The sequence below is a fragment of the Mchenga conophoros genome, linkage group LG19 (assembly GCF_057382185.1).
Source record: "Mchenga conophoros isolate Kocher_MC1m ecotype Shallow Benthic linkage group LG19, M_conophoros_male_GT1.1, whole genome shotgun sequence".
Lineage (NCBI taxonomy): Eukaryota > Metazoa > Chordata > Actinopteri > Cichliformes > Cichlidae > Mchenga > Mchenga conophoros.
This window is the reverse complement of record NC_140544.1, coordinates 11955878-12086065: the sequence shown is the minus strand read 5'-3', so window position 1 is coordinate 12086065 and position 130188 is coordinate 11955878. Positions and strand designations below refer to the sequence as shown.

General features: G+C 41.4%; 3 protein-coding genes and 1 long non-coding RNA gene across 10 annotated transcripts in view; 1 reads left to right on the top strand and 3 right to left on the bottom strand.

Annotated features, from left to right (window-relative positions):
• Nucleotides 1–3264: 3264 nt before the first annotated feature.
• LOC146551822 (uncharacterized) lies at nucleotides 3265–4658 on the bottom strand. The gene is made up of 3 exons (XR_014890029.1): nucleotides 4481–4658; nucleotides 4059–4115; nucleotides 3265–3407 (listed from the first exon to the last, which is right to left on the bottom strand). It is a non-coding gene; the product is annotated as an uncharacterized LOC146551822 (long non-coding RNA).
• Nucleotides 4659–46709: 42051 nt separating this feature from the next.
• Nucleotides 46710–71007, top strand: kiz (kizuna centrosomal protein). Of its 5 annotated transcripts, XM_085257222.1 has the most exons (16): nucleotides 46710–46899; nucleotides 47285–47347; nucleotides 47757–47919; nucleotides 49171–49239; nucleotides 50470–50773; nucleotides 50906–51085; nucleotides 51168–51417; nucleotides 54230–54349; nucleotides 54963–55127; nucleotides 56252–56402; nucleotides 58342–58498; nucleotides 58910–58972; nucleotides 60293–60379; nucleotides 60787–60856; nucleotides 69158–69204; nucleotides 70287–70686. In XM_085257222.1, exons 1-16 carry the CDS (start codon nucleotides 46727–46729, stop codon nucleotides 70400–70402), a joined length of 2178 nt encoding a protein of 725 aa, XP_085113348.1. In that variant the 5' UTR covers nucleotides 46710–46726; the 3' UTR covers nucleotides 70403–70686. The 5 variants fall into 5 exon arrangements, 4 of the variants coding, with proteins under 4 accessions (XP_085113348.1, XP_085113347.1, XP_085113345.1 ...); XM_085257221.1 differs by lacking the exon at nucleotides 70287–70686 and adding an exon at nucleotides 70700–71007 and having other exon boundaries at nucleotides 50470–51085; XM_085257219.1 differs by having other exon boundaries at nucleotides 50470–51085.
• A 37211-nt stretch (nucleotides 71008–108218) lies between these two features.
• Nucleotides 108219–111481, bottom strand: nkx2.4a (NK2 homeobox 4a). 3 transcript variants are annotated; one of them, XM_085256802.1, is made up of 3 exons: nucleotides 111427–111481; nucleotides 110735–111322; nucleotides 108219–110221 (listed from the first exon to the last, which is right to left on the bottom strand). In XM_085256802.1, the coding sequence occupies exons 2-3, from the start codon at nucleotides 111102–111104 to the stop codon at nucleotides 109539–109541; spliced, it is 1053 nt and encodes a 350-aa protein (XP_085112928.1). In that variant the 5' UTR covers nucleotides 111105–111322; nucleotides 111427–111481; the 3' UTR covers nucleotides 108219–109538. The 3 variants fall into 3 exon arrangements, with proteins under 3 accessions (XP_085112928.1, XP_085112930.1, XP_085112929.1); XM_085256804.1 differs by having other exon boundaries at nucleotides 108219–110194; XM_085256803.1 differs by having other exon boundaries at nucleotides 111431–111447.
• Nucleotides 111482–122090: 10609 nt separating this feature from the next.
• nkx2.2a (NK2 homeobox 2a) overlaps nucleotides 122091–130188 on the bottom strand; it is a 10497-nt gene continuing 2399 nt past the window's right edge. The window contains exon 3 of the mRNA XM_085257772.1: nucleotides 122091–123171. Within this exon, the coding sequence (XP_085113898.1) occupies nucleotides 122981–123171 (191 nt within the window). The 3' untranslated portion in view covers nucleotides 122091–122980. The remainder of the gene's footprint in view (nucleotides 123172–130188) is intronic.

The window sequence follows — 130188 nt, the reverse complement described above, 5'->3', positions numbered from 1 at the left end:
ACCACTTTCACTCCTGCTCTCTCGTTCCTCTTAACTCCTCCTCCACCGCCCCGCGCCTGGGCCACACAGTGCCCATACTGTGGCTGCTCGGACATCCAGCCTGCCTTGTACAGTGCGATAGCTGCAGCTAGAAAACGACAAAAAAGACCACGTGTGATTCAAAAAGTCAACATTAGCGTTAAGAAAGAAATAGACTCGACAGAAAATGAGGGAACTTTTCCTTTCGCCTCTTTCTGTGCTTCACTGTTGGTTCTTGATTCCACCTCCAGTCACAGGTGCCTCCAAACAGAACTGGAAGCATGTAATCCGCCCAAATCCAGCCTCTTCCGAGGAGTGTAAAACCAGGAATGTTCTGTGGGGGTCACTGGATTAGACAGAATTCATGGTGGTAGCTTGGCTTGAGAAGAGGAATTAGAGGAGTAGGGGAAAAAGAGAGAGGAGACTGAACTGGTTTTGTATTAAAATGAGCTTACCAGGTGGTCTCCCTCCCAAAAGTGGACACAGTGTGTCAAGTAATCTGAAAAGCCCCCGGTGTTTGTTGCTCATTGGCCAGAGGCCTGGTAAAAAGAGAGCGCGGGGGACTGAGAGAAAGCGACAGAAAGAAGGGGGGCTGGCTAGGGAGGTGGCACTGATGTAGCCATTGAGGCCTCAGTGAAATGTCTGTCAGGCTTGGTTTACCACAATCACAGCAGTGATTAGGGCCCTTTTGATGACAGGTTTAGTTTTCTGTCCATTGGCAAGAAAGTGAGAATGGACAAGAGGAGGGTGGGGAGCGGGGGAGCAGGGAAGCAGGGTTGGGTTGCATAGGGAGACTTTGGGGTGGGAGTTTACGCACTGTTGCAGGAAAATGGGAGGGGTGGAGATGGGAGGGGGAGGAGGGGGGGTGTATATTAATGTCTTGCACCAGGGAGCTCCTACGTAATTTCCCAGCAGGTCGTGGGGTCAGGTTTGTATTTAGTTAGTGGTAATGATCTCGTTAGGGATCTGAATGGACCACCGTCTAAGCCCATTGAGGATAGCGAGTGTGCTCCCCCATCCCCCACCCCTGCCTGCCTTGTGTGGGCTTACACAGCCCGTGAACTGTGATTAATGGACTTCCAGGGCTTAATAACTTGCAAAACAGTATTAAACAAGGGAGGCCCCGGGACAATCGGAGAGGCTACCCAGGCGGAGTAGGAGGTGGCTGTAAACAGTGCCCGGCAACAATTGCAATGCATGGAATTAACTGAGATGGGCCACTCACAATGCTACAGCTGGCTAGTGGCAGGGAGCCAGGCCTGGGAGAAAGCTTCACTGGTGCTTCCAGGTGGCCCGGACCGGGCCTGGCCTTTTCAGTTTTGTAAGTGTTAAAAAATAGAAGGGGAGAAAGGCTACATTTGTGATGGGAAGACAGTGAGAGGAAGCCATTGAGCAGAGACAAGAAAGAGATTAAAGAGCACAGAGAGTGATAAGCAGATAATGGGGGGGGTACATTCAATAGAACAAGTAATCCTTGACATGCAAGCACAAATATGAAGCCTTTTGTCTCTTGTGTGTAATTCAAGCCAGGATGTGTAAAGTGGCGACGCAACAATGGCGATCCACATAAACAAGTACACAGACACAGATAAAACACACTCGTCTGTTCAAACGCACACAAACACACACATTTCATCACCGGCTCCCGCCCCACACCAACTTCCCACATCTCCTGGATGTCTTATATTCCTTTTTTCCCACCCTTGTGCCCTCCTCTCTGCAAACAAATGATCCCAGCATGGAATCGTGAGTACTGATGTGTAGAGACCACCCTCCACTCTGCCACAGAGCTTGTCTTTTCCCCCCTTAGTATTAGTGTGCAGTTTATGCCGATGTAATGTACCTCAGATTTGTAAATATAAGCAAAGGGCCCCACTTGTGCGGAGGCAAAAAGCACTTTTTAATGGAGCTGGGAACTACATTTGTTTCTCAGCTGAGTGGATGTGCAGTTAGTGACAAATACAATTTAATCGGGGAATTCTCAGTTATAGTCACATTTCCAAAGAAATTTGAAATACAATTCAAAGAAATATTGTCTCATTCCAAAACACGTAGCATGCATGGACGTATGTCTGAAATGAACAGCAGAGATAGCACTGTTGATACAAACATGTCAGTGTGATTTTATTGCAGAAGACAGATATTGGCACGAAACAGCAAAATTGCACAGTGTGTGTTCAATTATAGGCAATTATGAAACGATTTGGAAAGCATTTGATTAAAACATGAACAGGTAGTTTCTCCCATCACGAGACATGCGAGATAAATGTTTGTGCCGAACACGACGTAGCGACTGTTTTTATTCCTTAATCTCTTAAAAATACATTTGGAGAATGATTCCCATGGAAAACAAGGAGAAAACAGTTTTAGCATGTTTGTCTAATGTTACGAAAGGAACAAATATGAACATTTGCATGTAATAAAAAAGAAAAAAAAAAGCGCTACACAAAGGAGGCTTAGCCGTTTCTGCTGTTTGACATTCTCTCCAGTTTGTTTGGTTTTTCTCGACAGCATCTCATCTCCAAATGAGTGACACCGGGGTCATCCTAATCTGCTTTTCTAGCAGATCAGAGATGAGTTGGACAAAAGCTCACTTCGCCATTCATTCTAGTATAGAAGTCCAATATGTCTCCAAAATATTTGCCCAAACCCTTTACTTAATCATGAGATGAGAGGTTATTCAGCACCCCAGTCTGATGCTCCATCCTCCACTTCTCTCGTGTGTGTGCGTGTTCGTAAGATTTATGTAAGAAAGAGAAAAAAACACTTCTACTGAAAGCTCACGGCAGAAACTTACAAAAATGAAATAATCAGGTTGGAGTTGTTAACCAATGTGATTATGTGGAGGGAATAATATTTGATCTGCTCGTATTGCAGTTTGAGGTCCATTCACGTGCAGTAATGACATTTAATATATGTGTGTGGGAATACATACTGTTGCATTATCTCTCTATCTCCCTCTCTGTCCTCACAGCTGTCGCCCGAATAACCCCCACCCCACTCGCCCTCACTTGCATCAGGGTGTGGGTGCAGTGGGGGCCTTGGCCCTGATGAGGCCGAGAAGGGAGCCACTGCTGCGCTAAGCCTCTGGCTCCCTGCTCCCTCCCCACCTCCTCACATCATGAATAATGCATCAGAGAAATACATTTATCTTTTAATAGCCCCGGCCCCCTGGCTGAGACCGTTCAGTCTGGCCCAAACCGCCACAGCACAGGGCTCCCCCCTCCCATGCCACAGCACCCCACCCATGATTGTCTCTGCTCCTTTTGAAGTTGGGCACTTCTTAGTGTCCTAGAGATGGGTAATCAGGCTTGATTTTGGAAGGGTCAGGCCATCTTTTGAAGGGGCGGTCATCTTCAAGTTCAACCGAGGAGGGCCGCGCTCATGCTCTGTGTAAGAATTACTGTAATTTTATTACACACATACACGGCCCAGTGCAGAATTAGATGGAAAGAAAAACAGATGGAGAACAAGGTGGTTGTGACACAAATATTTTACAAGGATTGTGTAAGAAGGCACTCGAGCACTCGCTAACTGTAAGGTAAATATAAAGTGTTTGGCTTTTTTTTCTTTAAAGTTGCTGCAGGAGAGCAGACACTGACGTAACCGTCCTGAAAGAACATTTGTTTACATGTTTCTAGCATTTTTTATAGTGCACCGAATCCTAAAACCCATGACTCGAAGAAGGACAGATTTATTTTGTGACACAATTTTGTATTTTTTCCCCTTTATTTTATTTTGTTTTAAAAAATTAAAAGCAATTGAACCAAAAGAAAACTTGCACCCATTAGCCTCAGATTAACCTAACAGGCAGAAATCTCCTGTCTATGAAATAAAGACAGCATCCACATGTGTCGTCACACTATTTTAAATAAGATTTCAAATCAGTCAAGGCCCTGGCGCTGGTGCACCGTAATGCGGGAATAGTGCCGTCTTTCTTGTTTAATCAGGATCAGGAGGATTTCGATCCAGCCTCCTTGCCTGCATTGGTAATACATGTGTACGTGTGGACTCTGGGGAAGGAAAGTGTAGCTGGTTACCTTAACCCTCTGTTTGTCTGTGATGATTTAAGGCTCAAACGGCTCTCACTGTGACACCTGCGGGAACAGATACCCGAGAGGGTTTAATTTCACACTCTATTTGTTACAATGAGAACATAGCTTATAAAAGAATTTTTCACAGTATAATCAGTTAGTTTTGGTTTATAGTGCATTGTGTAAGTGTATTAGGACTGTGTACCCACCGGCGTGGCTTTTACCCAGAATATGAATGGACTTTTATTTTATTTTTTTTATTTAAATGTCTCCATAACTGACACTTTCATTTTAAAAAAGAAAAAAATATGAAGGAGCCTTTAGTGAAGTTCAAAGCAGAATTTGCAGTTATTTCAAAAAAGATTTGTAACATTTCCCAGAAATTTTTTTATTAAAATATAATAAAATTTTACACATGCCATACTCACATTCAATGAAACAGCATGTCAGCAACACCCTGATACATTTCAGTGATTCGGATCTTTCATATCACTAACTTGTGGTCAGATTATCACATAACTGAAAAATACAAAGAACAAAACGCACTCGAGAAACACTGAAGCTGACATCACTTTTTCAGCCAACAATAACAAGTTCAAGCACACACTTCTTCCCAACATGCCCCCTCCCCGCCCTCTCCCAACACACACACACACACACACACACACACACACAGAGCAAAAACTAAATCTCTTTTCTCCATACCCCACACACACGCACACATCACCGAACCCCTCTTACCCACCACTCCCCTGCACCCAAAGCCTTCAAGCAGCCCTGGGCTTGTGTAGTCATGCGTCAGTTGCCCGGCACTGGGGATGAGGCCTCGCTAGCCGTGGCTGTAGCTGGGTCCTAGCCAGCAACTCCTCAGCTCCCTGCTCTGCTCTATGGAAGGCAGAGAAGCTGAAAGCACCATTTATCATCACTTGTGTGGGCAGCATCACCACGGCAACGCTCAGGCTGGCAAATGCCACTGCTGTGAATACTAATGAGGCTCTTGGCAGGCCTGTGTTGGCGTAAATGGGGCCAGGGTTGTACTCTGTGTGAGTGTGTGTTTGTGTGTGCATGCGTGTGAGCGAGTGCTGGGCTCTAAGAGGGCTACAGTAGAGGTAAACAGTCCAAAGGAAATCAATTAAGTGTTTCCACAGTGTTTGGCAAGAGCTCTAATCTTCAGCACCACATTTTAAAATAAGGGCGAAATCTGCCTTTAATACCTCCTCTGCCTTCTGCATGACAATAAACAAGCAGGCGACAATAAACAGCCGAGCACAGCCGAGCTTGACTAAGTCCTCCGGTCTCTACTTTGAGAAAACACAAGTGAAGTCATTATTCCCGAGTTCTTTCTTCCCCGTGCAGTATGTCTTTTCTTAAAGCTGAACATTAAAAACAGTAATTATTCCCTCACCGTTTCATATTCTACACTATTTATTAGTGAAACAATCGCCACTGACTTAAAGTTGGAAAGCCAGTGTAATGAAGTATCAGCAGTGCATTGACATGAACTGGAGCATACCTGCCTGTCTGCTACTGACACTGGCTTTTAGTTCGAGCTGGGCCTCCACCTGTCAGAGAAGCGCCCTCTCTCCGCTTCACTCTGACTCTCATGTTAGAGTGACGCTGGGAATAAATTGGACTGGAGCATGCCTGCTTGGCTCTTTATTGATTCAGGCACTTTGATTGAGCGGGGATCTAATCAATTCTTCAGTGGTAGTGAGACGCCAGAGTAAAATTATTCTTAGGCAAACCCTTCAAACGACTTGTCATTAATTTGCCTCTTTACTGGCACTTGTTTGCTGGGAACGAGATGCGTTTTGGGCTTTCTCCGTCTATTAGCGGGGTTGCGCTCCTGGGATTTTCATGGGCTGCTAAGCTTGGGGCGGGAGGGAAAGAGAGAATGTGTGTGTGTTTGTGTTTTGTGCACAAATCTGTTTACGCATATGTGAACTAGAGGTGATTGGGCACACTATGCTTGCTCATCCTTACAGAGTGACTTATTAGTGCTAATTGGGAAGGACAGTTCAAACAAGCACAGAGGAGTGGTTGTCACACAAGCGTGACAAGAGTGTAGAGAGGCAGGCAGTGCTGGGTGCTCTTCTCAGCTTCAGCCCTCCCTTTTCCCAAAGCCAGCCCCCCCTGCCACCGCCCCCAATGCCCCCAGTCATCCCTGGCCCCCGGCCTGGCCACGAAGAGTGGACACAGAGTGGGCTCTTTGTCCGCACACAGCCATTAGCAGTCAGCGGACTTCAGAAATGTGAGCAGGACAAGGCAGTGGACAGAGGCGCAGACAGAAACACGGCTGTCTGAGACACTTAGGAAGTCAACAGCTGACGGAAGGGCCACACAAAGGAGGAGCTGCTGAAGCATGGGGAGCGTGATCAGCATAGAATATAGACCTCCCTCCCTTCACCCGTGGACTTTGTGCCAAGCAAGTGCACACACACTACATGCAACCACATTACGCGCATAAACATGTCTGATCTGCTTGTGAGGAAGGCACACACACACACACGCAGACAGAACTGCGCACAGACGTGACTGTGATACATCAGCGCCTCCATTAGCTGGTGCAGAAGATGCGCTGACATCACATGATAAGAAAGGCATTCTCTTTGCCCTGAACCCTCTAGCTAATGATGAATCAACTGGTGGTGCATCGACATTAAGACCTCTTCCTGGAAAATGCTCCATACTGTTATTTAGCGCTTTTTTTTTTTTTGCTGAAAGATGCTAATTCCAATGATTATTTAGTACCATAATAGCTGCAATTATATTCTGCACAAACTGATATAAGGTATAAGCACCAATTAGTAACTGGTCATTATCTTAAGCATTTGGTTCAGGGAGAGTGAAGTAATAGGCAACCATTCAGTAACCCTTGCTCAGAAAAATGGCTGCATAGTGCCTCAGTAATTAGTGGAGCTTGTTTTGCCTTCAGTCTTGAAAGTGGGTTGTATTTCCAGTAACCTGCATTACTGCTTATTGCTCGCAGTCATATTTTGCGATTATAGAGACAGGCATGCTATTAATGGGTAGCATGAGGACAGTGCCACATTTAATTATTCTCTCTTTGGTCTTGGCAAGAGGGCACTTTCAATAAAAAAAACAACATTTTTCTAGCTTTTTTAAATTTTACTTTTTCAAAAATGAACACATGTGCAATGAAACCAACCAAACATTTTTTTTAAACCATCAACACACAAAAGTGTCAAATAAGCCAAATTGTTATGCAAACGTGGTGGTGCCCAGAGGAAAAAAGGGGGATTTCATGACAAATAATAATGGAAAATTCAGCACTATGTGAAAAAAAGCACTGTATGTAATGGTGATGGCCTGAGCTCTGTGCAGTGTGTGTGTATGCTCTCTCAAAGCTATGGCAGCGAGGATCACAAGAGCAGTATCAAAGCACTTGGTCACCATGCGAAATGTCTTCTCGCAGCAGGAGGTTGTGGGATTGTTGTCGGCATTCCAACTCTCTTTGAATGTCAGCCTCACTAACAGGGCAGTTGGCCTACATGGCACTGCTGACAACATAGCTACACTTTCAACTTTTATTCTTTAATTTTTTCCCCCATTTTTCTTTTTTGTTGTTGCTGTGCCTGGCACAGCGCCTCTCAGTGGCAAAGAAGATGACAGATGCGAGAAATGCTCTGACGCACTTTTACTTCATCCCCACGTGTATGCGAACATGTGTTAAGGTGAGTGTCGGGTCAGCGTGCATTATTTAAAGCGGCGTATGCCATGAAACTTTTTGTTCACGGTGACACGCACAGGACTTGTGGAACATGGAGCCCAACATGCTGCTGAGCATCGGGGACAGCTGAGCACAGCAGCTTTGGACATAAATCTAGGCCACCCCAACAAACTGCTCCGCTTAATAGATGTTTAACTAAACCCCCTCATTTGAAACAGTTTGACCCCAGTTCGCTAAAACACAATGCGAGAACTCCCCGAGGATTAGGCCCTGACCTCACCGGGAATGGAGGGAATGGCCCACACTGGTTATAAAGGAGGCTGCCATTGTCCTGTCCAGGCATGGGGGAGGACAGTGTGAGGGAGATACATGCCAGTGGGTGGAGATAGCCTTGTTGTAACGACATCTTGATGGAGCATCTTTCCCACCCACCAGAGCAGCACCAGCTCTGTATGTATTTTAATGAGGCTTTGTGTCTGCCCACATATAGCCCCTCTACTGACAGGGAACGTGTTAGCAACATGCTCACCCTTTGTCACGACACCCAATCATATAATCGACTGGCTGGCTAGATTTATTCTCTTGACACTGTGTGTGTGTCCATATGTGCAGGGAGGTAAATAGTACGTGACCTTTTGCAGACAGTGCACGGCATAGTTGGCATGGGCTGTAAAGCTGCTGGGGCGAACTACAAAACCCATGGAGCTTTTGTGAGCTCCCTGTATGTGTGCGCGCAGGCATGGCGGAGCTTAAATAAAAAACTTCAAACTTTAACAAATCCACAGTTTACAAGGGTCACCGCGATGACAAAAGTACTTTGCAAAATGCTTGTCGTGAAGATGAATTTGCCTTTCGTATTGCAGGATCAAAATAATAATTTTTACTTTTGAAGCACTGTCTTTTCATACCAAAGTGCCTCTATTGAGGAAACGGTGAATGTGGGGTAATTTTATTTTCTTAAGCGGGGATATGGCAGGGCTGGGGAATCCAATTGTGTGCCAGGATGCAATTCACATTTTATTTTCTTAGTTACTGACCTTGATCGAGGGAACTGCAGGGTCAGAGCCTCTCCAGTCTCTATTGTGGGCTCAAATAGAATGTTAATGAATTGGCGCACTGAATATTAAAACGCAGACCCGCTTTCAGCACCCAGTCAGACTGCTGCGGCATGTTGAGTGCTTTGGCGGCTAGACATGCAGTCTGCCTTGCTTTGCTCAGAGTCTGCTGCTGACTGGAGAAAAGGTGGGTGGGAATACCGAGGCTGATTCTTTTCTTTCCCCCCCAGCCCGGTCTCACCGATCGGCAGAGGGAGGGAGAAGGTATGCGTGTGTGATTTGTTGGTATGGATAGCCCACAACTGGGTGCTCTGTGGCCCTTAAGATTTTTCTTGCAGAGGACAATGGCTGATTTAGGGTGCACCCTGGTCCTTCTCACCAGCCCCGGAAGTGCTTCATTTTGTTCACGGGACAGCTGCACAGCTCTGTTCATCTTCCCTCGCCTTCTGATTGGCCTGGCATGCTTGACAAGGGCACGAGTCCTGATTGTTTCACAGAGAACCTGGCATGCTCTCATTTGGGAGGATTGTTTATTGGGGGGGAAAGGCAGCACAAAATCAACAAAGAGAGCCAGGAGCCAACAGTGGCTCTGAGAACATCCAGGGACAGTCTTCAAAGGAAACGAGCATCTATACAGCAGCTCCAAGCCACCGTGAAATATTACAAATGGCGACAGAATACTCATCTCTCTAGTGCCACCTTTCCAGTCAAGTATTAACCCCCGCTAAGCAGGAAGGAGCCACATGACATCAGCGGCCAACGAAGCACAGATCACAAGCAGAAGAGTATAAATATTAATTATTACATAAGCAGCCACCATGTTGGAGCTTTGCAGTTTGCTGTCCATGTTGATTTTTATGGTTCATCAGTTGAGGACATTTATCAATATATCCATCCCAAAATGTTCCGCGCGATGACGACGGGGTAATTTAAAATCAAAGGCACACCAAACGGACTCACTGACACGTGCTGAGATTTGAATAAATCTAATTATTCGTTTGCGGCTGCAGTTACAACTGCGTTTATTTACTCAGCCTATTAAAACGAAGCAGCATATTTAATGTCACCTAACTGAAAAGTTGAGCTGAGTTTTGGTATCTAAATGGAAAAAAAGAGGTTATCCTTTTTGAGTTCAGCTGAATAGAACAGATCCCAGAATTCATTTAGCCATGCCTATTTCTCTTTCACGGCCCTGCGCTGAGTCCCTCTATACAAGGATGAGTGAGTTGTGGCCTCGCGCTAGCCTCCATCTCCCTGAAAGAGAAAAGGGAGAAAAGGCAGCAAGTAAACAAAAACGCATCTTGGAGTTGCTTTTCCTTGCCTCTCCATCCTACTCATTTTGAAGCAGCTGTGCAAAGAATGTCAAAAATTCAGAGTGTCCTCTTTTTATATACCTTTCTGTCAAGTATTTCTTTTTTCCCTCAGGTTCAGATGGAAACCAATGTCTGATGACACATCTGAGGTACTCTAAAACGACCCGGAGAGAAAGGGAGAGCAAGAGAAGTTGAAGAAAACCCCTCGGGTGTGTATTCGAGCTCGTCTGCGGGTTTCAGTCGGTGCACGTGCCCAGCCGGGCGTGAGTGTGTGCGTGCGTGCGCGCCACGCGCCATCTGAAGATGGTGCAGATGTCCACGCTGTGGCTCTGCTCTCGCACACTGTTCAACATGCCTCAAAAAGAAGGGATTTTCCCTCTTTGTTTCAAATTTCACAGGCTGTCCAAATGGGCACAGGCGTGTTTCCAAAATAAATAAATAAGTGGATGTATCAGTGGCCAACATCTGCAGATTATGATTAGCATTTGGAAATTGCGTCCTTGAATGAGATTTGGATGTCGACTGTCAGTCTTCCTTTATGAGTGCGACTCCTATTCTGGGGAACTAGAGGGTACCGCTTTGTCCTTAAATTGGCTACAATTTGGAGGGAGAAAGAAATCCTCTTCTCTCTCTTCCCCTCTGCCCGTTATGATGTGCCGTCTGAACAAGAAAGAGACACTATTAATTGTGTTGAATATGAATAGCTGTATTTGGTTAAACAGTTTCAAAGGAAATTGGCCCAAAGGAACTTCTTTTCCTCTTCTTCCCCCTACTGTCTGTCCCTGCTTTTTCTTCTCTCTTTATCAAGATTTTTTCTTCCCTCTCTAATTTTACACTGAGCGAGCTGGCTGCTTTAGTGCGGCTGCATTATCTTATGTATTCAGCTTTCAGCTCCTCTCCCTCTCCCGATGAGGCGAGGCTTAATTGGGCTCTGGCTTTAAAGTCTGTAGAGCTCTCCACTTGCTCATAGAAACACATTCAGGGGCTGCTCATTCACTTCGAGTATGTGTTAGATGTACAAATATTATTTACTTTTATACTCCAAATCAAAAGGCGCACACTTCCTGCCTCTCTACACACAGTCCGTGCAGGAGAATTCACAGTTCAATTCACTTCAGGGTATTTTCCCCCTTCTTGGTGAGCCGCGCTACTAGAATGTGCTGCTGCTTCACAACAAAAGTATTATTTAAAAGGACTGTTTCATTACAGTGTAATGGCATTGTTGATAAGAACAGCGCTTTTAAAAGACAATAATTATTACACTGCCTTGCGGTGCTTGGCAAAGAAAATGGAGAAGCTTCCGCATTTTCAATAACCGGAAAAAAACCATTAACCAGAAAAAAAATGTAACAAAAAAGAAACTGTACCTGCCGACATCTGTTTACTGCAACAGATGCAAAAATGTGCTTTTTACTGCCACCCAAAATTTCCTTTCAAATCTGAATAAATTCCTAAAACAATCCAAAAATATTAATTGAGAAATCCAGTGAGCAACAGACTAAATTATTCCTAAATGACTATACAGTAAAAAAAACAAACAAAAAAACCCCCCACACAAGTAAATAAAAACAGACACAGGTGGCAAAAGTGGAAAATCAAGGCTTCGCCTCTTGGAAATCAGGCAAAGAGAATAGCTTTGTACAGCCACTCCTGCATTCCTCACACCTAAACAACCTCAGCAATTAGCTGCACCATTAGAGCCTGGAGAAGGGGAAAGGAGCTGTTAAGAGAGACATGCTGGAAAGAGGAGGAGAGAGAGAGAAACTTGGCGGTTCTTGTTCTACAGTGAGCCGCGGCGCTGTTACGTGAAGTGTGGCGGTGCCGCGCAGCGTCGATGCCGAGGCCTTTTCGGGCGGGAGCTGATGAACTGCAGATGAACAATTTCACACTTCCCTTAGACCTGAGCTTACATACAAACTCCTCCTCATTAGTTTTGTCACTTGCTCGTGTGCCAGGCACAGGAATAAATGAGACCACTATCAGCTGCCGCCTTGATAAGCTGCCTTATCTCATTAGGTTCCACATCAAAGTTAATCAGAGATGGGAATAGTAATTGGCCGACTAGACAATGCCATAGATCATGGGGCTTTTGTAGTGTATGTCATCTCCAAAACATCAGCAGGCTGGGGCTGGAAGATAGGGTGCATCTGCTGGAGAGAGAAGGAAAGAGGAGTGCGTGCAGGGGGTGCGGGGTGGGAGCGAGAGCTGGGAGTGAGTGTGCATGATGAGGAGCAGGGGGTGGGAGAGACTGCGAGAGAGAGAGGGGATGAGAGGGGAAAGGAGTAATGGCAGAGGCATAACAAGCAAGCTGCTCAGAATTAATGAGCTTACTCAATAAGAAAAGAATAACCAATCAGTGTGTGTTGGGCAAATATAATTTGGGAATAATTGCTTGATTGCTTTTCTATAGTAGGCTGATTTGACCACACACAAGAACTGAGAATTAAGATGTCAAGACAAGAATTAATTTGGCAAGCGAGGGCACACAAATGTTCCTCTCGCTCCCCACTCAGGCGGCTTGGAAGGCAGCAGAGCCGCGAGTTGGAGCGCACTAATGATGAAAACACAGTGGTAGATTGCGTATTCATTTCCCTGTCTCTATTTTACATAAAGAGAGCCATGGCTAATGCCACAGATGTTGGGATATCATACAAAAAAAAAAAAAACTGTGCGTATGCTAACACATTTAATTGGCATTTTTGCATATTCCACTCCATTGTTGATAGCTAGTTGCAGCTGATTGTTCAGTTTGTGTCCTCACTGATTTCAGTGGTTTTTTTTGGAGGGGTAACTGTCTGTGGATAGTAATTGGTGTATTTTGATGCTTCCCATCCCCAAACAGTGCTTATTTCTGAAGTCTTCTCTCCTCTCTCGATCGCCAATTCATGAAGGCTTAGAGTGAGTCTTTTATTACTCGCTACCTGCTTTGAGAAATCAGTGTCAACCTCACTCACACACACTTGTGTAAGAGGCAATGAGGAAATGTTTTTGTCCTCTAACAAAGTGCCGGTGGTCAGAGTAACACATTAGAGAATAACCGACAGGACTGCGGTTAGGAGAAGAGCAAAATAACACCCACCCTAGGACCCTAATGGCCAGCTGCACCCTGCTAATGATACGCACGCGTGCACGTGTGCACAAGCACACACACACAAGCACCGAAGCTCTGTTTCCATTACAGGCTGCTGTATACCGTCTCCCAATGTACACATGGCAGGAGTATATTAATAGTAATCACGAGGCATGATGCAGGATAGAATACAATATTAGTGCCACATTTGGAATGGATTCAGCCCAGCCCCATTCAATTTAGATTTGAATAAGAAATGTATCCCAACCTGACCACATGCATATGAATCGCCACATATATTTGCTCCCACATGTGTCTGGTACTTAGTTCCAATTAGGCTGAAAACACTGCTGCTGTGACGGAGGCTGCTCACACCGTCTCAGTTATCACTTCTCTGCAGGTTCAGCAGCTAAGGCTATTCATTTTCAAATGTGTGTGTGTGTGTGTGTGTGTGTGTGTGTGTGTGTGTGTGAGGGTGTCAGGGAGTGTATGTCCGTGTGCTTGTGTGCATTGACATTATTTGAGCAGTGAGGTAAGTAAAGGGAATAAATAAGCAGGCAGAGGTCCTGTCATGATGATGTTATTGCCGCCCTGGGTTTGCCTGCGGCATTATGAGGACAGGCACGCTGCCATATCCCTCACTGTCACATGCACACACACTTCCACACACACAGATGCCTGCGTGCTGGGGATCTAGGGCACATGCTCTAGGTAAATTTGCTTTGATCCGCATTGCACCTAATTGAGTCGCAGGCAACGTCTCTATTCCCACATCAAGGAATTTGAAAATGTTAGATTATTTCGCATGGGGATTAAACCTAATTTTCATGTGTTACGCATTAACCTATTAGGCTGGTTCATCTGCATTGCTAATGCCCTGGTGCAGACAGCTGTCACTACCCTGGAAAAAAAAAACATGATCGTGCAATCCTTGAATGAGTGATCCCTGCGATGATTAGTGGCAGTGAACTTCGCTGAGCCCAAGCGATAAGGCTGCAAAATTCCCAAGTTGCCAATAGCTCCGAAAATTATCAGACTGTAGGCAAAGGAGAAATTGTGCCTTCCGGCTCAGGGGCTTCAATCCAGGGTTTGCCCAGATTGACATTATTTAAAGCTATGGAAATGGGCTCTGGCTATCTGGAGGATTGCTAAAATAAGAAATTTTCCGGCAACATTTATGAATACGCTGACAGGAGAGGATAGGGACATAAAAAAAAAAAAAAAATAATATATATATATATATATATATATATATATATATATATATATATATAAATGCTGTGCACATTCTCGAAAAAGCAATTTTAGGGTAATTTCATGATTTTATGATCTAATCTTGGTAAATAAATAAACAGATATATGTGGAGCAAAAACCCATATGGCTGTAATATTCTTAAAGGACCTCCGCAATCTCTACTGAGAAGCTACTTTAGCAGGAATCACTGTGTACTCTACGTGTAGACCAAGTGCATTGTTTTCTAACCTGATGCAGCAGAAATGGAAACAAAATCCCTTCAATCGCCTCCTGTTGTTTAGCCCGAGACATACTGGCAATGCAACATCTGCGCAATACATGGAAAATGCATTATATATTTGTTGGTTAGTAAAACAATTCAGTGTTTTTGTAGATTCAGCTTTAGTGACTGCTGTGATGATACAAAATAGTGGACCTCCATCGTGGACAAGCAGAATGACTGCTGGCACATCAGCTCTCTTCAACATGCACAAGCACTAGTGAATTGCCGTTTTGCATAGCTTAACACAATTGCGCACACCGATCGAGAAAAGCCATTTTTGTGCAGGAGAATATGTTGTATGCGTCTGTATGCACGAGCGCAACACCTCAGTCTTCGAGTGTGCACGTGTCTGCGGATGGATAAATGTTATCATCACCTGTGAAAATGCGCGCTGGGTGTGGGGTGGAACTCTGCCCCTGAGTGCCAATTCAAATGAACACAAACATCAATCGCTGGCCAGCCCCTCATGTTTCCAACCTTGCTGGGTGACACTGCCACGCATATGCTCCACCCACGATGCATCTGTGGCGTTTTAATGACAAGCAGATTATTAATCCTGTCTGCCTGTTTACCGGGTTTTTATTTATTTAATTACCTGTTTTCACTTTTGCTTAAGCGCTATGCAAATTGAGGCATATGCATGTGTGTGTATGTGTGAGTCTCAGGGCTGTGTGAATGCAGTACTGGACACTTCAGCTTGGCTAATGGATACAACTTCATTGGATATGGTCATTATCACGGATGCTCAAGAGTGATGTGACCTCACATTATCACAATAGATCCCGTACTGTTCTCATCCACTGTCTAATTATGTATGGGTGCTGGGCGCAGTCCACTGTACTCACAATATCCATCTTGCCAAGGCTGAATAGATTTTATCTGTTTTTGTACGCTTAGTACATTTTTCTTCCTTTAGATGTAAAATCAGCCCAAATACTGTAGCTCATTGTAACAGGTACAATGTAAAAACAAAGAGAGTCTAGTCAGGAGAAACGGTGGTGCGGAGCTAACTCTGCATACTGCCCATTGGTAACCCGGCGGCTGCAGCCTGAATGTGGGGAGTCGTGGAGCACAAAGGCTAATCAATGTCAGGGTGGAAGCGGAGAATCCCTTGGCCCACCCTATTTGACTTAACTGCTCCGTTTGTGCTCCTACTGATCCTGTGGTCTTTGTGTACATTGTAATGAGTGCTGACATAATCCTGCGGATTTTCCTGGAGGCCAAACCTTTGCCACCCCCATCGGGCCTGGGGTTTCTCCTCCGATCAGGAGGGCTGCCAGAGGGGGGAAAGACAGAACCACAATGCCCCCCGACCCCCATGAGATACTTACATTTAGGGATGGTTTGAAGCTCTCTGTGACTGAGCTAGTAACCCATTTTAATCCTATTAACACTAGCCAACAAAAGCTAAATCTGCTGCAGGACAGGCAAGGCTGGGGCATGGAGGCTGGGCTGTGGATTGAAAATGGGGGCTGAGGGAGATATTGTGGGAGTATAAAAATTGTGCAGTAAAGGGAATAAAAAGATGCTGAACTGAAAAGCTTGCCCTTAAGGGCGCTTCTTTTTTTCATAGGTAAAGAGATGTGAAAATAGGGAACAAAGAACAAGGAGAAGAACATAAGGAAATGACACAGAACCTTGTGAACAAAAAGACCCTTTGTGCCAAATCGGCCTCAAAGAGGTGGGCCACCAATAACTGCTGGAAAATGTACACAAGGTTAACGCATTCAGCACACATCCATCTTGAAGCTTGAAGGACATGTTTCTGACAGACCGGGATAATAAATGTACAGCAAAGCGCCAAGCAGGAAGTTGAGGCCGGTGTCTTGTGGCTGCTGGTACCTCGAGGTCGAGAAACAAAGACCAGGGAGCTCTCAATGCACTTTTGTTTTGGGTGCATAGTGGGGCAAAGAGGCCAAGCATGCTGGTGGTCCTTGCCCTAGCACCAACAGACAGGGAAGGGTTTTACACAACTAGTGTGGCAGCTTAAAACTCCCCATTGTAAGAAACAAGAGGGGAGTGACAGGACCCATACAGACAGAAAGTGTTCTTTTTAGCCAAACAGGGCAGGATATGACTCTTTAAGGGGCAACAGGGTGAATGAACAATAACTTCCATGGAGAATGAAACCCAGTGCAAGCGACACTGACACTGCCATTACTCTCTAGGTGTCGTCAGCTCTGTGCTTTATGCCTGGACATACTGTATTCCCTCGCCTCTTGCCCTTCTCTCTCCCAATCCACAGCTCCTTCTCCTGCCTCTGCGTCGCTCATAACCATATCAATTTGTATTAATAGTGGCTTCATCCAGCAGTAAAAGCTATATATATGATTATAATTGTCACTGTGGGGCCTAAGTGACGAGGTGCGATATGCCATTACAGCTGCGCGGGGTAGTCTTTGACATGGGTCATTACAGACAGAAGCCTTAACCAGAGATGCGACAGGCCATGAACCAAAACTCTAGGGGAACAGCGGGCACCCGTGTTCATGGCTCCAACATCATTATTTAGACACATCAACACAGAAAACCCTTTCCCAGCGGAGTATCTCCAGTGTGTCCTGGGAAGTGTGCATAATGAGTGAAGTGAGACATGGGATTGGCTGCGTGGTTGAGACAGACAGTGAGCTCCTGTGAACCTCTTGTGAGGTCTGCCCTTCACACTTCCCAGGGCAAAGTCCTTTAAAGTATTCTAAGATCCTTCTCTGAGAAGGACCGTGCTTGTATACATTTATGTATGGGTCTGACCTTTCCTATAACGAGTTCACATCATAACCACTGACCTAAAATCAATTCAACAAAATGTTCTCAGCAAAATGAACCACAACTGAAAAAAGGAAGTGTGGAAAAGAAATGAGGGGCGAGAGAATCGCACAGTGAGAAACCACATCAGAGGGTGACTAATGCTGTTCACGCGTAAAGTACCGTTTTACAACATGTTAGCTGGCAGCTAATTGAATAACAGCTTACCAGCGATCTTTGATATTGAAAATAGTTTTTTATAAAGATCCTCAAAGTAAAAATAGGACAGCAACCTCTCTGCGACTTGGAAAAATCTGTGGTTGTCCGACGAATGCATTGAACTTTTCGACATTTGGCAGGTAGCTATGACGCAGAGATTGAACATGCAACACACTGAACACGCAGCGATCAGCATAGTCAGTTTGACACTGAGTTACATTGAACTTAAATTAACTTGAAGTGATTTTGTTGGCCACCTTACGTAGTGTTAAAACTACACTTAAGCGTAAAAAAGGCTCCTCAGCGATGAACCAGTGAACCAACTTAGCAAAGAACCCATTTTAAATGGTGTCTTTAGGTTCTGTCGCAAAAACATTCTTTAGCTGAGTCTATGACAATGAGATAACACAGGTTGACATACACAACATAGTATTTTTACATCAACACCTCACCCTGATGTGTAACAGCTACTTAAAAAAATCTGAAAAAACTGGACAAATAACCTACATTCAATTTTATTTATATTACAATTATAATTCACACCAACAACAAAGAAAAAAAACTGTTACAGCAGATGAACAGGCCCTTCAGCTGATTCATCTACTGTTCACTGAAGCTTCATCAGAGATGGTCGCAGTGGAAGGACGGCTATCAAGAAGATGTTCTTAAGGAAAGAAAACAGGCAGAAAATTCTGCGGTATGCCAAAGTACACAAGAACAGTGGCCACAGGCATGCTCATGGTCAGGAGGACAGGTGGCAGGTACAACAGTGAGTGTATTCAGCCACCTGTAAAACACAGTGGAGGTTCTGGGTAGTTTTCATAGTTGCATTTCAACATCGCTGGCTGAAATGCAGCCCTATTTCAACACCCCATTGGTGGTCTTGTCGAAATTGATGTGCAAAGTTCTGAGCGGATTCGGTTCACCGTGCAGTTCCATCAGGAAAGCATCTGATTGGCAGCGGCTTCATTTGACAGCACGACAATGATCCCAAACGCACTGCCAATGCAGTAAAAGCATACCTGGATAGAAAAACACAATGAAGCAGTCATGGATTGGTCTCCAGAGTCTGGACCTTAACATTAATGAAGCAGTGTGGGATCATCTAAAGGAACCAAGATTCAAAGAAGAGTTTTGAATATAATTGAAGAAGCCTGGAGAAAACTGCCCAAGATTTCATTCTGTGATGAAGAATAAAGGCGGTGATACCAAATATTGTCTTACAAGGTTGTTAGAATTGTACAAATTGTCTGTTAGCCCACTGTCTTTTCATATATGTCAGCACGTGTTTCAATAAATGGCTGGACCCATACTTTCTGAAGACTTATGCACACCACTGTACAGAAGAACATCTTCAACACTGGTTGAGCTCTGCTCTTGCAAAATCAACCCTGCAAAGCAGTTTGCAGAATTTGACATTTCTCTACACAAACTCTTTTTTTTGACGAGCATCTCTGTCGGAGTTGAATTAGACTAAACAAGAGTTATATTTTTACTCTCAACTCTAACCCTGAAAAGCTAGCATTTTAGATTTGACTGTGCATCAGAAATAAAAACAAACAGTCAAATATTTTACATGCTGAAATAAATAACACATTTTGAAAACTAGGATTCAATAATTGAGATGCTGACTGGGATGAAATATTTGATCTTTACCATGAAACGCTGAAATAGCTTTCTCTTTGGCTCCGAATAAAACTCCACAAATGACTACATACGTTCAAAAATATTTATCAATCAAAGTTGGAGACTTTTAACACATCCGCATTGTTATATGTATAATAATCTCAGTAAGCAAAAATGTGGTTGAAATCGAATGTGTGCGTTCGCGCCTGTTTGTGAGGTGGAGAATAAATACCTGCTGTGGCACAGTGTGAATACCTTGACATCCTTGCGCGCCCTGTTCACAATAGAAGGAACCAACCTGCCAGTTCAGACTGCAAATTCAACCAGGCAAAGCGGGCTTGGAGGAATTGCATGGCTGTATTGGATATGGCCTCCTGGCTACAGGTATATGATAAGCACTTATCTATTTGCACTAACTGAGCACGTGCATTCAGAGGCTTCCTTCGCTTCTGCTCGAGCGTGTCTTCCTTGTACACCAATGCACACGCGCACAAACGCGGTGCAAATGTTTACGTCGCAGAAATAATATCTCCATACAATGGAAAGAAAAGCAGCAAAATAAGTAGACGCCCACCCTGCTCCTCACCCGGGTTCATCCTTCTCATAATTAGCTCTCTTGTGCCGTTGTGTGCCGCACACAGCCGCCACAAAACAAGTGCTTCACGGGAGGAGGTATTTATCAACATTTCCATTTACTGTGTACTAAAAGGACATAAGCAGCACATTCTCCTCAGTTCATGGACAAACTCTTTTAATTCAGCGAGGAAGCGAGCGCGTTTTCAGCACACGCAGCTAGACAAGCATATCGCAAATAGTGCCAGGCAGGCAGATAGGGGCTCATAACAAGTGATCATCAGTAATTTTCCAAAGTACTGAGTTCCGCCGCGAACGTCGCTCAGCGGGTCAGAAAGTGTACTTGACAGGAAATATGCATACTGAGTGGATCCTACTCCCCTGCTTTTCATTTGCATTGTGTATTGATTTTTTTGGTCCCATTTAATACAATATTATGTGTGGGTCTACGGCGGCTTTTAGGTGTCTCTGGAGTGGACCGGTTCCATTGGAGGCTTAATGATAATTGCAGCTGGTAGAGGCAAGCTCAGGCAGATTTCATTGCAGGGCCATCAGAGCCCTCTCGCCCACCTCTGCTTCCATTCCCATACCCTCTCCTTATGTTCCACGCACGCACACAAACCGACACGCGCGCGCAAATTCGCACGGGAAACGTTGCAGGACGAAGGAATTCATCAAGGGAGAGAAAGCACATGTTGATGACTTTTGTTTAAAGCAATCAGTCCCATTGTTATCATTAAAGACTGGCCATTTACAGTTTGAGGGAGGTGCTCAAAACCCTTTAGCTTGCTTCTGTTTTTCTACTGATAATCTTTTCTAGCGACAGCCTACTACGCATACGCTGATATTATTAGAGAGCCGTCAGCTGCTGCAGTGCAAATCACCTCTCTCCTCCTCCCAAGAGACCCTGATTAATGTCATTATTGTTATACAATCGGTCACAACGTGGCTTCCTTTGAGAAAAATAAAGTCAAATATGTAACTCCCTAATAACACGATACTTATCGCCGCGCTGGCTTATAAAACTGTTAAACCATGACACCAAAACACACAAATCATATTAAGATCCCGGTCACGCTCCCCAGCTCTCTCTTTTCACACACCCACACCGAGGTTAGAGATTATTAAACTGTCACAGACAGTGGGAGTGATAAGCGGCTATTTGGTCTACAAATTAGGCATAATTAAGGAGACATGTTGCCAAACAGCGATGCAGATATCTTCATCTGGCCCAAATATGACAGGACCCTATGCCTGGATTTACAGAGACGGACGAAGCTGGGGAAGAAGTCCCGTGGCAGGGAGCAGATAGCGATGTCTGCACGCGTTAAGTCTTTCAGCTGTTCTGTGTCTCTGTGGCTTAAAGGAAGCCGATCCAAAGTTGTATATCCAGGGAGGAGCCCGGCGGAGTCGATGACGGCCTTCTTTTTTTTTAAGGGCTTAATGCTCATCCCTTGTTTATATCTACAGGCACCAACAGACATGCACAAACATTAATGAGATTAAGAGGAAGCTCTGTGCAATATTTATTAGGCTCGACAAACACTTCTGGGCTTTAGTGTGCTGGGAACGGGGCTCTCTCCAGGGGCTTCCGCTGGCACAGGCTGCCCAGGCAGGAGAGGCAGATGTCGCCAATTGCCAAGAGGATCTGCCTGCCTGCCGCCCTCAAGATTGCTGCTCCACTTCTCCACGCAACTTTAAAATACACTTGCATGTGTGTATGTGTGCGTTTGCATCTCCGCCTGCACCCGATAAATTCCCTCCCTCCTTCCGCCTCTCTAATTTTTATTTTCTCTGTGACCGCTCTTATAACTTAAAAATGCTAATGTGTGGATTGTTGTGATCATTGATGAGGACCTCTTTGTATTGTGTGTTAACCTCCATTAGGCAGGATTACAGGGACAGAGGCACACACTGGCATTTGGTCAGTGTCACTGTGACAGCACTTGCTGCTGGAATGCCCGACTGTCACAGTCGGCTTTATCGCTGGGCTTTCTCTCCTCCGAGTGTGGACTAATAAGCCTAGAAATTACAATTGCCTCCCTGCTGAATCCCTGATAGGCGGAAATAATGATATCAGTGCCCTGCTAATCTTCTTGGCTTGCCGCTTGGCATCAGCCTATTGAGGCACCTGTCATACTTACGTCTGATGAGATGAATTTAATCTTTCTGTCCGTAATGACAATAGGGGGCATTTTAATGTTATGGATGATATTTGTCAGGGTTCTGTCTTAGTGCCTTTTTTCTTTCCCCAACCCTCCTCATTTTCTAGCACGTAGGCTATTGAGACATTCTGTCAAGGTATCAGGACACTTGGACATTAGCTAAACACATAGACTTTCTTAATTTTCTCATTTCATAAAGAAAAAAAAACAAGCTGCGATAGGGGTGCCGTTTTTGAATTTAAATAGATAACACGTAAAAGGTTTCTCAGAGTAATAGGATGTTAAAGTACTGGCTGGGCTAAGCAGATGTACCCACACTTCTGTCGAGAAAATATTTTATTTTCTTCCTTGTTAGCGTCTTCCACATCACTACCGGGTCATTCAGTGCTCAACAGTGTCCTTCAAATCATCATAATCCGAAGGACAATGTTCAGCATTCTCACAATAGCAATGCTTTTTAAAAAAAATACAAGGGACGCGTATCAATATGAAGGCATTTATGCTTCTTCTAGTTATTACTGATGTCCTCTTTGGACAAACAGGCAGTTTCTAAGAAGACTGCAATTTATTCTCTGCCTGTTGTTCACCGCCCAAAACCACAAAAACATTGTTGTGACACAGCGGGGTCACATGACAATGACCTGTTTGGTGCAAAAAGAACCTAAAAGCGAGAATTTAGCTAAGTGTTTTGGAGAGTCCAAGAGTGGAGATATTACTGACTCCATTTACAGATGAGTGCTTACATATAATGTGAGCTGCTTAACTATTCCTGCAACACCTGAAAAATGTCACCATTAGTTTTGCTTTCGCTCACCAATAGGAGATGATATACTTTCAGTTAAAGAGAAGGAGAATCACAGCGGTGGTGTCATCATAAAGGTCAAATGAAACTTTAATTATTTCTTAAATTTTAAATATCCATTCTCAATCATCTGTATAAAACTCTCAGAAGCAGAATGTGAGATTTGTTTCATCAGGTAATATTATTATCCATTAAGGCCAAAGGTTGACTACATTTTGCAGAAATGCTTTAAAAGATCCAGCCGCTTTACAACCGAGCTAAAAATTAAACTCTTGAACCAAAGTAGGAAGAAATTCGTGTAGTAACATTACAGGTAAAATTTCCTCTTCAAAAAGACACGTAGCCTGTTTCATGGTGCGATTACAACAATCTGAGGTGTTGTTATTGTGTTGAAGCCAATAGATTTCAGTCTTTTTGTTGACTCGGTGTAAAACCAAAGAACGAGCGGTGAGACACAACACCACGTGTCTGGTATGAAAGCACCACCTGCCTCATGTGACGCAAAGACATGCCACAGATTTGTGCTGTTATGAGATAATTGCAGAAGTATGTGCTGTATTTGTAGTGCAGCGACAAAGGTAATGTCTTTTGTTTACCTTTAAAAGAACGACTACATTGCTCATTCTGCTGAACCAACAGTGAATACTAAAGCATGCGGCATCTTAGGAATGTATTAAAGTAACACCTCTAAAAGCAAAGTTGCACATGGCCACAAAGGATCTCTGTGCACTGATCCTGAATGTGCTTCACTGTGTTCAGCTAATGCAGGCAAATATTTGGCACCCCCCCCCCCCCTCCCCCCTCCCCAAGAATCACACGCGCACACACATCTCAAGCTGCAGGAGGATCGATTGTCGTCATAGAAACTCTGTCATTAGATAAATGACTGCTTCCCCGAGCTGTCAGATTAACTTTGACAGAACAATCAACACTATGTTATTTATGCCTGGCTGACAAAGAATCGTTTTGGCTTGGCGAGAACCGAACAATCCCACTGTGTCCCTAGTTGTCCTATTCACTAAAGTACGCCACGACAAGGGTTGAGTTATGGAACATTGGACTTCCTTTACTGCCTGTTTATAGGCCAAGATTTGAATCACTCTCCTATGTAGTGGAAATAAACCCTTGGTTATTCACTGGCAACTTGTTGAAATGTACTTCCTGTCAAGCTGACAGTTGATGTTTGAAATTAGGCAAAAAGAAAAAACATATGCTATCCCAGGCACAAAATAACAACAACCGATAACTTTTGTCAATCCTATGCTGCCAAGTATCAGCAGGAAAAACACAGCAGACATATATTAATATAAAGCATATATACAGAAGATGTTTGAAGAACAGCGGGGCGACGATAATTATCATTACGACTTGACGTGCCTGGCATCAACAACATTTGTTCCGGCAAGTTAGGGCGCAGGATTATGTTTTCCCGTGGATGCCTTTCATATGTTAACTGTGATCGAGAAATACAAAAGATGCAGAGTTTGCAGCAGTAATCACGGCCAAATGTTCACTAACTTTAAACCAGCGAGCGTACACAAATCCGTGCGCGTGGGAAGAGAATATCAATGCGCCGTCAGCTTTGTTTCCATTCTCGGTGTTTTTCCAAACCGTTTGCCTCCTCGCTTTATGCTCTAATTTTAAATCTGTTTGGCTTTTGTGGAGGAGTATTGTTCTTTCCTGCACTGTGCTGTTAATGAGTATGGTTAAGAACATCATTATATTTTAAGTATCATTTGGGTGTTCACAGTGGGTGATCTCGACAATAATCTGTTTTCTTGTTTCATATCCAGAGTGACAGCAGTGGGTGCCTCTTTAATACCCAGAAAATCATTAGCGCTGAGAATCTTTGGTATGCTGGAGAGAGAGGGAGGGAGGGAGAGAGAGGGAGAAATTGTAATGAAGACGTATTAACTACGGGTAATTTGGTTGTTCTTCAGCTCGAGTTTCCCTTCGCTCTGCTAGTTGGTTTTATTTGCATTGATGTCTCCTCAGAAGTAGTTTGCTTCTTGAACAAAGGGGCTGGCGTATGTTAAGTGCTTTTGAAATCACAAGCGTTCCAGCCACGAGGGCCGGGCCTGATGAAAGGGTGTGAAATACAATGTGAAAATCGATTTCGCTATCTTCTCATTTGGCCTTGCCAAAGCACAATTTTATGTCAAAGCAGCAAGCACGGGGCTGCCATGCGCGCATGTGTACATGCAATGAAGCACTGAGGAAAGGGCAGGCTGGCTTTAAGCGTGATAAACTCCCGGCGCCGAGCTGCGAACAAAAACGCATTAAGGCTGTTTAGATTTGACATAAAGGCTTGACAATTGCAACAAAAAATAATAATAGAGCGTGGTGGCATGAAAGCATGCGACTGCACCGTCAGCTTGAAGGCCACCACAGCAAAACACTGAGCCACTTATAGGATACAAAGGTCAAATACTTGATTTTCATTTCCTCAACAACAGATACAATCGCAATACAGTGACACAAATGTGAATGCTGTCATTCATAAAGGAAGATGGGTGGAAAAGGGGGCAAATCGCAGGAAGTAGGGGGTGCTTACATAGTGTATGCACATCATTATGCTCCTCACAATCAGTCAGAGCTGAGCCAGGCTAGCATCATCAATTTCTTTCCATTTCCAGAAAAACTGCTTTTTGTTTTTCCGAATAGCTACGTTGTTGCCATGACTCGGGTCATCCATCCTTTCGACTATCCATCCGTTTCCCCGCGTACGTGTCTGCTGAATGTAAATGACAGCTCAATGTCTACGCTGTCACAAAGGGCCACAGAAAGCCGAGGCGACGGAACAACAGTGTAAGAGCTCCACTGTGCAGAACTGGCAGTACCATCTGTGGGCTTGGGTAAACAGGAAGCGCACACAATGAAATTATAAGGCTTTCCCTCCCTCTCTCTCTCTCTCTCTCTCCTCGCTTTTGTGATTAATGGCAGTGATATCTGTCAAGCCGTTTCACCATATTCAACACGGCCACAGCAGTCTGCAGCTGTATTTTTTCCAGCGCAGACAACACGAAAGCAGAAAGTAGCAAGAGACCAGCTCGGTCGAAATACAGATTAATCGCTCCTGCCTATTCTGGCACCCAATAATGAGACCGTTTGACATGAGCCAAAACAAGTGATACGACACACATCGCGTTTCTCCGAGCTTTGCCCTGCGAGATGAAGACTCTTATTGGTTGGGTGGGATCAGCGAGACTCCAGGTCAGGCAATGAGCTAGGGGAGTCAATTAAAGGAGCTCCATCTTAATAGGGCTGTGATGTGGAGCCATAACAGTGTTATCTTGGCTCTCGCTTGAGGTGGCCAGATCTCTTTTGTGACACGAGCCAAGTAAATAAATAGCCAAATGAGGCCGCACAAAAGCATCGGCAATATCCCAGGGCACCTATTATGCAAGGGGCAGGGGAAAATTATGCCCACAACAAATTGCTAATGATGAGCCAGTGATGTCTTGTTAAGCGACATTGTTTTCCCTCAGATCCCTTTGTGTCTGTGCCGTGTTCTCGGTTTAACGAGACACGCGGAAAAGCAGCCTTTCTTCTCTCTCCCTCTTCTCTCTTTCCTTCTTCTTCCCCCTCTTCGTCTCTCCTTTGCAGTTAACTTGTGTCTGCGTCTCTGTTTTTCCATCCCCTCACATCCGCTGCCACTCAGAGGGCCTGATTTGGCGCATGAGAACATGCTAGAGTGGGCCTGCTCAGCAGGGAAGGGCCTTTTGATGCAGACCCCCCTGGGATCCATCCACTGAACCAGCAGTACGTATCACAGATGTGACAGCTTTCATCTAACAGTTAACTTTTCCTAATTAAAGTCCCAAGTCTAATTACACACTAGCCTATCTGATATTTCTGAGATGGTCATAGCAGTTCTGGGGGTAGAGCCCATCAAAGATCCAAGCGTTGATGATTGGGAGGGTGGGTGTGTTTTTTGGAAGAAAATGGAGCCTTGCTTGCTTCCCTGTGTGGGCTGTGTGCTCACCTGGGTGTGGGGGGCCACGAGTGCCAAATGGCAAGGCCTCATCTCATTTGCAAAGACGCTGCCCCTGAATGTCGATGTGCAATTATGAATCGGGCAGGAAAAAACTGCTAAAAGAAAAAAAAATTCCATAATTAGCAAGGCAACTCCAAGCACAAGCGATGGAAATTAGTCCTGCTGTAATAAATTATCCTGTGCATATATTACATGCGACGGGCACCCTCGGGGCCTCCTATTAGCCGTTTTGGCTGTACACTTCTGTGTGTTTGAATAAAGCAGTCACTTCTCTGTTATGGGCCCAATAACAGACATTTCTCCTCAAAACCTCATTTTTTTTACAACTCATCCCCACGGTGTCAGCTGGGTGTGGTCTCTTTGTCTCCATAATACAACATGGGCTGTTGCATTCTCTGCACAGCCTCCCAGCCTTCATGGAGCCGTAATCATTGGATATTTTGTGTTCTATTTTACATTGATTAGAGTTACCCATTTCTCCCTAGCCATTTTCTCCAGCTCTGATAAACAAATGTGAAATTAGAACCAGTTGAGATGAGCTGGGAGGAAATTTGCATCAAAATAATACAGTGTGCAGCTAACAATCCAAAATCAGATAGCAGCAACAAAAGCTGGCAAATTGCAAATTAAAAGGCATGATGTAAATGGTATTTTGTCATTAAGCTGCAGCAGCCATTTTGAGGGCGGGAAAATCGTCGACGGTGGTGGCGAGGCGAGGGGGGGAGGAGGCTCGCGCTGCTGGTTGTGATGAGTCTTATCCAGAGCGATTATTCATACTTGTCCTTCTGCTTGAATTAAAGCAAGAGTGCTGGAGCCAGTTAAAGCCAAATACTTGAATGGCTAGTGAACTCTCACCTTCACGCGCATCCATTTAGCTCACAAATGAAAGCCAAGTACAGTCAGTGGAAAGCCATAATGGGTCTTTCTTCTTGCAGAGTGTGGCCATTACATACTAATTTCTTCTGGAGGCTCTTCAGGAATTTAAACACTTGGCTGGAGCTGCCGAGTCTTGTGCTGAGACGAGCCGACCCAACAATGCCAGCACACAAGGTGTTTGTGCCGGTCGCGCTCGTGCCGACTGACCACGATTGTGCTAAACTGGAGGGCTACAGCTTGTTGTTGTATTCAGATAAGGGACTGCATCTCTGTGCAGTGGAGTCTTTTTTTATGAAATGCCTTTGATTGCTTTTTACTTTTGCTATTCTGAATCTGTGTTTATGCAAAAAAATAAAATCTCTCACACACGTCAGGTAGCAAAAATGAGATCTGTGCTTTAGAGATTTTCACAGGTGTCACTTAATTTAATCTTAGTGCTTTTAACAAAGCGATTACACTATTTGAACTTTAAAAAACAACAACAACAGAACATAAAGAGAAATTACTAATCCAATCAGCTGAGACGGTGTCTACGCTCAATATATCGGCGACACTGACGCCGGCCCGTTAGCCGGTGCACATTATGGAAAACTGACCATAACCTTTTGTGCGAGTTGCTGTGGTCCTAGCCATCCATTAGCATTATCAACTAGCCCACATTGTTGATGAGTGGTATTTTTGCGCCAGATTACCCACTGCACATCAGTAGCACCCAGGAGGCAGTGATTTAATTATGCAATTAGTGTGGTGGATGATTAAATGGCTTAATTAATAGAGGCAGATTGGGAATTTGGCTAGAGTTGACAATATTTAGCTAGCTCACTAGTTTGTGTGGATCTTTCAATAATTAGTCTTTAGCTCTTTTGTTTAGTGTAATGTACTGGTGTATGATGAGAGCGATGATGCTCAGACAGCCACTGAAAGACTTCAATGCCCGACAACAGCCGCATTCATTTGGCTAATATCAGTTTTAAGTGACATTCTTTTCAACGTGGCTTTCCACAATAATGGCTAATATTACTGTAAGAGACGTGTTAACTAGCTAATAACTCTACTCAGTGAATCAATAAATATAATTATCTGTCGCCGCACCAAATGTTTCTTGCTCTGCCTTACATGTAGGCTCAGCTGTTCCTGGGAAAGAGTCGGATTTCACACTTCATGCCTGCTTTGGAGTCATTAGATTCCTGTGTTCCCAGGTTTCCTCCTGTGGTTTGAGACTGGATCTTCAGACAGGATTTTTCTCCAGTCTGAGCTTTTCTTGTATTTACTGGATTAGTTCAGCTCTGAGCTCTCTAACACAGCGTAGTGTACACTTGTCCGTCTGATTGACGGCCCGCGGGGACTGAGGCAGCCAGTTATTTACTGCTCGTTTGTTTGCTCTCGCGCTGAGATATACGGCGATACCAGATTGTGAGGTAAAGTCAGTGGTGAGTTACACGGGCCTTTGTCAATCACAAATAGTTGTGGCAAAGGCACAATCATTGGAGCATGTCGTCTCCTGAGTCGAGCAGTGCTTGCTGTGAGTGCATATTGTTTGCAGCACTTGACACTGGAGCGTAGGCTGAGAGAAGCCGCTCACTGGCGCTCAGAAGCGTGACGTCGTCTTCCGTGTGGAGGAAGACGACCCCGCCGTCGAAGATGCTACTCAACATAATTACCGCCAGCGCATGACAATTTGTGTTATTTCTTCTTTGACACTGTGTGCGCACGTGTTTTTTACTGCTGCCTGGAGTGGCGCTTTAATGCTTTAAATCTACACATTCTGAAAAGAAACACAGTGGCGCAAGTCCACCGTTTTTAACAATTTAACCCCTGTAGCACAGTGAAAGCTATGTGTAGCCTGAACTTTCAGCTCCACTGGGTAAATCCTTTTCATGGATCAATTTAGAAAATGGACCATTCTATTAATTTACTGCAGCACATGTATTGTGTCCAGTCAATCAGACTGTCACTACAGTCACACGGTTGCCAGATATTTCTGTGTCTCGTTGCGAGCATAAAGGCAATACAGTAGATATAATTACACTATTTTAATCACATACTCAGCAGTCATAATCAAATGGACAAATTACTAAGTGTGCGATTTTCCATTTGTCTCCACAGAATTGCACTAATAGAGGCTTTAAAGCTGGATATAATTATTTGCTTTTCATTTTGCATGGTTACATTATTCCACTTTATTTTGAGCCTTCTGTCAGTTAATAGTAGTAGTCGGCTGCCGGTCTTACCTCCTAGTCACTCATATTAAATAAAACATCGTATCTCACTCAATAAAAATCCAGTTCTTTGCTCATCCTCAGTTGGGTCACAATTTGGTCACCACTGAAAATCTAAAAATCACAGTAAATTAAAGATTTTTTTTTTTTTACTGTATTTATTTCTGAGCCAGGTGCAAATACATGTGTGCATTCATTATTGCCTTCTTTCCAACACATATATCAATATAGATATTTATGCATGTCTATCAGATGGGGAGGAAGCTCTCTCTTTTTGAATTGTGTTTATTCTAAATCAGCGCTTTTGCTTTTTTGTGCAGTAAATAAAACCTAAAGCAAAAATCATGGTGTTTTCAAAGGGCAAACCTATTATAGGTTACAATGTAACAGCAGATTTCAACTAAAAATCATTGGCCTGTCTTATTTGACTAGTAAAGATTCGCTTTTTATTACCGTGTGTTTACATACAACTATATCTGAAGAGCTAAAAGTTTTTTAATTACTTACAAATCAAATCTAGAGTAATAAGAAATTTAAATAAAGTTTGAATCTTACAAACAGCAGAAAAAATAATTTTTTTCTGATCAGAAACAGCGTATCCCGCACAGACTACCAGCCCCGTACAAATCTGAAGCAGGTGTTGCTGCTGTCAGCAGCCTGTCAATCTGCCACACTGTGATTGAGACATCAACCTAATCCATGTTTACACTGTCCTGCATGTGTCACGCCTAGCCGTTAACCACACAGAATTAGGCCGTGTTTGACACCTCCTGCAACCCACCACTTGAACCCATCATCGACTTCAGGCTCAAAGAGCAGTTCCGGTGCTCTGTAAGCAGTTACTGCATTGTCAAGGGCCCAGAAAGCAAAAATAAAGCAGGAGGCTATAAGGGGATTGGGGTGAGGGCGTGTGGGGGGGTGGAAGGAGAAACGATGGATGGCTATGGGTAAGTGCCACTCCTTGAATATCCTCTCCGGCTCCCTTCCCACTCTGCCCCTCTCCTTCTGTCCTTCATTCTCCTCATGTCTCTCCTCCTCCCATCTCTCCCCCATTCTCTCTATCTTCCTCTCCTTCCCTCTCTCTGTTGCTTACTCAGAGAAGCTGCCAGTGTTTGCTTCTCCTTATCCAGGTTTCTAATCCGCTGCCAGTGAAAGAGTCCACTAAATAGGTGCCGTCGAAAAAGGGGGAGAAGGACAGGCAGAACCATTAGAGGAGAGTTTATCGGAGTCGCTCAATCTGTTATCACGCCTGTCCCTCTGTCCCTCCCGCCAGCCGCCACCTCCCTTCCTTGTCACAGAGCTACTGATTATAGCCCCAACCAGTCCCCAAACACACACACGCACACACACACAGCCCACCTCTGCGTATATTTGCGCATGTCTGTTCAACAGCTTTGTTGGTGTGCCTTGCCATAAGTGAGCGCATATGTTATTGTGCACTGCTGCCTGTCAGTTTCTCCACCACCTGCAAATGGCTGCAGCCGAGAATAAATAAAAGCCCCCCTCTTTTCATCAAGGGTGTACTCTTGGTTAACTTCCTGTGCCTGATCACAAAGAGCCCGAGAAATAACATCAAATGTTGAGTATTTCGCTAGAAACCAGAGAGGAGACACCGAGTGTCCCTGAGGGCACTTTGAGGTGCGAAGCGGAGGTGCTCTAAAATATGCCTGCGCTGCTTTGTTGGCACGGGTGCCACTGGGACTGAGAGGGGAGGGCGAGAGTTTACCTAAAGGATAAATGTCAGAGGATCAGCTAAATTAGTATTAAGACATCAACTGCTGCTGAAGTGTGTGGCGTATGTGTGTGCTCTGTGTGTATGAGAGTCTGTTCCGGAGTGTGGACCTCTGCTCTCAGTCAGACTGCGGTCCAGGCTAAAATGGAGCTCAAAATTGAAGTGGCAGAATAAGCCGTTTCCTAGAGTTTCATCTAGTGCAGAACAAACCAGGAAGGAGGGACAGTCTTCCTCTCACGTGTTACGCCGTGCAGCAAGGAGAGAACAGATCGTTTCACCAATCGATAGGCGATCACTTCTCTCTATCAAGCCTGGCCAAAAACATTTAACGCCTAAATACCTGAAAACAGTCGGCTGAGACTCTTCAGCCTCTGATATAAAGTGCATCGGAGCTCCTTGACCAGTGTAGCTTCAGGCATCCTGTGCCTATCTTTGTTTGCCATTAAGGCTATACAAGTACACAGTGCAAGTAGCGCTGTGGCCCCTGTGTGCAAGACAGGAAACGGGTCGTCTCTTACACCCCAGGCCCTAAACACAGTACGCCGACTATAACGACACTCCTGGTGTGATGGGTGCCCCGCAGCACACCTCCGACTACCATATTTGTTCTTATATCCGAGGCTACCGAGAACACAGCCCGAGAAACATGCTGACTATCAATTTTATGTGGAAATACAGACGGGAAATGACTGCATTTGGATACGGCTCCTGTAGGTAATTTGCTGCGAAAACATTACAACAGGCTTTATTAGAGTTTGCGTTTCTCAAATTTGGATGTTTCCAGCTTGGTTTATGGGTAACCGGGAAAACGGCTGCTGCCGAGTGACATTTCTGCCACTCCGTCCATGTTCCGTCATTTAGAAGTAATGGCCGTGACCACTGCCTCCGTGTTTACATAGGAGTGGGCTCCCAGCACACAGCCTGTGACAAATTATAAAAGCCGGGCCTCTGTAGCCGGCCTGCATTTCATTAAACTTTAACTTCTCTTATCTGCAGCGACAGAGGATGGAATAATAAAGGCTGACAGGTATCTAAAGATGTATGTTTGGACTAGGGGACAGGAACAGCATGAGAGCCTTAGCCAGCTTTGTCACCAACGAAGGGACATATGTTGCGGGCTATAAAAACTGAAGGCAGATGTTGCTGTTTTACTGAAGCTGGGAGAGGTTGTAGACGCGGATGGTGCTTTGCACATATGTCCACCATGAATAGCTGTCTGCTTCCCGACCAGTGTTTCTGGCTGCTCGCGACACAAAAAAGAAAGAAAACAATTCCAGGTGTATTTTTTATCTGCTCAAACACAGTGAAAATATAGCATTCAGTAAAAACCAAAAAAAAAAAAAAGCCTTATCTGTTGCAGCCCCTCATTTAATATTTTATCTCTTGTTTTTGTTTGTTTTAGCAAAAATGTGTAACCAGAGGTAATATATGTGCAATATAAAGGGCAAAGTTCACATCAGGGAAAACCTGACATATCTAAACATCTAGAGATAGCAAAACTGCACAAATTTTATATAACAGCTATGCACTCATACAGGACTCATTTTGGAGAAAAGATGAACATACATTTTAAAAAATGACTGATTTAAAGATGTTTTTGACTACGCTGAATGAACGAGTCGAGGTGTGCTGTCAGTCATTATTAGCGAAAACAACGCGCCTCAGCCTTGCTTGTCTCTCTCTGGTTGTGTTTTTTCCCCACGCTCAGGCCTCTCTCAAATCCACTCTACACAAAAAGACCCCTCAGAAAAGAAACTTGGATCTCAGGCGTAAGTTGGATGAGGTTTATATCTCAAAAGGACAATGTGGCAAGGCCAACATTAAACCATGTTAAGATCTTCTGAGAGAAGCAGTTGATTGATTCCATAGAACCTTGTTCATCAAGGCCACCAGGTCTGAACCAAAGATATTTGGAATGTGAGGAAGAAAGAGGTAGTTACGGCAACAAAAAGCCGCTGAAGCGGCCTTTGTAAGTATCTGAAAGGACCTATCTGCAGCCTTCTAGGCTCTCCCGTTGAGCAGACGAAAGACTACCGCGTAAATAAAAGCCAAGGGTGAGCTCACAACTTTGCCCGCATGAATAAAAATGGCCACAATAACATTACAGATGCATACACAAATAAAGCCAGCCATTCATTTCCTTGTAATACTCGGCAGGCATTTTCTCTTTTATTCAGAGCTGCAGAAGTATACCGATTTCTTGCAGTTCAATTCATAATAAAAATATAAATTCATTTTCTCTCTCAAATTTGGTGTGTTAATGCTTTTTTCTCACCCTGTAATATCCAGTTTCAAGACTGACAAGGCTGTGCCGCCAATTTCGAGATGTTTTTTTTTTTTTAAACTCTCCATGAAAGGTTGTTTGTTTTGTGTGTGTGTGTGTGTTGATAGACAGCTGTGCAAATGCTGTGATAAGGTCAGAAATGGCCTTCCCTGTGGGTGGTGGTGGAGAGTATCCGCCAGCCTGAGGAGTGGACTAGGTGGCTGAGATAGCCTCCTCCTGCAGGCGAGTAGGTCTGGAGTGCTGCTGCTGCTCTCTCCCCCCAGCAGCCATGTCCTGCTGGAGTGAACCCCTTCACCACAGCTTTGTCTGGGAAGAGAGTAGCCGAAAGGGCCCTCTGACACTGGACAAGACCCCTCAATATACAAGCGCCACCTCCACAGCCTCGTAAGCAATCTTGACTGCAAGCTCGCGCACACAGCACTAAGTCAGCATGCACACGCACGTGTTTATCTGCTGTTTCGTTTGTGCGATTTTAGGTTTAACAGAGTGCCAAACTAAAACACAAACACGAGGCAGAGGCAAGAGCAGACCGCCACCTGCCCCGTTCGCGGCCTATCAAGCTTTCAATGTCCATTTCCAAGAAGAAAACCTCTGCATTCACTGCAAACCAGGGAAGAGAAAAGAAGCGAGATAGACTTGTATACTGCAGAGTAAGTTTTAAATAGTTCTTTATCTACAGTGGTTTTTTTGACTGTGTCCATGGAGGAAATAGAGATGTAATCAATAATGGACAGCCTTGAAAATGGCTGTAAACAGATGGCCTATTGAAAAGAAGCATGTTTTCACCTTCTTCCCTCCTATATTTGTGTTTTCTAATTTACAATCAAAAAAAGGAAGAAGTTTTCTCCATCGCCGAGCTTTTGCCCGCATTTGTTCCTGAAAAGAGATTGCAAATCTTCTATTCAATACCAGCGCACAATTGTCTTTCACGTTATCATAAATAATAAGCCACCTCCGCTCGTCTCTCAGCAGACATTTTCCCCACAGATAACTCACACCATGTGTCACAAGGCGTGACAAAGCCCACCGTGTGACATATGTAGACAAACGGAGAGAGAAAAAAAAGAATGAAGGAGGAGCGTGAAAGAGGAATGCAGTATAATGTATAGTGGTTTTGTCCAGGTAACCGTTGGCTTAAATGCAGCTGTGACACATTTGAAATTGGCCCTGGCCTGCCCACAAAGCCGGAAAGAGGCGCTGCAAGCACTAGCCAATCCATACTCTCCAGACACCTGCTCGGCTTGGAGAATCCTCAGATATTGACCTTCAATTCAGCCGGTATTCAGAGTTGATGAAAAGAGATAAGCACTCTAATCTGTCCGCCGTCTTCGCGCTCCCATCTATCGACTAACTGACACAGACTTATTTTAGCACTGCCTGCACGCTGACGCCACATGCCAGTGTGATACATAAACCTAATAGATGTTTATTTGAAAAAGGCTAATATGAAAATTGCTTCTAAAGACACATGAATCAATTTTCAAAACCAAACATAATTGGATATTCTGAGGCACTTATTAAATGTGAATTGGTCCGGGTCTTCTCGTCTGTCAGAGAAGTCTCTCCCTCCTCTTTGCTGTGTTTCCTTTTGTGACATGTTATTATGCTCCGTCTCCCTCGGTCAGTTGCCTGCCACGGGGGAAAAGCCTTTAAAATCTCAACGGACGAGTGTTAAACCAATGAGTGCATACGACGCCTGAGCTCTAATGGGCACGCGTGTTTGCGTGCACAACTACATTTACGCGTTCTTATGTTCCGGTAGGTCCTTTTGTTACCCCTCCCGACGACACCCTACATTTTCACATGACAGTTGTAGGCTGGATGTTAGAGCCACTTGACAACGAGTAGAGGAGTAGGAGGAAGTGCTTACTGAGATCCTTTGTAGAGGACAGCGATGCCTACATGCTGGCGGTGTCACAAACCGGCCACGAAGGCGACCGCGCGGACAGAGGCGCGCGTTAATCGAAATGTGCAAAGATTACTGGAAAGATTCACGCACACCCGACTACACATGGCCCACGCATCCCATATCAGAGAGCCATCCGGTCATTTTCATATTCATATTTACATGTATATGAGAGTCGGCGCATCCCAGGAATACAGATCTATTTAAATTTGGAATCCGTAAATACCCACCTCCGGAGAGCCAGGAGAGGCGGAGAGAGGGGAGGAAGAGGCCAGTATATTTATTTGAGTGACATTGTCTAAATTGAAGTTTGACACTCTTCACCACTCTAACCTTTATGCAAATGTGAAAACATCTATATGTGATGGACAGAATTCAATTAACTGAGATGACAGAAAATAATCTAGTGAACTGAATACATCATGCAGTTGAAAGGTAACATAATCATCCCGGTAGGAAAGGGTTGGAGGGTGGGTGGGGGTGTCGGCGCCAGAGAGACAGAGAGAGAAAGAGAAGGAGAGAGAGGGGGTGGAGGAATGGGAGGGAGGGCGCAGAGGAAGTAGAAGATAGAGCCCATTTCTCCGTCGTCTTATCGAATGGCACAAGCTCTATTTCTCCAAAGCGGAGTCTTCAGTCCACTAAACTCTTGATCTCAAATGAGAGACCCTGGAACACTGTTGCTAAGCAATTAGGGGGGCTTATTGAGCCGCTGATTCTCGCCGCTCAGTGTCCATCATTACAATTTCTCCTCACCTCATAGACTTCCATACTGATGAACAGCAGCCAGCGCCCAGTGGCCGCACACAAGAAAATGGGCTCCTCCGGCAAGGCTGCAAATTACACCGCCTGCACGCCACCGCCCTCATTTCACCCGATACTGCCCCAAAACAACTGTTGCTGCCTGGACCCCGGAGGTGTGTTTGGTTGAGAAAGAGTGAGAGAAAACGCAATCTGCAAGCACAGAGTGCTTCCTTTTCACTCCTATTCCACATTAAAAACCCAAAAATCACACGTCTAAAATGATTGAAATCGCATCAGAATTTGCATGGATAGCTCACATAAACAACCCATATTATCTAACAATTAGCTCTCACAATAGAAATCAGTGCAGTGAGCAAGCAGAGGGAGGGAGTAAGCAAAGAAACCGCCAGCACTTTGGCGAGCTGTCGGCCAGATGGGGGCACCCTTAACCAAGTTATGAGAAATCATGCTACATTAGAGGGGGCAGATTGCCACAGTAAAACAAGCATGTGCAGAGGACCGGGGATGTTTGTGGCTGTACTTCAAACTATTCACAACAACATATGGGATGCCACAATGAGCACCTACACATATTTAACTCAAGAGGAAACGTTGTCCAAAAAAACTCAACGTGCCATCAATTCAGAATCCCGTTTCTTCTCTAAGTTTTTATAATAGTATGCTAATATGCACCAAAACACATTTTCAGTGTATTTTCTCTGTGGTGGTGTGCCGAGTGACGACACTAGGTGGCTCTGTGCACTGCTCGTGGTCCTGAAGAGCCTCTCGGTTATACTGGATTGCTTCTGTGTTTGCATGCTGCTTATTTTTACAAAAGCTTGTGTCCTCACATAAATTTGAAATGAACTGGAACAAAAAATACACAGTGATTATGTGCTGTCTAGAGTACAGTGCATTTATTCATTTCAGTAAATAACAATGTAGCGGTGAGACAGGAAGCGTGCAAGTTGAAAATCTCAGATAAATACAAATTTCCATCTTTTACACGTGTCTAGAAAGCCGTACCACAAACTGCCGCCGTAATGGATGGTTAAGTGACTCCTCACCAGATCTCTTACATATAATATAAGTTCCATTAGCCCGGAAATGGCTACTGTATGGCATTTAATTAAATATAGCCTTTCAAAGAAACCCACGGCAAGCAATTTAGAGTGTGGTAATATTTGAAGCTTGTGTGAGGTTACTAGTGCTTTTAACTACTGCACCCACTGCACTGACTGTTAATTAACATATTTAGAATGAAGTAGATTTGCCATGCACTAATCATTCTCTAATTCACTAAGAACTGTAGCCTTTCAAACACTGGACAGCAATCAGTGTGCCCGACCTAAACATTACATAATCTGTAATTATGTTTCCCTGAAAGGAGAAATATATAAATAAGGGTTTGTGAATTAGCAGAAGCCCGTTGATGTGATTGGTTAATGGATGCCTTTAGGTGTTGTGAAGTCTAGGTCTGTTTGCCATGTATAAAGCGAAATACACTTTGTGACCTAAAATAGACACATTCACGAGGATGTTAGAGAGGGAGAGTCAGAAGACGGCGAGTGCTCTCAAGTGCTTTCAGCTAGTCTCAATACTTCCTGGAATGATTTATTAACCGCATGCAAACTGCGATCTCCATATGGACTAATAAGGAACGCATGAGAAATATCTGAGAAATATCACTGATGCAGCACTAGAACCACCTCACCCTGTATGGTGCAAGGGGTGGGCCTGTCCCAGAGGCACCGGTGCACCATGGGTAATGTTTTGACTCCTCAGGTATAATGAGTGAGCTGTGGCTCAGCTGCTGAGAGAGAGAGAGTGGCAGCACTCCAGCTCTGACCCCCTTCTAATCCCGGGAAACCCATCCTGGGCCGACTGCTGCCTCGCTTGCAGCTTTAGGGTTTGAGGAGCGAATTGACAAGACTGTTGCTGCTCGGTCTCAGAGAGGACCAGGAGATTCCATGTACCTGTGCCCATTAGCAGTTTAAACATCGGCCTTACTCTTGACTGTCCTACACAGCTATCATTCTCTCGTCTCTCACAGCTCTTACGGGATCACTAAGAATAAATGAGATCTTTGCTAACAGATTTCATTTTACAGTTAAAACAAACCCCCTTGGTTTGTTACATGCAATCTTTACCCAGCATATAAAGCTGCACAACAGCAGAAAGATTTAGCCCTTTTTATCTCTCAGCATTTCTCATCTGTGGCAGAATTAGCCATGCAAACCGAGGCTGTGAAATCAGAAAATGTAAAGTCAAACTTCACAGCAGGAAGGCAATCAGCGTATGTTTTGCTCATGACCTGGGCAGACAAAAGCTAAAGCAAAGCTGCTCGGCATTATTAATTATTTGTGCAGAAGTAGTTAGTTGTTATCAAGACTTTGGTGACATGAAACTTAGGTGCTGTGAGGATCAAACGTGCACATATTCTGATTGAAAAAGGACCAATAAGCAGAAAACTTTCTGGGGGCTGAGATTTATGTATTTTTTAACATCGCATTACTTCCATCCCCGAGGCCTGCGGTTCCATCACATACACATTAGGGGAAGATCACACAGCATGCAGGCAGGCCTCTGCTGTACTGGCTGTTGTCAGGTGACTCTCTCTGCAGCTTCGGCGGCGGCAGATCCCAGCAGGGGACATTGCTGATTGCTGACCACGCACACAACAATATCGCCTGTGAACCCATTGCTCTGTGGCCGCCCCGGCTTTGATGCGACATCTAATTGGCCGAGATGAACTGTTGCTGTGGCAGCTTGAGACCCGGCTTCACTGTAAGCCAGTCCACACAGTCGCTGTCTGCATTTAATTAGGTCCCCTCTGCCTCTTGTGTGTGTGCGGACTGCATGTGTACGTGCGCAAAGTATATCGATATGTACATCTGACTTTGTGTTTTCAACCCCTTCTCTGCATCTGTGTGTACATGCACTTGTTTGTAGCATTAAAAAATATCAATTTACTATTTGCTGTCACCAAGCAGACAGGTGCAATTGTGATTTCACAACAAAAGGAGGTGCATCCTTTTAGAGCCTGATGTGATTACTGTATGGAAGATTTAGGATGGAGAGGTTTGGGGCTTTATCGCCTGGTGGTTTGTTTTCTCAGTTATTAACGTAGCTTGCAGTACTAGTGATCGGGTTGGACATTGACAGGGTGCAGTCGAGCAGAAGAAAGAGTGAAGGGTGTCATAGCGGTTTGTTTTCACAGACCCTTCACTTCTCAGCGTTTGGTGATGGGTCTGGAGCCTGTTGTCACCACAGAGAGGCTGTGTGTGAGTGGCGCTTTGTTTAACTTCCTCTCAGTGCTGGAGAAACCAGCAGGGCCTGGTAATGAGTCTGCAAACAGGACTCACGAGGAAAAGAAGCACGTTCCTCTTTGCTAATTGCACAGCGAGAAAGCAACGTGTTACGTAGTTTAGCACAAGACGTTTATGGCCGTGTGCTGCGATTTATCGTGAAAAATTACGAGAGCACGTAAAGCGCTTATACCTAACAGCTAGAAATTCGTGTTACACACCGGCAGACATTTTCATGTTAAAAACAAGGGCAATTTCAGAAAGTGAGTTGCTTTGTTTATTTGCATAAAATTGAAGAAAAAACACAAAGTATCATGAGTCTCAGCTTGTGCTAAACTCACCAGTGCACAATAACTGATTATGGCAAATTACTATCCCTGTACGAGCTCCCGAGAATCTGCTCTCCGTGCTGTATGCAGCCCTGAAGCAGGGGAAGAGAAATTGTTCCACCCAAGTACCATAAAAACAGATTGGAAGCTCGGCACTGTGAATTAGCTGCACAGGAAGCCCCCTAAACCCCCTGTTTTATTCATGAGCATGAAGGCTATCGGAGTCTAAGAAACCCCTGTGGTTTTGCCCGCCACATCAAGGTTGCATGCCGCGTCCATGGAAGGTTGCATTTTTTTTTTTTTTTAACATGCCACGCTGACGCCACAGTAAAAAGCATTAGAGATTAACTGCTGCTGTCATTTGAAAGTATATAAACACGCGCTCCACTCTTCAGTCTAATGCATAAAGCCGCGCTGAAAGATTTTAATGAGCAAACTTTCATTCAACTCATGAAATCCTGCTCAAAATGTCCCCAAGTTACATTTTGGGCTTCACAGCTTTGTTTGGGCAACAAGGAGAAAACGAAGTGAAGGAGGGGAGTGGAGAAACTTTGCGCAACTGTTGAGGAAATGCATTGTTGCTGGTAATCCTTTGGAAATTGAAACAGGGAGAGGCGGTGGCTCCCAGGGGAGACTGATACAGTGGACACACATACAGTACGGTACCAAAGCACGACGGAGCCTGAGGAGGTGGAGGCAGCCATAGGGGCTACGCTGAATTGGGGCCAAGCGAAAGGAAGGTGAATAGGCCACATCTGCCAAAACTGCAGAGGAGGGTGTGAGGGGAAAAAAAGGAACTTGTTCAACTTAGCAGTGCCTCATGCAGACTAGTTTAGCATGTAATTATGACAATACTTGAATCCCCACTTCAGTTTAATGTGATGGCACAAACAGAACCTAAAAATATGACAACATGCACACATGCATTCAAATTCACAATAAGGCGGTCGCTATAATAAATCCATGGCTGTTTGTGACTTTATTTTGAAAAACAGACAGGAAGGCTATGTAAACAGAATACACTTATACATTATATCTAAGCGATGTTTACACCCACGTGCTTGTCACAAATAAGGTTCTCTAGCCAGACTGCAAAGCCTGAAAAACAGGATTTTAAATTGCCTTTAACAAGCACAGAATCAGATGTAAACAACTTGCTTTAGCAATGAGCGGGGAATTAATTTGTCTATTATGCTAATGAACAAGCAATAATAAAGAAGTTGCTACTATGACAAGAAGAACCCAGCGGAAGGCCATTTATGGCATTTCCTTTTTGAAATCTCCTCGAAACCTATTAGATGTTTCTCACAGCGTCAGGCCAGAGTATATGTAAAATTCAGAGCCATGTGTCCTTGTTTACTTGGTTTGTCAGGGCGCCAGCATTTCCTAATTGTCCTCTCTGAATTTAGCAACTTGGTCTCTTGTCATTACGATGGCACTGAAGTCCTAATGAGTGGAATTGTTATCTGAAAGATGGCCCCCTTTTTCCCTGCTGCGAAAGCACATTAGATCCAGACAGCTCATTTCCATTCCCCCTGTCATCTCTCTAGAAATGACGTGCAGTGCTTGAAACTGTTTATTTCCAAATTCAGACCTCCTCCGCGGCAGCCATCGGCTTCAATTACCAGTTTTTCCTGAGCAGAGCCATCAGGCAGCCTGACACTGAGGTCCAACCTAATTCCCACCTTCTCCAAAGTCAAGAGCATAATGTGCAGATAAAAAAGGTGGAAAATAGCCTGCCGCTCATTAGCATGCAGCGCCTGTCTGTTCATTTGCTTGCTGCGAATGAAAGTTCTGACACTCAGCGCCTTGTGCAATACGAGAATAGTCCTCTTCAGACTGCCTCGTGTCCTTACTGCCACGGAAAGGTCATCGCAGAGGTCTGCGCTCGCCAACCTGGCTGACTGCTCTTCACTGGCCCACCTGGGAGAGGGGTTAGCTGGGGGTATTGATTCAGGGAGAACCTCATTACCTGCTGAATCAACATATTATTGCCATGTTTCACCCAGCCGATTGTTTACAAGTGTCTTTAGTGCGGGCAAAAGCCTGCTCTGGTGGGCCATGACCGCATTCATTAGTCCCTGACCCTGGTGATTATGTGTTATCTGATACGCTGCTGTCTGGCTTGGCCGCATGAGCAGGGCCACTGGCCTGCATTGGCCTGGGCCCATTACAACCCCTCTCTTTTTCCACTCTCTGCTATTCTCTCCCCCTCCATCCCTCTTTCCCTCTGTCTGTGCTCCCTATGAATGTATCCATTAGCCTGGCGATGTGTAAATTGTTTTCACCTGCACCACGGGCAGATGGGGAGCAGTGTCTCTGTCGTGCTTTCCTATGCATGAGCTTTCTAATCAGAGAAAGGCGATTCCCTTGTTTCTTCCCAGAACAAGGTGCGCTTACGTGAGCGTGCACACATACATTACATACACACAGCACCGCAGCCGTGTGCTCGCACTCACAATTTGCAATCAATATGCATGCTGTGTAGTGGGGATATTGGTGCAGTGGTAGCGGTGACAGGGTTCATTACAGGAGCTCACCTTACAACACTGTGATGGCTTAATACTGAGGAGAGGGCCTGGGCCCTGGGCTGATCCTTGCTGCTGCCATTCCCAATTTCAGGTTGAATTGAAGGATAATTTGACCTGGAAGACTAAACCCACACAAGCGCAATGACTTCCAATTGCAGTGTCAACTGAGTGTGACCTACAGAACTGACAGGAGAGGATGTCCCTCACGCAAACAAATAAAGCATTTTCTAATGCCTTAATGTGGATGTGACATGTGCCCCGTGGGCCTCTCCAGGAGGATTGGGTCAAATGGGCCATCCAGGACTGGATTGGCTCTTCGGGTATAGGGAAGAGGCGCTCATTTACTCAACTGTCTCTTCTCAGGTCTACTGTTCCTTCAATGAAAAAGTTACCGATCATATTAAAAAACAACTGCTTCTTGTGAAACAGTGGCAACATCCTTTCAAGCAGAACATTTTTAAGAAAGATCAGTGTTTCTGCACTTAAGCTGCATAACATGAAAAATGATCTTCCAAATGCTTTAAAGATAATAAACCCTGTTTTGGAATATAAACTGAATAACAGAAACTATGCCAAACAGAACTAATAACATAAATGTTGAAGTACAAACGAGGTGTTTGAAGAGGTTTCAGAACCTTTTCTGAGCCTTGCAGGGGAATACCTATAATCAGTGTAATCAATTCAAAACCTCAGTAAGCATGACACAAACAGTGAGACAAGACAAGCTATCTGGTTTTATTCACCACTCAGCAGCTGGTTCACTAGCACCAAACCTAAGCTAGCAAACATGGGGCAAAAGAGGGCACTGTTGTAACAAGGCAAGGCATCAGCATTACCAACCAGCACAACGACATAATAGCAAACATCAAGTCCTGACTGTCAGCCATCTGACCTAAACAGCCCAGCCCACATGAATCTCTTCATCTGATAACCACACACACACTGCCCCCGCTTGCCGCCGTGTGCCACACCGCTGCTCCTATCAGCTGTCGGTCAAACTCTAGACTAAAAGACTCTTGTCAAACTGTGAGATGATCCTCTCCTTCCTGTCTCTGTCGCCCCCAGTGACTGCAAACATGTGAAAATGACAGACAAGAGTCTGGGTGACACTGGTAGAGGACGCCCAAGAAAAAGAATAAAAGTATAAACAACACGGAGAATGAATCCACTCTGCAAAATACAACATCACAAGGCCTACATGTGCTAACAACAACAAGCCACTGTCATTAGAGCTTGGAGTCTTTGTTCAAAACCACAATGAAGCATTGTGCTCTCAGACAGCACTCGAGACTGCCCTGATGTTTATTCAGATAACCACCAAGTGGAGCAACGTGGTGAATCTGATCTCCTCGCTAAAACTCAGTAACAGAATAGACAATATCCACAGAGCCGAAAAAAGAAAAAGTTTAAAGCAAGAACTCAGCATGTGAAAAAAGTTGCACAATGTATTAACGCGGCTTAGCGCACCCTCTTAGCGTTCAATTTCTTCTCAAGTTGCAACCGAAAAGGTAAGCATTGGAAACTAGTTCCCCTCCATCCCATTCCATTTTGTCAGCTTTCTTTTCCATGAAATTATAAAAGGGATTTGTTGCAGCTTTTCATCCACTTGATAGCACTTAACTAATTGCTGTCCTCTCATAGACAAAAACGTACTTGCAAAATATCGACACACAAATAAACTGCACGCGGGCACACGCACAACACATAAAGATCTGTCTGTGATATTTTGTATCCTTTTCAAATTTAATCAGGCCTGATTTTGAACAGATACTACTAATATCATCCTCCGGACACGTTTAATCTTTTTAATATACCTTTGTGAAAATAAAACTATACCTGTGCCAACCACAAGAGCCTGCTTTTTGAAATGATTATAAAAACCCGGTCAAATCTCTTTCACTGCTGGTATCAGCCAATTATAGAAACAAGTGACCATTGAATTAACACGTGGAACTTGAAAGCTTTTGCACTCTGGTGCAGAATGCTCTCTGGAAAAAAATATGTCAGACCTTAATTTGTAATTTCACAGGGAGTCAGCTGAGTTGTGGGCTTTTGCAGAACGGAGGCACTGCACATGTTCAAATGTGCTGATCAATGTCACAGTTCTTTCTGAATATTTTTAAATGCTACCCGCACAGAGCTGTGAATGAATAACAAATGTTCCGACAAAGTTCATTTTAAACTTGCCACAATAGGAAACTTCAGTGGATTTTTTTTTGCCGCAGATGAGAGTTGAGGATTTGCATTAACCCCAAACACTGCTTCAGTATCTAAGTGATAGTGAAAGGAGTGAAGGGAGAGCCATTAAAACCAGAGCTGTGGAAGAACAGCCACAAAAGACAGATAAACCCAACACCACAGAGAGGTGAGCCAACTGTCTTGCACAAGGAAAGGAAAAAGGGGAGGGAATGGAGAAGATAATTTAGCATTTGTGTAAGCTGTTTATCAAATTATTAACTGCACAGATGTTTCTGACTAGCTGGGGGGGCTGAACATGGGCTCTGCCAGGCAGGGGGAACAAAGGTCTGAAGGATTCGACGGAGATGTGCACTGAATATCAATTTAATTTACTTGCTGTTAATTCTCATGCAAATTGTGACCTCTGTTAGGGCATATCAATGGCCATACAGATTGTATGTTTGCACAGGAGCAACAGAGAAAGCCAGTGTGGAGACACTGTATAAAACTACAAAGAGTAAAAGTAAACTATATTTTCTCGGACCCTTCATGCAGTAAGATTTGAAAAATGGCACCTTTTTGTTTACATTGATAAGCACTTGTTAAAACTATTACTACTTTATCAAAATAATGGTTTTATTGTTGCAGCATTTTGGACTATATACTTTTTTCCTAACTAGGAAATAAGTATACTGTGGATAATTCACTGTAAAGCTAATGTTGTTTAAGAGATATGTGGAAAGGAATGCATTATAGATGAGAAAACGGGAAATCTGAATTTATTCAGTGCACCTGTTATTTCATAACTCACCTGGATGAATTAAGTAAAAAGTTCAGTTCAGAGTTTTCACATCAATTTGGTGTGCGATCTAACACGGGGGCCTAGTATATCTGGATATTACAAAGATATTAAACAGTGGTCGCAAATGTAGTCTGCATTGGGAGGCCACAATCTGCTGAAAATAATCACAAATGCATGTATGACATCCAACAAAGACTGATCACAGGCATCAACCTTGGCTGAGCTCAGCTGGAACGGCAGTGCTGCAAGTCTCATTTTCTTCATCACCTCCAAAGCACTGCCTTCCAGCTCTCCACGGCACAAACAAAAAGCCTGGCAACAATATCAATTATACATGCAGGAGGCAAACAAGGGGATTTATTTCACAACAAATAGCCTCATAGAGAGATACTGAATGGGGTAGATTAGCATTAGAAAAGAACAACAAAACTCCCCAGTTCAACAGATAAAGAGCAGTTTGATGGGACTGGAATTGGGGAAATTGGCTGATTAGGGTGTGCATTTGAAGGAGCAGTCAATTTCAGTATCCCAGCAAGGACATGTAGTGCTGTCGCTTTGAGAAAATGACTCAGTCAAAACATGACATTCTGAGAAATGTCAGCGATGAACCTTGATAATGCAAGACAACATCTGGGGATGATGCACAGCAACCATCAGAGAAAATCAGACATCAGTGTGTGTGTGACAGAGCAAGGGAAGCTTATCAAATAAAAGTCAGACGTTTGATGGCTGGTATCTAGCCCAGGCGGGTTAGAAACTCTGATAAATAAACAGAAATGACATTTAAACACCTTTACGAACATCTGTGCGTCTTTCTAAATAAAGGGGATTTACGTTCGGGCAAATACTCCAAATACGCTGAAAAACAAATTCTTACCCAACATTTAGTCGATTTTTTTTCTTTCATTATTACTCTCGGATTTAATTCGTGCACGTCTCCGTGCTCCAACCACGTGTTCTCTGTGTTTATCCGCAAGGCTTTCTGGGAAGCGGTGCGCATGGCAACCAACGTAAACACCAGTGGCCCCCCTCTCCCCCTCCTCCTCGTCTGCCTCTTCTTCCAATCGGCTTTGCAACGGCGCCAAAAGCGGGAGAAAATGGCAAGCTCGGCTCGCAGCGAGGACCACTACTACGAAAGGATAACGTCAGCTCAGCAGAGCATACACGAAAGGTGAGGACAGTTGGTGTTTTCGTATTATAAAGAGCACGGCCCCGTAGAACCGCGGACTCGAGTTGTCACCGTTGCCGTCTGATAGCCTCACCTTACCCGTTAGCTTCCTAGCGAAGTCCGCGTACACAGAGATGAGCAGAAGCTAGTTCTTTAGCCTGCTTACTTGGATTCGTGGATGTGTATAAAGCAGTAACTGATTAGCGTTTGCGTGTTAATGAAAGTTAGTCAAGTTCCCATGAAAGTTGCTATCCTGCATTAGCATGTGTGTTATGGAAGCTCGCTGGGTTCATAAGTCTGACGGTTTGGCAATAATTAGCCCAGGAAACCACGGAGGTGCTGGAGCGGTGTGTGTGGGTAACACCTTCTCTGTGCGCTCTGTGTGCAGGGAGAAACGGAGGCTGGAGCTGGAGAGGGAGCTGTTTGCTTACTCCAGATCCGATAAAAGAGCGTAAGTCACTGGTTTGAGTTAAATATCCAATTATATGTGAGTGGACTTTCATCATTGTATATGAAATTGATTTGAAAAAATTCCCATGTATTCATAGATTGACAGCTGTTTTATTATTTTCATTTGGGAATAAACAATCCAGGCATTTGTGTCAGTTTTTATTTAATACAATGTGTACAAGCATAACACTGCTTTAAAAAAAAAAAAAAAAAAGATGTAAATCATGTCTCATAAACACCAACATGCCAGGTCCATCCAGCAGGGCTTAGGTTGATGGGCGACTTGAGAATGAGATTTAAATTTAAAACATATTGTGCTTAACCTTTTCTCCTGAGAAGTCGAGCTCTTATTTTCTGACAATGCTCTTAGATAATATTTCTTTTGAATAATAGTTCTCCACTGCCTTCAGCTTACAGATAAAGTGTTCCAAACTGCGCAGTTATCTCAAGGAAATCTGTGACAGGGAAGCACGAGCGAAAATGAGAAACCTTGAGCTTCTGAGAGATGTGGAGTGCATAGAAATTAGCATGAAGGAATATAGTCCTGACCATGCCCCCCTCCAACAACAAAAGGTAGAACACACACATGCTCTGTCTCTCTTTCTCTCTCTCACACACACACACACACACACACACACACACACACACACACTTGCTCAAGTTCATTTGTTCAGTGGAGTAGCTTTTGTCATTATGGAGTCGTACTGAAAGCAGGCTTTTAGTATGAACAAACACTCCTTTCACTGCGGTGGAATCAGATTTGACAGTTGTACTTTTCTTCTGACATTTTTAGATTCACGTGTAATAACCAGTAATTACTGCTGTCCAAGCTGTACGTTTAAGAAAACCGTAGTTCTACGAGGTTAACTTTGGAATAATGGCCGCCCATGCATGTGCAGGTATATATAAAATATATATATTTATTAGGGATGCTGCGTTTTTATAAATGAGCGTGTTGTTGATGCTCATTTGCCTTAATGCCTTGCTGCAATTTTAACAGAGTAGACATTTGCTTGCAATGGCTTGATGTGACAATAGTAAACACTCAAACTGTGCAATTTATCATGACAAGCAAATGAACGGGGGAGAAAACAATGAGCCAGTCAGATTATCACTTAAAACTCAACGACAGTGCTTGACAGCTTAATATCAAATTAACAAAATTGGCTAATTATGACTCACCGAGTTAATTGCCCAATATAGAGACTCTGAAGTGCTCCAGAGATTTAGCCATTCTCTCCCCTCAAGCAGTTGGTTTATTTCCTCTTGATGCTTTATGAGTCCTGCATGTTTGCTGTTATTTTGGTCGTCCTGTTGCACTTTGTTTCCATTGTGTAAAATCAACCACGGTTTTTTTCTGGTTGAACCGTGATGCTTTTGGTACAAAGAAAAACACATTTCTCAAACAGACAGTGAGTATATATTCCCTCTCCGATTAGCATGTATATTTATCTAGATTTTATTGTATTTGTATTTTTGGTATTTGTGCTGTATGTTAAAAGACACATTTTTTAAAGGTCTGTTTTTGTAATTTAAAGGTGTGGCAAAGGTTCTGTTGGAGTTGGCAGTAAGGCAGTGAGTCCGCCCGGCCAAATGAAAATGCTAAGGGGTGTCAGCGTCTGCATAGAGGACACTCACTTAGGAAAACCCTCTGTTACTGATAGGGGCTGCTTTCAGCTACTTTCCTTATTTTTTTTCCCCCCACTTTTACACCACATCCAGCTAATATTCAGACAGGTTAGACGAGTTTGCATGACACATGCCAGTTGAATATTAAAGAAGTCATTTATCTTTTAATTATTAATTCAGTCTTATTTCATACAGGCTGAGTGTTTGAAAAAGATTTCCAAATTTATGGAAGCAAAGAAGAAAATGGAGCGGGAACCAGCAAAGGTATGCAATAGCATGTGATCACACACATCACATCCTTTATGTATCAGGTAACCTGCACTCTGTTTGTTTGTTTTATATTTTTTGGATGATAAATGGTACTTATTTCTTTTTTTCCAATGTTTAAAGGTTTATGCTAATTTCAGTTCTATCAAGTTACGTTTTTAGGTTTGGAATAACAAAGGAACGTAGACATTATGCCTGGTAAATCTGTAGAGTCTACATTTAAACTGTGTATCTGTAATAACACAGGTGTCTAATCCTAGCTGCTGAATCTGTACAAGCGATGTAGTTCAAGCCCATGGCTGCTTTCTCCCTTCACTTAAAGCAGTTAAAGCTCTTTTAGATGAAATGTCTAAGACATCTCATAATAACTTGGAGCATGCTGTCTAGAGCAGTCACTTGTAACTGTGTGCAAAACCCCCCTCAGTCTGTCGATATTGTAATGAGCAAAATGGTACCGTCACTCCATTATGCATACAAGCCATTGGCTGGCAGTGTGCATGTCCCTCAGGCTGCAGCATTCATTAAGGGAAGCTTACCGGGCTGAAAGCTGGAGACAGATGATAACGGGATATGATTTTCATATTTAATACATTCCTTGGAAGAGCACACGCGTGCCGCAGATTGATAGAAGAATCAATTGCTACTTTAGTGAAACACTTTCTACTTTGCCCTGCAGCTACCGATGGAATCACTCAGCCAAGAAATTAACTTTTCCTCTTTTTTTACCTACTTTGTGGATCTGCTGGGCAGGCTGCATGGTTTACAGTGAATGTTATTAAGCAGCTAACTGTTTGGTATTTAAGACGCTTATCAGAAAAGAAACAGAAGCCATGCTTTTTGTTATTATGTTTGGAGGGAGGCTTTTTTGCTTCTCTCTCTCCCCGCCCTTGGTGACATTGCAGACATGAATCAAAACTTGTCTAAAGGATTTCTAATAAGATTAAAAGTTAAAACATTGATCCTGAGACATTCTTTTGAAAAATGTTGTGAAAAGAATTCTGACCTTGGCCCAAATAAGCTACATTTATTCAAATTTCTAAAGTGGATAGCTGACATACTTGAGTTGAAATTCTTTCAAAATAGCACTTATTTAACTGAAACAAGAACTTTGACATTTTAAGCGATCCATATTCATGCCTGGAAAAAAATATTTTATGAGGTAATGAAAAGTTTAGCTGATAAAATGAATATATTGTGTGTGTGTGTTTGTTTTCTTCATGAGTGCAGGCTGAAGCTGTTCGTGCACAGCACCAGGACGGATACGTCTCTCACCCAGCTAAGGATTTTAAACAAGCACCAGTGGAAATTTTTATGGGCCACCAGACCTCCAGAGGGCCTGATGCAGAAGCTGGCAGCACAAGTGTACACTCACACCAAGCATTGCATCATTCACCCAATCGCAGCCTGCACTCCCGCGAGCGTCTACCAAGTGGCCTTTTGAAGGACTTCACAGTCGGCGGAGAGGATGCCGCCAGCAACCGAGCACATTTATCAGATGACATTTCAGGCTCAAACGATGCCCCTGACGACGGTAATTTGAGTGACAAACATGAAAGAACGATGGGGCCGCTCCCATCTGTTCGTGCCTTAACAGGCACAGCTGGCGGTGTGGCTTTTGGAAGTGATGATGAACGGGAACCTTCACCTTTGGCGACCTTGACAGGGCCTGAGAAGAATCCATCTCCTGGCAGCAGAAGCCCGACGAGGACTCAGAATTCCATCGCAGAACACACCGACTCCAAAGAGGTGGCTCACGAGGCACGCACGATGGAAGATGAAGAGAGAGGTCACGGCCATTTGATGCTAAAAACCACTTTGGGAAAAGAAGCTGAAGAGAGAACAGGTTTGCAGTGATCTTTCTGTCTGTGCTAGAATCTTTTAAAGCACTTTTTTTCCTTTACACTACATTGTATATTTACATCCAGGTAAAAGTGAGAGTGTCAGCACACTGAGTTCAGATGTGGAGTTGTCAGAGAGCACTGCTAGTGACCTGTCTATTTCTCTGACACAATCTGAGCTGGAGGAGGATGCACCAGAGGGTGGGGCACATGAGGGTAATGATACTCACGGAAGGCGTGATCACAACCAGCACAGTCCTGAATCGTCTCTGCACTCTAATGGCTCCAAGAAAACACTCCACTTAAACAGCAAAGCTGCAGTGGGGGCCTTGAAAAGGTACAGTATATATGACTAATGTAGTTTGTTGTCTGACGTTTTCAAAGTGGGTCAGTGAAGAAAAACACTAACATTCTTCCTCAAACGGTGCTCAGTGCAGTCAGCAGCTTCCCTCCCCAAAATTTAAGGCTAAGCGGGCTAAGCAAGGAGAATGTTCTGCATGGCCATGCCGAACCACAGAGGGCTGTTGATGATAGCGAGTGAACACGCCGCAAACTCCTCCTTTCCACCTTCACATCTGAGGCTGACAGAGAGGATTGTGGGAGTCACGGTTCATGCCACCGTCCTCTCTGTAGTTCAGCAGCAGCTGCGGTGGCAGTGATGCATCTTATAGGGAGAGCTGGGGACCTGTCACCAACAATATTGCCATAATCCAAGATAATGCTGTAACAGAGCAATTTTCTGCTTGAGAGACCTCAGGAAGTCCCCAGTGGAGGAGGAAATTTGTGGCACCATAGAGTGCTGTGGAGGGGTGGGCATGTGGACAGCACTTACAGCCACAAATCCTTAGCGTGATGATGGCCTCTGAGTTGAAGGATCATTTTGGATGGGGTTAGAGCCACAGAAAATCCTATGTGAATGTTTGCACGGAGAGCCTTTGCATTTTCGCTACAGTATGAGGTCTTTTATGAACAGCACCTCTTATGCTCTTAAAAAAAACCCTTCATTTTGTGTGCACTTTTTTCTTCACTGTACTCTCAAGGAAAAAAAAAACCACTGTTTAATGTTTGCCTTCTCTCTGTTCTTGGGTCACATTATGGACTATATTCTTAAATATTATTTCTTTTTCTGTAATTACAAAAATAAATAGTAATTTCTGAGCATTATTGGTATGAAAGGCTTTATTTTTTAATTGGTCTGCTCTCTGTGAGCATCAAAAATATTGTGGAGGATTATGTTTTCTCTCTGAGAGTGCTGCATGTTTGTTTGTGCCCGACTGTGTTTATGTGTGGTCGACTATACTTTATATAGCATGACCCCAAGAGGAGCCTCAGTTAGGCTGTGCTGGGTAGACAATGGCGTTGGCTGCAGCTTTCATTGTTAACACGGAGAGCTTCTTTGTATGAGGAGAAAACCAGAGGCTTTGATGTAAACCTCGCAGAGCATCCAGTCTCTATCCTGCGTGTATTTCTCTTAAGGTTAAAGCTTATATCGCCCCAACAGTCAGGGAAAAACAACCTATTTCTCCTACAGACTCAAATATTGTATAGTTTAATTTTTAATACCATCACAATGCCCTCAACGTGCTTTGCTCTCACATGTGTTGTCTGAAGTGCTGCATGGGTTTGATTGATTGGTGACAGCATGTGATACAGTTAACACTGGCTTCTTAAAAATCCCAGTTAATCCCACAGATGGAGCTTAAAGCGTATAGGATTTTGAAAAAATTGTAATTGCAGTGTCATTAGGGCATTGCTCAGGTATTTTTTTTTCCTGTGGCTTAAATTCTAGTTTAGCAAAGGTCTCGCAAATTTTCACTCTGTATTTTCTTAGGTGAATTCTGACAGCGTGCTGGGCCTATCCCAGATTTAGGCAGGTGTAACTGCACTTAGTGTGTGCTGTTATTACTTGTGGTTATATTTTCCGTGTCCTTTTGTGTGTTACACTTGCTATTTGTGCCTGGATGGTGAGATTCGCCTGACACCAGTCACTCAATGGTGAGGCCATTCCATGTGATAAATAACCCCAGAGCCACAACTCGCCGCTGTAGAGCAATACTGCTGCAGAGAGGCTGACCTCTTCCTCCTGGCTAACAATACACTCCTGATGATGTGGACACACGGACAATAGTAGCATCTAAAGTGAGGTTAGAGACCTTGACATGAAAGCTGGCAACAATACAGTAAAGAGAGAAGTTTGCAGGAAAACACAACTAATTCACTTTCTCACTCTCTAAAGGTCTCTTTTTGAAGAGCGTTGATAAATAAAGTGGAAAGAGAAAGATGACTATTTCAAGGCCCACGCTGGCAATAAGGGAAAGGGAAAAAAAAAGACAGAGCTTTTGCCTATTCTACTTCAGCCACACTGAAGAGGACTTGGCACAGATGTATTGCACACTACAGAATGTCATGGATATAATTCAAGCTGCCAGCTTAATCAGGATGTTACCAGGAAACAACCTGCAAAAAAGAGGGAGCAATTGTTTGCTGACCCCTAACCCAAGAGCCCATTACAGATTGTCATAAATTCTTTTTGGCCTCTTTTTATGTAAGGGGGCTCAGGATCTCTCGGCTTGGGGTTTCTGGGAGAATTCAATGAGGGCCACCCAGAGCTTAATGCTCAAGAAAGAGATGGATTCTCAATATCCACATGCATTAGGCATCCATTTCTCATTTTGTAGCCGCACACAGGACCAGATTAAAGTGTAAATCTCTCACCAAAGGAAATCATCCAGAGGCCCCTCTTTTTCCGTACACTTTTATGCACGAGCTACAACCGGTAATGGAGTTTAACTGTAACGTCATATTACTCGTTTCGAGCATTATTTCGCAATTTAACCAACTCTGCTCGATACCACATTAATTCAGCAGCAAACAAGCTCCGGATCTGAATGCTGGTTTTGTCGAGCTCTTCGCTTGCAACCTGTTATTACACGTGGCAAAATCAACGAACACGGTGAACTGTTGAAAAGCTGTATTGTGGAAGTTTAATGATCACATTCTCCAGCAAGCCTTGAGTACCTCAAGGAAATCGCCCGGAAAAAATGTTATCATAGTTTTATTTTCATTTAAAAAAATATCAGACCTATCGATCACGTGACCTCTTCCATTTTTTTGTTCATTCACCACACTAATAGGTAATTTATTTTAAGTCTCTCCCAGGAAGGACTCTTTAATCTGCTAGACAGCATTGAAGGACGACTTCGCAGCGAACAGGCCAGTGTGTACGGGGATTCTTCTGTCGATGGACTCGAGCTCAGTAGAATTATCAGGTACACCCTTAGTGTCTTTCTTCAAACTTTTTAAAACTTGTCTCCCCATGTCTGAATGAAATGCTACACATATTTATTTAAGGGGGCAGTTTGTGCAGATGAGGAAAACATATTATCCTTCTGCCGAGGGCTATCACATTAGATGAAGTGCCATTACCGCCATCCGTGCATCTTTATTTCTGAGGGGTTTTCAGACACGTGGGATTGTTATAGTAACCGCTCTGCTGAATTGTTACTGGGCAGAGAGAGCATTGTGCACATGATTTATTAGATAAAGGTTGGTTTTTGTAGAAGATTTTTCTACGTCACGATTCATTTACAGCAGTAGTGAAATACTGATTAACAAAGGCGAAGCTCTCCATCTGTACAAACGTCACATTTGTGAACGATGTCAACAACATCTTGGGCCATTTTGTGTCACAACCCTTGGTAGAGCGTTTAGCCATGCTGTGATATTATGTGAGCTGGAGTGCATGCGCCTTGATGTGTGTGATTATACTCATATTGTGTGTGAAGTATTAGCAGTTGTTCGATGTATGCTGTGTACTCCTGACCTGCTGGCAGAGCCCAGAGCTCCATGGCAATAGCTGACTGCTCTCTATATATTGGGAAGCCTTTGTGACGATGGAGCGGGCTTGAATGACGAGGACCTTGGAGCGTGTGGAGCAGTCGTCCTTCATGAGCTTCAGAGGTTGTCATGGAGCACAGAAAAGGGCTGCCTGCTACCACAGGATCTGGTGTGTGCTCATCAGGCCAGCACTGAGCCTAATGAAATAAGGTAAGGCTCCTGGTTTGTCTGTGAATCCTGCGCCAGAAACTGACATCAGCCTGTGCATGTTTTTTATATTATGGATTCATATGTTGCAAAAACAAAACAAAACCACAGGCTGGCTTATTTGTGTGCAGTTGCAGTTTTTGTTTAGGGTTATATTTTCATTTACTTTTGAATTGTGATGATGTAAAAATTATGCTTATATACATGTTATGTAAGCGTATTCATTGTTGCTGTTTATATATAGATCTATGATAAAATGTTGGTGATATTTTGGGTGTTGCGTGATTATCTACTTGTACCACCTCACAATGGAGTCGTTCAGAGCACAAATATCAGTGCTGTAAAAGCTGCAGAGTTCAATAGATATTTGTCTTCTTTTCTTCAGGAAAGTAAACCACCTTACAGTACGCATGGATGGCTGTGTGTGCATTTGATTTTATGTTACTATTATTATTTTTTTTTTCCTTCACTAGACTGTGGGGAGGGTCATGCACTTACAGCAGTCAGAGAGATTTCATGCTACTATTTGATACAGTCTCCCTTGTCCACAAATGTAAAAGGTCATCTTTGGTGTCACCTCACACAGTAACACTGCGTGGGTGAATGTCATGAGTAAATTAAAATGCCCTATCTGCGACTTCCAGTCCTTTGGATAATGAGTAGTTATACTCTGAGCTAAATCCATGCTCTGCTTCAATACTCTATTGATTTCACTGAGACCTTTCCTGCTATATAGTCAATTCAAAGGAGCACATCTAACAGTGTCCCCCCTCTTTCCTCTGGAGATCCCTCCTGGCTGACCTCGACCTTTTTATTCAGTTTTTCAACCTGAATCAATTTTGCTGTCTGTGTGTATTCAGTGTTAACTGGAATTCATTAATAATCCATCACCTCTGAGTTGTTTTAGGATAACCCTTTCTAAAAAGGCTGCTTAAAGGAAGAGCTCTGAGAAATGCTTTATACTGGAGGTGTTCCAAACTTTTCAGCTTCTTCACTTTTCTTGATTATCTAATTATCTTTTACTTTGTGCGGGTATAATTATGATTTATGTTCGTATTTCCTGCTGTGTGCTCAATAACAAAGCCGCTATTTCTCTCCATCTAATCCCACCCCCATCCTCACCGCAGCACCAGCCTCCCTCCTAATGCTGCTCGGCTGTGGGATCGCTGGTTCAAGCACGCCCTTGTGCTCAAGGAGCGCCGCGTCCTCAGCACTGAGCGCTTGGTCCAACTGTTCACGCCGCTGCTGCTCAGCCGTCATGCCACCTACAGCCACCAGGTAGCGTCGAAGGCACATCCACTCCAGTGACATGCACACAAACAAACAGGAGGTCACACACTTGCATCCCGAAAGCACACTGATATCTGCACAGAAATATGGCCCCCTTTTTCCCCTCTTCTTTCCAAATGAGCGAGTGTTTTTGTTTCTCTGCTTGTTCCTTTGCGTGTTTTTTTTTTGAAGAGGAGTGCAGTTACTGCTAAATGCCCTCTTTGTGTCTCGTGCTGGAAACTAAGCCCTGGCCTCCTGCTCATCAGATTGCTCCACACATTGACCTAGACAGAAGGGAAACCCTGACCCATGTCGTAATCGCAAATTACAGCCTCAGCTTGGCTTCTTTCATCTCATGTGGTGTATTCATCTGAGAAACACTTGCTTTTAATTTAGTATTAGCCAAAAGTATAGCCGTCAGTTGGGTCTGATTGAACGAGGGAGCCATTTGGACCTTCTACTCAATGGGATTATTTTAAATTTCCCACTCATTGACCTTGTGGATCATGCTCAATTAAACAAAGAAAGAAATGACAAAGAATATTCCCACTCAGAGCTCAACGATGATGTCAAGAGACATGTCAGCAAACCCACTATCTGGCTGCCAGAGTGATTATCTACACATGCAGGTTTTTGTCTTATTAATTTTTGTGGATTCATGTTATGTGGGTTCTTGTGGCTGTAGTATTGCTGACGCAGTGAGAGAAGCAAAGAGGGAGACTGTGCAGCCTCTTAAAAGTATGCACTGACAAAAGGAAGAGGGGTGCTGCCATCGAAATCATTGTATCCAAGCACATGAGGAAAAGCCTGAGTGGAAATCTTTCTTTCTCTTCAGCGTCCTCACTCCATCTCCATCTATTTCTCCGTCTCGTCCTCCCATTTCTCCGTCTCTCTCCTCTCTGTCCTCTCACACAACAGCTTACTCTCCACACACACAAGAGAAAACAGAAATTTCCATTCACATCTTGCCACACAGCCTGGCTACTCTGACAAATGGGAGCATGCAGCTCGCATGCACACACTCAAAGAGGCCCTTTGAATATTCAAGTGCTAACAGTTGCATTCATTGATATTTAAAATGCAGTGGGTCTGCGAGAGCCCTCAACCCACGGTACATTTGACTAAATCTAAAAAAAGGAACAAAGAGGGATATCGGGGACAAGGATCAAGACAGTTTTTATTGTGCAGCAGCATCAAATACCAAGTGGCAAACTCAGATTGTCCTGTGTTTGCGTCTCTTCTGCTCTCTGCAAATGAAAGCGTGAACATTGTCAGTCATAACTGTGACCCACTGATAACAACTTACAATGCACTTAAAGTTTGTCACTGTCAAAATCCTCCTGATCATCTCCATATTAGCGCTCATTAAAAGTTGCAAATGGCCATCTGAGGCTGAGAGGCAGTCTTTGATCACAAAAGAGAAATGGTGATGGCAGGATTTGATACGGGGGAGGGAAGAAGGAGAGAAAGGAAATCGGCGTGTGGCATCTCGCTGCTCCCCATCTCCTGGAACAGCTCCTCTTAATTGTGTATCCTCATCTCCACAGAGATAAAAATGAGCAGAGTGGGAGGAAGAGAGTAGTTTGTCTCAATCCTCTCAGCCAAGAGGGAAGATATCTGGGACGTGTTGCACATTAACACCGGGGTGATTGCATTCTTTAGGCAGTTCTCTAATCTCATGGATGAAAAGAGAGAGTGAGAGGAAAAAAGTGTGATTGAGAGGGAGAGCGGGAGTGAAAGTGTGCGAAATCATCTTTTTTGAGTTAAACGAGTGAGACAATTTCAAGTTATTTTCTCTTGGCGTTTGAACACGCATTACAGCTGCACCTCTGTGCGAGCAGCCATGGCCAAAGTAAATGACTTGCCTAATCGGCGAGAGTTCAATTTGACACTTCCTTCACAAAATGAGAACAATTAAGAGTGTGGTTTTAATTTGTGCTGCTCGCAGGCCAAAGTGCTGCTGAGGACACTTCTGTCCCGGTCCAGTGAGGAGTGCCCCTCAGCAGAGGACAAGAGTGACTTATCTTCTTTATGTGGTCCTCCTTCTCTGCTGGCTGATGGGGATGCGAAGCCTGCCAGGCCCGTATGGAAGCAACGGATCCAAGGTCACTGAAGATGATTGGTATAATATCACATGATCAATTCTAATTATGAAAATGATGCTAATGAAACGTTAATATGGGTTTGGGTTTTAACAAAACATCCAGCATGGATCTTTGTGATTCCACGCTGTGATAAGTCATTGTGTCACATGTAACAAGACCATTAATTGGAAGAAATATGGACTTTTTTTTTCTGGAGACCAACTCTGCAGAGTACTAAAACTTCCCTTTCATGAAAGAAATCAATTTCACCATAGAGCTTCTTTTTTTTTTTTTTATATAAATCCCTCACAGCGCAGTTTTCATACAGCCATCCTTTCAGAGCTAAAGAAAGACCCCCCCATTCCCATTTCTATCCCTAGACTCCCTTCTTCCCTGCCATTGCTTCTCACTATGCGCTTCCCTTTCTTACAGAACTACAAAGTGCTGAAGAGGACAGCCAGGACGAAAGCCCTGTGGAAAGTGGTCCTATTAGAGGTAAAAAGGCATTGCCGGTGCCCCAGCATTCACACTGTCCTTATGTTGTGGTTTGTTTTCTTCCCACTGCAGTGAATAATGGGCTCTTTTACACAATGGCTGAGGCAGGATGATCAAGGTGAATCCAGGGTCAAAGTCCCACCTGAAGAGCTGTGCTAGTTCTCTCTAATTATCTCCGAGAAAACACTAGCTGTGTTTTCAGCTCGGTCTGAGGCATTCTAGCAAAATTGATAATTCACTGCCCCAGCATAATGCGGCCGCTTTAATTGTCAGGGCGCCAGGGTGGGAAGCGCAAAAGATCTGTCATCGGTTCTCATTATCTTCTAAACAATGCTCCGGCAAGGCTGGACTTAAAATACTAGATGTGACGGCATCCTGGAAGCAGTTGGTGTGCCCATCCCTCAGCTGCACCTCTGAAATGTAAAGCAATCCTATACTACCCTTGGCTATCAGATTTCCTACTGGGTTTTTCATGTGTCCGCATCCCTAAGGTGCACAGCCAGCAAAATGAGTCCAGTTTCCAATCGCTACACTTAATCAAAAGAGACATAACCAGCTAAAAAAAAAAAAAAAAAAAGGATTTTGCTGTGCTGAGCGACATCAATGTCACAATCAAAAACGGTGACCTTGGAACTGATAGTAATTGCCAAAACATGCACGCCTGTAGACCTGCTGGGGTTTTTGAGACTACGTGTAAAAGCAGTGGCTGTATGAAGTGGAGATTGGAATGCACTGTAAACATGGTATGGCTTTCAACAATGATTAAAACCTATGTTTTTATTGTGAATCCTAGCTGAAACTGTTAGGACTTGGTCACAGAAGATCACAATTTTGCTTTGCCTTTCACATTCTTTCTTTGAATGTGTACTTTTTGTAACATCAGTGAGATAACAGCCCATTTATTATGTACTTCTGTTCTGTTGATTTTTGCCAGCTCAGTCTCTCTCCTCCACTCAAATATGATACCGTTTTTAGTGTCACGGAAAGTAATTACAAGTGTTTCTTTTATTTTTTTAAACACAAAATCAATCATTCCCTTCCTGGTAGGGGATGCTGAGATAATGTGAGATGCTGATTGCTGTCTCATGGAAACTGTTGCTGCATACTGTAGGCTTGAATCAACAGTTTAGCTGAATGAGCAGAGTGTTTCTCACCCACTCTGTTAAGTGATGAAACCAAAAACACAAAAAAAACGGAGCCACTGAAGCGTGTTGTCTCATCAAACACAGAAACCTGTGAAAGTTGGAAACCTGGGTTATAAGCAAATATTTGACCGTGACTTTGTGTGTGTGTGTTTGTGCCACGTGTGTCCCTAAATAGAGACAAAAGCATATCAGTTACTTAAACAATCAGCCATGATGGAAAGGCGGCAGAGTTCTGAAGAGGAGGAGGAGGATAGCCTCTCAGGTAAGGGATGTGGTCCACTCTTCCAGTCAAGTAGGGAACAACTGGAGCCTAATCATTGGTTACCAAGGAAATACGTGGACATGAGAAGCAACAGTTCTCTTCTATGCTCACATTTCTGCTCAGTGAAGTTTCAACAAATCCCATTTTTATCCCATTTTAACTCCACAAAACATATCATAGATTTTAGTTATCACATGATTTGTGATATGCGCCATATTCAGGGTGGATGCAAGAACTTCCAAATGGATTGTTAAAAAACATACTTTGAATACGAATTCACTGTACTCATAGCATAGCACTGCTATTAGCCTTACATGTTTCTATATAAGTATACAAGGTAAATTAGCTTGTGATGAGATCAATCAAGAAATCAAATGGTTTCATCCAGCCCTGTTTTCTCTTTTAAGGAATAAATCATGGCCATGAAGAGGACCTGCGGAGGGCCAAAAGCTCCTCACATCAAGACCCTTACCCTCGGTAAGAACATTGTTATTATTCAACGGGCCACACGAAATGGGCCACCAGACACCAAAGTGGTTGATGTACATTTGCATGGCTGCTCTCATAATTCCCTGTTCATTTCCATAAGATCAAGGGGGTGCCACCCATTAACTCGCTTACAAAGACAAAAGGTCCCTAAAGCCCCCTCTTACTCACCGTTTGCTGGGTTCAACCAGGTTTTAGAATTCAAAAGCAGATCGGCTACCACAAAAATAAATTGGAGCCCTAAACTGTCTTCAGGCTTGTTGTCGAAATGCAAACATATCACGTCAAGAAGAGAATCGGGGACAACGCTTTTGGAAGAAGCCGGCTCGAGTGTTGACAAGGACAAATGTCCTTTCATTTTTCACCCTTGAAACATTTTTAGGCTGGTCAAATCAGAGCTCTAAGTGGTTAAGAAAAGAACATCTAATGATAAATAGCTCAGTGGAAACTTAACCACGCCACGGTTACATTTGAATATCAACACGACTTCATCAAATCTGCAATTGCATGTCAGGTCCTCAGAGCACCTCTTCACTGCAAACCATTTGGGCTCTAGTAATGGCTGGGTAAACGTTATGAGGAATAATCTTCTCTGATTTCATGTGATTACTGGGCACCATGCTGACACAAGGGCTGAAGTCTGCATCTCCCTGGCCTGGCAAGCAGGCGCTCCCAGTCTGCCTATTAGCCCAGGGAAGGGTCTAATGGCCTGGCTCTATTGTGGTCCTCATAGCTGCTGATGTCTGCCACTACCAGCCCGGGTGACCAACCTCTTTAATAAACATGAGCCAATTTTGGGCCCAGACCCTCTCAGATGGTGCCCATCTCCCTGTCATTAATGTGCATGGGAAGTCCGCAATATCTGTGATTAAACAAAATTTGCAGAACAGAAATTAGACTGCAAAACAAAATGCCACGAGGAGTTATGAGACACAAGTTGTGTACACAAGAGAAATTGGAAAAACGGGTAGTTATGCATGGCCAACACTTTATTCCAACTGGAGTGTGGAAGGAAGCACCAAGCACGTCTTTGGTCATACTCGGAGTGGCTGTGCGCCCTGAATAGACATTTACTGATAAAAGAACTTTAATTGTAAAGCAGTGATATTGGACTCCTCTATGTAAGGATCCAGGTCAGAGATCAGAGTCTGAGTTAAAACAGCTCGTGCACAGATGATGCTGTAATTAGTCCATATTAAGTAATGTAAAGTAAAATGATATTACATCATAACATTTGCCCTGCTCAGTTCAGTTTTATTTATGTCCACTTACAACATATATTTTTAATAACCCTTTCAGGCAGTTTTGAACAATATTTCTCTTATTATTAGACTGATAAGTTTTATGTTGTCTTCTCTAGTTCTTAAAAATAGATAAATCCCTGATGCTTAAACACAGTGGGGGAGGGAGGCAATACAATGCAGAGGATGCTGGAGGAGATGGCTGGTTGGACATGGAGAGGGTTTAGTCACAAATAAACTTAGTGAAGTAAATGACAGCTGTTGGGACAGTTGGATTTCCTTTGGATCACAAATACAATTTTTGTTTCATTTTAATGTTCATCTTGACCCAACACCCATCTCTTTGTTTGGAAGGATTGTGTTTTTGCTTTTTGTTGTGCATTTCCAGAACAGGTTTCATCCTAAATGTAATTTAAAGCAGTATTTTGAAGGACTTTATTGTAACTTGTTTTTACCTGCTGCCGCTCTGATACAGCAATTGCGCCATTTCTCCCTCAACGCTTAGATGTAAGCATTCCACTTACAACAGTCACTTCTTGCTCTTTATTGCTTCCACAAGTGGTCTGGAAGCCCTGTGCTTAAGCAGAGGCGTAACATTGCCCCATTTTCCTCCTTCTTTCTCTTTGCGTCTCGCTCTCTCTCTTACCCTTTTTCAATCTGTTTGCCCCTCTTCCTCGCCGTCTTCCTGTGTTTTCCTCTCCCCTGTCTGTGTTAATTATTTGCTTTATTTTGTCAGCGAGCTGATGAGTGACTTCAAAAGGAGGATGGTGCTGGACTCGAAATAAAAAAATGGCTTCCTCTCTGTTGTCTTAGGCAATAATTATGATTTGCCAGTTAAGCCTAGACTACAGCAGAGGGATTGTAGTTTAAAGCAGAGGCTTTGGTGCAAAAAATGCATTTATAGCCTTTTGTGAGGCTTCTCATTATGTGTGGGCCTGATTCATTAAGTAATTGGTTTGCAGTTGTTTACATGAGTATTAAGGCCTTCTATTCAGGGCCTTTGAGAGATACATTGTGCAAATGTTGCATGTTATGAATGCAGAATGAGAGGCGGGGGGCCAGTGCTATTGGCCAAACACTGCACTCAGCTGAAAAGCGAGAGAAAAGCACTGGGTGCTGCTTTGCATAGCAATGACTGGGGTCTTAATAAGCTTTACAGATTAAATACATGCAGTCTATACAAGATGCAAAGAGATACTCTTAACACATTTATATGTGCTCATTTCACTATTATGAAGTTGGAGAGAATTGGGCTCTTTCATATTCTTTTGCTTTCCAGTGTCTCTCTTTTCCTCGCTCTCTCCCACACAGTGTTTTTCAGTTAGATACTTTTATGGAATGTTCTGTTTATTGTATTATAACTCGCGGGGAAGCGACTGATCTGCAACATTTATGAAGGATTTGTCCATTAGAAATCTTTTGCTGTCTTTGTGAGTAGCAAAGTAAAATCACTTTGTGGTTGAGTGGGGATGAAAGGAATAATGCACGAAGGAGTGAGTCTTAATAAGCAGCTGCACTCCATGTAAAGACCACTTGTTCCCCTTTGTATGCGAGTGCATGCCACTGCTTCCTCTCGTGCAAAGAAACATTGTGCTCCTTTCTACTGTAGGCATTTCAGATGGCACTCCTTTCTTGTTTTTATTTTGGGGTTTTTAATACCTTTTTTATGCCCCCTCCCCGCTCCATCGCGTATCCCCATTTTTGATCCAGAGACCGGGGGGGGATGCTCAAGCACATGTGCACAGACACACAAAACAAAATCTGCAGCCATCAGACGGGGTGATGATTGTTGTGCCTAGTGCCTGCTTGACAAAAACCTTGACTCAACAATTAGTGGTTTACAGCTTTGCTTTGGACAACAGGATGTGCTCAAGCATTCGACCTCAGATCATTCAGTGTGTCAAAATCAGAAGCTGTGTGTGTGTCTTTCCTGCGCACACACACACACACACACACACACACACACACACACACACACACACACATATGTGGAGACTATGTGAACATGTCACAATTCACTGGGAGGAGAGATGGAGGGGTGAGAGGGACCAGAGCTGAGAAGGGGGGAGGACACGTAAAAGAGAAAGCAGGACATAGAGGGGGAGAGAGAGACGGTAACGGACAAAGAAGTATTAATAGGTGGAAAATCGCAAATCCAGAATCCAAAAACGACATAAGGAGCACAAAGACAGCAGAATAGTTGGCCGTGTGAGACCGAGCTGCCTTTTACCCATACTGCATCTGTTCTTCTAAATGTTTTTATGGTTATAACGTCAGGCAACAAAGTTGTTTTTCTGTGCGTAAACATTTGACAGTATGTTAGCTGCACCCAGCCCACCCCACCCCCACCACTCCACTACCACAAACAACCATGAATAGATAAAGGCAGCATTTAGAGACTCCAGCCAGAGGAGGTCACTGTGCTGCACTGGCTCTCTGAAACGGATGAATGCCTGATTGCTCTTTTATAAAAGAAGCCGTCTTTCAGGCATTTTCTGTTTCTGTGTTTTCACATTTTATTTGTGATCACTTTATTTAACTTTGGGATTCGTTTAGGTTGACGCAAAACTTTAAAGCCAAAGACGGCACATGTGACCCGTGTTGTTATTGTTCAAAGCAGCTTGGATTCATTTACTCAGATGTTTCTGGTGCTTTATTTTCCTGTTTTCTCTACATTATTGCAATTTTTGTGTCGGACAGCCTGCAAATTTCAGTCCACCCTCGATTAGATGAGGCGTTAGAAAAGTGTAACCTGATCTGTCCTTCATCCATCCCTCACACTGGCTGTCTCCACTAGACTGCCACCAGTCAGGACGAGAGCCCGCTGTGTTGAAATCATTGGCCCAGTGCCTCTTTCTCTGAGTTGCAGTACTTACTCATTGCCAGCAGAGAGCACTCACATGTTAGAGAGCGCCCACTCACAGTGCACTCATAGTTGCCTCTCACTGTTTGCCCCCACTGAGGGCTATATCCTGCTACCATTCAGGCCTGTTAGAGTACATCTAAACGGAGCCTAAACAATGTTTCTGCAGGGTCATAGCTGGGATGGGAGTAGGAGTTGATGGGAATGATGAGGTGATGGGTCTCCCTTTACCTTTAGACGAGCACAGCCGCGCAAAAGTGCTATTGTGCTATTAGCATTTGTGTGTGGGTGGCAGAAGCTTATAAAAAAAAAAAAAAAGCCAGGGTAAATAAAAGCAGTTTTCTAGCTGCTGGCAAGGCTGTGCTAAATGCTTGGTAAGCATTATTTCCTCTTACAGTATTCATTTTCCCTAATGTAACTGGAGGACAATGCATGAAAAAAATCTTAAATATGTCCAAGGACATGGATTTAGTCTCATGACTCTAGCATGAACGTGACCTTAAATTGTAAATTTGACACACTGTCAAGTTAAAATGTGAGATTTTGCTTTTTTTTCCCTGTTCGGTCCAGATTTAACTGTTGCACATGAACACGTTTTAGTATAATAGGTCATATTTAACTTGCAACTTAACTGTGTTAAAAAAAACTGTATTAGTAGTTTTTATTTGTTTCTCAAGAAAATGAGAAATATTCCATAAAACTGGATCGAGATGGTGCTCACAGAGTCAAACGTAGGATTTTTACAAAAAACACAGCAGAGAATTATTTAAAACACAGTTGCAGAAATCCCAGGTACTCTCACATAAGTGAATCACTGTGTTAATCCACAAGAAGTGTGCCAATTTTTTTTCATTATTCAATTTCACTAATCCAGTTTCTGCATGTAAAATATGTGGTAACATGATTGTCCTTGCACAAAAGCGCTATTGTGTTATTACGATGTGTGTGTGTGTGGGTGGCGAGCTTAAAAAAGACGGGGTAAATAAAAGCAATTTTCTAGCCATCAGCAGCAGTATTAAATCCTTGCTAAGCATAATTTCTTCCAATAGTCCTCACATTCCTTAATGTGACTGTTGGTCATAAGTGAAATACAGCTTCAATGGTTTCAAAAAGACTATTCTTTTTAGCTGCAGCTCACAAAACTACTACAGTCTATGTGAAGATGGTTTGTATCCTTATACTTGAGGAACTGATGTATTGCCATCTAACTATAATAAAGGTTTTGTTATTATAAAGTGCATACTATAGTCAACCTACTTGAGTTATTGTGCGACTGTAGCTTTTGTTCATTTCTGCGCTCCTTTAGCTCTACAGCATGAACATGGTTTTTATGCCAAGAGCTAAAGCAGTAGCTTTTTTGTATGTGTGTGGTAGAAGACTAGATACTTACTTGCTGAACTACTACCACAGGCTAATACAGCACACAACAGTAAAGCAGTAAAATGGCACGAAGAGCAAAATGTAAAGAATAGTCTTTGAAGCCTCTGCCATGGACAGATTGTGTTAATCTTAAAGAAGTGTGTCATTTCTAGCTGATGATACCAACTTCTGTTCTTACAATGTGTCATAACATGATATTAAATTTTATATTTATCAGATTTTATATTTCACACACTGTCATTACCTTTGTATTGTAATGACAGACAATGTGTTGTCATAACGCAAAATATAAAAATGTAAAAATACACACACACGCGTGTAAATTTATCATACGTTGAAAAACAAGAGTGTTTTACTTGACAAAAAAACAAAATAAACAAGAAGAGAAATTGAGAGAAATACTTATGTGTGTCAAATATATATAAAGCTCATACATTTTAAAGGTTATGTTGAACTCTAATGCAGAGTAGACAAAAAAAACTGTTAAAACACGAGATAAACAACAATATGAAACCACTGCAAAGGCCATGAAAAGCGAATGAGTGCGGGGTTGAAAAAGAACATTACAATAGCTGTAATTTGCATCATTTTACACATTACATTCACCTCTGTGTGGCAGAGCTTGTAAAACACTGGCCAGCTCAGTCTTACATATTCAGATCATTGCCTCAATTAAGGGAAACTCAGCAGAAGATGAACTGGCATAAATGTTTATGGAAACTGAATATTAGATTGGTGAGGTCAGATCCAGGCTGGGCTCTCTATGGTAATAGACCCGTCTTGAAATCAGTCCTGTCCCTCACTGAAGTGGAACAGCTGATAGGCCATTCCCATCCCGAGGGGAAGTTCGAGAAAAGAAAAGCCCAATTTACTCGCTGTAACAGCTATTATTGTGGCAAAGGAGAGGAAGTAATGGTATAGATTATTGCTGTATTTTTGCTGCTGCAGGGTCTGGCTGGGATCTGTTGCCTAACCGTTGTAAATGGATACACTATTTGCCGTAGTTTAATGTTTTTACTTTATTCAGTTTAGAAAGCTGAATCGTGATAACACTTTGATTTCCTCATTGTGTCCGTCATGATTTTTGTGCTGTAGTGCAAACAAAGGAAAATAAATCCTGTTCTCTCCAAATAACGCAGGTAATTCATTTTATGCACCGTACAGACAGAAGGTGTTAATGTGTTAAACACACATTAACACAAATTAATTTATCGATGCAGTTCCTCTATTAGCTTGGTCAGACAAACCAGTATATAACACAGTATCATCATTGGTTAAATACTGTTTGAGGATATATTAAAAATCAATAATAGCACTTTAGATCTAAGCCACAATAAAAAAATAAAAAAGATGAATGATCTTTATTTACATAAATGTGTGTATTTAGCGAGATATTTCTACACGAATAAGCACATTTTGGAAATCCACAGCTCTTACATTCAGTTCACCATCAGCTTGCAGGCAGGCTGATTATCTGCTCTCAGGCCATAGCTTTTGTTTTCTCCCCCCACTGCTTTCCTTACTGCTTCCCTGCTTTGATTTTATTGCGTTTTAAGTGCCAGAGGTTCAGTATTCTCTCTGAACAGATGCACGAGTCGTCCAAACGTCCTGTAGGAAGTCCTATCAGCATATGAATGTAAAGGTTATATGCTAGTAATTAGACTGGCTCTGCGGTATATAGCTTGTAGCACAGAGCAATCTGCTCACAGTTAGGAATGGGAGGTGCATCTTTGTTCTCTCATTCGGTCTTAAGTTTAGAAAATAGCAACTGGAACGCAGCCAGAGCAATTTGGTCCTTATACTCAATGTACAGTCACATGTGCCAAGAGGGAGTGATGAGGAGATGAGGGTGATTGAGAGGGTGACAATCAAAGAGGTCACGGGTTTGAATTGATGCAGATGGAAAAGCGGACCAGATTTTTCATCTGTTTGAAACTCTGCATCATTTTTTTTTTTTTTTATAAGAAAGAATCAAATATAGGAGACCCAACAAATAAGCAGTATGGATGTGTATGCTAACCTGGGCGATGAGGAGGATACATTGTGGGCTTTTGAATAGGCTCTGTGATGATGTAAATTAAAGAGGAGGCCTTTAAAAGTGGAACAGGGGGCCTTATTGCATATGCATCGAGGCAGATCAAAGCCTTTTCGGAGGTCACACATTTACATAGCGATATCACCAGAGCTATGGGAACCTGGCAACCCTGTCTTTGGACTATTTTTGAATAAAGAGGGCCTTGTGGAAGTCCTTTGGCACAATTACACAGGAGTCAAGGAAGTTCCCTTTGCCACGATGGTTCTAGCCATTAAATATCATCTTTTGGAATTAATTAGGCGTCTTCACGCAAGTCTGTTTTGGTTGTTGTACGTATGCCAGTTGGACTGATTTATTTGTCTGTGTGTTTTATTATACTCAGACAAGATTTCTTTTACCTTTGTGAGTTTACACACAAAATGCCAAACATGTGAATGAACAACCACATAGCAAAATCACAAGCGCCTACAATAGGAGTCAAGGGAGTTCTCACGAGGGCACTGTCTGAGTCGAGCCACTAAATATCACCAAAGTTAAATGGATGCTCTTTTACAAAGATTTTATTTTATTCTATTGTACTGCTTTGGTTAGTTTGTGTGTAGTCCGTAACCTGATTACCAAGACTGATATCTGAATTGACGTATTTCACTTGCAGTATTTGGTCATGTTAAAGTTTTCTCTTCATTCTTTTCAGCAGTGAAAAAGTAAATCTCTCTCAAAGAGAGCCTGGGGTCACAACTTCACAAGGCTATTAACTATCTTTGTGTTTCCAGGAGAGAGAAGGCAAGCTCAAAGGCTCATTCTACGCTACAGTCAAAAGGTGAGTGTACACTAAATTATTTCATTTAAGTGAAAACACACAGTGTCAAAAAGAGGTTAATGACACCAAACGGATCACCATAGAGAATCCATGTGTTTACATCTGTGAAATTATTAAAAAATTTAAGCTTCATAAAAATACCATCTATTTGATTAAATTTCTCTCTAAATGCAGCTGGACCTTTTTGAGGATGTCTGTATAAAATGTGACCATGAAGCCAAGTCAGGTTCCTAAAAGATTAATTTGAAGCAAGCGCTACCAACTCAATTAATAAAAAAGCTAAAATGCTTTTATTTTAGGGGACATGCTGTGTCTTTGTCAACTTAAACAACAGCCCTGAACTTTGAGGCATTTAAGGTACTGCTCTAAATAATAAGCAGAGAGAACATTGCTGACTCTACAGTGGCAAAACGATGTTTAATGTTATGAGCTGCAATCAGAGAGTTCCCATGGACCACCAGGCCACCTTAATCAGTGCTGCTACATTTGATTTCATTGAATCGACTGCCTCCATTTGCAGCGCGAGCTGGATCTTCTCCACTGTGTTAAATCGGCAGTGCTTAACTTGATTTTCAAATTTGGGGAATTAAACAATTTGCAGGGAGGCAAATCTGGGGAGAAGAGCTGATGACTTGAGAGAATTGTGTCAGTGGAGCAAAGGAGACCTCCCTATTTTCAGTGCATTAGATGCTTGGAAACAAAGGTATCACAGTGCAGGTTTCGGTTAAATGTTCCTGAGTTGTCTCAGCGTGGGACTCTACACTGACAAACTGATCCTAGGGAATTCACAGTGCACAGCTCTAGGTCCAAAGATGCATAAGAAGATGATCATGAAGGGGAAATTGTCCTAATTTGAAATGAACTACAGTTTGGATTCTTATTGGCCAAGCTCAGAATTTTTTTTATTAATTAGTTATTGGTTGATTTTTTTTGTACATGTACAGCTGTGATCAGACCCAAAATTCTCCAAGCACAAAAGACCTACATTGAACACATACACTGATGAGCTGCAGCATTAAAACCACCTGACTATAATTACGTTCAGACCCCCTTCTGTCACCATAACACCTTTGTCCCATCAGTGCTCGGCGCGGTTTCCTCAACGCAGTTTTGGCGGAGCGCATTATTGCATTGGGAGAGGCTGCTGCTGTCGGGGAGCGCTTTGCCGCGGAGCCATGTTCAGTCTGTAAAGTTTTAAGTATAAAAACATCGACGTGAATGTCAGCAATGAAGCTTTCCCAGAAGACCAATGGGTTGTAAAGACACGCTCACCTGGCAGCGGTTTTAACGTTATGGCTAATTGGTATATAAACTGTGTAAAAGGAAGAATGTTAAGATTCTAAGTATTCCAGTAAGCTCACCTTGACAAAGTGAGTATAGAAATAAAATACTTATTCTCAAGATGTCGACAGTAACGGTCCATTTGAAGCTTGGAGTGAGCATTCTGCCACAATAATGTAATCCTGTGTTTTGTTCTTTGTACCTCTCTGTATAGATTTCTGGGGTCAATCGGATGACAGCAACTCTGAGATTGAAGCAGCCTTGCGTCCTCAACCTTTCAACAGCGATGGCATTTATGACTTCTATGAGTGATATTTCCACTGAGATATTTTTTTAATGTACTATATTATATCACTGCAAAATCTGCGGCAGATTGACTCGTGGTAGTTCACCCGCTGACCATTATTTTAGTGGTCTGCATTGTAAATCGTATGCACACTGTATCATAAAAACAAATAATAAAGTTGACAGCTCTCACGCTGGGTAAAGTATGTGAAGAGTTGTCCAACACACTGATGTTAACCCTGCTTCAGTCTCTTTATCTGAACAACTCTCCCAGCTCATAATAACAGCTCGAAATAGATTAAACTGATCTTTTAAAGCGATTTGTTTGCACTAGGCTGAAAATCATGCATTTTGAATGCCGCAAGCATCTCCGAGTGCTCTACCTCCAGCATGCTCGAGTGTAGTGATGTGAGTCACCTGTGAAATGACAAAGCACAATGGCCACTCTGCACGCTTCTGCGCGACCTGTGAACCCGCTGAAGAGGCCCATCTCCCAGGGCACAAAGTGTTGCAGCACTAACAAACTCTGAATATTTTCAGGCTCTAATAAACGCTCTGCACATATTTTCACAGGCGCTTCTTTAATAATTCTCCTTAAGCCTCAGAAGTGCAAAGACGTGTTTACATTTCGCTGTAAATAAGCCACAAGTAGCAGAATTTATGCCGAAAGCACACAATGGAGCTACAATTTATGATTTTCCAGCATATTGCATGTCTGTATCTATTAATATCTCAAAGCTACTGCGTGGGAGGCTACATTCCAAGGTTTACATTTATAGTTCATTATGTCTGTGGTGTAAATTTCCAAAACCACCATTCTGGGTTGGTGGTAAAAGCCCCTGGCATTCAGTGTCAGCAGGATTCCATTAGTCAGCTTTAGGTGACTTTACATGCCTGAACCTTTTAAAGTAGGACTCCACATTCATTACCAATAATGGCTTCAGACAGCCCTGACCCACCACAGGAAAGGGACTGGCAGAATAATTTGGAGTTGGCTAAAAAGGCTCCCCAACATAATATCCATGTTAAGGAGCATGTCAACAGATACTTGTGTGCGACAGATAGCTCACGGTGAAAGTGGAGTTATATTGTACTAATGTGTACTAACACAGAAACATTATTTTTTTAAATATATAAAGAACTTCTGCGAGTGCGTGACACGGAGGCGATGGTGATAATATTCAGCTCGTTCTTTCTAAAGCGCCTGCGTTTTCACAGCGGTATGGGAGGAAGGGCAATGTTGCACTTAAGATTTTTTCACACCCGATCACATTCAGGCATTAGATGGAGCTGCAGTGGTTTTATGTTTTGTGTTGGTCCAGATGGAGATTATTGCAATGATGCATGAAGATGGAAAATGTCTGTCTTAGTTACTTAAATTATTTTGAGTAAGTCTTTTGTGGGGGAATCCCTTTGCTTACAGGCTGAATGTGAACAAAAATGCAGATGCTTGCTTTTATTTGAGATGTGATTGGTCAATAATACTATCATTTGGGAATTGAAGGGCAAGAAATTCCAAAGTGCCGTAGCAATGATCCAGTAATTATAGTTTCAGGGTAATTGTACTGTAGTCAGTGTTGTGGGGCAGTAGAGACAACGCTAAAACAATAACATATATCTTCTAATCATCACTTATTTTCAGTACGAGTTTAATGACTCGCCATTGATAACATGGGTTGGCATGGAGAAGGAGGGATTATGCCATTTGGCCCCATCAAATTTAACAGCCATCCACCATTTTGGCTAAACAAACCCAGTAAAAATAGCCGGCGGACAGTGGGAGAAAGGCGTACTTTTAGCATTCCTAAAATTCCTGTGATGAAAACTATGAATAGATACATAAATACACATTTTTCACCTTGAGTGATTCAGTTGCTAAACTCGAGCCCCGCACAGTGCACAAGGTTCAAAGTGCAATGGTACATGGATACTGAGAGCGTTCATGTAAAAAATCTGCCTCTTCGGCAGCTTCTTTGGTATGTGTGTTAAAGAGACAAAAGGCTTTGCTTTTGATTAAACAGGCTTCAGCTCTTTCAAAGAGATCCGGCACCATTATATTGCGTTAAACAATCTTCCACCGATCAACAGTTTTTGGTAAACTGTTTACTTTGGCTGGGATTAGTGATTTTGCCCTTGAACGCTGAAACAAAAACAGTTCATTTTGTTAGGAAGGCTTGATAGACCTGCGTCTCGGAGACTTTTGTTCCACGATTAATGCCCTGCTGCTACCTGCACCTTGAATTCTGCAGTTTATCTGTAGCTACATCAGTTGTTTCTGTTCAGGAGAATATAACGCGAGTACAACTTCTAATCGGCCTTTGTTGATGCAGTTTGAAAATACTGATGTGTGTGCATAAGGGCAGCTGTTATTTACTGCCCGTTTCTACACCACCGATAGCACTGTACGTGTATAGGGATGGCAGTCTGTGGAATCAACACCTTGAGAAATTACTCAGGTGGCTTTCTGGGACATAGACACAGGCTGAGAGGAAGACAAACTACTGACGGACTCTCTTTTTCCTAAACTCGCAGCGTAATATTCCTTCTGCAAATGATCACTTATTCCTTTAACTTACGAGGGTTACAGACGTTAGATTTTTCACAACAGACGTTGTGATTTCTCATAAAAGGAAAAACTGATTTTATGCTCAATTTCATTTACACGTTAGCTTGTGTAGCAGGACCCCGGAGCTAGCTCACCAAAACAGATTGCTGTTGTTTAATGTAATCAATTTCATCACTGCTCTTCCTGCTGTGACACCAACATGTCCTCTGTTCGGCATGTTTGTTCATGTTTTTTCAATGTCTGATTTCATCGTGGGATAATTTTGTCTCGTTACCTTCAGTGTTGTCTGTAGGGCGTCCCCAAATTTCTTCTAACAGTGCAGCTAATATTAAAGTAGAATAAAGTGGTCGAACTATTTTAAACAGTCCTTGATTAGCAAACTGTAGCGCCTAAATTGTAATGTGACTGATAGATATTTGTAAAAACAGTTTTTATCTAGGAGCTTTATGTTACTGCCATCCTTCATACTAAAATGGATCATTTGTAGCCTTTTGAGGGCAAGAGTTTGGACAACTGCAACAACAGTGCTACAGTTGTAGTGCCTTCACTGAAGGCTGAATATATGTGTTCGATTGTAGTGTCAAATAGAACAACAAAAAATATATTATTCTTCAGAAATTGAAGTTGGTTATTGTTCCAGCTAGTTGCATGAAGTTGGTTCTCCCTCTTTCAACAAATGCGAGTGCTCCGATAAGTCTTATTATACGTTTTCACAATATGAAACATATCTCCAGCCCTGCCTCAAAGCACACTGTGCGCTGTCGATGTTACGTGCTGCACAATAATGTTTAATATTTAGTATTTACTGTTATATTCCCATATATCATTGTGATGTTGTTTATGGTATTGCTCTCGTTTTCTTCTGCTTGTTTTCTTTCTCAACAGGTGATCCAGGTGATTGATATATGTATTTTTTGTCTGCTTATTTAGTTGGTTTTTGGGGGTTTTTTTGCCCTTTATCCCCGTCCCTCTTCTCCACTGTTTTTCCCCCCTCTTCCTTTCTCCCTTTTCTTTTCCTCATTCAAGTCTGTCCCATATCTAGCAAGTGAAATAAATAAATAAAATAAACAATAAAAGATGAATCAAATAGACCATTATGGCAAGGCTGGGATGGTCAATTTGGTAAAGTAAATCCGTTGGGCATCTTTCCTCGCCTTTAGACAATAATTCTGATGGCAAAAGAGCCAAACGGGACAGGCAGAAAAAAAAAAAATCATCTTCCTTTGAGGTCCCTGAATCCATACAATCCTTAAAATAGTGTCATATTTTAAGAACAAATACAATAATGATGTTTTGTAATTGCATGTTAAACGCAGTATTGATGGTTATTTATATATATGACATTTTAAAAACAGTCCTGAGAGGCGTTCTTGCTCTCTCATGGCTGCGTTCGGTTTTGTTTTCATAGTATGATTGTGAGACGTGGATTCTTGTGCGAGTTGACATGACTGACATTGGAATTGATGAAAAACTATATGGGTGGGATGGGACTCTTCAGTTCCTTGTGTGTTTCTATAAAATGAGGAACTCAAGGTTTTGTCTCTTTATCAAATGTGAAGTTATCAAATGTAGACTCAGCTGTCCTTGATCACAGTAATAGCATGGCAGCTAAAGTATAAGCAATCAAACTACTCCCACTGGTTCAATGTGAAACCAAAGGGCAGAGAGACTGCTTGACTGCGAGCACATTTCCTTTCAGATGGAAATAAAAAAGCACAATTGTCAAAGCAAGGAACCCTAAACAGAACATTTGTGTGAAGCAATGTCAGACTTATGGAACGCTTCAATTTTCTCTTTCCTTGAGTTTTTTTTATTGTGGAAAAGGTCCACGGCTGCATAGGCTAAAGACGAGAGCTCTTTTTCCCCCCAATAATGGCTTGAAAAGTGAAAGAGTAATTTGTAGTAATGCAAAAGATCAGTAGTAGCTCATTTCCAAAGAAATACTTCTTACCGTTTGTAATGCGGATTAACAAAATAAGCAAGCGCAACAATAACATGCACAACAATGTCTATTTGTAACGTGTGGATAGGGATGGGTATTGATAAGATTTTAACGATTCCGATTCCATTTTCGATTCTGTTTAACGATTCGATTCCTTATCGATTCTCTTATCGATTCTTTTTTTTTTAAAAAGGAGAACACTAAAGTCGATTAGCTTAGAACTGTGTTTTATATCTTCTCTTTGAACAAGATAGAAATTTAGGAGTAACATGGCCTTACAAACCCAACAGTGAGATCTTAAGGGATCCACAGCCTACAGCTCTTCAATGGGGTGTCACAGGGTCCCCAGGAAAAAAAATGTATATGTAAAATAATAAAATAAATATTCTCCTGTAGCAATAACAAAGTTTAACATAAATTATTCTGTAGCAATTACACAAGAATATCCAGTAATGTCCCTGCCTACAATTAAACACATTCACTTACCAAAGTGAAATCGGGGGCATCTGCTGTGGCAAATGGGTGCAAGCCTTTGACCACAAACTTAGACACTGCTCGGTGACATTCGTCTATCCTGGCCTGAAAGGAGACGCTACCGGTAGACTGCAGTGAGAACTGCCAGCATCTGAGCCAGCCAGACTCTGTCTCTCTCATCATGGTTATCTAAATGCAACGCACAGTAATAGCAGGTTTTGTAATAAGGTAAATCGCGCTAACATAATGTGCAATGCTAATTGATTAGTTACCTGCAGTATTAACGGGAGAGGACGTGGAAACGCTACCGCTGCTGCTGGGTTGAGCTTCGCTAGTCCGGAGCGGATCAAAAACACGACATTCGTTGAACGCAATCGCGTGTTTTTTGAGCAAATGCTTTTGCATGTTCGTAGTGTTTCCTCCCTTTGATGAAATCTCTACTTTGCAAGTATTGCACGTTGCCCTGTTGTCATCCTTTCTCATAAAGTGTAACCAAACTTTTGAGCGTTTGTGCCGCTCAGGCGCCGTGTTTCCTACTGGGTAAAAGACGCTACTCAACGTGATGACGTCATTCGGGGCGACTGGAATCGATAAGGGAATCGTTTATAAAAGTGGCAAACGATTCCAAGGAATTGAAACAGTGGGAACCGGTTCTCAACAAGAACCGGTTTTCGATACCCATCCCTACGTGTGGACACGTTATATTTTTATATAGAGTACTGTGACTCACCTTTACGCATCCCCATAGCTCCATCCCTGTAGCTACCATATACAACAAAGGTTAAAGTGTGACACCTGGGGACAGCAACACTGCAGTACCGATCGAACACGAGGACCACGCATCTCAAGCCAGCTACACAACAGCAGTTGGTAAAAAGGGGAGCGAGAGCGGTGCCAGTATATTCGTCTTTATCAGAAACCAAACTAACCTAGTGCACAAAGAGAAAAAACGGAGACACCATCATGTAATTGCACTTCAACACACAACCTACAGTACCTCATGGCTGCATATGGTCATTGTCCACCATTCTAAGAGAAATTGTCTCGTGCGCTAGGTCTCCATGTTCAATTGTTGAACAGCGTTGGAAAAAGGCTCTTGAGTGTACAGCTTCCATTCTGTCCTACCCTACTTTTATTTTTATCAGTGAATAATCATTTAAAGCAAGGTCATTTTGATCTTCTGCCTCAATAGGCCTCAATTAAATATTCATTCATTCTGATGTGGCCTCTTCGGCAGCTTCTTTGGTATGTGTGTTAAAGAGACAAAAGGCTTTGCTTTTGATTAAACAGGCTTCAGCTCTTTCAAAGAGATCCGGCACCATTATATTGCGTTAAACAATCTTCCACCGATCAACAGTTTTTGGTAAACTGTTTACTTTGGCTGGGATTAGTGATTTTGCCCTTGAACGCTGAAACAAAAACAGTTCATTTTGTTAGGAAGGCTTGATAGACCTGCGTCTCGGAGACTTTTGTTCCACGATTAATGCCCTGCTGCTACCTGCACCTTGAATTCTGCAGTTTATCTGTAGCTACATCAGTTGTTTCTGTTCAGGAGAATATAACGCGAGTACAACTTCTAATCGGCCTTTGTTGATGCAGTTTGAAAATACTGATGTGTGTGCATAAGGGCAGCTGTTATTTACTGCCCGTTTCTACACCACCGATAGCACTGTACGTGTATAGGGATGGCAGTCTGTGGAATCAACACCTTGAGAAATTACTCAGGTGGCTTTCTGGGACATAGACACAGGCTGAGAGGAAGACAAACTACTGACGGACTCTCTTTTTCCTAAACTCGCAGCGTAATATTCCTTCTGCAAATGATCACTTATTCCTTTAACTTACGAGGGTTACAGACGTTAGATTTTTCACAACAGACGTTGTGATTTCTCATAAAAGGAAAAACTGATTTTATGCTCAATTTCATTTACACGTTAGCTTGTGTAGCAGGACCCCGGAGCTAGCTCACCAAAACAGATTGCTGTTGTTTAATGTAATCAATTTCATCACTGCTCTTCCTGCTGTGACACCAACATGTCCTCTGTTCGGCATGTTTGTTCATGTTTTTTCAATGTCTGATTTCATCGTGGGATAATTTTGTCTCATTACCTTCAGTGTTGTCTGTAGGGCGTCCCCAAATTTCTTCTAACAGTGCAGCTAATATTAAAGTAGAATAAAGTGGTCGAACTATTTTAAACAGTCCTTGATTAGCAAACTGTAGCGCCTAAATTGTAATGTGACTGATAGATATTTGTAAAAACAGTTTTTATCTAGGAGCTTTATGTTACTGCCATCCTTCATACTAAAATGGATCATTTGTAGCCTTTTGAGGGCAAGAGTTTGGACAACTGCAACAACAGTGCTACAGTTGTAGTGCCTTCACTGAAGGCTGAATATGTGTTCGTTTGTAGTGTCAAATAGAACAACAAAAAATATATTATTCTTCAGAAATTGAAGTTGGTTATTGTTCCAGCTAGTTGCATGAAGTTGGTTCTCCCTCTTTCAACAAATTATTATACGTTTTCACAATATGAAACATATCTCCAGCCCTGCCATTACATTTATCACTTGATTCAGCAAGTATCTGAGAGCGCAGTGGGTGAACAATAGGTCCAAGAATGATTTGCACATGAATGATGTCTGTGAATGAGAGTGGGTTACAGAGGAAGGCTGTCTCTCCATAGTCAGGGCAGGAAGGTTTGCTCCCCTCTGCCCCCACTCCAAAGGCCAGGTGAGATTCTCTGACACAAAGGGCCAAGTGAAAATCTGCTCAGCTTGGACGCCTAAAACCCTTATTATGATGATGCTTTAGGGAGGATTTCAGTGGGCATATATAAAAGCGCAGAGTTGCTCCCATCTACAGCTGGATACCGTCTTTATGGAAGGATGTTACATGTCCATGGGACTTTGATCTTTCATTACAAGAATTTTTTTTTTCACTACAGCATCATAGAATACATATCACGGTCTGCATTCCTGGGCGTGTCAAAAAAAAAACCAGAGGTCCCTTGCACTAAGACTGTTCACAATCTGCAAGCACAACATGTTGGCTTCCTCATGCGAAAAATTATCATTTGTTGTTGGAAATAACAAAGACATTATATTTGTGAGTTTGGAGTTAAATATGATCGTCAGCGTCCAAGGTTTCATGTAACAGGATGTAATAAAAGCCATCTGACACCTATCAGGGTTAGAACTTCATATGAACAGCAACACGTGACCTTTTACACTATGCAATTATTTATTTAACTAAAATTCAAAATGCAGAAGCCGTGTGTGTAAAGGTAAGTGCTAGAGCAGGGCGATATGGCCAAAAATATTTATCACGATATATATTTGAAAATTTGCGATAACGATATAACCGACGATATAATTGATGCGAGACAAAATACAACTCCACAACATTACTAGCGCAAAAAGACAACCTTCCATTTATTTTCACTTAAACAAGAAGCTGGTTTTTATGTACATTAAAGCTTTATAAAAATTTAACAGTGCAAATGCAAATTCCTTGCTGAAAGTTTAACCAAAAGGCATTTCCAGTAGAAATGGGCTGACATATCCTGCGCATAACCATGTATAATATCCACTGAAGTTAAAAAGAGGTGCTTTGCAACATTAAACTGCAGTGTGCAGTACGCATTTTTTGGACCATAAGGTGCACAGGATTATAAGGCACATTAAGCGAAACAAAGCAGTCAGATAAATCAAACTTTATTAAACTCATTCTTCTTGCTTCCTCCACTTCTGTACCATTGATTCATTAATGTTGAATTCTCTGGCAGCTGCTCTATTCCCATGTTGTTGCAGTATATTAATGACTGACCTCATATTGTGGATTGATTATCTCAGTTGTTCTCCTGACTGAAGTTTGGTCCGTTTACAGCATCCTGCCATGCGATTGCATTTGTCTCTAACCATGAAGAACCTTCACGTTAACTTTTATAAGTGGAAAAGTGTTAGTGTTCGTCCTCCAGCTTCACTGTTTATGATATGCTAACATAGCTGTGTCGCTAGCAATCACGTAGCACATCATTATATACCAGCTAGCCCAACTTCAGTAACCCTACAAACGTCACTGCTGTTTAGTTTCCTGTCTTCATTTATGTTGGAAGTGATAGCAGAGCTGTACGTTTGAATTTTTCCAGAAATCTCTCAGTCAGAACATGCAATATCATGCTTAGGTAACTAGCGAAACTAGCGAGCTAACTTCCTGCTAACTTCTAACTCCGTTAAATGTAATACATTTTGGTCAAAGGAGCTTGCAAAGAAAAGCGTCTGGACTTCTTTAAGTTGCTTAAAGACGTTTCACCTCTCATCCGAGAAGCTTCTTCAGTTCTAAGGTCAAATGGTGGAGAGTCCCAGATATAAACCTAGTGGGAGTTTCCCCCCACAGAGGGACAAAAGGACCCCCTGATGATCCTCTAATCGCCTGAGCCAAGGTGTGAAACTGGGTGTGGGTCCCCATCAGCCAGAGTTTCGGGTGTGTTCATTGTGAAACCTGGCCCCACCTTATCATGCGAATTCCTGAGGTCAGATGGCCCAGGATGTGAGTGGGCGTTAAGGCGTCTGGGAAGGGATCTCAAAACTGGATTATAGATGGCAGAGAGTTGGTGTCGTAAACCCCCGCCTCTGTTCAAAGATGGTCGCTCACAGTGGACATAGATGGCTTCTTTCACTCCTCTTTCAAACCATCTGTCCTCTCTGTCCAAAATGTGAACGTTGGCATCCTCGAAAGAGTGTCCTTTATCCTTAAGATGCAGATGGACAGCTGAGTCTTGTCCTGTGGAAGTGGCTCTTCTGTGTTGTGCCATGCGCTTGTGAAGTGGCTGTTTGGTCTCTCCAATGTAGAGACACAGTCTCTCTACATTGATGGGGACCCACACCCAGTTTCACACCTTGGCTCAGGCGATTAGAGGATCATCAGGGGGTCCTTTTGTCCCTCTGTGGGGGGAAACTCCCACTAGGTTTATATCTGGGACTCTCCACCATTTGACCTTAGAACTGAAGAAGCTTCTCAGATGAGAGGTGAAACGTCTTCAAGCAACTTAAAGAAGTCCAGACGCTTTTCTTTGCAAGCTCCTTTGACTACGATGACCTGGATGACTAAGAACCTTCACAGACGTAATACATTTTGTTTTCATGAATGCCTGGAAGTTAAACTTCATAGTTACACCTGGTAAAGCAGCAATGCTGATCGTTTTATTAAAGATGAAAGAACTTAGACAGTTTTTAACTCTCAGTGATGCTGCAGTGTTCGTTTGACCTGAAGAGGGGGGTTTAGGACCCAGATTACTCCCAGATTTAAGAGCATCTTAGTCCGACAAATACGACAATAACGACGGCCGCTCGCATGTTCTGCAAAAAATGTGCTTTGACGGACAAACACCAAACCAGTTCCACATCACTGAAGTTGCACCATTTTTACAAACCAATTCTGGTTCATCTGTTTCACTCAACAATCGGCCATGTGCGTATGAAAACAAAGGCACTGCGCATGCGCGTTTTACTCATATTCTATCGCGATATTTCATTTTCCTATCGTTGCCTAACATTATACCGGTATTACTGTGAACGGTATAATATGGCCCTAGTAAGTGCACTGCATGATTCTGTAGCTTGCTGTAGCATCTTTAGCAGCAGGGGGAAGGGATTTATTTTTCCACGAGTATCAGTGTTTCACATCTTTGTGAAGGAGCTTCTGAGCACTCTTTAAAATGTTGCTTCAGTTCATTAAGGCCTGAGGCATTCATTTATGCACAGCTCTCTTAAAGCCCCACCACAGCTTCTCAGTCAGGTCTGGACTCTGACTGGGGAGATTTGCTGCCGTGCTTGAGGTCATTGTCCTGCTGCATTTCACAATTTGGTCTAAGGTTTACTTGTCGGACCGATTTTCTCACATCTGACTCTCGGATACATTAGTGTGCACAGGAGTTTGTGGTTGATTCAGTGACTGCAAGGTGCCCAAGTCCTGTAGTGGTGGTGTCCTGTGCTTTTACCAATAAACTGTATTAAAGTTAATGAAATGCAACCTCACACTATTAAGGTCATGACTGTTCTCTGAACGTTTTTATGATATCATCACTGATGACAAAAATCCACAAATAATTTATTATTTTATTTCACATTTTGAACCTTTTATGTTATCTTTGTGGCATTTTCAAATAAGTCTAGGTGACTTTCTAAAATCAAAGTGTCTACTTGTACAATAATGTGCAAGTTTTAGGTAACTGCTCTTTTACTTCAGTCAATAACCATCAGTTTCATAATATTTGACTGCAGTATTGCTGCAGAAATCCACTAAACATCCAAACAATTCTGTTTCCATCTGTTTCGTGTAACCACATGATCCTGCAGTCGATGTGTTTATCACTGAACATCTAAGGAGTCTTAACAGGAAAGATACTGCTGATTGTACAATGGCTTTTCTACCACTGCCTGAACACTAGCAAATTACTACTGCAGGAGAGTAATGTCGAGTTCTTTCTCAATTCGATTTCATTTTATTTATATAGCAGTAACTAGGGCTGTTCGATATAAAAACGTCTATCGTTTCATTTTACGCTATCGTTTGTTTCGTGGTGTCGCAAAATAAACTGTTTACGGCAATATTTTTCATTATTTTGATGGTCACTGTAGTGGCTATATTAATTTCTTCTTTCTCTCTTTCTCTTATATTTAAAATAACCACACTACAGACGGACAAGCGCCTGTTTTTATGCGTTGTCGTTAGCAACAACGACGGTAACACCACCGCGTGTCCGTTTGTTTATGTTCCACATAAACCTTTCACAATAAAGCTCAAGATCCTGTTGAGACTTTTCAAAATAAACTGAATCACGTGAAAGAGCAGATTATTTACGGATGAGAAGTAAAAAAAGAGCCGTCAGCTGCTAAAAAATAAACCTTAGACTCAAACGTTAGAACAGGTTTTTCCCCACAGCACGCCATGTAATAAATACTCACAAAGAAAACGGTGGCCGTTACAACTTATGTCTAAAAATGTATCGTTTCATGCATCAGTTAAAACACTCGACTCCAGCTACATGACGCGCAGCTGGAAACACTTCTCGCAAGTCGAGCTGCCCAAGATTCACTGAATTTACAGGAAATGTTACATTTTTGTGATTTATATCGTTATCGGGACGATAGAATTCTTATATCCGGATATGAGATTTTGGTCATATCGCACAGCCCTAGCAGTAACTCGAGGCACTTTATTGTAAGGTAGAGACAGTTCAATAACACCAAACCTGATGACCTCCTGTGAGCAAGCAATTGGTGACAGTGAGAAGGGAAAACTCCCTTTTGTCAGGAAGAAACGTCTGGCAGAACAGGCTCAGGGAGGGGCGGGGCCATCTGCCGTGACAGGGTGCAGGGCACAACTGAACGCTCCAAATGCTGATGAATCCCACTCTGATGTTTATAGCAGTGTAATAGGAAAACTATTACTTACTTTTCATTATATGAAAAGGATGCGCTGTATGCATCTGATCAAGGAAAATTTACTCTCATAATCATAAAGAGCAAATCATTTTCATACAGAAGAAAGGACTGATATTAAAAACGTGTACCACTAAGACATATTTAACTGCACTGACCTTGTTTCCACTGGTGTAGGTGCCACTAAGAAAAGCATATTTAAATGAATTACAAAGACTGCCTCTGGCTATCCCAATGACATCTGCACAAACATGAAGATCTATCAGCTGTACAGCAAATCCTATAATTATTTTTATATATATTTAGTTTTTATTAAAATAATAAGTTTTTCTGTTTAATTCAACTGCAAGATTTGATTTTTAAATACACCTTGGCAAGTGACGTTATTGGCTAAAGTTATTTTAAAAGGCACTACAGGACTACGAGTTCATGTGTCGTACATTTGAACAAACTCCTGTGTCCTAGCTTTATTCCAGCCTCAATCCCATTTCTGTGATCCTTAAGCTGAGAACACGAGAAGGGCCGCTATGTTGAGCTTTAATGAAGAGACCCAAACCGGGGCTCTGGTCAGAGAGCTCCAAATCTAGATTGCCAGATTTCTGCCCGAGATGCTTCAAATCACATTATAATTAACCGCATTTAGAATGAAGAGCAGAGTCCCTGCTTAGAGCTATTCCCATGATTCCATCTCTCTCTTTTCTTGTAACTCTTCCTCTGTCACTCTCGTCCTCCATGCCCATCTTTTGCTCTCCCTATTTTCAATTGGGGTAATTAATATGGAAAGATGGAAAGGCATCATATTCTACAAATTCCTATGAGACTTGCTTGCAAAAGCTGTTAAAGCCAAGTAGGCGAATTAGTATTCATGCAGGTTTTCCTGCTGCAAGTCATTTTTCCCTGTGGGACCAAGTAGTAGATTGGGTAGACAGGCAACGCTCATCCTTGATTATGTGAGCAGAATGCCACCACAGAGCCAGAGCCCAACTGGAAAAAAAAAATTTCCTTAGGCAGTAAATCAATTTCTGTGACCTGCTAAATGTAATTGACTACACTCTAATTCTTTAACCCTGCGTATGAGGTAGAAAACACATCCTGAGGTAGAATGATTACCAGCTATTACACAAATCCATGGTTTCTGTATCGGTTAATAACCATTTACAGCAAAATTATACATATGCCATGATTCACTGGCAATAAACAATTGCTTTAATGCACTAGTCATGTCTTTGTTTAGTCAATCAACTGGATCTGAGAAAGCCACCTATTATTCAAAATGGGAAAATGGCTTGGGAAAGAGTTTTTTCGCTTTTAGATGCCTGAAAATTTGTATGTAAATTGACATGTTAATATTTCAGCTTGTGCTGAATACTGGATATGGCCTTTAATGTTATGGTTCGTACACCATAGAATTTACTGGAAACATTCGTTGCTGTTATGCTACACAAACACATTGGTGATTATAGTCTGCATTACAGGGCTTCTGGGGTTTGGCACTCCATAAACATTCGATTACGTCAACCTCGTCATTGCATTTTTTTTGTTTGTTTTTTGAACACGGATTGCAGATTTTGTGTGCATTTATGTTTTAGAAAGCCCTCCTAGTAAATACTTTTGCTTATTGGACAGCATGTGTAGCCATCCCTGGCCTCAACTTGACCAGTTGACAGCAGCCCCAGGACATGGGCTCTGACTTTGGCCAGATTAATTAGCAGTCCATCCTCTTCAGTCTGTTCCCCTATTCCTATTAGACCCAGCTCAGCAATCTGGTGGAAGGTAATTTGGTGCATGCACACAGGGCGCCGCATTGACACCTTATGCTTCGTGATTGAAGGCAATCTCCTGGGGACAGAGCTAAATTTATTCATGGTACGCTCTCCCATAGCCACTAGAGACGTGTCTGTGCCCGCCTGCCACACATCCACAGATTTCCTGCTCTGCATCTTTCCTCAAATGCACAAATAATACTAAATGATCTGAGAGAGCTGTAGCGGTGTCTTATATTCCCGTGTATTCTGGGACCAGCTGATCTCCGGCTGAGCGAGTTGCCTGCGCTCTGCGTACGATTCTCTGCAGAGAAGAAAATACCTAATGTCAGGCCAGTGGGTGTTACTTCATTTAAAAATCTTCACTCTCACAACCTTTGGCTCCAAACCTTTCACCCGAGGGGATACACATGTTAACAAACGTACCCGCACACACACGCTCATGCTCCGTGCAGCTGGGTCACAGGAAGTGGCATTAATGTAATTCCTTGTTGATGACTGAAATCTGTTGATAATAGAGATGGTAGCAAAGGTAATCAAAGCAGATTAGACCAAGACACAGTGGGGGGATTGGCTGGACTCCCTGTCATTAACACAGGTTGTTATCTACGAGCCGGCACGCTCGCTAGTCCTCACTAGGGGAAAACCGGGTCAGCCATTAACAGGGAGTAGAAATGCTAATGCTCAACTTGAATCAACAGACCCCTGACTGGCTGCCATCATTTATTTACTGCTGGGGTTTCAAAGGCATTATTTACCTGTGACATAAACAGGTGAGCTGCAGCTCTGCTTTGCTTTGCTTTACCAGTAGTTGCTTTGGGGTACACAAGGTCACCTACAGCACAACTGAGGAGTCGCCTTTTGTTACGAGGTGCAAACTCTGTAAAATACATGTGTGGCTCAATCATAACATACCACCTGCCCTTTCATGTGACACATTTCAACATAAAGCAACAAATGTAACAAGCTGCGAGTGAGGCATAAAGGTGAAAATGCACTATTAGATCACGGTAACATTGCTAAGAGCTTTATACGCGCTTTCTGCTCTCGCAGCGAGAAAAAGAAGTATGAGCCCAGGAACACACACATACTGCGTGAGAGGCATCACTCCTGAGGCTGCAAACTTGTTTGGAGTTATTGTATCATCAGAGCAGAAGAGGCAAACAAGTACCCTCAAGTCTTGCAGTGCTTGAGTGGAAAGAGGTATTTTGACAATTAGCCCTATGAATTTGGTTCCCTCAGCATCAAAACATGAGTGCTATCAATATTTGTTACACAATACACACGTGTCCCACTCTGAGAGTAGCTTATTTTCTCTGGTAAGTGACAATATTTTACTATCAGACCAGAATCCTAATAGATCTTTTGCTACGATTACATGGATATGTTTCAGGAGTATGTCATCATTCAGTTGGAAGGGATTTATTACTAATCACATCATCTGTGTGACAGGTGGGAGGGGAGCCAGGTATTTGCAATAATTATCCCAACTTTATCAAGGAGGGGAGCAAATGGACAGAAAGATATGCACAAGTCTAAACATTTGAAATATAGAGTTTAAATGATTCCATATGAGCCAAACACGAGTTGTTCCGCAAGCTTTATGTATTAAAACGATAATAAACAGCTACAAATGTAGACAGTCCAAAATCAAAGATAATGCTTCAGCGTTTCAGCCAGATATCTAAATGATGTTTACTTCAAACATGCAGACACAAAAGCACAAAGGCTGAGTGTAGCCGAGTTGAACAACAGCAGAATAGCAGTCAAAGAGCAGACTAAGCAGCCTTGACCCAGCAGCGAACTCGGTTAAAGAAACAAAAGCAAATATCACAAAAAAATATATATCAATGGGAATCTACAATACAGAATAGCAGTTATGTTATTGTATGTAGATTTAACAAGTATGAAATACAGAAACTCACATAATATGGAAATTCACAGAAACGATGAATAAAAACTAGAGTGTAAACAACCATAAAAAACATAAATATTATTTAAAGACAATAATTATTCATTATTGACAAAACTATTTGAACAGAAATGTAGATATGCATACACGTTTTGACCCTTTTTCATGAAACTGGGATGGCAGCAGGTTCACAGATCTGTTCACCTGATGTTTAGATCCCATGCTGAGGGACTCATTCTCAAAAATCTTTTGTGCCAACATCTAAATGCAGAATCTAGCTTTTATTTATTTATTTTCCGGGTCTGTCACACATCAGTCAGGCACAGGAAAACAAGTGTAGCTCTTTGTATGCAAACACTGACGTGAACGCATGCCATTCAGTTAGTTCTCTTTTCAAACACTCCATACTCTGCCAAGGAAGGCCAAGCCGTAGACCTATTCATTAGTCGCCCCGCTTTGATAGGTGTTTGCTCAGTATTGCATGGGGAAAATGCCCTTCAAAAAATAAGTTTCTATGGGCCAATGTGTTTTTGTCTGTTAGTTTATCATTCACTCCAAAAGTGGTCCAGATGCTCTGATCAAGAAGACTATTCAGACTTGTTTTAGAAAGGATGTAAGAAACAAAGTTTAAAGATTCAGAAGCGACATGCCACTGCAGAGATGTAATACAGCCTGTGATGCCTGCTAATGTTTCATAAAATGTGAGGTTTATATAATTTCCCCCAATTTTACTGCTTTAGGTATTTCTGATACAATGCCCTGTAGCTCTTCTGTCCAGTGCAACGGAAGATTTCAACTGGTTGGTTGATAATGTGTGGCATTACAGTATTCCTAAAGATCTGTTTCAAATACCCTCACATCAGATAACCTCTAATAAGGTGCCATATAAATAGAATATTCATCCTTCAATCAGAAAACGAATCCTCTCGTTAGCCGCAGTAATCATATACCTTATGTCAATCAGAGCAATGCGGATTTTCTGTCTTTGGCAGTATGGTGTTAGAGTTTTCTTCATCACCGTGGAATTAGCACGGAACAAGGTCAGAGTAAGGCCAGAGAGCTTGGAAATCTATGCAATTTAACAATTTCTGCCCAGGGCACCTCGATGTAAAGATGAAAAAGTCATGCATGTAGTCGAGACTGACACATGTATAAAAAACACTTTTTCCCTTAATTCAGTAAAGTGAGCACTGAAAAACATTCAGTGACAACACGTTGACGCTCTGACTCGTTCTGAGTAGATCATAGGGGTGGGGGAAAAAATCGATACTGTGTAGTATCGTGATATTTTGTTTGCTAATGATGTATCGATACAGGGACAGCACAAATCGATATTTTGTTACAAAAAAAGTTTTTGTGGACTGGAACTCTGACTTCAGAGCATGTTGATCAGCTCCTTTTTCTGAGCAAGAATCCTGACACTGTCCAAATGTGTTTAACTTGTTTTTTGGCAGCAATAAACATGACAGCTTACTTCTTTTAATTTAAGACATGTTTTATTTTAATTAAGTTTAAAACTTTTTTATTTAATGTAAAATTATATTTTGTTTTAATTTACTTTCAAATTCTTCAGTTGCTGAATGGGCTGCATAGTTATCATAAATTGCATAGTTAAGAATAGCTATAATTGTACCAGATGGTTGCATTCAGTTAAGTTGGACTAGACTAGACTAATACAAACCGTTCAGTTTGTCAACAATAAAACTGACTGAAATGAGAGAAAGACTGAGTGTGAGACTTTGATATTAGATAAAATGAATATTGATAAAGTTTACCTTTATGTACAGAATCTGAATATCGCAAAATATTTTTAAAAATTGCAATAATATCGTATCGCGCGTTAAATATCGTGATAATATCGTATCGTGGGATATATGGTGATTCCCACCTCTAGTGGATGACATTGAACTGTCACTTCCCTGTCATGGGCCCAGGCGGATGACTTCCCATTATGCACTGAACACTTTCCCCTCCTTTCATTTCTATATCACTGCTTTTGCTGTTCATCATCTCTCCATGCGTGTCTTTTCTGACTTTTCTTTCCCCTAACGCCACCTGATTGACTCAGATATACTCGATCCTCTCTAATCCTCGTACTGTCAGAGGTCTCCTTCTGTGAAGATGAGGCTCTTCCTCCCTGCTATTACCCAGTACTTTCTCATAGGAAGTCTTGTCTCTAATACGATAGGATTTATACCTTGGTATGAAGGCAGTACAGTTGCAGTTGCAGAATAAATAAAATGTAATTGATCTACATTTCTTTTAACGTCAATTACTTTGGCACCATCCCAGTAAAAACGAAGGGTTGAACGAGAAAGTCACTCTGGAGAAGCTGCTGAATGAAAACAGCCTGTAGCTCAGAGGTGCTGTCAGGAAGCTCCTCGGTAGCAAGACGCTGGGAATGGATGAGCTTCACTCTGAGGTGCTGAAGGCTCTGGTGGAGGACTGTGAAGTGGCAGACTGGAGTGGGTTTCCCATTTTCAAAAAGAGGCACTGGAGGGTAGGTTATTTGTCTCTTACTGTGTTCATGATAATAATGGACAAGAGGGACAGTGGAGAGTGTTCAGTTTGGGAACCTCAGATCTTTTTTGCAGATGACATGATTCTTTTGGCTTCATTAGAAGATGACTTTCAGTGTTCACCAGGACCGTTTTCAGCTGAATGTAAAGCTACTGAGATTAATTTTCAGGTCTCAGGTAGGGCTGATATAATGATGACAATATGAAAACATCTATAGTTTCATTTTACGCTATCGTTTGTTTTGTGGTGTCGCAAAATAAACTGTTTACGGCAATATTTTTTCATCGTTTTGATGGTCACTGTAGTGGCTATATTAATGAAAGTTCTCTCTTTCTCTTACATTTAAAATAATCACACTACGGACGGATAAGCAACTGTTTTTACACGTCGTTATTTGCAACAACGACGGTAAACCCAGCCTGTGGCTCCTCTGTTCGCTTATTTATTTTCCAGATAAACCTTTCACAATAAAGCTGAAAATCCTGTTGAGATTTTTCAAAATAAACTGAAATGATGACAAACAGAAGGACCAGTCAAAACAAACAGAGGACTTTATTTCTAAACGAGGGGCTACCTCTGTAGCATGGACATGGTTTGGTTATGAAAAGTCTGACATGGACCAGAAAACTGTACTATGCAAATTATGCAGGAGACCGGTCCCCACCTCACACTCAAACCTCTTCTACACAAGAGTCACGTAAAAGAGTATGGACAGAGTTTACGGATGACAAGCAAAAAGTAGCCGTTAGGTTCTCAAAATAAACCTTAGACTTAAACGTTAAAACAGGCTTTTCCCAGCAGATGCTGTGTAATAAATACTCACAAAGAAAATGGCAGCTGTTTCAACTTCTGTCTAAAAATGTGTAGTTTCATGCATCGGTCAAAACACTCGATTCCTGAAACACGACGCCCAGCTGAAAACACTCCACACAAGTCAAGTTGCCTGAGATTCACAGAATTTAGAGAAATTACAGAAAATGTAACATTTTTGTGATATATATCGTTGTCGGGACGATAAATGTCTTATAGGGCTGCTCGATTATGGCAAAAATGATAATCACGATTATTTTCACTGAAATTGAGATCACGATTATTTGACGATATTTATTTAACCCTTTAAGATCTACCATAGAACCAAGTCCGCCAGAGCTTATAATATTTTTTTTACATGCTGTAGTGCCATTTGTGGGAGCATTTCAAGTTGCTATACATCAATACAACTGTTATAGCCCATATTTTAAAAATGTGTATGTATTAAGTCCATAGTAACTACATTAATTGCAAAAAAGTGCAATAAACTACAAAAAAATTGAAAATCGTTTTTGTTTTGTTTTTTTACATATATTTCTACTTGGAGAAATTTAAGAGGCTTATCCCTCAAAACTTTAAATACAAAAAAGTTGCAAAAAATAGTTTACAACAACAGGAAATTTATTTTGAGTGTCTTCATAGTTTTATTTTTGGAGATACAGCAATTTTTATATACACTGCAGGAAAAACAAAAAAAACAATCCTATGATGCAAATTTGCAAAGAATGTGCATGTGCATCAAAATAAACTATTTCCAGCAGTGCAATTCGAGTTCTAAGGCCTACAAGTAAAAAACTACATTTTCCGCGAAAATGATGTCACTTGCGATAGTTCGCGTTGACGTCTTTTTCAATGTGGGAAGTGTTAAGAACAGCTGATCGGATCGGCAAAGCGTGTTTCTGGAATATTATGTTTTTGTTCCTGCAAGCGCTTTTTATGCAATTTTTGCAAAGCTATATGTGGAAGGAAACCGTGACCTAGGACAAGCTGATGGCATAAGATGTAAGTACAACTCCTCTGGTTTCATATGGAAAAAAATTTATTGTGCTAGCTTAGCGGTTCAGGTTCTACAGGGATTTAAAAATAGTTATACAAAACGAGCATGCTGCTCTGACCGGCTTTAAAGGGTTAACAATAACAATGTATTGAATAATGACTTTAAAAAATAATATAAAATAGTGTGCAAATACTGATAACAGTGCAAATGTTTGCAATAAAAGAAATAAATGAAAAATGTAAACTTTGCAGTGTTGCTCTGTGGTGCAGCTACGACACAATAGCAAAGTTTACACACTGTGTCTACTTGATCCACGTCTGACTCCGCGAACCCATAATGTTTCCACACCACTGAAGTTTTTTGGTTTTTTTTACCTCTCTTTTCAACCAACGGCAGTCCACTCCTCTCCAAATAACTTCTGCTTAGCTTTCCGAGCTTCCCTCGGGTCCTCTTAATTGTTGTGACGCGTGTTCGAAATGCAGAGCAGTGCGCTTGATTTGCCACACGGAGCAGCGCGAGAGTAAAGCATGAGGGAGGGGCTAATAATCGGCTCAGTCATTTTTAATGATCGTTGAAAGCCCAGATCGTAATCGTGATTGAAATTCGATTAATTGAGCAGCCCTAATGTCTTATATCAGGATATGGGATTCAAATCAAATCTCATATCTCGGCTTCTCCAAGCAAAGAAGTATCTTGAGCAAAGTATCTCTGGATCTGGCCCATGAGTCACTGTAAAGCAGAACGTGAGAGAGGCGGGTAGATTGATGCAGTGTGCAATCAGAGCTAATACCCTGCGGTAGGCCAGTTCTAGGTTCGTCAGGTAGCGTTAAAGGGAGAATGATTTGCAGGAGACAGGTGAGTTGAGGAGAACACTATTATGACACAGATGATAACACTGCAACATAGACACAACTATAGCCAGCAAAACGACTTACAACCTAAACAATCACACATGTATAGTCTGTATCAAGTGTCTCTGAGTCCCCCATGTGAGTCAGTGATCCAAAGTCTCAAGTCAAGAGTCAGAAGAATAAATCAACTCAAGCTCACTTCTTCTTGGAGAAGAAGACAAGAGGAAAAAAAATAGAAAAGAAGTCTTAGTGGGTGCACCCTTAGTTCTTTTTCTACTGTCAGCGCTGTTATTTGGTCTGGGGGGGTCCTACCAAACCGTGAATCTTCAAAGGAGCGAAGGACGATCCTTGTGGCAGACGAATTCTAGGGTCTGGGATTGCTCACCATCTCCTCGCAGAGGACAGTTCCAGCATTAAAAGTCCATGAATAACCACCAATGGGATGGAAGGAAACCAAAACCCAGCCTGCATGACAATAAAAACCCGTAATGCATACAGCTTTGGAATTCAGCTCACACAAACACTTATGTATTCAAGTATGTTTAACATATGAACATTGCATTATTTCAATCCTTATGCAAAATGCAAATACACTATTGAACTGATAACGTCTGCACTGAAAAACACATAACAGAAGAAGTGATTAAGTTTTAACCGTTGTTTACAAAGTCTGATCAGCTTTAACCAGAAAGTTATCAAGTTTTGCTGAAACAACTTGAACTCACCTCACAATAAGTTTTAGTCAGCATTTATCGTTAAAATAATTTTTTCATGTACAAAACCATGTTTTCATGTTTTTAAATCAACCTCTGGAACAATTGTAATGATTTGTGTAACACTCTTTATCCAGCTACAGGATACTTTTCAATTTTACACATTGCAGCAGCAGTAACCTTCGCAGGTGAATAAAAAGGAATAAAAGTGGAATAAAGCAGGAATAAAGCTGGCTCAGACATGACTATCACATGATTAACTTGTACATAAAACACATTCTTACAATATCAGTAGGAACAACTGAATGCTCCAAACACTGTTGTGAAAACTTCATCAGTGCGTACCCGACACACCCACACACACCGATAAACTTGGAAAGCGGGTACCATGCTAGCAATGCTAACTTTCATGTCACTCACCAAGACGGTCGGAAGTACTACAATTCCCGTAGAAACAACCTCCGGTCTTCTTGGTGACTCCGTTCTGATCCTCCTGAATCAAATCCCGATTACAGGCTGTTATTTTTTCCACTGCAGAAAGTATTTTTCCTCACTAATCAGGGATTGCTTGTTCTAGCATTTCACCCAATGCACTGCAGCTCAGTCAGCATGAGGAGGCGGGATCTACTTCTCCTAACCAATCACATGCAAGCATGTATGGTTTAAGACAATAAGGTGAAATAAACTTGATAGACATACAATTGAGCCAATAGATTCAAGATTCAAGAGCTTTATTGTCAATACAGCAATATACACAGTGTACCGAAATTGTGTTTCACCCCAAGCACATTTATAAGTATATAAAAGATATATCTCCAAGAGATGTAAAACTAGAAATTACAAATAAATAACGTGCTAAATTTCGGTAAAATTAAGGGATACAAGGGTACTAATTACTAACTATACAATACTATAATGATAACTATACAATACTATAATGATAACTATACAATACTAACTGTATGATAGACAAAGACAGGACAGAGACAATACAAAGTGGATTGTGCAGTAAGTATTGAATACCAGGTTCAAGTTATTGTCAGGATATTATAAACGAGACATGACAAATAGAGAATATGGTTGGCAAAAAACGGAGCAAACAAACTATAGTGAGTCATAAAAAAATAGATTAGGCAGAAAAGGAAAACGAATAAGCGTGGAAGCTCAATTCCACTGGGCTACAAGTGTCTGCAGTGATGCAGGCATTGTTCTGCACCATTGTAGTGAGGAAGACACTGACCCAGAAGGCAAAGTTCCAACTCTTATCTATTTTAATGAGCTACAGGTAGTGACCAAAAGAATGAGATCATCAATATGCAGCTAAAATAAGTTTCCTTCATGGGCTGGCTGCAGAGCTGGGCAGTAACGCGTTACTGTAATCTGGTTACTTTTTTTGAGTAACGAGTAAAGTAAGGGATTACTATTGCAAAAACGGTAATTAGATTACCGTTACTTTCCCGTAGGAACACTGCGTTACTAAAACCGTGATTTTTTGCGAGAATGTCTCACGACAGTGACGTAAGCAAGTGCGCCGTTAGTGACAACAGCTGTCTGCAAATCAACAATGGATCACATATCGATTGTGGGAGAGAGTATGAGCGTGCAGCGTTTAAAGCGTGGAAGTACTGACCTTACTTTGAGTTTGATTCCATAAAAAGTGACAAAAACATTAGCGTCCATCGTGCGTGGGAAGAAAACTTCTTTTTACAGCGAAAAAAACCCCTTAAACTTCCAAGCAAGCACCAAGTGCGCTATGACGTAATGGGAAACTCACAGAGAAAGTCGCGGATTCTTCAACTGACCGCGGCACACCTGCACCAGGGTAAACCTCCGCCTACCGCAGTGCTGCTTAATGGGTGAAAATAGAGCAACAGGACCTCTGAGTCTTTGACTTTATTTATTTTCTGCTGTGTTTTACTTGCATCTATTTGAAAGAGTGAGTGTAAACACACACAAAAAAATATTTTATGTGCTGGAATGTGCAGAAAATAGGTTTAAATGTTAAACTAATTTATTCAACTCAGAGAATGTTGCATATAATTAAATTTTTGCTTGATGCATAAAGTTAAAAGATTAAAACTGATAAAACAAGTTTAAAAAGAGATTTTTTCCATTTGATTACATTTTGTATGATGGATTATGTAGAAAAAGTAGAATTGGGCTGAAGGATCTATCGCTTTATCACCTCTTCAGGTTGTAAATCGTGTTTTTAAAAAGTAACTAAGTAACTAAGTAATTAATTACTTTTGAAAATAAGTAATCAGTAAAGTAACGGGATTACTTTTTTGGGGAAGTAATCAGTAATTAGTTACTGATTACTTTTTTCAAGTAACTTGACCAACACTGGCTGGCTGAGCCCAGCCTTAGTGATCATATGAGAAACTTGGACATATACATGTACTCGGTGTAGAGTTGAATTATGCCCCCTGGGATCCTTCTGTTGGAGGTTTTCCATGCCAAGTGGAGACCTTAGAACCAGAACTTGAGGCGTGTCCTCAGGCCTACCTTGCTTGACCTGCGCTACTTAGGAAAAAGAAAATCCACCCATCCATCACACACCTACCCATCCATTCATCTACTGAATAAGTGCATGGGTGGAGGTTCTGCAGGGTAGTTAGCAGGCACGATTACTTAGTGGGAACAATACTGATATTCTAAGAACATCAGAAACAAAATAGGCGATCTATTACTGACTTTGCTTCAAACAGAGGGTAAATCTGAATCATTTCATGTGAATTATTTATTCAAGACATTAACCCATTAAATACCAGAATATAGTACTAATGCAATTATCACTGATACCATCTCAGTACTGAGAAATCGAAATCTTAGTAGGAAGTGAGCATTTCATTTTCCTTGCCTTTGTTCCAAACAGATTGTTTTTCATAGAAAAACTCTTCATGAGCAGTTCCTGGTCATTTATATGAGACTTACTGATAATTTGACAAATAATTTTAACGGGAACTGATTTAATGGGTTAAGTTCAAGTTCAAGTTAATAATAACTGTTAATAATAACTGTATTAAATATTAATTACGTTATTACTCATTTGTGGCAAATTGTTCACGGAGCAGCAGAAGAGTAAATCAATATGAAAATAAGTCAGGAACATTACCTACTCTTCAAAGTCAATGTTTCCCACTGTAGATAACTGGTACAGTGACATCAGTCTTTTTGAAATCTAATCAAAAAGACCATTTGAAACTTCCATTTTAAAATCTTTATATGAATTGCATGCCTAAAGATGTTTGACACATAATTTGCACTACTGAATATGCAATATATATATAGCCAGTTATTGTAATGTAATTATGTTCAGGAAACCTAAAACTATTATTTTACAATAATACAAAACTAATCAGTCTTCCAAGACAGTTTTTGGCCTCCTTTTGATGTTGTCCTTTGAGGCTCCGAATGAAACCACTTGTGGTGCACAGTGATATAGCTGCAGCTGAAATGATGCAAAATGAAATTGCACTCTGATTTATTTCCACACAGACAAATCTCATTACAAATGCAAATGCAAAAAGAGTGTCGTGGCCTTATTATGTAGAGCCAGTACAGACAATATGCAAAATATATTTTATTTTAGGCCAATTTGAATATTGGATTTTTTTTTACTACCTGTGGATGTATTTTTTTCTAACCTACAATTTGAAATACAAACTGTTATGACAAAGCTAAAGCAGTAATGTAAGGGACCATGATGACCAGAGCCACCATATGCAGTCAGTTGATAGTCTAGTTTAATTTAATGTGCCAACAGATCTGGCATAGAAATAAGGAAGAAGTGTACTTTCAATTAATGCCTACAGTGTATTATTTTAATGTGTTTTTGGGCATGTTTTCCTGTGCATTCTGCACCTTTCCCCCTGTTATATAAATACGACTGTACATGCTAAATCATCATGCAGTTATTAAAAATGTTGGCAATGGACCTGAAATGCAATATGGTTTTTAGAAGTATGTAATAAGTGGATGAATAAGTTAATACAGTGACAGTGAAAAAAATTCCAAACATGATAAAAAATGTAGTTATTTTATAATTCCGTGGTAAAAGGAAGACTACACAGTGAGAAGAAGAAAACCTTGACCTGGTAGTTATGGCAGTACGGTATACATCTAACACCCAAAGCTTTACAACAACACTTTACAACAGCTTTTCACAGTCCTTGTTTCCCACTTTTAACGTCTACTGAGGCCGTTGATAAATCTTTAATTTGTGCGACTCATTAGTCACAACATTGTTTCTTCAAACCTCTACACCCCTGCCCACTTTTTGGCTACATTGGCATCAAATGTTCCAAAACAAAGAAGGAAACGGCAATCATTGCAGGCAAGACAGAAAAAAAACCCATGATAAAAAAAAGAAAGCTGGATTATTCTGCACCCCCAAAACAGAAAAAGCACAGTCAAAGTGCCAGACTTCTTACTTCTGTGAGAAGGTTGAGAGAGCAGCAGCAGGTGCTTAACACTTCTATTTAGATAAGTCAGTGTTTTACACGAGGGTAGCCTGAATATGCACTTTTTGCATGGAAATTACTTATGAAAATAACTCAGGGTCTAAACTGTTTAGATTCTTTGTTATGGGAATAATCTGCAACTCAGTGTAAGCCTTAATGAGAGCAATGGTGAACCCAAGCAGCAGCCTCCAGGGCTGAAATATGAATGCAGTGAGAAAGTGTCAGAAACCTCACTTCCTCAAGTGGCCACTTGAGGCTGAATCCAAAATCGAGTCAATCCCTGTGGACTCCCACAGCCACCTTTATGACTAAAATATACAGTTTGGGAGAACAGCCCTCAGCTCCTGCTCTGTTACCTCAGTACACAGTTTCCTAATTACTTTATTCGTTCAGCTGCTGGTTTCATATCATATTGCCTAAAATAATAATAATAATAATAAGTTCATTTTCTAAATGATTGTCTTTATTAGAGTCAGAAAGCAGGGCCTTAGAGAATGTGGTCATATGTTAAGGACTTGTCAATCACAGGTCATTACCAGCTGAGCGTGGGGTATCCTTGTTTCCAGCTCTTCCTCTTCAGGAGCAATTTCAAAACACTAAGATCTGCAAAATGCTCAGCTTGGAGCTTCATGATGAGACTTCACTAACAAAAGTATACTAAGTATTAGTTCATCTGCTGTTACATCCATATGAACTAGAGTGACATCTCGTGTTAAATCAATACATTTAATATGACATTGACCCACCTTTTGCTGCTATAACAGCTTCATCTGTCTGGGAAAGGCTTTCCACAAGGTTTCCTCGCTACCATATTTGGAAATTTCACAACTGGACTGGTTACACCGGTCACAGTACTACACTGAACTTCACTGAGCTCCTGGGAGCGACCCATTGTTTCACAAATGTTTGTAGACACAGGTTGCTTGCCTAAGTGCTTGATTTTATACACCTGTGGACATGGAAGTGATTGGAAGACCTGAATCTAATGTTTTGGATTGGTGAGTGAATATTTTTGGTAATTTAGTGTATCTTGGCTCTACCATCCACATATGGTCTGGCTCAGAACGATGGAGAGGGGCAAATTGACCCCTCAATCATAGGCAAGTGCAAAGACAAACTCCCAGAATGCATTACTGACCACAGATTGACAAATAGTAAATAGACTGGGTTTTGTATAATGCTTTTCTACGTCTATGCTTTCTACCTAACATTCAGACACATTCACACTCTGATGAATGCATCAGGAGCATCTCAGGGTTCAGTGTCTTGCCCAAGAATTCTTTGTGAGTGGAGCAGCCAGGGGTTGAACCACCAACCATCCACTAACCTGGACAACAGTGAGCTGGCTATTAGTGAATAGTCCAGGGTCCATTTGTCAAAATTGAGCTAAGCTTTACACGAGACCCACCTGCTTAGCATGGCCAGCAGGAAAAACAGGAAAACTAGTGCAAGGTTTTCTAAAATGTCTATTGTGAGTTCAGCAACAAATAAAGTATTATAGATTAGTGAAGTCCTGTCTAAGTCTAGAGTAAAGGGAGCCTAAAGATGGAGGACGTTTGAGCCTGCTTGGTAAAATGCCTGGTTGGAAAATTGCTATGAGTGATTAGCTTCTGTGCCCTGTTTGTTAACCCCATCATGACTCAAAGGATGCTGCATGACCCTGGAGACTGAACAACAAGTGAGCTTTCAGTAAAGTCCAAAGGATGAAACTGAAATCTGCAGACCTTCAAAAAAGATAAAGAAATGAATCAAAGCAACACATAAGGGAACTAATCCAGGCAATGCAACAAAGAGGAACACACGACTGTACATACACAAACGGCTGACAAGACACAGGTGGGGAATAAGACACATGTACATGTACTTAACACAGTCAGGAAGCGAGACACAAGAGAAAACCAACTATCAAAGTAAAACAGGAAATGAGCAAACAACTGAAACAAGCATAAAGCATGACAGGCAAACACTGAACATGAATGAAGGGAAACACAAAAGGACAAGACAAAACAAGGAGGGCAGGAAACAGGGAACTACAGATTAAATAAATGGGAACCAAAACACAGACGCTCAAATAAATTTATGGTATTTGTTTATGATCATCATAAAGTGTAAAATGAGACTTAAAGATTCATCAATATGACCAGAAATATAATTTACTGTTGGAATAATAACAAATCCTTGGAACTTGGATACCAAAAAAACTGGAACAGAAACTCAAACTTAAGTATTTAGCTAACAAAAACAAAACCGCTAAACAAATTCAGGAGAAACTCTCAGGAGACCACGAGCAGACGAGTGGGGCTTCAACATGCACCTGTAAGCAGAATTGGAAGCCTATTAATGATTCTATACTCAGTGCATCTTCTGGATAATTAAGTTAAATCCAAAGACAGAATTCATGCACATGATATAATTAGAAATTCAGCAGTGTAAGTAAAAGTCAAGTTCAGTGTGTTCTCACATAAAATCCATAATGATAAATGTGGTGCAGGCATCATGCTGCTTTTAGCTTTCAAGTTTTCCAGTTTGGACCTCCCTCCTGGCTCGTTCCTTTCTGTGTGCCTTTCCTGTAGCTCTGTGGGTTTCTTCTGGCTCCTCCCAAATGTCCAAAGACACATTAGGTTAATAATTTTAAATTGGCTGTTAGGGAATTTTTCCGTGTTGGTCTTCTGATGGACTGGCACCTCGTTGCTCCTCTGATTATCGGGATAAGTTGGATACATTTTTAAGAAAACGGAAAGATAGATAATCAAATATTTTTTTTAATTCTGTCCCTAAGGGCAATAACAATTTTAATTCTGACTCTGACATACATGCTCACAAAAGAAGCAAATACTTTAATGTTATACGACTATACCTTGATTTCCTGTTTTCTCCTGCGCTTATTTTCAACTTTAACTGTTATGTGATTTTAGAGCAACGAGAAGCCTTCTGTCAATGAGTGAGCTCGACAGTTTAGGCTGACAGATTGGACGAAGGGCAACGCGGTCAATCAAAGGCCACCTTCCCTCTCTCGGCTCTTGCTTTGGGGTCTTCCTGACGGTAATTCTCTGATTTGACTTTGATGTGCCAATTTGTGCTTGATGAATAATTGTCTGGTTTGCTGATAACTTGTGGGAGTCAAGTGTATTCTGGTGGCACTCAATGCAAATAGGAGATATTTGGGTCCTTCAAATCACGACAGTAGCCCCTCTGCATTTGCCTTCCCGTTCCGTGAGTAAACTGACCAATTAGCTGTGTTTGAAGAAGCCATTTTTGATTAGAGCAATCAGTAAACAGCATGGCCTCTCTTTGATTGTCCCCCTGATTAGATGAGTTGTCACTTGAGAAGTTGTTGGAGATTTTAATTTATGGCCTTATATCACTGGAAAGTATGGTAATTACCTAATCCATTCTCCACAGCTCAGCACTTGGATCCATACTGTTACTGTTGACGACCTCATTTTTCCTCCTAAAGTTTCTTAAAGTAGTCTCTGAATTGACGGAATCAAGCAAATAGGGCCGACACCATTTAGATGCAGATGAACGGCATTGATGTCAGTGTGATAGCGTGAAAAAAATATACAGGAAACACTAGGATACAGTTTTTAAAATGTTTTTTTCTTGTTGCATTTTCTCATTGTTATATTTACCTCCTGTCTCCTTTAGGAACCGGTACTCGGTACTCATAATTTACCACCGAATAATCTGCATAAGAAAGAAAAATATCTTCACTGTAAAACATAATTATTCATACCTATCTTTGAGTGTCTTTGCATTAGAGTCTAATTAACACGATGGTCCAGTTAATGACTAAAAGACTGCAATAAGTGATAAATTACTGCATTCTTTGCAACAAAATTACCAGCTCAATAATTTGAATAATAAGTGGTAGCATTTGGAAACATGTTTTTTAAGCAATTTCAGCAAAAAAAAAAAAAGATGATACATTTGTCTTCAGTTTAATCAGACGAGTAAGGCAGTAGAAGATGTTTTAGCACAAGGCATGAAAGCTGATTAATAATGTAGTTAAATGAAATCGATTGTTCTGCTCACTCATTTTTTTATTATTTGTGCAGATTTGTCTTTATTCAGCACAGTGTAAACTCTGTGTTTGTTGGAACTTCAGTCCACACAAAGTTAACAAATCATTTTTATTCAGAGGGATTATTAAAGGAGTTTAACCTTTGAAGATGAAGTTTTTAATTATGTCACTGGAGCAGAGAATACATGAAGGCATCTGAGGGTAATCTGTATTAACTCAAAGAGCTTCAGAATAAAGTTGACATCCTATAAAGCTCAGAGACAAAAGACACATCCAGAACTCGGCAACATTACATTATAGTTATTAATAGAAAAATGACTTTTCTTCCTTGTGCTGTAAAGTAAAGTCGTTAACTAACATAACAGCACAGTTTAACTTAGTTGTTTTTATCTGTTACTCGTAGTTAGTTTTGACTGTATAAAGAAAGCGTCGCTACGGTGTTTGACACCACGCATGCCAGCTTTACTTTTACTGTTTAGGCCTTTTTTTTTTAAGTGTCATTAGATGACATCATACGAAGCTCAAACCCATAGCTCATTGCAGATTGCAGTGTATTGACCACTAAATCCCCAAATGATGCATCAATCAATACTGCAGACAGAGTAAGTAGCTAGAACAGGGGTGTGTGTGTGTGACACAAAGCCAGGATTAGGCCTGATTAGGGCAGTTTTAACATGTCCTGCTGATTAGGGGCCAGTGGATCTGACCGCTAATTAGATGTGAAGTGTGGCTGGCTGCACAGACAGGACAGCGGTGGGAGGAGGGGTTGGCAGCCCAAAACTCACCCCCTCACTGTCCCTCCCTCCTTCGCCTGTCCACTCACCACCCCCACAAAAGCGTCTGGGGGCTCTTTGATTGGGTGTGCTGCACTGTGGAGTGGGTAGTTGAAAAAGAGTCCCATTTCCCTTTTGCTGTGCCACTACCCCCTGCAGGGTGGAGTCAATGTACCCTTTCTGTGGCTTCGTATGACCAGCTGGCTGCAGCAGGGCAAATAAACACTCCAGGCCCACCGGCCAGTGTGACTCCCATCTGAGACAGGGCTGTTTGTCCCATATGGATTGTTCCCTAATTGGTATCCCTGAGAGAAATTCTCAGTGTGATGGTTATTAGCACTGATGAGCTTTTAATGGACAGATAATACACAGAAGATGCAAGCTGCAAGTAAATAATAGACTACTCTGAATAGTAATGCAAGTAGGGAATGTTTAGAATATTGCAAACGCTCAGTGTATCGTCCCCAAACTAAAAATTATAATTCAATAAAAATAAAAATATATTTTTTAATTATAGATTTGCTCTATGAAATAGCATTGAGCTCAATGTCATGCCTTTGTAACCAGTGTAACGACATCATCAGACATTTCTGTGACTTGAAATGACACAAATTAGTCTGCAATGTAAAAAAAGACCTTTTCAGGTTGAGCTCAAGCTTAATGGCTTCCCAACATGTTCACGTCCCCTAAAATTGATATTTAATTGGTAACTTTTAAACACATTTTTATAGTTTTAAACTTGGGTTATATATTACACATAATTTCCTTAGGGATTAATAAAGTATTCTGATTCTGATTTGTAACTCTGCCTTGTCCTTGTGTTCATACCATAAATATTTATCTCATGGCCTTTTGCGGCCATTCTTTTTTTTTTTTTTTTTTTTTAAACTTCATTCAAACCACACCAATGTGTTTTTTTCTTCTTCTGTGTAACCTTTATCCACCCTCAACATACAAAAGATCATTGGGATAAAAAAAAAAAGCCACATAATAATTTCTCTAAAAGCAGAATTCAAATGGAATTCATCTCCGTCCACACATTCTCCTTCCCCGTCTCCACCCTGAGACCTCCAGACCACAGTAACTTAAGAGGAGAGAGTAAAGCAACAAGGGATTTGGGGCGTAATCCTGTTTGTCCTTGGGGTCACATGCTCTACAGAGTTGAGATTGTCAGCTACAGTCTGGAAGTTTATTCGAGGAACAACCAGCGGTTTGATTGTAATTCCCTCTGGAGAGCAGTCAGTGTCTCTTGCTGAATGCTGGAGAGGAGACAGGTTGCTGCAAGATGATAATTGAAAAGAAAGTGGGTGGTCCTGCTTGGCCTCTGTGGCCCTCTGGGACAGTTATATTGAGACTCCTGTGTGTTTTGGAGGGGGCAGATTATCGAATGTTATATTTGAAGAAATGATTACATCCTTCTGGGCTTAATTTGACAGACATAGCTCGAGTGATAGCTGTTTCTGTTGTCTTTTGTCATTCGTGTTAATTTGCGTGTTTGCTGTGCTGGTTTACTGTTGAATCGCTGCCCCCGCTCAGCTGATTTCCTGACCTTATATCCAACAACGCTTTGAAAATATAAATATAAACTGTGTCTATAAGAAGAAATGAAACAATAAAAAGAAATGAAGCAAATAAAACGCCCTTACGGACATACAAATGACTTTCTCGTAACCAGCACACACTGATCTTATCCATTGCTTACCTTCATTGAACTGCTCTTCAGCCCTGGCCCTATTAACCGGTAATCCTTCGACTGGCAGCTGGCCATTGCCGTGGCAACGGTGAGCTGGGAGAAAAGTGCTTGCTGGTTCAAAAGTAAAGAGGAGTGTTGCGAAGGACGGAGGTGAACTCTTTTGTCCTGTGAATGTGTCTTTTTCATATTTCTGAATATAAAAAAAAACATCTCTTTGCATATGTGGAGATGATTAAATATCTTCTAGGCATGCTTGCATAATTTCCTTTTTTCTTGTTTTGTATAGATTGAAACCCATTCCAAGGATGGAGTAAAATTATATTATGTGTAGTCAAAGGAGGCATAAAGGCCGGCTTACAAATCTCTTAGAGTTTAAAGCTGTAGTCTCTCGCCTACTGTTTTCAAAAGTACTTTATTTAGCCATTTTTTCTCATGCATACAGATAAACACAAAACCTAGATGCTACATGTTTAAAAAAAGACGAAAAATGGAACAGAATTCAGATGGTCTGTATTGTCCTCTCTCGTCCGCTCATTGAAAGCTGGAGGCTCCTAACTAATCCTTAAACAACTCGAGAAAACAGAAGCACACAAGATTGCACCGGACAACAAGAAAACACAAAACCTTTAACAGAAAAAGTGATGCAGTGGTGTAACAAGGTAAAGGAGAAAAAAATGGTGCTGGTGGGTGGGTGGGTGGGGCACCCCCCCCCCCCCCCCCCGACCAGAGAAAAAAAACCCCTAAATAAACAGAAGCGTTAATTAAACTTTCAGCACTCTTGGATTCAAGACGCCTTTTGACAGATTCATTTTTTTTCTCCTTTCACTTTTATGGCGACAAATATTTTATATAAAAGACCAAGGTCATATTGAGGTTTGGAAACCCAACATGACCTTAATAAAGATAAGTAAAATTTCTTAGCTATGGCCAAAAGAGGCTCTGCTACATTTAAATTACACTGGTATGGTGTATAATACCCTGAAACTACACAGAGGCCCGGTTGTAATTAAAGCATGTCGCCTAAATGTAAAATTAAAGAATTAGATGAGGATTTAAAAAAAATATGTATATATAAATGAGGGAATTATTAATTTTGACCTAAAATTTATTTCTATTAAAAGGAGGTAAAGGACACAAAAACTGACTGAAGGTCAAAGGCTTTCAAACGTTTCTCAAAAAGTTATTGCAGACTAAACAAGGTCTTCCTCCAAACTGCTGTCTAAACAGAATCAGTGTGAGATTCAAAACCGTAATAGATTTCAGAACTGGCTAAACCAATTTTCTTAAAGAACAGTTTGTGGGACTTAATGAGGCATAACTAATGGAGGTCCCACAATCATCAGCACCATGCTGGAAGCACTGTGGTAGCACAGAGCAGCCATTGATTCTTGCTTCAAACCTCTTGAGTTTCTAATCAGCTTCTTTAGTTGTGCGTTTCAGGCCTGACAAACCTATTGTTGGTCTGTGTCACTGGAGGTCAGTAGCTATTAGTAGCAACTGAAAACAGTTTCTCTAAATACTTATGAGAGAATTGAATAACATGCATAGTGGGACTTGGAAGGGGGATTACTGGCAGTGTAGCGGGTCTGGTCACCACAGAGAGAGAATGTGACATGGTTTTCTAATAAGGGATGCCCCCCCCCCTTGCGCACACACACACACACACACACACACACACACACACACACACACACACACACACATAAACACACACGCACATGCACACACACTCCAAACCAGGTTCTTCAACCTCTGCCCCCACTCTCTTATAGACAGTTGTGAATAGCCTCTGCTTTGGTCCTGAGGTACCTAATATTGCTAAAATGGTATTCATAGTAACCAGTGGAATTAGCCAGTGGAAGCCCAGGAATAGAAATAACCACGTGTGTAAATGTGGAGTTTGATGTTATTGTCAAACCAAAAGCAATGTTAAAAATATGGTTTCATGTATTTAATTTCATGAAAATCTATTAGAGTGAGAAATGCTTTCAGAGTCCTATGACCTACTTGAAATGTTGTTTTTTCCCACTCTGTAGGAAGATGATTATTTTTTTTTCCCATTTGAAAAAGGCTGGAATTAGAGAACTTTTTGCTTTCTGGGGCAAAGATATCCAGCTTTCAGTGACTCATTCTGTCGAAACCAAACAAATCACGCAGGCACAGGTTTGTCGTAGAGAAGAAAAAGACTGTCTCTCCTTGGCAGAATAAGAGGGCAATACACTAATTAAAATCTTGCTCTGTGCGTCTCAGAACCTGCCAATTCAATGCATTCATTCTTTCAGTGAAATGAAAAAGCGGACCTCACCTCTCCTAATCATTTCACATAAGTGGCAAGATTTGAGGACTATTTCTAGGAAGGAGGAATAGAAGCGGAGGTTAAACTTGCTACCATAAGCCCACGTTCCTACTGAATCAATATCATGATAATCATAACGAATAACACATTTCTATGAAGCATTTGTTTACATTTATTCTTCCCCAAAAACATGTGTGCGTTTCAGGAAAAATTTTAAAGTTATCCAGGTCAAAATATTGTTTTTTAGTTGAGACTAACAAAATGAAACAATTTGCCATCATATATATTTAAATGAAAGAAAAAACTCTAAACAAAACAAACAAGACAAAAAGCACTCTCTTGTGCATGATGATGGTTATATGTTAGGCCTGTGTTTCTGTGTAAACTATGCAGCCAATCACGTTAAGCCTTTGCCAATTAGCGCTCTCTAGGTTGCTAGGTCGCCATGGTCAATTGAGGAACACATCAATAGGACTTGAAAAGGTTTCTCTGCGATCAGACCTTCTGACATATTAAGTAGAATAATGGGGAGGAAGAGAGTTGGGCAGGGGGAGGTTGAGGGGGGGTTACAGAGACAGAAGCTTAGACTCCTTCTACGTTCACATTATGCAGTGCAACCTGCAATTACCTGAGACGAATAGTCTAAAAATTTCTTTGCATCCATGAAATGGAATATCCTCCGCTCCGTGCTTTGTGCTAACATGACATTGAAGTAGTGATGGACTTCCTCCAGCCATGATGGAAATATCTGCTTTTTGCAACAGAGGCAATTTTACACAATGTCTAACTTATTCAGTTGCTTTGTTTGTGTATGTAAATGTGAACTGTGTGTGTGCGCGCGTGCAAATGTGTGTGGGTGTGGACGTTGTTAGCAAGGACTTAAAGCTGGTTCTGCAACTATACACACAGAGGTAAGAGTGCACTGCAGCAACTGCCGTTCCAGAAAGTTTCCACATAGAAATGATGATGCCAGCACCAATTACAGTGCCCAGCCTGTCTCATATATCCTTACAAAGAGAGGTACCCCCCCAATAAACTGAGAGAAGCAACAGGCACAATAGCCAGTGATTACCAAGCATAGCCTATTAGTGCGCCATAACTATGGCTATTGAAAAGAGAAAAGAATGGCTTCACCTCCACTTTCATTTCATGTGGTCCACCATCAAAAGCTCTGTTGACAGCTCATTCATACCCTCAATTTAGAGACAAAATCTATCAGAAGCATCTTGCAGCATCATAGTGTATATTGTGGAATGCATTTCTCTTTTTAATGCTCTTATCAAACTCCTTTCTGATAGAGTTGCCACGCTCAATTCCAAATGTCAGGTGCATATTGGCTCTGGCGCTTCCTTCAAGTGTAGGGATGATAGCACATATACATACAGCTGCCAGGTATGTGAAGGGGTTGAAAATGGAGGCTCTCCAAGGTCTCCACTGATACACACTGATAGCCATCATCATCACCATCGCAGGGTGTCATCAGCAAGGGGATTGAGAAGTAATTTCTGAACGTGTTTAAATGACCACAGGAAATGAAATGTTACTTTCTATTATCAGCCGCCGCTGGTGTGGAAAAAGCTTTTGGAGGACAGAAGCAAAGGGGAACCGACAACGACGCTAAGTGATGACCTTAAAAACTTTGGAATTTGTTTGCACAAATCATTCACCTTCGACAGAGATTAAACAGAACAGGGCCAGTCCGTGCAAACGTGAGTGTGTGTGTGAATAACACTAAGTAGCCTACTGAATATGTTTACAGTGTCGTTCAGCGCTTTAGAAATAAATAAGTGGATATATCAGTGTTATTTCATTAATCAAGTAAAAGTAAATACAGAGCAAGACCCAGTATTAGCTCTTTATCTATATTTAGATTCATGTTACCTTTCTGGTCCTGTGCTTTACAGAGAAAAGGTGGGTTTATAAAAGAAAATTAACTGCAAATAAATGACATTTAACTCTAAATAATAACGGTCAATAATTTAGCTAATAGAGAAATAGCCTCGTCATACTTTCTGTGAGTCGTCAAAATGATTCCTAAAACTTTACGGATTACAACACAGCCCCCCATTTATAATTAAATTACATTTACTAATAAAACATAATTTGGACTTCTTTTTTCAGTTTTGAATAATAAAAAAAAAACATTAATTCATTAAAAAATATATAAAATATAACAAAAGTAATAATACAATTGTTCCTATTTGATTTTACAACGATGATACAAATGTTTATTGTAATAATAATAATAATAATAATAATAATAATAATAATAATAGCTGTTCTGTGATTACTGTCATTAACTCTGAGGTCACATAATAATAATGTGGAGCATGCATCTCGTTCTTTTACATACTATACCTACTATTTATAAGATTCCCATTTCCAATAATTGGTGATCATTGTGCATTCCACAGATGCTTGCATTCACAATAAAATTGGCCAATTGCACAGCGCAAAACCAACGTCTGGGCCTATTAAAAAGATTAAGATCAATATGATTGAATTGTTTAGTTGATTTAAAGGAAAGAAAAAATATCTATTAATGTAGTGAAGCATGAATTAATCCCAAGATCGAGGCTGCTAAAAAGTGATAGTTTTTTTGTTGTTTTTTTTTTTTTTTTAAAAAGGGTGATTTCCCGGTCTTAGACTCTTGCAGACATTTCCCATGAAAGGCAGCCCTCCAAAATGTCACCTGAACAATGCTGGCTCCCTCATCGACCTTGCTTTCCAGCTCAATTTGGTCTCAATCACAACATAATGAAAATGCACTCCAAAACAGATGCCTTTTAAAAAATTACTTGTTCAGGAATAGCTCTCACACTTCAAGTTATTTATTGTTAACGTTCAATTGGTTTTGAAACATATACAGCAGCCATCACGCATTTGTTCCTTTTTAACTTACAAAAGAATAAAGAAAACATAAAAGTGGACGCAATAACGATTATTATACAGTTAAACGCATTCTTGTGTGTTAGCCAAATATACAAGTCCCTACTTTATTCAATAAGTCTAAATGAATACATTAGTTTACAATATTAATATGATAAAATACCAGGTTATCACCGCAAATAAGGAGTGGTGGCTTAGTGTACTTCGAACCTGATCCCACCTCTCCCCCAGTCCGAACTCAAGTGAAGCAGCATTCCTTTTTGTTTCACCAACATAGACTACGTTTAAAACATCATGAGGAAGGTCCAAAACATGGATTACAAAAGGTCCAGAAACGACATAATTGCTTTGAAGGGCGGCCATTTCTGCAAAGTTCAAAAATAGACTCCCCTGTCAGAGATGTCAAGAAAATGTGCCCTGATCAGCTGGTGCGCCTCTGTGCGCCCCTTGCCCACTTCAACACCCTCCAAAGCCAAAGGGCCCCATTTTAAGCCCTCAGCGAGAATATATATATACATATATATATATATGTGTGTATGTATATATATATATATGTATGTATTGCAGTGTTTTGTTTTGCATGGGCTCATCCGCAGGTTCACATAGAAAAAGTGGAAAGTGACAGTACTGTATTAGGTCCTACCACGTTCTGCCGTACAGGAGGTTTGAGCTGACCATGTTACTGGTGTAATCTACAGCAGATGTGTCTATCTGTGCCATGTTCAGCTGGCTGTGCAGCGAGGGAGGGCTGGGCGACATCTCTTCCAGCTCCAAAGTGTTCACCTGCTGCTGGCTTTGATGCTGGCTGAGGCTGTTGGTGGAGGATGCGAGCACGACTCCAGCTCCGCTCTGTTGTTGGCTTTGCTGTTGGTTCTGTTGTACCTGCTGCTGGTTCGGCGTTGGCGTATTTGAGCCGTTCTGGCACGGTTTACCGTCCTTCACCAGAACAGGCACCGCTACGCGCCTGGGGGACTGCGCCTGCTGTTGGCACAGAGAACCGTCCTGTTGCTGCATCTGTTGCGCTGCCTTGTCCTTGGCCTGGCGCTTCATCTTGTACCGGTGGTTCTGAAACCAGATCTTCACCTGAGTCGGCGTCAGGTGTATCATACTGGCCAGGTGCTCCCTTTCAGGCGCAGACAGGTATTTCTGTTGCTTAAATCTCCTCTCGAGCTCGTAGACCTGAGCCTGTGAGAACAGGACGCGCCGTTTCCTCCTGGGCGCAGCGTGGAGAGCCGGCATGGCTTTGGTGGCGTCCGCCATTCCTGTGAGACTCCCCATGCCGGTCATGTTCATACCTGTGGAAGGTCCCATGAATCTAGAAACTTAAAAATATACATACATATACATGCGTTCAATAAACAGAAGAGGAGAACACTATTTCGCCTGAAGTAGTCTTTATTGATTATTGGCTGAAGTTGGAAAATATAAACAAACAAAAACATATAATAATAATAATAATAATAATAATAATAATAATAATAATAATAATAATAATAATAATAATAATAATAATAATAATAATAATAATAATAAATTATCAAATTATTGCTTTAAAATTGTTTCTTATTCCAAAATTTTAAAAAAGTCGAGTCAGACTGAGCCAAAGAATGATCTCCTTTTCGGTTTTCATCAGCATAAACAGTCATTTAAAATAAGATATTTTGTAAAATAGCGGACAATATATATCATTTTTAAATTAACATATAAAAAACAAACAAAAAGAAACTACAGGTTAGTCGTGTGCGTTTTTAACGGTCACTCTCAAAATTCATTTGTGGTTTTACGAAGATTAAAAAAAGTGTGAAAAGTGTTGATAAAAGGAGAATCGAACTTACTTGTGGAGTATCTTGGATCAGGGTTGGCGCTGTACCACCCTGTTGCTGCTGCACTATTCCGCATGCTTTCCTGGTACGACGGAAGATCTCCCATGTTGCCAATGCTTCCATTGCAGTATCCTCCCATTGCGCTGTGGGAGAACTGGGAGACGCTGTGCGGCATGTGGTAAGTGGTGGCCACCGTGGCGTTATGGCCCATGGAGTGCTGTTGCATGCCGGTCTGAGACACCTGAGGCTGTCGGTAGGCTCCCAGTGGAGAGGTTAGGTTCCCTGCGCCGTCCATGCCACTAAACTTCTTGTAGGTCTCCTCGATTGGACTCAAAATATCTGTCACTGAAAAAGGCGTTGTGTGCTTTGGGCTCAACGACATGATTCAGAAAGCAGGTAGATTTTTGTGTTTGAGCAGATCAACCGTGTTGTTGTATCGGCTCTCTCCTTGGTGGATGTCTACGTAAGAGAGTGCTTGTAGTGCGCCTGAGATCCTATTGATCGCCTTAGAGAAGGAGGCGAGCCCAGGGCGCTCTTAGCCCGGGTTTATTGGAGCCAGGAGCCAGGTTTACGACAAACACAGGGGGCGGAGCAAAACTCCTAAACCAGCAAACAATAGTCATTGACATTTTAGGGAAATAATTCATGAAAACACACTTTGCTTTGTATTAACTTGTATACGTGAATAAAACTACGACACATACTCACGATTCTGTGTTTGCAGCAGCTACATACAGGTGAGAATATCCCATTATGTTCCGCACATCAGCTGATCTGACCACATATGACTATTTTGCGTCAGTAGGGAATTCCACTCTTTCTAGAAACTTTGAGAGCACTTTGAACAGACATAAGGGCCACCGAGTATCATCAAAGAGTCACAATGAAGTTGTATGCTCGTTTATGCTTCTTGAGCATCATTTTATCCCAGCGAAGAGGAACAAGTCCAAATAAGCTCAAAAAGAAAAAAAGAAAAGAAAGAAAAATATGTTGAAAAATGCAGTATGGGTCCAAAACTCTTTGCCATTACACAGCACTCACACAGCAAAAGACATAAACGAATTTGTAAATTATATTTTTCCGAAACTAATCATACAGCATCCGACTCCATATAACCTAATTTAGGATCAAAAGGGAGGAAATTACTTTTTTTTTTTTTTTTTTTACCTATACTTCTTAGGCATCTACAATTATATTAGACTTGGTGCACTATTTTAAGCCTCAAACCCTCGAGTCTGGTCAACATGCATTAACGACACTTTGCAGTCTTGACCTGACATTGTAATCTCTGAGCAAACTGACTGGCGCCAGGGGAAGAATAAGAGGAAGAGGAACAAAACAAGAGGGTCAAATGAGAAAAGAGCCGCTAGAAACGGCGAACAGTGGTTAATAAAAACTTCTCAATTTGTCATTTATTTCTAAACTGATTTATGACGCCTATATCTGATAACTACTCAGTAATAAAGACTTGCCGCTACAATTCCTCTTGGAAAATATGTTTTCATAACAATGATAATGTTTCCTCTGAATTTTTTTTTTAACTTTATCATCACCATAATACTGCAGACAACAATGGGAACAGGTGCTCTGCTCGGAGGTTATTTTCCAGACGTGAAATGTGTCGCTGTCTTCATTATTGTAGGAAGGAACCACTCGTCTGCATGAAGCCACTAATGTAATTTGCCATGGCATGGCAGCAAGTAGCTACCTACCCTAATTGAGTAAATGAAGATGTGACATGGTCAGCCATCAATTATAGAGAAATATCAAGAACAGCAATCTGCGGTTAAGTTGATAGGCTGATTGTAATCATTCATTTTTTCCTATGCATATTTCAGAAGCCGGATTTCTTATTTTTCTTTCCCCCCAGATGCCCGCACTCCGCGGCGGATTTAATGTGAAGTGGCTGGGCTTTATTGTTCTTCAGGAAAACAAAACAGTGCGTGCTTTTTCCAAAGTCAGCTGGAGTTGTCAGAAAGACACTGAAGACAAAAAGAAAAGAAAAAATGGCGTTTGAAAAGAATGCGGTCTAACCTGTGTAAAATAAAGAATCTCCCGAAAAGCTATTTCTATTAGAACATAAATTAGGGTAAATTAGCCTTTTTTAGAGTAATATTTCCTACCTGAAAATACACCTATGCTTGTCCAGACGTCTGTGAGCCTTTTCCACTCTTTTGGGAACAGCAGCATGGTGTCTTTTCAAGTAGAAAAGAAAAGTAGGCCTCGGCCCAGACCTCTAACATTATGTAAATGAGGCAAACCTCTCAACCTTGTGGATTACTGAGTCAGAGAGCAGGACCCGGTCCACAAACCCTCCACATTAGGATCCCATAAAAATGTGGAGCTGGTAGGCTGCATGCAACTCTTATAGGCGCTTATAGTTCATTTTTATATAGTTTTCAGTCCTAGTTAACTTTTACATCCTGTGGAGATGATGCGGAAAATGCAACCGGAGCCATATAAAGGAACGCGCCGGGACTCGTGAAGAAGGCCCACCCAAGGTTGGTTCACAAATCTAAGACGAACAAAGAGAAAAAGATTTAAAATATTCTCCACTTTTCAAACTATGTTTAGCAATAATTTTTGTCTCGTGCTTAGTTTCGCTTGTCTGCTTAGTCAAGCAAACGGGTACGATGCGTTCTGAAAAACATCGGGGAATTATTCATATAAATTAGCCCACATTGATTCTTTCCATCACAAGAAATACAATCAATAAATTGTTGGCACTATGGCGAAGAATACTGCTTTTTTATTCCCAAAATTCCAAATGGGAAGCTAGTTAGTGTCTATGGAATACATTTTTCCTTAAAGAAGACGTTAAGCTTTCTCACTAAGTCACAGAGCAAATCAGTTCACATGCTTCTGTGACTTTATTCCTGAAGACAAACAGAAGTATGTTACATAATATTCTATAGGCATCAGCGTGCTTGCCACCAGGGACTAAATGATCTCTTAAATTGTGTTCATTAACGATAGAGATTACTGGCGCAAACCGCGGTGTTCAGATAAACAGCGGCGACTTTCTATAACAACATTCTAACCATTTTTCTCTCTATATCTACGCTTTTATCGGAACATTTAAGTGTTGTTAACGAGAACCTAATAACAACCCATTTATGTAGTTTGTATCCTACAGATAGCCTTTTGCTCAATACCTTCGCCTCCATCAGCTCAGCACAGCAGATGGATTCAAGCGCCTGGTTACTGAAGTGCTTTTCTCCATCTCTTCGATGCTAGTTCAATACCCTGAGAGATGTGGAGAGATGGCTAGAGGGCCAGGGTCCTGACCTGTCACCTCAACCACGCACCGGCCGAGCACAAAGTGCAGAAAACACGAAAACGATTTCGTCTTGCAGCTCCTACAACCCCTCACATTTCCCACTTCTATCTGTAAAATAATACGAGTGAAATTAATCACACTAAAAGTGGTTTCCAGTTTCTCTTACTTCTCATCTTCTTCTTTGTTTGGATGATTTTTGAAAAGTGGAAACAAACGTGTGCCGTTATTGTAATGTTATCTAAGCTACGGGAATCATTTATCTGGGTAAATTTTTCTGTGCGTAATTTACGCGCGAACCGTGAATCTCTCTTTCGATTGTCTGGGACATCTTCCTTAGATTTCTAGTGTTTTCGTTTAGATTTCGTTGTGAGTACACCGGCCTCTAGTTAAAAGAAAACAGCTTCTTGGGTATGTTAAGAAAAAGGTGGATTTGCAAAACGACGCATTTTGGTGTGGCGAGTTTACAAAGAAGAAGAAGGAGAAGAAGGAAAACCTGAAAATACACACCGAACCTTGTAGACTGGGATCCTTATTTTTAAATTTAAGTTCAAACATATTCTAACGGAAAAGAAGCCAGGGATTTATAAATTCATGTCAGGGTTTGTCAACGAAAAGAAAAAGAAGAAAGCAGCAAGTATTCTTTAACAGTCAAACAACACCCACCACGATATTTATTACATCTGTAAATTGAAGGATACTGCAGGGAGGTGGGGGATCTTATGTACAGCTTTTCTTCCAGATTACTGATATTTGTATTTGGACATTCGTGCGCATGGAATCAAAAAGGCTCGTATATTAGAGCATGGCGCAAAATAAACACAAATACTGGTATTAAACGCACCAGTCTTACAACAACTCTAATCAATTTTTCTTCATGTAAAGCGCATCTCTATACTGCCCGGCCCAGAGGGTGAATTTTTGCTGAGATTTGTGGAGGAAATTCCACACCTGCAGTCAGTGTAGTACCATTTAGATCAAATACTTTCTCTCCTCTTAAATCGCAGAGCAGTGTGAGAGTAAAAAGCGGGCAGGTGCATATCTTTCAGCTGCACTACTTGAAACGGTCCGGTTCCTCAGCTAAGTAGGTTAAAGGTCCTCCCAAGTGGAGAAAGTATGTGACAGACCTCTTGAAGACCGTATTCTTCTGCAGGAGTTTGCATTCATTCACAATTAATGTCGCTTGATGGACGAAATGATGCTAATAGGGTGCCAAAAACAGAATATGGGCTTTAATGGGCACTGACCATAATCTGACAGCTGTGGAAAATGGAGGAAAGAAGAATTTAACATACTGTAATAGGATTAACGTTTAGAAGTTATTCTTAAAGTATTACAATACAGCTTTTCGTTAAGTTGATAAAGTTGCAGTAAAGGCCAATCAGACTGGATTATGTGCTGCAGCTGGGGGATAACAGCATGTGGGATATGTAGCTATGCTGGTGGTAGAAAACTGAATGTTCCTTCTTGTTTTTGGAAGCAAATTAAGATACTGAATTGTGTTAAATTCTTTTCTATGTTGCCTGAAAGAGGACATATTCTTTTAATTTCCATGCCATAGACCCCCCCCCCCCCAAACAAAAAAAACCCAAACAGTTTCTTTCTGCTTTTTTACAAAAATGTTAAACTCTTCTAATATCACATCAATGTAATAAAATCATCAATGTGAGTGGAAAGTTAAGTCAAAGATGTGTTGAGTACACCATTTCGTTGCCCTGTACCTGTGCATGTGCAATGACAATAAAGTTGAATTCTATTCTATTCTATTCACTCAAGAACACTCATTGCAAAAAAATTACCTTCACATCAGTTGGCACAATTTTTTTAATTATTGAACCATATGCTAAACTAATCAGATAGGAAATTAAAAGTAGTATAAAAATTGTACCTTGTAGTACACATTTATGACAACAAGTGATTGTGATTCCAGTTTTCAAACTGAAGCTGAAGACTAGCAAGGCATATAACAACCTTAATTAAGGTTCGTTAAGCTACAGTGGCACTGCAAAGCGTGGACAGGCTGTCAGTGATCCATTAATCATGTCATGATGAGTTTTAAAGAATGACTGGTGAGATTAACTTTATAGATCATATTTTTATGCATATAATTTATACACACATGACTTAATAAATCCTGTATCTGTAACTATGACCAGTCACTTTATTTGAGATTTGAAAAACAAAACAACAATAACAACAACAACAAAGGAAAAAGAGACAACAAATTGTGCCCTTCCATGTTTGAAACTGATTTAGCTCCCTGAAATTTTAGGTCCTCCGAGTTCTGTGAGTGCCACTGTCCTCTGCACTGTTTTGAGTGGCGATATTTTAGCATAGCTGCTCTCTTTTGTAGCAACAATTAAAAACCACAGCAGCAGATCAGTGCAGACTACCAAATGCATGGCAGAACAAAGCAGATAGTGTACTTGGACTGGGTGCTTGGTTCCAAGGGTACCTGGTTCGTCCACTTCTCTGCTGCATTAATTGTGGCAGCAGTAAGGGCAGGTAAACAAAGCTGTTAGAGAGTATAGTTGTGACTCAACCGTGGCTCACTCTGGATTTGTCACCCAGTTACTCATATGGCAAAATGGATCTGCCAGTCCTTCTCCTGTATCTGGTTGCCCTTGCATTCAATTATTGTGATAAGATGAAATCTGTTTGATGTCCTGAAATGTAATTTTGTAGTTTAATTTGAAGTGGATCCCCGTTTTACTTGTTTTACATAACAATATTTAGACATAGTTCAAGTACTGAGGATTCTTAGAATTATAAGGTAGAAGATAATTTTTTGGACTTTTGGCATTTTCCAGTGACATGTAAGTGTTTGCAATGTTCTGCTTTGACTTTTCTTTTCCGTTTTCATTTTCTTGAGCCAAATTTGCATTTTTTTTGTTCTTAATAAATCAAGAGGCTGTTCAGATTTACAATCATGTCTGCTTTAGTCATTACAGGCTGCATAAAGTTAAAATAATAAAATAATTTAGATCATTTTTGGATTTTGGAAGAAGCTTCAAAACATTGTTCAAACATTTAAGTGCACTTCTTCTCCCCCCCCCCCCCCCCCCCCCAAAAGAAAGCTTTGTTAATGTAGAAACAGTATAAAGTTAGATATATAAATATATTTTACCTCTGAATAAAAAAAGTGCCGTAAAATAAATAATAATAATAATAATGATCAAACATGGTTTTGCACCTGAAATGCATGCAAATAGCTGCAATTTGCATCAAGTGTTTCCTGATGTCCATTTATGCCAGGAATTCATTTATTCGGCTTATTTTCACATTAACAGTCAAGAGATGTATCTTCTAATCAAAAGTTTGAAAACACTTTGAGAGCTGAACGTGGAGACGGAAACTTTTTAAATGGCCTCACAACTCAACAATGGAAATGTGAGCAGAAGCTGCATATCAATGTGGCATTTTTACCTGTCTGTTTGTCCCCACTTTGGGATGCTTTTATCCAGTAGGCCACCTGACAGCCTACCATTATTTAGATGAATCCACATAAACACATCGCAAAACTACTTCAAATTGTGAATGTATTGATCCTGACAGTTACAAGAATGCACCATGTGCTGCAATTTAAAATATGAAGTCAAAGTCCAGTTTTCCTGCAAAGTGTCAAAGGATTAAAACTCTAATTTCTATTCGTTTTTTACTGAGCACTGTCTGAATAAAACGCTGTATGCTGGATGGGAATGCCAGGTAGCTGTAATCCTGAAAAGGTAGAAGACTGTATGCAGAATTTATTTTTTTAAAAATGGCATCGTAAAAAATAAATAAAAACATAGCTATTTGTATCTTATAGAAAAATAAATAACAAATTATATATAACATATACAAATAAGGAATATACTACTATATACTTTTACACTACTACAAATGTACAGTTGCAGTGCATGTATCTGTATCCAGCACACTTTCAGAAATTTATTCTTTACAAAGAATAAATTTTTGTTTTTGGAAATAAAATCTATTTTTACAGGTTTATTTCATTTAAATTTTGCTTTGTGTGGTTTGAATTTGTCCAAAAGAAAAAACAATATCCTTATTCCCCTTAAAAATATTTATTCATAGTAAGTAGCTTTTTGAATAAATAACCAGTCATTTTCTGTCCTGCCTCGTTTACAAAAAAACGGATTATTTATAAATGGATTATCCTTTTTTTAATGTCTTAAACCATTATTCACACAGTACATCTGTTATATCATTACACATTTTGTGTGTTGTGTGTCTATTAGAATGGTTGATATTTTCCCATATAGACTTTGTGCAGCAAATCAAGTGAATCAAGGAGTGCTCTACCAATTACCAGGCAGTTATTTTAGAAGGAGGAAGTTAACTTTAAAGAAACTTTAAAGAAACCAGAGGAATGTTACTATAAAAAGTACCTCTGAGATAAATGTAAAAAGTGTGACATGGGTTTCAGCTTGAATCATAGCAAGAGAGTAAAACCTGTGCAAAACGATCAAATTCAGGCCAAAATACACCCGTCTATAACAACAACATGCAACAGTTCAGTCTCTCTATAATTCTTTAGTGCTCTTCTGAGGAACTACAGAAAGAAAATGTCAGATTGTCCACATGTTAAGGACAGTTTTTGTTTAACCAAACAGCCAACTGCCACTTCAGCTAATTCAAATTCAGATTCAGATTAAGATGCTGGTTTATTATCTCAGCACTGTGTCAGGCTGTGATCTGTAGCAAACTCGGCTGGTTGCTTAAAAGATATTAAAACGCAGAAAATGACCAAAGAGTGTTCGAGTATTGACACTTTTAAAATCAGCCTTATTCTGTGAATAACATTTATTTTTAAATTAAACATGTTTAATGAGAAGTGTAATATAAAATAATAATACAGCTTTTAAAAATCTACATACCTGTGAGTCAAAGTGCACCTTTGACACTTTTTCCTTAGTCGATTCATTAAAGTTTGGACAGTTTGTTTAGAGCTGAAGTTAGTGATGAAAAAACTGTTTATACTCCACTGGATTTAATCATGTTGTCAATGCATGAGAATCATTTAGAAGTTGTTAAATTACCTGTTACGTCTGGCAGATTTTTATAAATCAACAGCAGATCATCACAAACTGTGAAACGAGGCTCGCCACACAATATAAACCCTGCAAGAATTTGCACCATAAACTGTGATTTATTGAGATGCAGTTCAAAAAACAACTCTAAAATAATTCATCAGAAACTAATAGTCACATACATGTGCAGATATTATTATGCTTTGGCATTTATTATCAGATCTCATCCCAGGAGATGCAGACAGAGATTGCAATAACTATTTTATGAGTTGTGCACATGTGCACTTCGTAAAGATGGTTTATTTTATTGTGAAGTTGTTTGTCCATTTTGTTGGTGACTACTCAGAAATGCATGCTATTACACACATGCTGCAAATACCAGTTTATTATTGCCAACAGTTCATGTGTATTCGGTGTTTGTGCTCCTGTATGTGTTGCACAGAGACTGCGCTGACTTTGTGCTGCTGTACAGTAATAACAAGTCTTCTCGTGGTTAATGGCTCTCTTGTTTGTTGGTTTTGTCTCGTCCTGTTTCAGTGGTTCTTTTTGCCTGGAAGGATGTGAACTCAGTGTGTCTGACCGTCTCTGAGGACGCTCGATGTCATCTTGTCTACCTGATCATTACACTACCTGCTCTCCTCTGCAATACTGCCCTCTCGCTGCTCCGCCACTTGAAATGCTTGGCTGGCCTCTTCTCTGAAACCATCAGGAAATTGTGTGCTAAAACGCTGCAGACGGTTCGTCCTCTCTCTTCCCTCCAGCCATGAGTGCAGGAGTCATAAAAAGATTCCTCAGCTCGGATGACTACTGCTGCTGCTCACTCGACAGGAAAACACACAAAACACCCTTCAGCCGCCCGCCACAGCTCACCTCTCACAGCTTTTACTTGATTTATTGACGTTCACTACACTGCAGAAATGCAGAACACTGCATGTAAATTACATGGATGTGACCACTTGTTTAAAAGCAGGCCTAGATATATTACACATGGCCATTAGGAGTAAAACTAATTTTTAAATTACTATTATGTTACTAACATCTTGTCAGCAACATATTTAATGATGGAATGAGATTATATATGTTTAATATGCCTTTTTAAATAATCCCAAGGAATGTGAAGACTTGTAATATGTCAGCTTTCTGATCTGCAAATAAATTGGAAGTAAAATGGATTCTCAGTATTTCATATTTTGAGGTAAACAAGAGCCTCAGTCTGCATGTGGAGTCGCTGCATCGGCATTATTGCTATAAAAATACATCAGGCCTTCTTGCTGTAAAAAAGTTCAGTAACTCACATGAAGAAAGGACACATGCTGTTACTGACTGCATTCAAATACTCCTTTCTTAAACTCCCACGCTGCTGCTCTGTCGCCACCATTATGAATCTAAACAGGAACAGATGAGTGTCATGATGGCAAGTCAAAAAGTGAACTGCCAAAAACAGTTCTGAGTTTTTAAGTAACTGTAAAATGTCTCTTTGGTTATCCAATAAATTGTTGCTCCAGTCATCACTGATACTGATGAACAAACATTCCTGAGCTCCAAAAAGAGACCTTGAAAGCTTTCTCTTTAAAAAAGTGTCTCTGAGTGCAGTTCAGTGCTCTGCATGTGAAGCTAATTTAATAATACAGGAGAAACCATCAAATGGAAAGTGAACCATGTTAAAGAAACTATTTCTGGCATCTGTCTGCTCACAGATGAAACATCATATATACTCTGCAGGCGGTGGATTTTTCCCAGTTACAGAAACTAAGAAGAGATTTTTACCTGATCAGTAAGACTGACCACTGCAAACAGAACCTGCTTCAATGGACCTCTCTGCTGGATTCAATTCATACACTTTTTAAAAACCGTATTATGAAAGTATTGTTTAAGTTAGCTGGGTTAATAATATGACACACATTCATAGATGAAAGTGTTTGACAACACGCACATCATCTCATTTTGGACTTTTAATAAACGTACCTTTTTGTAAAAATGCAAAAGTTCTTCTAAGCTTTTGTGAATTGAGTGAAAGTGAATAAACAGTATTAAAACGCTGCACTCACTCAGACACAACTTTAAAAAGAATCACGCAGCAACATTTCTGCAGTTACCTGGATGATAATCGAGAGCTAACAGATCATGCCTCAGAGTTCTGTGCTTGTCTTGCTCAAGAGTACCTCAGTCTAAAATGCTGAGGGCGTGGTTACATTGTTTCTTAAGTGTTTCTGACTCACTGTGTGCACCTTACAATAAAATAAATGTGCTTTGATGTTTTCACCTTTTCCATGCGTGCGCTTCATGTGTCCTTCAGTTCATCCTTTTGCCACATTTACCACTATTCTTCATATTCTTCATCCAATCAAATTACACTAAAGTATTAAACCTCTGTTTGTTTTAAACTTTTTTGCATCTCAGATAACTGAAGATTAATAAACATAAGAGTTGTCATCACGAACCAGAACTCTGCTTCTGTAGAAGGCACAGAAATCAGCACTGTGACTGTGCCTTTCATTTATTAGTGGAGATTTTATACACTTTATACATAAGATTTTTGCCAATATAAGGCAAAAATAATGCGTTAGCACCAGAAATAGATTATTATTTACTTTTCTAAGCACTTGAACACTAACAGTAACACTATCTGTGAAACTATTAACTCTTGTAACTGAAGCATTTACAAAGTGTGTTAAACTGAACGTACAGCCTTCCTTAAAGTTTTACCCTGAACACATCCCACTGCTTCAGTTATATAACAGTCTACACAATAGCCTGTCTCTCTCTTTCTCTCTGTGTGCACTGCAAAACAGGATGCTATTTCCCCATGAAATGAAATACAACATATACAAACATAAAATTAGTAAAATATATAGATACATAAATATATTGTTTACAGATATGCAGTATGTGATGTACTGTTGTGCTGCATGATATCAGATATTTGGTCATTTTTTTCTTCTGAATCAATATGAATGATGTACAAATGAGGTACAAGTTTGTCATTTAGTAAAACCAATAAAATTCAAATAGCAAAGCAAATGCAATAATAACATTTATTTAAATAAATTTTGGGTAATTGTCTGTACAGTTCACATTTAAAGCAAACTTTGATGGGAAGAACAGATACAAATACATAATAAATAACATTTCATATGTACAGTGTTGGTTTCAAAAAGAAATGGAACACTTGACGACCTGAAAGTTAAATGTAGCTGCCTCTTTTCTTTTCCTCTGAGTAAAGGAAAAAGGACAATGGACTGCAGAGGATCTGAGGAACCTGCAGGGTTGAGGGTGCTGATGTCGTTTAGAAACGTGGAGCATGAATGGAGCCGAAAACAAAACAAAAAAATCAAACAAATTAAACTTTTGCAGTTGGATTTGGACCACATTACGAGTTAAAAAAGAGTTTTATGCATAAATTAAAAAAATGCAAATTCATAATAATGAATTTGTCCCCCGAGATGTAAATGATTACATATTTGATGAGCTTGTATAGAGGGATTTTTCTGCATCACCATGCTAGTGTTAGAGTTCTTCAGCAGTTTGTGGCCATGCTTGTGATGTTTGTGGCACCCATGCTGTTTGGTAGGACGATCTATGCATTAATGACTACAACAGATGAATACGTTGAAGGTTATTGCTTCATACTCATACATTTCAAAGAGCACGCGATGTGATACGTTGTATAATGAAGTCAGGCAGTGCAAAAGGAAATATCATAGAGAAACTTTTATTTTCCATCTATTGCAGAGAGCCATGAAACACATTAAAAATTCACCACAGAGCACAAGTGCACAAACACATGATAGGCACATCCTGCTACACATATTTTACATCCTCTTTAAACAGGAAGTTAATTAGATGATTTGAATTGGTAAAACACTGCTGCTACATTGCTGCTCTTTGATCATCACGCCTGCTGATTGAAGCATGTCTGAAACAGATGACGGCCAGTCGTTATCAGCCTCAAAGGCCCAGGATCCATTTGCAGTGCTGGCATCTCAAGCACCTCATGTTCATCCTCTGAAGAAGGTGAGACAATCCATTAAGTGAAAGGCATAAACACTCAACTCTGGGAACCTGATTGTTGGCGCTGTCCCCCATCCAGCCCACCTGACTGCAGCGGACTGTGGGTTTTATACAAGACAATTCAAGTCCTGAGGTGGAACATTGAGAAAGAGAAGACAAAGGGAAATAAGACCATATGGTGATTTGCATATCATAACACAGCAGCACAACTTTTAATAGAACTCAGAGATGCAAGAGAGAGTCGACTTTGAGCTTAGTCGGCTCTGAACATTATCATTCACCGTGGGTTGAAATTTACCTGCAGGTGCTATGAAACGGTTTCAAGTCCAAATAAGAGTGCCTATCTTTATCGTATTTTTATTGCATATTTATTTGGGCATGTAGATCAGCTCATCTAATTAATCATTAATTACAGCATATCTGAAACAAAAAGGTAATGTGTCATATTTGCATTGTCCCACAGGCATTGCACAGGTACACAGACTGTGAATGATGTTGCCTTAATTTACAAATTAAGGACTCTGGATCATTTGGATATAATGTGTAGAAAAAGTCACCTGGTGTGAAATTAAGTCTTGTTTTTTTTGTTTTGTTTTTTTTTTAAGAAAAGAAAAGAAAAGAAAGAAAAAAAAGACACTGTTGGCAAACCAAAGGGGTGCATGAACAGTCCACTCATACTATAGACACTGAAATTTGAATCATCTACTTTTCCTGCTTCTTCTGCAAAGGGCTTAACGCCCCTTCACTTGTACAGTGCATTAATACCACAGCATCAGAGCTACTAGGTCGATTTAAAAAGTTAAGTTGATAAAAGATGAAGAAATATTTGCTCCAGCGCTTGACTGTTAAACATCTTTTCCATTAGAATAAGGTGGTGTGACTACATATTTAAAATGGCAGGCTCAAGAATCTCAGTTGATCTCGCAGGTCATTGTATAAAACTAATAATCACCGTATTCCCTGACCTTTGCCCTTACACTTTACACCAGCTAAAAATGATGGATGAATGATTTTATATCTATTTTTTCAGTAATGCATCAGAGCTTGCCCATCAGTGAGGGCTGGAGAAGCAATTAAACATTGCTGCTTGAGACACATTTAGTTGTTAATGGCACTCAACAACCTTTTTTTTTTTTTTTGTAATTCTCTCTCATGGAAGCAGAGGCATTGGCTGCTACAGTATGACTTAATGATTCATACTTTGGAACATTTTAAGAAAAATTATGACATACACTATCTGCGTTTCATACCCATGGTAGGTAAATTAAATTTGTATCCCACTTATCATCATTTCATTATGATCCTAAGCACACTCGTCAGAAAATACCAAAAATTAACAAAACAACGTGATTTTTTTTTGCAGTCCTTTATTTAATTCATCATACACATTATAGGATTTTACATCGGTTCGTGGAGTAGATTAGATTGAGTAAATTATTTGAGAAGAAAAATCCAAACTTTAGTCTCTGAGCACTCTACTCACCCTGTCACTCTCCTCATCTCTTTGCTGTTTTCTTAATCTCAACATTCAGCAAAGTCAAGAACCTTGACGCCCCCCCCCCCCCCCCCCCCCCCTTTTCCGTGAGATGACTCTGAGCTGGCTGCTGGTCATCTGCAGCACTTTAAACTCAGACCTGCCACTTTTAAAGAACTGCACGATCAGCGTCTCCCACGGCAAAACACCGTGGCGTGTTTTCTCTTGCGTGTGGAGGCAAGAATGAAAACTGAATACATGCGGATGTCTTGCAGTGTTTACTTAGAGATCGTATCCAATGACTGGATTTTCCTTAAAATCATTAAATTTCCGAATAACGTCACTGTGTTTACATTTCCTGTCTTGGCATTTCATACCTCTAATGCAGACAAATATGAAAGAAAAAAGCACCAAAAAAAAAAAAAAAAAAAAACCCTGTTATAGAAGTAAAGTGAAGGTTGTGACCGTGGGCTTACATGGATGACGAAACTCAAGCGAATAGATTTTATAGTGCAACAGAACTGCAGTCAGGGGGGAAGAAAGGAGAAGCAATAACAAGTCAAAGCGCTGCAGAGTAAGAAGCTGCATGGAGAGCTGGTGTCCACTTGTTAAACCAATGGATGCCATGATGTTTACGTGTACATGCTAATGAGCTAAACAAGTAATGGTAAGTATATGTTACACCCCTCCTAATGTGCTCACGGTAGAAGCATATAGTTTGTCATTGCAATAACACAAGCTGTGTTCATATTTAGTATATATTCCCCCAATAATGGAGTTCAAACACGAGTGCCAATTTAACATCAAGAAATCTTTCATACCAGAAAATAAACTGTGCGCAACTTAAAATGCTTTTTCACAATTATTCCTTTAATTAGACACATTAGATAAGTCATCTACAAATAGTGACTTCATTCAGTGAGAACAATGACAAGCCTTTTATGAATTTAGCTTATCATCGGCTGTGAATCAAATAGATTTGTTACAGAGCGCTGCAGGCGTATACTTGCTTTTAGTGTATCATAGAAAAGCACTACTCTTGACTGTTAAATGGGTACAGTTCAAATTGAAGTGGACAAAGACAATCCTGTTTTATTTAATCTTATAGATAAACACAGTGTGACAGAAGCTGGAGCTGTTCGGAGACGATGGAAGGATTCCCCTTTGAGCTCCACAGAAAACTTCAGCTCTCCGGTTTCTTCCTTGTGTAAGTCATAGATGCTGGTGTTTGTGTTAGGCAGCTCGCACCTCTCCAGACTCTTCTCACGCAGATGGGCTGCTGATGTGAACAGTACTCTGCAGACGCTCGCTGAGTCAACTTGTGTATGTGTCATGTGGGCTTTGTCTGCTTCACACAGCAGCCTGCCGCCTACACTAATACACACAGCACCAATTTGAATGCAGCTCGTGGATTCGAATATGACCGTGTTACTTTCACATGCCCACCGGCTGACACCAAAACAGCAAACAGAAGAAGCCCCCGTGTTGATGTCTTGATATGTTTCTGCTCTCAGCGCTGTGTGTGTTTGTTTCAAACCGCTGTTTTTATTCCAAAGTCAAAACTGGTCACAATGCAAGCAGATTAAGAATTTATCTCCTCTCCCCTCAACCCTCCTTCACCGTGTTCAGCATCTCCGCACCCCCTGCTGCGAAACGTTTCTAACCCAATGAGGCCCCCTACAGTTGCAAGCTCACTGACGCTGAACTGAGCAGGTGCATAAAGATGGTAGCTTTTACTTTGACGTCATTTGACCCATTTTGCAGTGCTTTGCATAGTTCTCTACATGGAGGGATGTGTTCAGGCATTTTGCAGCTTGGAAAGTAAGTCTATGTGACTGCAGGACGTGATGCACATGTAAAAACCCAAAATGCTAACGATTTGATTCTTGATACCAAATATGATGCTTAATTTTCATTATTTTCCTTTGATCGTAAGGAAACAGATCCAGCCCTCTCTGAGTTTATTTGATGCTCCAAGTAGATTATTAGTTATTATTTTGTTTGATTTTATTTTTTAAAAAACAAAAACACACACCTCTCCTTTGCGTTTCTGGCACAAAACGTAGCAGCGGTGTAGATTTAGATTTTCACACGCGTGACCAGCTATGACTCACAGCCTTCTTTGTTGTAAAAGGCGATGATTGATTCAGACTTTCTTTGGTAAACCTTACTTCACCCCCATTGTTCACTTTCACTGGAGTGAATTAATCTGCGAGCTGCTGCACCCCGTTTCTCCCCCTATCCAATTGCGCCACACCGTGGAGACACGCAGACTATTTCTCCGCCAGTTCCCTCTCTCTGACTGTGAAATGGAAACTGTGCTAATTGCCCGTGGACTGTTTACGTCGAGCCTAGTTTGTTTTGAAGAGCGATATGATTATGCTCTCAAGATCCATAACAATGTCATAAACCGCAATCATGCACTTAAAAGACAGTCAAGTTTGCTGGTTCATTAAAGAGAAAAAAAGGCGCATTATTTCAGCAGTTGGAATATGATTTAGCTGCAGTAATTTGTAGCGATGGAATTAGATGCAGTAAGGCGACATTTGCAGGTAAGAGCTGCATGGCGCCAACTGAAGACCTCTGCTTCCATCTTGTGGCAACCTGGCGCAACGTTTTTTCTTCTCCGTCTCCCCCTCCCCCTCCCTCCATCACTCCCCTTTCTCTTTAATATCGGCACTGTGGCGAATCTAATCTGGATCTCCTTTAAGGCAATAAAACCCAGATCGCTTCCTTTAAATGAAAAGCACCGCTTATTATAGCTTTGAAATCCTCGTTTATTTGGCGATGTGCGTGATAGAAAAATGATTCATGTCGAGGTTCAAATGGGCAGGATGACGAAGATTCACGGTGTCCCAAGTGCATATTTCCTCAAGTATTGTATTCCAAGGTATATAATAGAGTTATCCACGCAGGTTGAACTATGCTGCACGCCAAGATGCTTGTTTTAATATCGTACTGCTTTATCCCTTCAAGCAGCCAAAAGCAATTTCCGATAAATCTGACCCTGTTGCTGAGCGGATAGAGGTGTAGTGTAATTTTCTGGTGCGTTAATGGCAATACGGGGGTGCAAAGAGAATGCTGTTCGTCATAAAAGTTTATCGTAAAGGCTTCCACGAAGACACTATTGAGGTTTTACTTCAGTTTTGTGGAAAACACGACAGAGCCTGACTGAACGCGCAGGGAGCTTCCAGCTGGTTTAAATCACTTTATATTTGCAAGTGAGCATAATTTCTGAAAGCAGATTTGTATGGTTCCGAAAAAGTGTTAAATATCATATTGTTAAATATGAAAATGTAAAGGCAATTTATGAATAAAGAAACCACTTGAATGGGATCAGTTCCGGTCTTTCATGCGCAAAAGTCCACAACACACCTGCCAACAAACCCAGTTTTTGTCCTCACGGAAAAACATCTGCATTTTCCAGAGATCACAGCAAAATAAAAGTGCAAATGGCAGCTTCAGCATTTAATTATTAGTCAGGTGTATTATTTGTTCTACATCCGTATATCGCACAGCAGCGCGGCACTGGCTTTAAAGTCAGGAGAGCTGCTGTGAAATCTAACCGTAAATTGTTAATTAATAGTAGATCAAGTTTACGCTCGATACGGAAGTCCTTAAAAAAGGACGGGGGCCAAACAGTGTCAAATATTTTTCCATGTGTTCATTTTAGAAACAGGCCCACGCACAGCAAACAAGGAAGAACACTGTCTAGAATTAAAAATAGTTTTTGCGCCTTGACGAGCCACTTTTTTGGACAGACAATAATCGGCCTTTCACGTTGGAGAATGGGAGGATAGAGGGAAAAGAGAAATGAGAAGGCTGTTGTTGGCATAGCTCTATCAAGGAAGAAGGACTCCCTGTTATGTGTGAATGGGGCTTCTTTTTTGACCAGAATAGATATAGCACGAATTTTTAATTCGTTTTTCTTTGAGAGACAACAATGCTTTATTTGAAAGCTTGATACAATTTGGGGCTTGTAAGAGATTCTTTTCTCCTTTTCCGAGCCCAGCTGCCCATATGGGACACAACGTGTGCAGCAAGGATCACAATGGCACCAAGTGACAGGCAGGACAAAAAGCCCAAGGATACATCTCCCTGACTCTGAACAGCACCAAGAAACTCTGTCTATCTACACTGTCTGCATCTCCACTCCTGCTGCTCGTTAGCATGCACGCCTCTAACATCCACAGAAACCAGGCCTGGGCTTTTGTTTTTTATTTTTTATTTTTTTATTGCCTCGTGCACTTGCGTTGCGCAGTGATAGAGTCGCAGAGCTGCCTTCTCTGTTGGACAAAAACTGACACAAATGTCAGCGTCATTCTTTCACTTATGAGTTTTTAAATTGCGTTATTGTTCCGGGACTTGTTCAGTTTGAGTTTGATTTGAAAGAAACCAGTCAGAGTTCACTAAAATCCAATCACAGACAGGCAATCATTTATCATCGACTCTTATCGGTTCTCTTTATAATTCTCATAACACGCACTGGTACTCACGTCATTTTTCTCTTCGCATGTGGCGGGTTTCTATAATAACTGCGTCTGCTTATTTAACACACGCACACACACGTTTCTGGGGGTTTTAAGACAAAGAAATAAAAAAATAAAGTTTGATTTATTTGACCTGGAAGCTCGAAACACAAAACCTTTCTGTCAGCGACAAATTGAGTCTGTGTCATCCACAAAAGCAGTAGCCCCCTGAGACTCAATTCTGTAAATAATTAGCAAATCTGCCCAATTTAGCTGTTTGTTCGGTGATGATAGGGGCGACTCTAACATCTGCTGTGAGATTTTTTGGCCCGGGACAAACAAAATGCATAGATTTTTTTCAACTAGGTTATCATATTTACTCAAGATATTGACTGGAGTCTGATAATCCGCAATGCGCTCTGCGGATCACTGGGGAGCCATTTGTGCTCGTTTTGGTCCCACGGTAAAGAACGCCTAATAGCGTAAAGTATATTGTAATGCGGGCTATGATTGCCAACATGTTATATGATCGTGTAAAAAATGTCTTTATTAGTCCCTTCAAGCCTCTGTAAGCCACGCGAATTTTAGCTGAACGCTGCCGTGATTAAACAAAGAAGGCTGGTGAGTCATTGATCCGTCCTGCTCTGTTTGCAGTTTAGCGCTTAACAAGATAACAAAACATTTATTGCATTAAACGATGTTTTTCCTCGCAGTCTACCACTTTACAACCAAGGCCGGGGGTGGTTGGGGATGCTGACAAAAAGGAGAGCTTTTCACTCAAAAGCTTCTTATGTTGAGAAGCCCACTTATAGTAAGTGAGTGGATTTTAGTCCCATTTCACAAGTGACTTTCGGCTCTTTATTAGCGAGGTGTTCGGATTAAGAAAAAATATTTTCGGGATTAAATTTGCCTGAAAGAGAAAGAACTGAAGTGCGCTGGAGATTTTTTTTTCGTTCCCGTGCTCACTTCCATTCTGTGCCACAATAAAGTGTTTTCATCATCGCCTTTTATCATCACGTTTACCGGTGTCTTTTAAAATAAAATAGAATTTTCACAGTGGCGGCTATAAACCAAACCCTGGTGTCAGAAACAACGCATTTTATTTAAATGATGTTTTTTTTTTATTTAAAAAAACAAAATCGGTTATTTTACCGTCGCCGCGAGGCTACAGTTTTTATTTACACGGCAGTCCCCTTATTTTA

What these genes read in the sequence shown, in the direction of transcription:
- kiz (XM_085257219.1), top strand. Translation starts at nt 46,727, where the DNA reads ATGGCAACCAACGTAAACACCAGTGGCCCCCCTCTCCCCCTCCTCCTC. An exon ending in AGAAGCTGAAGAGAGAACAG is followed by an intron (nt 51,086 to 51,167) that starts GTTTGCAGTGAT and finishes ATTTACATCCAG; the next exon opens with GTAAAAGTGAGAGTGTCAGC. An exon ending in GGAGGAGGATAGCCTCTCAG is followed by an intron (nt 60,380 to 60,786) that starts GTAAGGGATGTG and finishes TTCTCTTTTAAG; the next exon opens with GAATAAATCATGGCCATGAA.
- nkx2.4a (XM_085256802.1), bottom strand. Translation starts at nt 111,104, where the DNA reads ATGTCGTTGAGCCCAAAGCACACAACGCCTTTTTCAGTGACAGATATT. An exon ending in TGATCCAAGATACTCCACAA is followed by an intron (nt 110,222 to 110,734) that starts GTAAGTTCGATT and finishes TATATTTTTAAG; the next exon opens with TTTCTAGATTCATGGGACCT.